Source organism: Magnolia sinica, chromosome 13, assembly GCF_029962835.1.
Source record: "Magnolia sinica isolate HGM2019 chromosome 13, MsV1, whole genome shotgun sequence".
NCBI lineage: Eukaryota > Viridiplantae > Streptophyta > Magnoliopsida > Magnoliales > Magnoliaceae > Magnolia > Magnolia sinica.
In genome coordinates this window covers 2,536,785-2,680,963 of record NC_080585.1, presented here as the reverse complement: position 1 = coordinate 2,680,963, position 144,179 = coordinate 2,536,785, and the positions used below count along the sequence as shown (strand labels likewise).

Sequence of the window (144,179 nt, the reverse complement as noted above, 5' to 3'; positions counted from 1 at the left end):
AGTGACATAGAGTGGAGGGATGGAGATGCCCATGCCGCAGGCATCCGAACCCTTCTTAAGGCGAGACCCATGAAGGGAAAAACCAAATATCAGCCTGATGCAAAAATTCGGTTGCACTCAAGAAATTTCCTCTAGTGCGGCCCACTTAAGTCTTGGTTGTGCCTGATTTTTTAGATCACGTCCTAACATTATTATTATTATTATTATTATTTACACACGCACACACCGCCACACACTCATGCTATAGTGGGATTTCACCACCTATGGATACTCGAACCCTTGACCGGGTGTTGAAACTCCTGAGAGTCTACCACCTGAGCAAGAGTAAGGATCCAGATCACGTCCTAACATAAGCCTGCACATCTGGATGTTACACAGACGTCACAGTGGACCCCACTTAGCTTCATGTTGATGCAGGAGATTTGCAGTATACGAACGAAACCCAATTATACACTCTTTTGATACTCAGGCAAAGCATGGTGGTTGATACGCAGGCACTTTGCCTTAAACCCAGTACAATTAAATGGTCAGAGTTGTGGAATCAGATTCTAAGTTATGATATAAAAATATGATTTGGTTGAACGATCCTACCCTTTGATCCATGGAACGCTTGTTTGCAGAAATAAGACAATCATTGTCATTTTCAATTCTACGCGTCCAACAAATGTCCACTAACCTGATAGCTAAAGTGATCAAATAAGTGTAAGTTTTCGTGGCAGGCTTGAACTGGGTTTACAATTTTGCAGTTTAATCTATTCTTTTGCCACGTTTACATTTTTTTTAGTGCCTGCATATCATCCATTGCGGTCGGGCAGAGTATCAAATTTATTTTATTTTTCCATTGCAATATGGATGTTTGGATCAGGTTATTGTGAAACATTCCCAATATGAGGATTGGATGAGGTGTTACTCGGTTATATCCATGCTGTCCATCAATTTTTTCCAGCTCATTTTAAGGCATAATCCAAAATTGAAGCATATCCATTTCTCAAGTGGATCACACCAAATGAAACAGTAGCCATTGAATGAACGATGGTAAAACACACACCGCAGGTCACACCGTCGGGGATGAAGGGAAAACGCAATTATAAGTTTGACTCAAAACTTTTGTGCCCCCCAGAAGTTTTTAAAGGTAGGCATTGTTCCTTACTATATGGACCCTGCTTGAGATTTGGATTTGCTTCATTTTGGGGGCCATGCCTGAAAATAAGCTGGAGAAACTGATGGATAGCATTAGAATATAACATATACATCGAGGTAGGCCTCCCGGTCAGGGCAACACCCACTAATGCGTTATGCGGGTAACACCTAAGGCTCTATACAAGCAGAGTTAACTCGGTAACTCACTTGGCTTGACTCGAAAAAGCTCGATTCGAATCGGTTCGAAACTGAGTTCGAGCCGAGTTGAGCTGATTTTCTGAGCTCGAAAAAATTTTGAACAGAGTTCGAGCTTGCCTGAGCTCGACTCGACTCGGATCGAACCCAACTCGAATTGAACTCGAATCGATTCAGTTTGGTGACTTGGTTACTTTGATATTATTGTTGCTCACCAAGTGTTTAATGAAATGACTCAATGAAGTGTGGCTGGTGGCAAGGAAAGTACGTATATGAAACAAATACCTTTTTTTTTTTTTTTTTCTTGATTTTTATGTTATTTACAAGGTGTTTGATGAAATACCTGTAAATCTATTGCTGCTATTTTACATACAACAAGATTTTGAAAGTGCAGTTCATGTGTTTGTGAAAATGCTGCATAGGCGAACTCAGCTCGATCTTGGATCAAACTTAGCTCGAACTGCTTGAGCTGCTAATCAAATCGAGCTGAGCTGGCTAGTCGGGCTCAAGGACCGAGCCGAGCTGAGGTCAGCAAGTGGTTGAGCCGAGTCGAGCTGTGCCAAGCTCGACTTGGATCGACTCGTGTACACATCTAGTAACACCTAATCCGCTCCCCCATTATGACACAATGCCGCACGTTCACACACGTGTGAGTACACATCCACGCATGATTATTGCATGTATCACAATCAAACATGCGCAGGATCTGACATTTTCATTAGGTGATCTCACTGTTTTAAATTTTCTACCATAAAAGTCAGCCAATTTTGTACGTCGGGTCATTCACAGTACCTCAAAACATATAAATGATTGTTAACTATTCAAGCCCACATGTATTAATTAAGGCCCATATTCGGTTAAGCGTGTGCGGTTAGGATATCTTTATACCCCAACCGTTGATATAGACCACTTAAAACTAGATCTGTGAGATCGGTAACCTTTTTAGCCACCTGTTGTTGCAGATGATCAAGAATTTAAAAAGGGACGGTGAATGAGAACTTTTTGCCTTGTTTCTTTAAGCCGCGGTGATTTCAGATCTTTTATTTCTCAATAATATAATAATGGATTAAAAAAAAATTAAAACGAAAGACTACAATGTTAATTTTATTGATTCGTATTTAAAGCTCAGTAGAATCAATTAAAAAAAAAAAAAAAAAGCAAAGACATAAATAAAAGATAAATGCATACTATCGCCTGTATGGACAAACAATCGGATTAAATGGTCAACAAGATGTGACCAATGGTGAGTATGGAATCAACTGATCATAGATCCAACAACAGTAGGTCACGAATATTTACACTCTTTCTAATTGTATTGCAATGATGGCACTAGATAATAACAATATAAGTTAACCTAAACTTCAAACATTCTGCAAGCTAATTGTACATAAGTGGAAGGAATATAAACTGTGGTGGGCAGATAGATTGTGTTTTGCATGCGCCACAAGCTCTCAAGTGATCCTTATATAGATCGGGAGGTGGAATTTCCTAGTCAATCTAGAATCCTTATCCTTGCCGGGATGACCATAGAGATCCCTAGACCTTATGGGATGAGTCTTGTTTGACTCAGATTCCTCAGGATATCCTTCCACTTCTATATAATTATGGGATGCATGCAAAAGATTATATAAGATATGTGGGACATGTATTTGACTGAGCATATATTTATGTAAGATTATATAATTATATTGTGATAGGCTTCCTATTTTGGAAGTTCTTTATATACTTATTGGGCATACTGCTTCAACTATCTGTCCCACTCATATTAAGATTACATGTCACTCATTGCAATATTTTATATGCAAAAGTGCATATAACTTTGTTCTATTTTGATTTTAACAGGTGACGTGGACTCGTTATGTCACGCCCCAAACTCGAAAACCGGGCTCACAAAATTCCCGATCGTTGAATTCGGCGCCGACAGCCTCCGTAGAACCCCATTCTCGGCTCCCAGCGCCCATTCGCCAGGTTCCGATCCTGGGATGCTATAAGGAGGATTTTAAACATCAGTTTGATTCGTAATAAGCATAACCAAAGGTATAACCCACAAACAACAACCAAAAACTCCATCACATTTCTACTATAATAAAAAACTTTACAAGTACAATGAGCATAAGGGAAATACAATGATGATAGACCAAAAGCTCCAAAAAGATATGCCACGCGTCCAAGCCTCAGCACTGCTGCGATCCAACGTCACGCAACGGCCATGCATAAGCTTATAGAAAGCTTAGAGGGTGGTAATGCAGTTATGCAGTATTAGAGTAATGCGGAACATGCTGATGAATGCCAAGAATACCATTAGCCGTACCAAGGCCATGCGGTGCAAAGAATGATGTCGGCCATACCAAGGCCATGCAATGTGAAATGCAACTCAAGCATGCAAATCCTCATCTAAGTCCACATATCAATACAGCTCAAAATCTGAAATATCACCGGGGTCTAGTACACTCCAAGCCAGATTGCCGCCCCATCGCGCGCAATAAGGTGAGTGGAAAAGACCTCACTATCCGCCTGCCAATATCGGGCTCGGCTCGTCAATAGCGGACCCATTCCTCGAGCTGGTCAGACTCAGCCTAGCATTGTCCCCTACTCTCGGGCGGGTAAGGCCGCATCCCCTTCCAACCGACCACGACACAGTGGAAAGCGCAACCGTCTGGTAATCGGCACTCAGCACTCATGCATCCACTCGGTCTAGACGTTGGAGCAACCTCCTGGTACCATAAGGGTCTAGGGACTTTCACCCAGGGATATCTATCGCACCCCATGTAGAACAGTATTTCCGGTATCCAATTCTGCCAACCACGATACGTCTGTGGAGGCCACGGCCCTGATGTCGCTAGGGCGTACAGTAACCATATCACACAATGCGAATGCATGAATCACACTATCCAGTCATACAGCAATCCTGCGCGTATCGTGCACTCATGTAGGGCAACACCCCCTGTACGGGAGCCCCTAAACAATCTGCCCGAAGGCATATGCTATGATCAGTCATTTCTCATATCAAGCATACGTATGATGCATATGATCATGAATCATGGAACTAAACATGTTATATGGGATGGATGATGTTCATAACGAAGATGGGCCTAGACGGCCAACACATTATACGTATGAGCCTAACAATGGGCCCTAGGGAAAGATATAATGCGGATATTTAACCAACACTATACTTGCAATGTGGATGTCAAACCACCATTGCTCCCAAGGCATAACCCGACGTAAACATCATTACATAACTCATGTTGGGATCACACATTGCAATGGACCTTAGGTACATCCCATTGGGCCGTAAATACATCAAATGGGCCAAATCACATGGGCCTTATATTCATTAAGTGGGCCACATCAATGGGCCGCACCAATGGGCCTTGTGTACATCGCAATGGGCTATAACCCGTGGGCCTTAGAATGCATCAAATGGGCCTAATCTTATGGGCCGTATGTGTCAAATGGGCCTCGCCAATTGGGCCTCCATATGTACATCAAATGGGCCTCAACCCATAGGCCCCAAAACATTTTTAATGGGCCATAACCCATGGGCCCCTAATACATCAATGGGCCTCGACCCATGGGCCTTACATGCATATCAAAGTGGGCCTCAATCATGGGCCACAAGTAACTGAGGTGGGCCTCCCACCACCATTATATTATATATGATATAATATATAATATATATACATTACATATAATATTATATATATATATATATATATATATATAAATATACACACACGCACACACCATACACGCACGCACCACACACGCATGCACTCAACAGGCCCACCGTCCCTGGACGGTGGGGATAAAACACTTACATCACTGCTGGCCCCACCGTCCACCTGGACAGTGGCCATAGAACACATACATCACTGTGGGCTCCATGTGGGGCCCACCATAATGTCTGCTTTCCATCCAACCCGTTGGTAAGGCCACGTGGGCCGAGATGAAGGGTGAAAATAAATTTCACCCTGATCTAAAACTTCTGCGGACCCCAAAAGGATTTCAAAGGTAGAGGTTCAATCCCACTGTTTTCCTATGATGTGGGCCACCAGAGCCTTGGATGGACCCGAAATTTGGAGGGGGCCCACTACTGAGAGCGTCCCACCTCATGAACGGGTTGGATGATCAAGACGCATCAAGGTGGGGCCCACGGCTACAGCCGTGCTGGGTTGTACGTCCGCCAGTCCGCTCGCTGGCGCTGGTGCGCCGGTAGCAGCAGGCGCTGCCTACTCTCTGACAACGGCAGCAGCGTTGCTGCTGCCCAAGGTATTTTTTTTTGTTTTCTGATGTTCTGCAGTTTTGCGCAGGTGGGGTCCATATTTTGACGATCCACTCCGTCCAATTGCCTTCCATGGCTCAACACGAGCAAAACAAGTTCAATATTGGACATATTTTGGCATATAATAATTTCAGAGAAGGCTTCAATGGTAAAAACCATCATTTGATATGGTGTGGCTCGCCAGAACCTCGGATTGACTCTGTATTTCGGTTCAATGCCTGAAATGGGGTTGAGAAGGGAATGGATGGCGTGGATTGAATACATGCATCAAGGTGGGGCCTACATGAGTGAGTCACCCCAAAGCTTGTGATGAAGTTGATATTTGCATTTTTCCTTTTTGTCCAGCGTCCAGAGACGCTAGACGGTTTGGGGCTAGCACAAACAGTGAGGTGGGCTCTGCTCAGGTGGGCCACCACATGCTTGAGTGGTGTGGGTACCATACATAAAAGGTGGGCTCCACTTGAAAATGGTTTGGACGGAATATATACCTTGTGGTGGGGTCCATTCAAGTGGGCCACACAACTTCATTATCATCACAACAAAAAATAAAATAAAATAAAATAAAAGGGAGAGAGATAGAGAGTGAGACCCGCGTGATGGAGGGACCCCGGCACTATGGGCCCTTCCTTGCACTAAATCATACATCAGGTGGGTTCCATTACATGTGGGTCCATGAAATCGAAATTCAATGGTGGAGATCCCTTCTCCACTAAAATAGACGGTCTAGATGACCCTAAGCATGCAAGGAAATAAACATCATGATGGGGTCCATGGAGAATGGCCCCATCATGGAATGATCATGATGATCCAAGTGGGCCATCGGCCACATCTTAGGGTCCAAAGTGAGATCCAAACCATTGATCGGTTGGCCTCACTTGGCCCATCTTAAAAACATCAAAAACTACCCTATCAAGGCACCCACCGCTTGATCTTCTTGCTTCCTTGGCTTCCTTAACTCCTTGTGCTTCTCTTTGATGGAGGAAGATGAGAAATGGATGGTTGAGATGAGAGATCTAAGGATGGAAAGGTGGGCCACACTTGCATTTTCTCACCATGGGAGGACTCATACGTATGGGATTTTTGCTTATGGGAGAGTTTGAAATTGAGAGAGACTTGTAAGGGAGAGAGAGAGAGAGAGTGATGGGTGATGGAGTGATGGATGGGAGAGAGGGATGGGAGTGTAAGAGGCTTTTTGACTTTTTTGGCAAAAGTTGTAAGAGAGGGTATGGGTGGTGTAAGAACTTTTTGACTTTGGGGCTTGCTTGGGAAAGGGTGAAAGGTGATGTATACTTGACATGATGGGATTGATGGGATTGATTGATTGATGTGACACCTTGTAGAGATTTCCTCGAAATTCGCACGCGCGGCGTTTTCCTTGCACCAAACGCTGGCCCACATCTCTCAACCACGGTATCGCCTCGGCACGCAAGTCACGGCATCGGAACCGCGACGACGACGCGGTCGCTAAGGTATAAGTCCTGGGTTAAGTCGACTCGGGTTGACGGCATGAGAATTAGAATCGCGCGCAAATACCGATTAAGGGTCGAAGGTTGCCGGAATTCGACCGGGAAGACCGCGGAAGCCTAAGGAACGGTACGGTCTAAGATACGGGGCTTACAGCTCTCCCCTCCTAATAAAAATTTCGTCCTCAAAATTTACACAATCATCGCAACTAAGCAGAACTCACAAGGAAGAAGAAACATAACATCACTATATAAAATCAGAGATAACATACAACATACAACACAAGATCAATTATCAAAAAGATGGGGATAACGCTCTCGAATCTCGGCCTCACTCTCCCAAGAAGCCTCCTCAACAGAATGGTGACCCCACTGAATCTTCACCAACGGAATGACCTTGATCTGGAGTACCTGCTCCTTCCGATCAAGGATACGGATTGGCTGCTCGATGTAAGAAGCGTCCTCACGAACCTCTAACGGCTGCCAATCGATAACAGGAACGATGTCTGACCCACACTTCCTCAACATGGAGACATGAAAAACGTTGTGGACGCCAGACAACTGAGATGGCAAGGCAAGCCGATAGGCCATGGCGCCAACGCGCCCAGTGATCTCAAAAGGTCCTATGAATCTCGGGGCAAGCTTGTCCTTTGCTCCAAATCGAACTACGCCCTTCATGGGCGAGACCTTGAGATATACATGGTCCCCTACATCAAACTCCAAGGGACGACGCCGGCGATCAGCAAAACTCTTCTGCCGGCTCTGAGTTATACGCATCCTCTGCCTGATGATATCAATAGCCTCTGACGTCTCCTGCACAAGCTCGGGACCTAGGAGACGACGCTCTCCAACCTCGGTCCAACAACTAGGTGATTTGCATGGTCTGCCATATAGTGACTCAAAAGGAGCCATGCCGATGGTCGCCTGATAGCTGTTATTGTATGAGAACTCAGCCAATCGCAGATGCTCATCCCAGCTACCCCCGAAATCAATCGCGCAGGCCCGAAGCATATCCTCAAGGATCTGATTGACCCTTTCGGTCTGCCCATAGGTCTGCGGATGGTACGCGGTGCTGAGCTGCAAATCAGAACCCATCGCTCTCTGGAAGCTCCCCCAAAACTGAGACGTGAACCTCGGGTCTCGGTCAGAAACGATCGAGACTGGAACGCCATGCAGTCTCACAATATCCTCGATGAATAATCTCGCAAGTCGGTCCAAAGGCCAAGTTGCACGTATCGCAATAAAATGTGCTGACTTCGTCAGTCGATCAACGACAACCTAGATGGCATCATGACCGCGCTGAGTTCTCGGCAAGCCCATAATGAAATCTGTCGACACGTGCTCCCACTTCCACGTCGGGACACTCAACGGCTGCAATAAACCAGGGGGTCTCTGATGATCGGCCTTGACATGCTGGTACGTGTCACACTCGGCCACAAAACTGGCGATCTGGCGCTTCATCCCCATCCAAAAATACTGTCGCCTCATATCGCGGTACATCTTCGTCGAGCCAGGATGGATAGAAAACCGCGATCGATGTGCCTCGGTCATAAGAGCTCTACGAATCTCAGGAATATCCGGGACATATAATCGGCCTCTGAAGCGAAGTCCACCATCTGTACCAATCTGCTAATCTGCCTGACCCTCGGATGCTGCCTCTGCTCGATAATCCTATAACGACTCGTCTGCCTGCTGAGCCTCGATCACCCTTGCAACAAGAGAGGGTTGAATCGACAGGCTCGATAACTGCACAATAGAAGACTGCAAGCCAAACTCAAAGTCGTACTCTGCTATATCCTCGACCTCCACCACTCCTGAATCATCATATACGCCACCAGGCCTCGTGGCTGACGGCTGACGGCATCCGCCACCATGTTCGCCTTACCGGGTGGTACTGGAGGTCGAAATCATAGTCCTTCAGGAGTTCCATCCAGCGCCTCTGCCTCATATTCAACTCAGACTGTGAGAAGAGGTACTTCAAGCTCTTATGGTCAGAAAAGAGCTCGAACCTAACCCCATAGAGATAGTGTCTCCACACTTTCAGTGCGAAGACAACTGCAGCCAACTCTAAATCATGCGTGGGGTAGTTCAGCTCATGGACCTTGAGCTGGCGAGACGCGAAGGCCACTGGTCTCCCGTGCTGCATCAGGACAGCACCCAAACCAATATGCGAGGCATCGGTAAATACAATAAATCCGTCACTCCTAGAAGGAAGAGTGAGGACAGGAGCGGACGTCAGACGGTCCTTTAACTCCATAAATGCTCGCTCGCAGGCGTCACTCCAAATAAACTCCGCGCCCTTCTTAACGGGGCTGCAATATGAGAGAAGCCCTCGATGAAACGCCGATAGTAGCCAAACTAAGAAAGCTGCGGATCTCGGACGCGATCGTGGGCTGGCCCCACTGACCCTCAACCTTCGAGGGGTCCGCTGCGACACCCTCCCTCGTCACCACGTGGCCGAGGAACTTCACCTCTCTGCCAAAATTCGCACTTCTCCAGCTTACAGCTGGTGTGCGCGGAGGGTCTTCAACGTAACCTCCAAATGCTCGTGCTCCTCACGAGTCCTCGAATAGATCAATGTCGTCGATGAAGACTACAACAAAGCGATCGAGATACGGACGGAAGACCTCGTTCATCAAGCGCATGAACATCGCTGGCACATTTGGTCAGAAGGACATGACACGAAACTTCGAAATAACCATAACAGCGTCCTGAATGCTGTCTTCGGAATATCCTCCTCTCGGACCCGAATCTGATGATAACCGGAACGCAAGTCGATCTTCGAAAAGAACTGTGCACCCTGCAGCTGATCAAACAAATCATCAATCCTTGGGAGTGGGTACTTGTTCTTGATTGTGACCTTGTTGAGCTCGCGGTAATCTATGCAGAGCCTCAACGAGCCATCCTTCTTCTTCACGAAGAGTACTGGCACTCCCCATGGTGAACTACTCGGACGGATAAAGTGTAACTCACGCAACTCGTCCAACTACTTTTGCAGTTCCCGCAACTCCAATGGTGCCATACGATATGGGGCCTTTGAAATAGGCGCAGTACCAAGCAGGAGATCAATCTAAAACTCGGTGAGTCAACGAGGGAAAAATCCCAGAATCTCCTGAAACACATCGGGAAAATCGCAAACCACGGGCAACTGGTCGATGCTCACCGCTTTGGGCTCCTCTATGGCACACGACATCAAACAAGACAACGGCTCTCCCCTAGGCTCATCAATGAACTGGAACTGCGGCAAGCCAGGTATACAAAACGTAACTGTCCTCGCGGAATAATCCAATATGGCGTGGTACTCGGTAAGCCAATCCATGCCCAGGATAACGTCGAATTCGGACATCGGCAAAGCAAACAGGTCGGCAGGCAAAAACATATCCCCAACCAGAACGGGGCAAAACGAGCAAAATCGGCCCAACACTACAATCTTTTCCAAGGGAGTTGATATTGTCAACCCCTCACGAGCAGACTCCAATGGTAAACCAGTCAATCGGCAAAAACTCTCAGCCACAAAAGAATGCGATGCACCAGAATCAAACAACACACGTGCAATGCAGGCAGATACTGGAAGTATACCCTCAACGACTCTTCCAGATAACTGAGGATCCTGCTGGGCCGCATAGAATCGAGCCTGAGCCGGCTGGGGAGGTGCCTATCCCCTTTGAGCGTGCTGCTGGGTCGAGAGGCGGTGAAATCGCCTCGCTGCTGCGGCCTCGGAGGTGATGCCGCCGAGGTGGCCTCGGTGATGGGGCTGCCGCCGCCTTGTGTGGGTCTCTCGCTCTTGTGGGGGTCTCTGCCGCGGTGGTGGAGGCCGTGGACCTCTTTCTTGCCGCTGGGGCGAGACACTCCCACATACGGTGTCTGCCGCACCGCACTTAAAACAAGTGGGAACTGTCAGGAGGTGGTGCCGAGGTGCCTTGGAGGTGCTGCTGGCACTCGGAAGGCTGGGCGACCTGTGCGCCTCTGCTGTGGTCGACCCTGCTGCGTATCACTGGAAGGAGCCTGCCTCTTCCGGTCTCTCCTCTGACCACGATCAGACTGAGAACCGTCCCACTCAGCCTAAAAAATCTGGGCCTTCCGCACCACTTCCTCGAAAGTCGGGAGCTCATGCCCAATAACACGGCCTCGAAGACCGTAACGTAAGCCGCCCTCAAATCGGCGGGCTCTCCGCTCCTCATCATCCACTAAGTATGGTGCAAATCTGGACAGTGCTACAAAACGAGCGGCATACTGAGCCACTGTCATATCGCCCTGCACCAAGGCCTCAAACTCCAACGCTCGCTGTCGTCGGATGTGATCAGGAAAATACTGTCGGTCAAACCGATCCACAAAATCCTCCCAAGTCCATACAAAGTCAGCGCCCGCTGCTCGGGAGACTGACGCCCACCAGTGCTCAGCCTCACCATGGAGGAGAAATACGGCTAATCGGACTCGCCGCTCAGTCGCGCATCCCATCGTCTCAAATATCTTCTCTACGTCGGCGCGCCATCTCTCAACCACAGTCGGGTCTGGCTCACCCTGGAAATGCGGGGGATCGAGCCGTCGAAACTCACGAAGGAGGGCACTCACGCGCTCCTGCTTTGCCTGCGCTGGTGAAACAACAGGGGGTCTACCCTGCCCCTGAAGTGCGGCCGTCACAGCCTGCAGCATCTGCTGTAACTGGGAAGCACTCACGGATACGGTCGGCTCCGCACCGGTCTTTGGTGGAGGAGCTGCATCCATAGGCTGGGCAGCATGAATCCCTGGTAGAGGAGCGACATCCTCAAGCTGGGCAGCAGGAATCTCGGGTGGTGGAGCAGGAATCGTAGGTGGTAGTGCGGGGGCCGCAGGTGGTGGAGTCGAAGTCTCAGGTGGTGGTGCGGGAGTCGATCGGGTCACTCTCCTACGCGCCATGTCCTATAGGAAAGAGCGAATGTGCCTAATCAACTTTGAAAACTCTCGAAGGCACGCTCGTTAAGGGTCGATAATAAAAATCACTAGGCTATCCGAACTTAGGACTTAAATTATTTATAGCAGACATGTAATGTTGTTCTTGGTTATTCCCGAGTTATGCTCTGATACCAACTTCTGTCACGCCCTAAACTCGGAAACCGGGCTCACAAAATTCCCGATCGCCGAATCTGGCACCGACAGCCTCCGTAGAACCCCATTCTCGGCTCCCAGCGCCCATTCGCCAGATTCCGATCCTGGGATGCTACAAGGAGGATTTTCAACATCAGTTTGATTCGTAATAAGCATAACCAAAGGCATAACGCACAAATAACAATCAAAAACTCCATCACATTTCCACTATAATAAAAAACTTTACAAGTACAATGAGCATAAGGGAAATACAATGATGATAGACCAAAAGCTCCAAAAAGATCTGCCACGCGTCCAAGCCTCAGCGCTGTTGCGATCCAACGTCACGCAACGGTCGTGCATAAGCTTATAGAAAGCTTAGAGGGTGGTAATGCAGTTATGCAGTATCATAGTAATGCGGAACATGCTGATGAATGCCAAGAATACCATTAGCCGTACCAAGGCCATGCGGTGCAAAGAATGATGTCGGCCATACCAAGGCCATGCGGTGCAAAGAATGATGTCGGCCATACCAAGGCCATGCAATGCGAAATGCAACTCAAGCATACAAATCCTCATCTAAGTCCACATATCAATACAGCTCAAAATCTAGAATATCACCGGGGTCTAGTACACTCCAAGTCAGATTGCCGCCCCATCGCGCGCAATAAGGTGAGTGGAAAAGACCTCACTATCCGCCTGTCAATATCGGGCTCGACTCGTCAATAGCGGACCCATTCCTCGAGCTGGTCAGACTCAGCCTAGCATTGCCCCCTACTCTCGGGCGGGTAAGGCCGCACCCCCTTCCAACCGACCACGACACAGTGGAAAGCGCAACCGTCTGGTAATCGGCACTCAGTGCTCATGCATCCACTCGGTCTAGACGTTGGAGCAACCTCCTGGTACCATAAGGGTTTAGGGACTTTCACTCAGGGATATCTATCGCACCCCATATAGAACAGTATTTTCGGTATCCAATTCTGCCAACCACGATACGTCTGTGGAGGCCACGACCCTGATGTCGTTAGGGCGTACAATAACCATATCACACAATGCGAATGCATGAATCACACTATCCAGTTATACAGTAATCCTGCGCGTATCGTGCGCTCATGTAGGGCAACACCCCCTGTACGGGAGCCCCTAAACAATCTGCCCGAAGGCATATGCTATGATCAGTCATTTCTCATATCAAGCATACATATGATGCATATGATCATGAATCATGGAACTAAATATGTTATATGGGATGGATGATGTTCATAACGAAGATGGGCTTAGACGGCCTACACATTACACGTACGAGCCTAACAATGGGCCCTAGGGAAAGATATAATGCGGACATTTAACCAACACTATACTTGCAATGTGGACGTCAAACCACCATTGCTCCCAAGGCATAACCCGACGTAAACATCATTACATAACCCATGTTGGGATCACACATTGCAATGGACCTTAGGTACATCCCATTGGGCCGTAAATACATCAAATGGGCCAAATCACATGGGCCTTATATTCATTAAGTGGGCCACATCAATGGGCCGCACCAATGGGCCTTATGTACATCGCAATGGGATATAACCCGTGGGCCTTAGAATGCATCAAATGGGCCTAATCTTATGGGCCATATGTGTCAAATGGGCCTCGCCAATTGGGCCTCCATATGTATATCAAATGGGCCTCAACCCATAGGCCCCAAAACATTTTTAATGGGCCATAACCCCTGGGCCCCTAATACATCAATGGGCCTCGACCCATGGGCCTTACATGCATATCAAAGTGGGCCTCAATCATGGGCCACAAGTAATTGAGGTGGGCCTCCCACCACCATTATATTATATATGATATAATATATAATATATATACATTACATATAATATTATATATAATATAATATTATATATATATATATATATATATATATATATATATATATATATATATACACACACGCACACACACCCCCACACACGCAGGCCGTGGGATTTCACCACCGTGGGTACTCGAACGGTGGGGATAAAACACTTACATCACTGCTGGCCCCACCGTCTGCCTGGACAGTGGCCATAGAACACATATATCACTATGGGCTCCATGTGGGGCCCACCATAATGTCTGCTTTCCATCCAACCCGTTGGTAAGGCCACGTGGGCCGAGATGAAGGGTGAAAATAAATTTCACCCTGATCTAAAACTTCTGCGGACCCCAAAAGGATTTCAAAGGTAGAGGTTCAATCCCACTGTTTCCTACGGTGTGGGCCACCAGAGCCTTGGATGGACCCGAAATTTGGAGGGGGCCCACTACTGAGAGCGTCCCACCTCATGAATGGGTTGGATGATCAAGACGCATCAAGGTGGGGCCCACGGCTATAGCCGTGCTGGGCTGTACGTCCGCCAGTCCGCCCGCTGGCGCTGGTGCGCAGGTAGTAGCAGGCGCTACCTGCTCTCTGACAACGGCAGCAGCGTTGCTGCTGCCCAAGGTATTTTTTTTTTGTTTTCTGATGTTCTGCGGTTTTGCGCAGGTGGGGTCCATATTTTGATGATCCACTCCGTCCAATGGCCTTCTATGGCTCAACACGAGCAAAACAAGTCCAATATTGGACGTATTTTGGCGTATAATAATTTCAGGGAAGGCTTCAATGGTAAAAACCATCATTTGATATGGTGTGGCCCGCCAGAACCTCGGATTGACTCTGTATTTCGGTTCAACGCCTGAAATGGGGTTGAGAAGGGAATGGACGGCGTGGATTGAATACATGCATCAAGGTGGGGCCTATATGAGTGGGTCACCCCAAAGCTTGTGATGAAGTTGATATTTGCATTTTTCCTTTTTGTCCAGCGTCCAGGTGGGCCACCACATGCTTGAGTGGTGTGGGTACCATACATAAAAGGTGGGCTCCACTTGAACATGGTTTGGATGGAATACATACCTTGTGGTGGGGTCCATTCAAGTGGGCCACACAACTTTATTATCATCACAACAAAAAATAAAATAAAATAAAATAAAATAAAAGGGAGAGAGATAGAGAGTGAGACCCGTGTGATGGAGGGACCCCGGCATTATGGGCCCTCCCTTGTACTAAATCATACATCAGGTGGGTCCCATTACATGTGGATCCATGAAATCGAAATCCAACGGTGGAGATCCCTTCTCCACTAAAATAGACGGTCTAGATGACCCTAAGCATGCAAGGAAATAAACATCATGATGGGGTCTATGGAGAATGGCCCCATCATGGAATGATCATGATGATCCAAGTGGGCCATTGGCCACATCTTAGGGTCCAAAGTGAGATCCAAACCATTGATTGGTTGGCCTCACTTGGCCCATCTTAAAAACATCAAAAACTACCCTATCAAGGCACCCACCGCTTGATCTTCTTGCTTCTTTGGCTTCCTTAGCTTCTTGTGCTTCTCTTTGATGGAGGAAGATGAGAAATGGATGGTTGAGATGAGAGATCTAGGGATGGAAAGGTGGGCCACACTTGCATTTTCTCACATTGGGAGGACTCATACGTATGGGATTTTTGCTTATGGGAGAGTTTGAAATTGAGAGAGACTTGTAAGGGCGTTTGTAATGCAGGGTGTGTTTATGAGCTTGAATGGGAAATGATGCTAAAAGCACGGATTTAACGTTCAGAATGCACCAAGGCAAGGGACGGACTCCAAGGGACGAAGATCGATGGAATTACACATCAGGGATCCACGAAAATTGAGAAACTGAAGCTCAAGCGGCCTGAAAGTCAACCAGAATGCAAGATCACTGGGTTTCCATCATCTGTTTGGCTCGAAACTTTATATATGGCTTGATGACCAAAAACTAACCGTACACGTCAAATTTCAGCCATTGGATCCTCGTGAAAGTGGCAGAACTAATAGATCAGTCCATAAAACCCTGATTTGGGGCCCACCCGCTGTCTAGATACGCTTTAACTTCGGGCCCCACGGCTAAAATGAAATGGGGAACAAGATGGATGGTGTGGATTTCTCATAATCATCATACAGTGTACATACTACACTTTTTGCACTAAACTTGCATGGGAACACAGGAATCCTGCCGCTGTGAACGCGAACAGATAGTCGCGGCTGACATCTAGTGGGCCACTACCTTCGATCACATGGTCAATCCGGACCGTCCAGTCACTCCAGAAGATCGAACCGACCGTACAAAAGGAGTTTCTCCGAACCCATGCACATATATATGCGTAGGTTTCGGTTTAAATGCAGGACGGACGGCTGAATGAAAGCATCCATGGACCACACCGATTTGGATCCAAAAACAGTGATTTCCGGCTGGTTTTTCGAGCAGAACACAGTGGACGAAGTGGATTTCCCAAAACAGAAGTTATGTGAGCCCCACCAAGTCACAGCGAAAGCCTTTCGCAGGCTCTGTTTTAGCGCCGGACGTCGTCCGACTTTCGCGGCGTGTTGTGCGATCATGGCGGTGATCGGACCCGCGATCTGAACCGTCCATAAGCTTTAAAAGGCAGGACTATCCCCATCCATGAAGGCCAAACAGACGGTGAGGACGACCAGCTATCCCAAAATCCATCCAAACACAAGTCGTTTTGCGTTTTTTCTACGCATACGAACTCAGCTGCGTAAACGGAGGAGAAACCAACTCCGACTCCCGGACGGATGGCAGCACACCTCTCCAGGGCCTGCCTACCTATAAGAAAAGGAAAGAAAGAAAGAAGGAAGGGGCCGAGACGTGAGAAAAGAGGGAAGAAACAAGAAGCCAGGGAGCCTTGGCTGCTGCTGAGCCGTGGGAAGCAGCAGGTGGGTTTTCGGCTGCTGGAAAGAAGGAGGGCTGGTTTTTAGTGGGGCAAGGAGCCGTGACTGAAGCCAGTGCTCGGTCTTGGTTTTGTGCTCGGCTGAAGGAAGAGAAACGGAGAAGGAAAGGAAGCTGGAGAGGTTGGCTGCACGTCTTGGGCAGGGAAAATCGAGCCCCCTGCTTCCCGTTTTTTTCCTCTCTTCCTCTCTTCCTTCCTTTTATCCCTTGCTAGCGACGGAGGAGGAGGTTGTTGTATTCGAAACGGAAACAAATTCGTTTACGCAGACACAGCTGACGCAGCCGAGAATTTCGCAGAAAAGTACTTCTGTTTAGCTTGAGATTTTGGACGATCAAAAATCAGAATCGGACTTCTTGGTGGGGTTCAGGATCTCCTACTCTATCATTTGAACGGCCTGGATCATTGATCCGGTCGTGATTGACATCACAAAAGGGGCCACGGAGAGCGGCAGCGTCCGGGCGCTGTTTGGACTCTCTGCCTGCGCAGGACTTGCGCTGAGCTACTAGTGGGGCCCACTTACCTTGTCGCTTGAGAAATCCAAACCGTCCATTAGATTCGTGACAAAATTTTGGTAAGAGGGATGGATTTTGGATCAGATTCGGCGTGACCCACGGAAGAAATCAGCTGCAATAGGGTAGGGCAGTCCATTTGTGACCATTGAAACCAACAAGTGTGCATGCATGAGTGCATAAAGTCAACATGGGTTTGGCTAAATCGAGCCCCTCTGCATGATGGACGGCTCGGATTGAGCATTTGGACCATGATGATGGCCCACTGAGATCATCCTCAGTCTCTGTTTCATGACAGAAACGGAGTTCACGATAAACAGAGTTCACGTCCCTGTGTTGCCATGCACTCTTAGTGCAAAAAGTGTAGTATATACACTGTATAATGATTATGGGAAATCCACACCATTCATCTTGTTCTCCATTTCATTTGAACCGTGGGGACCAAAGTTAAAGCGTATCTGGACAGTGGGTCCCAAATCAGGGTTTTATGGACTGATCTGTTAGTTCAACCACTTTCACGAGGATCCAATGGCTGAAATTTGACGTGTACGGTTAGTTTATGGTCCTCAGGCCACGTATGAAGTTTCGAACTGATCAGATGGTGGGAACCCTATGATCTTGCATTCTGGACACTTTTCAGGCCACTTGAGCTTCAATTCCTTGATTTTCTTGGGTCCCTGATGTGTAATTCTGTTGATCTTGGGTCTCTGGAGTCCGTCCCACGCTTTGGTGTCATCGAGCGTTAAGTCCATGCTTTAAGCACCCATTTCTGTCCAGGCTCGTACATACACTCTGCATTATAAACACGATTAATTAGGCCATTAAGCAGTATCATGCGTGTAAATCTATGCAATAAATGGGTCTGATATGCAATATTTGACCCTCAACAATAGGTAGGGCTTGCGCAGTTTGGAAAAGTTTGAAATTGAGAGAGACTTGTAAGGGAGAGAGAGAGAGAGAGAGAGAGAGAGAGAGAGAGAGAGAGTGATGGGTGATGGAGTGATGGATGGGAGAGAGGGATGGAAGTGTAAGAGGCTTTTTGACTTTTTTAGCAAAAGTTGTAAGAGAGGGTATGGGTGGTGTAAGAACTTTTTGACTTTGGGGCTTGCTTGGGAAATGGTGAAATGTGATGTGTACTTGACATGATGGGATTGATTGATTGATGTAACACCTTGTAGAGATTCCCTCGAAATTCGCATGCGCGGCGTTTTCCTCGCACCGAACGCTGGCCCACATCTCCCAACCACGGTATCGCCTTGGCGCGCAAGTAGCGGCATCGGAACCGCGGCGACGACGCGGTCGCTAAGGTATAAGTCCTGGGTTGAGTCGACTCGGGTTGACGGCATGAGAATCAGGGTCGCGCGCAAATACCGATTAAGGGTCGAAGGTTTCCGGAATTCGACCGGGAAGACCGCGGAAGCCTAAGGAACGGTACGGTCTAGGATACGGGGCTTACACGTTAGGACAAATGTAAACAATAACTAAACACTAGTAATAATAAAATCAACTGTCAATTTATGTTGTTGTTTGTGAACCACTGTGAAATTTTTAATGAGAGAATGAAGAAGATCCGACCGTTATTTCCAACCTTATGGAAAGGTTTCTCTGGATGCGAATGGCTCCACACGTGTGTGGTAAACATTACAGTCAGGCTTTGAAACTCGACCCATGATAAGAATTTTGCTACGGTGGACTTTTAATAGCAGTCTGATGAAGATTTAGATGTGTCATTGCAAGTGGGGTCCACTTGTTCCCATCAACCCTTGAAATTCAGACATGCATACTTTTCAACGCGATCCATTCAAGGGTAAAACTCACCGTAGTGTTTGCAGCCTACAAGTTATCTGTTAAAACTTAGGTGTATGAGTGTTATTGGCTAAAGCTTAGGTGCGTAAACCATCTAAACCGTCCAATCAATGTGTGTGGCCGTTGAATTTGAATGCCTAGTTGATGGATCAGAGCCTAAAAATGTGGATTTGTGCGATGCTCAGTTTGATCATTTGATCACGAGAGTGGATTAGGCGATACCCCGGCCTCACCCAAGATGGTTCAGACCTTACCGTGGGGCCCACCTTGATGTATGTATTATGTATCCACGCCATCCATCCGTTTTCCACATCGTTTTAGGGAATTATCCAAAAAAATGAAGCAGATCCAATTATTAAGTGGACCATACCATAAGAAACCGTGGTTATTGGCCGTCCTACCTTTAAAAATTTCTTAGGGCACACTTTAATGTTTCCGTGGTGTTTATTTACCATCCAATCTGTTGATAAGGTTACATAAGCCTGGATATAGGGAAAAAACAAATATCATCTTGATCTAAAACTTTTGATGCCCCATTAATGGTCAATCAACATTGTTTCTTATGGTATCGTCCACCTAATATTTGGATCTGCTTCATTTTTTTAATAAGTCCCTAAAATGATCTGGAAAAATGTATGGACGGTGTGGACACATAATACATACATCAAGGTGGGCCCCACGGTAAGGGCGGCACCGTCCTGTGTGAGGCGGGGGTCGCCTCTAGTCCGCTCTCCGCAAGTAGACTGGACGGGCTCACCCAATCCTCTATCCGCAAGCAAACCGTGGACATTCATTGTACGGCCAAAAACAAAAGATTTCTAATGATCATATTTCGACAAACAAGGTTCCGGCAGTCGGTGGCTAATAATTTTGGGATTGTGGTTGAATTCCAGGTAACCTATGCTACGTGTACAATTTCCGAGTGCCTGCGTATGAAATGACCTCCCAAAGTAAAACTGACTAATTCAATACAATCCAACCAGCTGAATGGGGCCTGCGACCCTACTGCTGCTAGTTTCAGTTGCAGGTTTTGTGTTCGAACATCAACTGTGGCGGACGCGGATTTCCGGTGGGATGAAGTGAAAACACCCCACTTGAGTTTACTATACACCTCATTTGTTTTTTTGTGGCCTCACCTAGCATTCTAACGCAACTTGGCTGCGAGCCCGGTGTTACAGGGTGACCGAGTGGCCACTTCATTTTTGGCTTATGGCATTTGGCAAAACGAATGGACGGTGGAGATACATTACACATAAGTCAAGGTGGGCCCCACGGTCAGTTCCCCACCCACATCGCATGATCCGTGGTCGTAGCTAAGGCGTGTCAAAAGTTCCAGGTTTGTCAAAACCGCGTATTAACCTTCGCTCTTTGCGGGAGTATCAAATAACAATACGTGACCAAAATGCCCTTAAAAGAGCCTTTCCTTCACCTTCTCTTGGTGGAGCTTGCTTGCATCCCTCTCTCTCTCTCTCTCTCTCTCTGATTCAAGCAATTTCTCTCAACTTGAAAAATGCCTTCTCCTCTTTCTCATTTTTTCCATCTTTTTCTTCTGTTTCTCCCTCTCTCTGTCATCTCTCAAACTGACAATAACATAAAATTAGAATCTTCTCTTTCCACCCAAGACAAAAACCCGTCATGGCCTTCCCCTTCCGGTGAATTTTCCTTCGGATTCCGTCTCCTCCCAGAAAGTAATCTCTTCTTGCTAGCAATCTGGTTCGACAAAATACCTGAAAAAACGATAGTTTGGTGGGCAAATAGAAACAATCCGCTAGTTGAGAAAGGATCAAAAGTCGAGCTCACCAACGATGGGCTCATTCTCAAAGATCATCAAGACAACGTGGTGTGGCAGGCCAGGTCCAGAAATAGTGAGACAGTCGCATCGGCCGCCATGCGTGATAATGGGAGCTTCGTGCTCATGAGCATGGATTCTACTATTACATGGGAGAGCTTCGACCAACCGACCGACACCATCTTACCTACACAGGTATTGGGACTAGACAGCGAACTTCGGTCCCGTCTAACAGAGACCGACTACTCGAAGGGACGGTTCTCACTTCGTCTACAGGAAGATAGGAATTTGGTTCTGTATCCCTTTGTTCTTCCCTCCGAAGATTTCATTTTCGATGCTTATTGGGCTAGCAACACGGTAGACAAAGGTTCTGAGCTGGTCTTCAATTCATCGGGCCACATTCATCTCAAGCTAATAGATGGAAGCTCGTATGATCTTGCACCAGCGAACAGAGCTCCGCTGACTAAATTCTATCAGAGAGCGACTTTCGATTTTGATGGAGTTTTCAGGCAATACATCAGACCAAAGTCCCAACTTACCGATGGTGGATGGCCCATGTCATGGTCTGTTCTGTGGTCCCTGCCGTCGGACATGTGCTCCATGAATTTCAGAATGGGTCCTGGTGCTTGCGGGTATAACAGCTACTGCAAGATGGATGAGAATCAACGGCCGAGTTGTCATTGCCCGCCTGGGTATTCCTTTCTGGATCCAATCAACAAATACAAAGGGTGCGAACCAGACTTCCAACCGCAGAGTTGCAGTCAGGATAGATTGAAAGAAGATCATCAGTTCGAGATGAAGGAGTTGATTAACACAGATTGGAGGGGATCGGACTATGAAATCCACGACTTTGTGAATGAAGACCGGTGTCGGGAATTTTGCTTGAATGATTGTTTATGTGTGGGGGCTAGTTTCTTTGCTGGACGTTGTTTTAAGAAGAAGTATCCGCTCTCCCCTGGGAAGATGGAGAGTGCTGGAAATAAGTTTCTCATCAAAGTATCAAAAAATAATTCGGTTCTTCCACCTCCACGTGTAGATGGAAGGAAGAAAGATCGATCGACTTTGATCCTTGCAGGATCAGTGCTTTTGGGTGGCTCGGCATTTCTCAATCTCATCTTCTTGTTAGTTACTTTATTCCTCTTTTTCATCTCAAATCTCAGAAAACTACCAGAAGTTGAGAAAAATTCTAGCATGTTGGGAAAGAATCTGCGTTGCTTTACTTACAAAGAGCTCGAAGAAGCGACCAGCGGGTTCAAGGAAGAATTGGGTAGTGGTGCTTTTGGTACTGTTTATAGAGGGTCCTTAGCGCTGGGCGATTCTGCAGATTCCGCAACCTCTGTCGCAATCAAGAAGCTAGAGAAGGTGGTTGAAGACGGCGAGAAGGAATTTACAACAGAAGTGATTGCAATCGGACAGACCCATCACAAGAATCTAGTCCAACTGATTGGATTCTGTGATGAGGGGCCGCACCGACTTCTGGTCTACGAGTTCATGAGCAATGGTTCTTTATCAAGCTTCCTCTTCGGGAGCTTGAAACCCAAATGGTACCAACGGTTGCAGATTGCATTCGGAATTGCAAGAGGGCTAACTTACTTACATGAAGAGTGCAGCACCCAAATCATACACTGTGATATAAAGCCTCAGAACATACTTCTAGATGACTATTTCACAGCAAGGATATCCGACTTTGGATTGGCGAAGCTTTTGAAGACGGATCAGACCCGAACAAGCACGGGCATCAGAGGGACGAGAGGGTATGTGGCGCCTGAATGGTTCAAGAAGATGCCGATCACAGCAAAGGTTGATGTCTACAGCTTCGGCATCATGTTGTTGGAGATCATTTGCTGCAGGAAGAACGTTGAATCAAAGGCGGGGAACGAAGAGGAAGTGATACTGTCTGATTGGGCTTACGATTGCTACAGAGAAGGGAGACTGAATCTGTTAGTGGAGAACGACCAAGATGTGGTGATTGACGGACGACAGAAGCTGGAGAGATTGGTGAAAGTGGCGATTTGGTGTATTCAAGAAGAGCCAGGTCTAAGGCCTTCCATGAAGAAGGTGACACAGATGCTAGAAGGAGCGGTCGACGTTTCTGCACCTCCTGATCCGACCACCTTTGTTAGCTCATTAGGTTGAATCCGAGCTGCAGCTGTTAATCATCATTGTGTCATGTCTGTAATTTTCGATTCAGTAAACATTCAAAATTGTGATCTTATATATAACTTGAAAACTTTTATATTCGAACAGATAGCAGTCCATAAAATGTGTTATGGAGTACTGAATAGACAGTCCAGATTGATCCATTCATCTGTCCCAGTTGGACATTTTTCACAGTATATGTTCATGATCACCCAACTGATTATTAACTAGTTCAAGTCCATGCTCGGGCAGGAAGAGACCCAACCCGTTGGCTCCCTTAACCAGGGTGATGGATCAGCAGCACTTCGCAGGTTGTGGTGTCCTATCTATTGTACCGTGGTTTTCTGAATCATGTGCACCGTCGTGGATGGAGCATAACCATGTAACTGAATTTGGGTCCCTAAAGGCCTGTTTCGATACCACCAAATAAGTTAAATTATACTAGGTTGTTAAGATACTTTTTCATTTAAATTAGTTTTAAAAAAAAAAAAAACTAATTGCTTTTCTACTTCTCTCTCTGTACATATCAGATGAGGCCACACATGATGGACTTTGCACATGGTGAGGCTCACACAACCGTCCACATCGAAGGTGTGTCCCACATGATAGGTAACTCCGATTAATGTGGGCCCACAAAATGGATGGTCCACATCAAAGGTTGGCTGATAACGATAAACAACTCACGTCTAAAGCAATCTAGTATGATGGACAACCCACTTTAAAGTTGGAGCCTACATGATGGACTATTCACATCAAAAATGGGCTCCACATTATGGGCAGTGGATATTGAAGCTGCTCCCCACGTGATGGATGGCTCATATTGAGATATTGGTCCACATGATGGATGGTCCTCATTAAAGGTTGGCCCCTAATGATGAATGACCCACATCCAATGTGAGCTTCGCACGATGGTCAATATACATTGAAAGTGGGCCCCACATGATGGATAATTAGGGGTGTCAATGGGCTTGGTTGGGGCTTGCCAAAATCAAAATTTCGAATAGGCCGGCCCTGATGGCTCGCCCAAAACAGTTCAAAATCAGGGCTGAGACCAACCCCATGCCGACTCATTGGATAATCCACATTAATGGTGGGCTCCACATGATTGACAATTAATAATGGTAGGCCCCACATGATGAATGATCCACATCAAGGTAGGCCCCACATGATGGACAATCCACATCAAAGGTCGGCCTTAATGATGAGTGGCCCATATCTAAGGCAAGTCCTGCATGATGGACAGCGCACATAGGAGGTGGAGCTCACATGAGGGATGGTCCACATCAAAGGAGGGTTGTACATGAAGGATGGTGGATATTGAAGGTGAGCCCCACGTGATGGACAATAACATTGATAGTGGGTCCCACATTAGGATAAACACCATCAAAGGTAGGCCCAATACAATGATCGGTTCACATTAAAGGTCAGCCCTCTAATGATGAATGACCCACATCCAAGGTAAGCCATGCATGATGGATGATACACATGAAAGGTGAGGACCACACAATGAATGGTCTACATCAAAAGTTGGCTCCACATGATGGATGGTGGAGGTGAGAGGGATCAGGCCCGAGAGATAATTACTTATGATGTTGAAAACTAAACATGTTCAATAATATACTAATAAGCTAAATAACTAAAAACCAAGATAAGCTACATATGGCATGAGTAGCTTATCTAAAGTAACTTAGCATCCCAAAAGCTCCTTAAATATTCGAATTTTAAGTGCCCATTTAACAGCAACCGAATGGATGAATATAATTGTTAGAAAATTAGATTAAAAAAACACAATAAATAAATAAATAAATCTTCTTTATCTTGTAGTTTTGGTATTGGTTTTGTTCCATATAATTAAGAAATAAAATGAAAATTTTAAGCTTTTATATTACTCTTTGATTTATTAATTGAGAATTAAGAATATATCATGCAAGTAACTTTGTGCAGAGTAAATCTGTCTTTAGGGCAGCAACACCAGCAAACATAATACCGTGTAACACGTAGTTGGACTTGTGGTCATCCCTGATGTGCCCTTTGATTTGAACGGTCAGATGTAGAGAGTAGGTACCCCGTGTCTTGAAAATGGTGGTGGATTATCTCCTGGTTTGTGCCTAACGATCGCAGTTTTGAAGTTTCCCCAGTAGGATTACTTTGAAGACGCATCATTTTAAAGTCCCGAGCCTTCCCTAATATCAATGAAAAGTCCAAAGTCTTCCCTAGATATCATTATGAAGAGGTCATGTTCTGCGCTTATTAACCAAAATACCAATAGGTGAGGTTTGCTCGAGTACATCCAATGTATTGGGATAGGATATATACATCTTTTGACTTGGATCATTGGAAAATATCAAACCGTTAATATGACGGGTATAACTTTTTACGGTAACAGTGGATAAAAAATTTCGACTGGATTATGTCAGCCCTTCAATAATTTGGCCTTTTGCTTTGAGCATGACTGGTCATCATAATCTTTCCCATTCACTGGGTCCTGTAAAAAAAAGAAAGAAAAAAGATTCTATTTGTGGGCATCTCCCACCCACCGGTACTATTAAAAAAGAAAGTGGATTCAGTCGTGCCAGTGCCAAGGAAACACCTGTGAGGCTATAATTATAGGACCCATATTGATATATATGTTGTATTTTTATACTGTCTGTTGCTTTCAATTCAAACAAATTAAGTTACACATGTGAACAAGGGTTTGGATTGGATCTTCATGTGTCATTAAGATGTGCGGGTGTGTCAGAGTTTGCTTGATTCAAGGATTTGATTGGATTGCAGGTGTCTCCCACATTAAGATATACATATTAGAGGTTAGACACAAAATCCAAAGTCCTCTCGACCACTGATAATACGCTCGATGTAGAGCGGGTCGCAGATGGTTTCATGGCCAAGATGGAACAGAAAAGGCCCGGTCGACGACAAAAGTGATCCAGACCGTCAGACCTTAGATTGGGCATATCTCGCAATCCGGAATGAGTTATCAGGCACAAAATATATGATTTTGGGGTAGAATGAGCTACTTTAGCCACCCAACTCTGCTATGCTAGGTTGCGGAAGCCGGATTTGTGAAATACCCTTGGATCGATGTCCATTTCCCTATTTTAATTCTATTTTTACTATAAGTAGTAAGTTTTAATTTAAATATAATTCTTCAACCGTTGAGCTTTAGGAGTTGCGCCCAATGTGAAAAGAGCTTAGAAAAATTAGGAGAACAACTTGGAGAAGCCAAATAGGACACTTACTATTTTTGACTGAAAACCTTGCGCACTAGTAGACATCACGACCATCTATAAATAGTAAGTTTACTATTTATAGTAAGTTATGAATTTTAGGAGTTTTAGTTGTAGTTTGTTTCTGATTTCTCTTCCATTGCTTGGTATCTTTATCTAAAGGGTTGTGAACTCATTTATTTGATTCATTAATCAATTTCGAATTTTATAGAATTTATTTTCTATTTCGTTTGCTTTCTTTCTCGTGAAATCAAGAAGCCTTTGTGAGGAGTTCAAAGAAGTTCCATGGATTCGGAACAGTTATCCTCTTGAGGAAGATGGTGCTCGACCTCATCACATTCATCCCTGCGTCAGCGCTCCATTCATGCGATATGTGAAAGAGTCAAACCTTCCAAATGTGCTCTTTTTACCTTGTGACAATAGACGTGAATCTACAAACTTGAAGACTTTTTCTTTCAACGTTATTCGATGCCATAGTTTAACAATAAAAATAATGGAAAAAGAAGATAAAAGCTGAAAGTGTTCTTTTATTAACAATTTTACAATAATGGTACTCACAATTTGCTTGAGTGATGATGATATGTTCGTTGTCAATTGGGATTGAGCTTTGTAGCGGGATGATCATGATGTGGTAAGGGTTAATTTTACAATGATTGTATTGTGGTAAGGTTTTAATGAAGATCGAGATTAATACAGATAGAGATTTCCTTTAATGGAATTATAACATTTAATGGTGAGAGAGACTTGTTTTAATAATACTATTTGCTTTTGTATCGAATACTTTTGATAAAACTCTAGCATTTAATGCTTTTTTTTTTTCTTTTTTTTTTTTCTTATATGCAAGTTTCTAACTCCTCTCGAAGTCATCTACACCACACATGGCATGACTACTACGTGGGGTCTCTTGGATCATTTGATCTAGCCACGCTAGATCGGGTATACACAATGACAAAGGGCATAAATAGGATTTAGTGTGTTATTAAGTGCATAATGCTAACACATGGCCGCACGCCATTGGGCCACGTAAGTGTGCCAATATCAAGTGTAAACAATGTATGTTCACTTTTTTAGCACATCTTGGGGGCCATGGCCTAAAAAACTAAGCCAGTCCAAATCTTAGGTGAACCATACCATAGGAAACTTCCATGAGGTGATATATATGGATTTGATTTCTGCATAAAAATAAGGCTATGTCACACCTCAGGTGGGCCACAACATATATATCAAGACAAGGAATGGCTAGAAAAAGAATTTTAACTGTCAATTTTCTATGCTAAACTACACTGATATCTTCTGAATTATCTATAAGAATGTTTAAGCATTGTTTCCAAGCTTAAGAAAAGCTTAGATCTCATTGACCTGTCCCATGTTAGCACGTGTACCTGCGAGCGTATAGGTGTGGCCCCACATGCGTGTAATTAGCATAACTCAACAAAATACTCTTAGCGTTAAGCTGAGCTCCTTGCTTCTAATCCAAGCAATCTTATCCTATCATTATGGCCCAAAGATTTAGATGGTCTAGATCCATTGCATGTATACACATTATCACCACCACTTACAGAGTTGGTGGTCAAATTTCGTAGTTAGAAGACGCACATGACGCGTTGAAAAGTCTTCTTTGAGGGTAAAGAAAGTTGGAAGCAGATTGCGTACCAGGTAGCGTACTGAGTAACTGTGGGGTCCCACTGTGATTTATGTATTCTATCATATCTTTCTATACATTTTACCAGATATTTTTAGGCTTAAGTTTAGGAATAAAGCATATTGACAGCTTAAGTGGACCACACCACAAGAAACAGTGTGAATTGAACATCCACCGTTGAAAATTTCTTGGGAGCCACATAAGTTTCGGGTCAAGTTGATATTTATGTTTTCAATTCATCCATGTCTGTGTGATCTTATGAACATGTTTAATGAAAAATAAACATCACCATGGGCCCTAAAAAGGTTTCAACGGTGAAATCCATCATTACCACTTTTCCTGTGGTGTGGTCCACTTGCGCTTTGGATATGCTTTAATTTTTGGATCATCCCATAAATGATTTGTAAAAACAGGTGGAGGGCGTGAATACACCACATACATTCACGGTGGACTCAACAGAGTTTACTCATTAAGATAAGTGTGTACGTACTAACTCAATACGCACTCTAATTTCAAGACATGGGATTTTGACTGTACTAGCATTGTGGTTTGATCAAATTCTCGAATTCGAAGGAAAGTTTCAAATATTTTTTAAATCAAATTGTCATTGTCCTTGTATCAATACTTGTACAATTTTTTAGTAAAGACGAAGTTACGTCATATTCAATCTTGAAAAAGTGACATGGATGGAAGTTGTTATTGGACATATGGAATCTAGATCCAATCCATTAAATTTTTTCTTTACAGCCCTTTATTTATATGGAAAGATTCTAGCTTCTTGCTAACATGATCTCTTTATGTCCCATAAAACTTGATAAATTATAACGATGTTAGTTCGATACGAACTATTTTCTTGTGATGTGGTACATGTGGTTGGAGGATTTGATCATGCTTTCAACCATAGCTTTTCATGAAATTCTGAAGTTAATGAATGGAGTGGATTCCGCACATATGCGATAGTGGACCCCCACAGACGATATCCATATAATATTAATGGTCAGGGTTGAGTTTGTCATGTATTAGGGTTAAGATGGTCATTTATTCATTGCCTTCACTACTAAAATTGGATCAAAGCCAACAGATTAAATCCATAGCGAAAGAATGTTTTAGTCAGTGGCCATTGGTACCATGGTTGTAATGTGATAAGGGTCGAGTCGTGGTTGTAATGTGGTAAGGGTCGAGGTTGTGATGTTATAAAAGTCGAGGTCATGGTTGTATGTTATAAGGGTTAAGGTCGTGGTTGTAATGTGTTAATGGTCAACGTTGTCATGTATTAAGGCTTAAGACAGTCATTTGTTTACTGCATTCACTACAGAAAATAGATCAAAGGATACATATTAAATCCCTAGCAAAAGAATATGTTATATGGGTGGAGGTCGTGGTTGTAATGTGAAAAGGGTTGAGGTTGTCAGGTTATAAAGGTCGAGGTCATGGTTGTATGTTATAAGGGTCGATGTCGTGGTTGTAATATGGCAAAGCATGTTATAAGGTTTGAGGTCATGGTTGTATGTTATGAGGGTCGAGGCTGTGATTGTAATGTGGCAAGGGTCGAGGTTGTCATGTTATAAGGGTTGAGATTGTGGTTGTAATGTGATAAGGGTCGAGGTTGTCATACTATAAGGGTCGAGATCGTGGCTGTAATGTAGTAAGGGTAGGATCGAGGTTGTCATGTTATAAGGGTTGATGTCTTGGTTGTAATATAGTAAGGGCCAAGGTTGTTATGTTATAAGGGTCAAGTTCATGGTTGTAATGTAGTAATGGTCGAGGTTTTGATGTTATAAGGGTCAATGTTGTGGTTGTACATTATAAGGGTCAATGTCATCATGTATTCAGAGTCGACATGGTCATTGACTTCACTACCAAAAATGTATCCAAAAAGAATATGTTATAAGGGGTTGTGATTATAATATAGTAAGGGTTGAGGTTGTGGTTGTAATGTGGTAAGGGTTGATGTTGTGATTGAGGTCGTGGTTGTGATATAGTTAGTGTCGAGGTTGTCATGTTATAAGGGTTGTGGGTCCTATCATGGTTTATGTATCGAATTCAATCCATCGATTGGATTTAGAATATAATTTAACGTCATCGGCCAAAAAAATGAGTTGTATCCGAAAATTTTATAACCCTCATAAGGTTTTCAATTGTAGATTTTTAATCTCACTACCTTTGATATGCTTCATTTTTGGATTCATTCCCTAAAATGGTCTTTCAAAATAAATGAATGCATAGATAAAATATATACATCATGGTAAGTCGACAGGGCCATCCATCACGCGTGGATAAAATATCTTCGTCATATTATATTGACACGGATTTTAAAGGAAAGGCTTTTTGAGATGGTTTCTACCGCAATAAGCTATGTTGGGCCCATCGTGATGTTTTTGGAAAATCCACTCCATCCATTCATTTTGGAAGATAATTTTCAGACATGAGACAAATGATTGGACATATTTCAAACTCAGGTGAACCACATTACTAGAAATAGTGAAAATAAATTGACAACCATTTAAACTTTTCTAGGCTTTGTCTGATGTTTATATGCAATCCAAACTGTTCATAAAGTGGTTAAATTTCTCATAAACTCCTTACCATAGGGGTGGATTGAAAGAATAAAAATATTAGCTCGATCCAAAGATTTTACAACTAATGTTTCAACTATGGGTGTACCATGTCTACTATTTTCTGTTATGTGGCCCACTTGTGCCTTGATCTGCCTAATTTTTTTGGCTCATATTACGTGTCCGACCGGAGCTTTGGATCTACCTCATTTTTTTGGCTCCTTTGATCAAAGGATCTTGCAAAACATGAGTGCGGTGTGAATTTCGACGAACACCGTAGGAGCCCACGGTGTTTAGTTGTCACACGCTGGCCAAACGCGTGATTTCGTCCCTACTTCAAAAAAAAGAAAAAAGAAAAAAAAGCGTGACAGTTGACAATACAGGACATGGACATTTGCGTAATTCTTCTAATATTCGCGCATTTAGGAATACCACAACGCATCTTTGGCCGGTTAGGGTCGTCCATTGACCAAAAGAATGCATATTTTCTACATCCACACGTTTGAAAGACGAGACTTTAGCCATTGAATTTGCGTCATCTTCCAATGATCCAAACCGTTCATGTGACAAGTCTCACTTTTTATGGTTGAAGGGAAAAACTAAAAATTTCAATCGACTTTTTCAAACCTTGGATAATTTGACTCCATTGCTTTAAAAATGAACGGTCACCATAAACTTTCTACAATCAATGGGTTTAAACATTCAATCTGATATGTATTTTGATCATTCCCCATTCAACCAAATTAGCCCAATCAAATAAACGGCTAACTAGTCCCCCCACTGGAAAAGGCTCAAATCCAACGGCTAGCAATCCCATCCTTCCATCTTAGGCTGTTGCTCTTTCACATTGTGAGCTTGGCTTCCTGCCTGTAACAACAGCAATCCCATCCTTCCAACAATGGCTGCTGCTCTTTCTCATCTTCTCATCTTCTTCCCTCTGCTTCTTCCACTCTCTACCACCGCCCAAACTAGCCGCAATGTAAGTTTGGGATCGTCTCTCTCTGCAGGCGGTGTAAACTCTTCATGGGTCTCACCCTCCGGCCACTTCGCTTTCGGATTCTATCGTCTCGCCAACAGAAATCTCTTTTTGCTAGCAATCTGTTTCGACAAAATACCCGAAAAGACCATGGTCTGGTTCGCTAACAGAGATAATCCAGTGCAACAAGGATCGACGGTCCAGCTCACAGAAGATGGACGGCTCGTGCTCAAGGACCATCAAGGCCAGCTGATATGGGAACCCAAATCCATAAATGGTAGTGTCTCTTATGCTGCCATGCTCGACACTGGCAATTTCATTCTATCAAGCAACGATTCTGTCGTTAGATGGGGAAGCTTCGACGAGCCGACTGACACCATCTTGCCGACACAGGTGTTGAATTTCGGTGGCAAGCTTTCGAGCCGTCTGACAGAGACCAACTACTCAATCGGAATGTTCGAGCTCCGTTTTCTGCCCGATGGTAATCTCGTTCTCAATCGCTTGTCTCTCCCAACTGGAAATGCCTACGAAGCTTATTATGTGAGTGGCACATATCATTCGGGTAATCAGGTGATCTTCAATCAGTCAGGTTATATTTACATCACAAGAAGTAATGAAAGCGTACTCAATCTCACGCCGTCAAGCCCTGTTTTAACGGAAGACCACTACCATAGGGCGACGCTTGACATAGATGGAACTTTCAGGCAGTATAAATACCCAAAGGCTGGCGCAAGCGATGGTAGTGGGGACGAGGGATGGTCTGTCGTGAAGTCCACTCCCGATAACATCTGTACGGTTGTCGAAAACAAAGAAGGAGGCAGCGGTGCTTGTGGATTTAACAGCTATTGCAGCCTCAATGATGGATGGGCCGTTTGCGACTGTCCACCTGGGTTTTCCTTTATCGATGAGAGTAACAAATTCAAAGGTTGCAAGCCAGATGATGTTGTACAAGCTTGCAAGCTTGATCCGTCGATGCAGAAGGCTCTGTTTGATCTGAAGGAGATGAAGGATGTGAATTTTCCTTGGAATGACTATGAAAAGATGACACCCATTACGGAAGATAAATGTAAAGAGGCTTGTTTGGATGATTGTCGCTGTATGGTTGCCATCTTCAGCTCCAGCACCTGTTGGAAGAAGAAGCTTCCTCTCTCAAATGGGGTGACGAGTACTATAACCGTCGGAAAAGCTATCATTAAAGTATTGAAGGCGAATTATTCACAGCTACTACTTCCTCCGGATTCGAAGGAGAAAGATCAAGCGACGACGGTCTTTGTTGGATCAATGCTTCTAGGCAGCTCCATGTTTCTCAACGTTGCATTCCCACTAGCAATCTCTCTGTTTGTTTCATATAAATACCATAAGAGATCACTGAAAGTTCAACGCAATCCAAATATGCTGCGATCAAATTTGCGGTCTTTTACTTACAGAGAGTTGGAAGAAGCGACAGATGGGTTCAACGAAGAATTGGGTAGGGGTACTTTTGGCACTGTTTATAAAGGAACTATGCAATTAGATTCCATGGCTACTTCCGTTGCAGTCAAGAAGCTCGAGAGAGTTATAGAAGAGGGCGAGAAGGAATTGAAGACGGAAGTGGGAGCGATCGGCCGGACCCATCATAAGAATCTAGTCCAATTGCTTGGATTCTGCAACGAGGGGGCCCACCGTCTTCTGGTGTATGAGTTCATGAGCAATGGATCCTTGGCAAGCTTGCTCTTTGGGACATCAAAACCCACCTGGAATCAACGGTTGAAGATGGTGTTCGGGATTGCTAGAGGGCTCAGGTACTTGCATGAAGAATGCAGCTCCCAGATCATACATTGCGATATAAAGCCTCAAAACATACTTCTAGATGATAATCTAATGGCCAAGATTTCTGATTTTGGATTGGCAAAGCTATTGAGGACAGACCAGACCCGAACAAGCACAGGCTTCCGAGGCACCAGAGGCTATGTTGCACCGGAATGGTACAAGAACATGCCGATCACGTCCAAGGTCGATGTGTATAGCTTCGGTGTAATGCTTTTGGAGATTGTTTGTTGCAAGAAGAACGTGGAATCAGTTGTGGGGAATGAGGAGAAGGCGGTCTTGACGGATTGGGCCTATGGATGCTATCGAAGGGGGAGATTGGACATGTTAGTGATGGACGACCAAGATGCAATGGAGGACATGAAGAGGGTGGAGAGGCTGGTGAAATTAGGGATTTGGTGCATACAAGAAGAGCCATCGCTGAGGCCTTGTATGAAGAAGGTGACACAGATACTTGAAGGTGCAGTTGAAGTTTCAGTGCCCCCTCACCCTTCTTCTTTCATTAGTTCGCTTGGTTGAGTTGAAACCTTTCACTTCCCTCCAGTGCATACACAGGATGTTCGGTATATGCACGTGTATGGGTGCGTGTGCACTTTTTTTTTTCTTTTGCGCGGTGTAGGTTGCTAGAACTAGCACCGAAGTTCCAGGCTATTGCGCAACTAGGGCTATTTTCATCATTTAGAAATTACAATTAGCTAAGTTTTTTATCTTTGTTGTTGTGTTTGGATTCATGTAAACTAAAAGGAGGACAGGGAGAGGTTTTAATCCTTGTGGAAATGGAAAATTGTGGATTTAAATAGTAATTCGCTGCAAGCTCCCTTTTCGAGCCACATCAATTTTTCATAGTTTCCTTCTAAAATCTTAGTCAAGGAAGTGGAGTTCCACGCTTTTCCCAAATGGAATCATTTTCAATTTTTAGAAATTAAAAGTTCCCAAAGACTGCCAAAACGTGGCTATAGAATTCTGTAACCTGGAATCCTCCCAAATGGAAAATGGTGGATTTTGATTGTTTGTTTGCATTCCGACTTCATTTTTTTTAAATTTTTTTTTTTAACGCACGCACACACACCCAACACACTCACGCTTGTGGAATTTCACCGCCTATGGATGCTCGAACCCTTGACCGGGTGTTGAAACTCCGGAGAGTCTACCACCCGAGCAAGAGTAAGGATCCATTCCAACTTCATATTGATTCCACGTTTGGTATCCTCGTGCGTTCTCTATCTTGGAAATCAAATTTACGTTTTCTTTTGGGAAATGAATATCTACAAATTGTAAGAAAAAGATTGAAAGTATAATCCAAAGTAGAGGTGGAAAAGCATGTTTTTCCACGTTCAAAAGCACATTACAAAGTAAAGTGGAAAAAATCAGAATAGGGTAGAGTCATCTCTCCGTAATCCACAAGGCAGGGTGACTCGTCAAATGGAACCATGTACTAGTCTCAACGACCCTGGACGCCCAGGTTTTGAAAATCAAACCTGCCGATCCCGTGATCCTCATTTTAGGAACAGATTTTAGGGGATTTTACCCAAATGGCCCACCGTATATACGCTGCTTTCATGTGTTTGGCTTCCCTTTACAAAGCTCTCTCTCTCTCTCTCTCTCTCTCTCTCTCTCTCTCATTCCAATGTCCAAGTGCGGGAGAAGCTTCATAACTTCGATCCCGAGATATCAATTTTGGGTCATGTTGTGGCCACCACTTAGTTGTTGGGCCCATTAGAAAGTAGATCGAATTTGTTCATTCCCTTTGTGACTCACCAATTCTTTGGGAAGACACTAAACTCATGTTGATATGACCCCTTCGTGGCGCGGAAAACTGGGTCGTTCATTACCAACGGTTTCCTTGTGGTGATCCACCTGATCGGCGGGCATGGCTTATTCTTTGGACCATAGCCTCCCATGAAACTTCAATGATAATAGATGGAGTGGATTTAATGCATACACAAGATGTTAGGCATATGCACGTGGTACCTTTTTTTTTTTTTTTTGCACAGTGAAGGTTGCTATAACTAGCACCGAAGTTCCTCGGTGCTTTCGTGACTACAAGTGCCCCATTTGAATCTTTAAGGACACGATCGAAATCGGTTAATTTGCACTTAATTGCATCAACTGCACACAGAGATATCAGACTATTACTCAAAATGGGAATGTGTCTCACATCAGTTAAGATACGCTCTATGCCATCAAATATCTTGATACGCATCGATCCAACACTAACCATGTTATAGGCATTGTTATTACTCATAAACACCTGACGATCATCGCACTCACTATAACAGGTGAACCAACTCTTATGAGGGGTCATGTGATACTAAGCTCCTGTATCCAAAATTCATTCACCATTGAAATACCTAGAATTTGATGCGGTCAACATATCACTATCACTCGCTTCCTCATTGCATTCCACAATGTTGGCATCTCTGGAAGAACTATATAATTTCTCATTTCTTAACTTGGGATACTCAGATTTTAATGCGGTCAACACGTCACTATCACTCGCCTCTTCATTGCATTCCGCAGCATTGGCCTCTTTGTAAAAACTATTTGATTTCTCCTTTTTCATGTACCCTGACATTCTACAATTTAAACATTTCAATTTTTCTGTCTTTATCCTTGGATTTGGATATCAATCACGAAGATCCACTATCTCGCTCAGAATTTCTCCCCTTGTAACCAATTCATATGTAGAAGAACCCATGTTATCACTTTTCTTTCTCATCGCCATCGACTGAAGAGTTGAGGTAAGGTCTCAACGATAGTGGTCGACTTACTGGTACACAATTAAAGAGTCTTTGAACGATACGATTCTATAAAAGAATTCAAAAGAATACATGCTTAATTTTCATCATTCATCACCTCATCTATATCCAACAACTTGCAGACATCCTTATTGAAGTTATTGATGTGGGTCTCAACGCCAACCCCCTCAGTCATCTTCAGATGGAATATAAACGATTCTCAAGATCTATGCATCTTATAAACAGGTTGGATGGAAAATAAACATTATGGTAAGTCCTGAGAAGTTTTCAATGGTGGGCATTCGTATCCTCATTGTTTTATTGTGTGGTGTAGTCCACTAGAGATTTAAATCTATCCTATTTTTATGCTCATGGCTTAAAATAATCTGAAAAATCATATGGACAGCATAGATAAATATATACATCATGGTGAGCCCAAAGAGTTACATGGTGACCGGTCTTCAGGCAAATCCCCATCCATTGGGGAACGTGGATTGTGTCCTAGCCCCACTCATCTTCATATCAGAACGGGTGGGGCTTTGAGGGGCGACCATGATGTACGGGTTTTATCCACACCCTCCATCAACATTTCCATGTTGTTTTTGTGATTAAACCTAAAAATGAAGCAGATCCAAGGCTTAAGTGTACTTACACAGTAAGGATTAAACTGTTGCCATTAAAAATGTCTTGGGAGCTTCAAAAGTTTTGGATCTAGTTGATATTTGTGTTTTCCTTTTATCCAGTGTCATGCCCCAGACTCGGTAACCAAACTCACAAGGAACCCGATGGCCGGTTCTGGCCGTAACAGCCTCCGTAGTACCCCATTCTCGGCTCCTGAGGTAGGTTCCAATCCTGGGATCCTACAAGGAGGATTTTCATAACAGTATAATCACTTCCAATACGAGCATACCCAAGATCACAGCAAGTACATCTGAGAATAACAAAGGCACACATCACAAAATTCACTAAAAATTTGAACTTTTACAATCATCCAAAAGGTCCAAAAGGACATACATGAGAATAAAAGGAAAAAAGAGAGAAATCAGCAACACTGGAGTCCTCACTGCTCAACTCTACTCCACGCTCTGCTGCTACGGCACCTACCTAGAGTCTCCTGCACGCATCAATCGTGCATAAGCTTATAGAAGCTTAGAGGGTGTTGTAAGTGTGTGACAATGGTGCACAGAAGAATAGCGGAAGGTATAAGGAGAGAAGCATGATCAATGAACATATCACTAGTCTTACCTAGGGGTGCACACGGTTCGGTTTGGTCCGGTTCTAGGGTGAAACCGGAACCGAACCGTTCCTAACGGTTCTAGGAAATTCGGAACCGGAACCGGACCGTTGGCACCCTAGAACCGAACCGGAACCAAACCATTAAAACCGGTTCGGTTCCGGATCAGTTCCACGGTTCTGGGCTTTTTATAATCCAGCCCAATTGTAAGCCCATGTCCATCCATGTTGTGGTCCATTTGATGAATGGTTTAGATATTGTATAAGGTGTGCAAAAATACATTTACGAAAATAAAAATAATTATTCTAAAGAAAATAATTATAAGGTGTGCTAAAATACATCGGTTTGGTTCCATGGTTCAGTTCCACAGTTCGGTTCTACGGATCGGATCCACGGTTTGGTTCCACGGATCGGTTCACGGTTCGGTTCGGTTCTACATACCCCCAAACCGAGAACCGAATCGTTATCACCGGTTCTTTGATTTTTGGAACCGGAACCGAAACCGGTGCACTCTAGAACCGGACCAAATCGGACCATTTGGTCGGTTCCGGTTTGGTTCCACGGTTCTACCGGTTAAATGTGCACCCCTAGTCTTACCAAGGCTTCACATGAATGCGATACAATAAGTAATGGGTGCCATACCAAGGCAATATATGAAAGGGGGGGCTTATACAGCCAATGCTAATGCGATGCAAGTAATGTCAGTGCTCATATCCAAACCATAAGTCAAGTACATTTTCAATCATAAGGAAATCACCGGGGTCCATTACACTACTGAATAACCGCTGCTCTGCAGACCCCGCACAGTCAAACGAGCGTAAGAGACCTCACTACTCCCCTGTGGACAACCAATCACCAACAAGGCCTGAAGGTAGCGGACCCATTTACGAGCTGGTCAGACTCAGCCTAGCAATGCCTCCTCACACCAGGCAGGTAAGGCCACACCTCTATCCAACTGACTACACGACAGTGGGAGTCGCGGCCTAACGGTAGAGGGCCCTCATGCGCTCATGTATTCCACCCGGTCACAACATTGGAGCACATCCTTGGTACCATGGAAGTTTTGGGAATTTCACCCATGGGCATCCTATGCACCCGGTATGCTCAACTAATATTTTCGGTGTCCACACATACGGTCATCCACGAATACCCTTGTGGAGGGAAGGCCCTGATGAAGTAAGGGCGGATATCCACAAGATATGCAATGCCAGATGCATGAATCACACAATCACACATGCATCAATTCCAAGTATCCATCTCTTGAGGAGATAACAATATGTCCTACACAATGACACAGCCATGGCCAATCATACCTCAACCAATCATGCATATGATGCATATGGGAGTGGGTCATGAAGATGAATAGGGGTGCCGATGAGGTGAAGATGAACTCTCTACTTAACAATGAAGGGTCTAGGTACTTAACCAATTCCTTATAAGGAATACAACCTCTAGTGGGGGCCCATATACCTGGGGTAGCCCACGAGACTATGGACCTATACTAAGGACCACGAGACTAATGGTATAGGCCTAAATAGATGAAACGGGCCTAGCAAGGGTCTATGGTGGGCCTTTAACCATCTATAGAAGCCCATGGGCCTACCCTAGGGCCACCAATGTGGACATCCAACCACAATTGGTCCCCAAGAGTTAGCCTATCTCTAATTGATTATGGATCAAGGCCCAAGGCCCACGCAACATCAGAAATAAGAAACGGGCAGCCATGATCATATCACAAATATTCATGTTGGGCTTCAGAAAGGCGGCCCAAGGCCTATCTACAACATGGGTCCAAGGGAAATACACATAGCCCAACCCATATATACCGCTATGGGCCCATAGGGAAAAGATTAGGGCCCAACATAAAGGCCACTAATCCCATATATTGTGGTGGCCTAGTGGGCAGCCCATTGCTCAAACCACATGGGCAAATGTCCTACTCTTAGTCAAGTAAGTTGGGCTTACAACCCGGCCCAAGTATTAAAGTTGATTTGGTGGGCAACCAAGGGCCCATCTACTTGCGTAATCCGGCCCACTAACCCAACACAATAGTATGGTAAAAATGGCCCAAGAGTTCAATGGGCCTATCTGGAAAGTTCTAGCCCAATTGGGCCTAAAGAATTCAACAACCAGCTACATTCATGGACCCAATTAAATTCAACTGTGGTGGGCCTCAAAAGTGCATTTATTAAGCCCAACATTTAAGGAATCAAATGTATAAATTATTCTCTCTAAGATCTTTACAATGTGGTGGGCCTCACTCCTCAAAATTTCAGCCCAAAGGCCAAGTATAATTATAACATGTTGCTGTCTTAAATTTAGGCACTCCATTAGAGTGGGTCCAGGGCCTCTAAAACTTTAAAAATTGAGGGCCAAGGTCCCTCATCATGCATACAATGAGAGGTAACCCAAAAAGGTGGCCCACCATCAGAGAAAATATTTTTGAATTATAGTTTTATTAAGGCATATTGCTGGATTGTATAGCGAAAATCTGGCAGTCCAACTATCTTTGCCCATTCTTCTAGACGCCCAAATGAGGTCTGTTGGAGCTGAAATTTTACAGAGTGACAATACCATAGGTGGGACACACCCCCACAAAATTTCAAAATTTTTGAACATCTGTAGATATTTTAATTCATTTAAAGAAGTCCATCTGTCCTGAAAATCGGACTGATCTGGACGCCATGTTATAATGGGCCGGTCCAGCCATCACTATGGTGTGTACAAGTGTCCATTGGCCTCAAAATTTTGTAAGTGGGTCCCACCATGGGTGATCCACCTTTATATAAATTTTTATGATTTTTGCACACCCAAAACTATTTTAATAAATTTTGAAATTCCAACCTGTCCAGGGTGGATTGCTGCTGGAACAGTGTAGAAAATCTAGACTGTCCACCTCACTTGGACCACACCTTTGGGACTCCTATGAATCTCAGATTGGGCTGAAATTTGGGAGACATCAAGATGAGATCCCCACCTTTTAGAAAAGTATATTTGGTGGTTATGAATAGTCCCCCAAACAGTCCCAAAATCTGGTCCAAAATCAACCAGAAACTGTCCAGAAAATTCTGGACAGCAACATGTACTTGGATAAAATTAATTATATAAGCTAAATAAAAAGGGGAAATACTCCAGGAACTAAGTGCTATGGCCCTCCCTAGTGGGCCCCCCAAATGTCCAAAACAAATCCCAAGGTTATCACACTTGCATGCATCAATAAAGGTCAGCAAATGGGACACCCAACCATAGTGTAGGTGGGTATGGATGTCCCACCCTAGCTGGACTTTTCTGGACTGTCCAGGCCCACCAATGGACCACACACATCATCAGCAATCATAGGAAAGGTAGAAGAAGAGAAATAAAAACATTCCGGCCATTGGGAGAAGGCTCCGTCACTATTGAGCCTTCCCCAATACAATCACACCCATACATTGCATTTCCATCTATATTTCACCATGGATCTTCATCATGTATGATCTACACTTGAGATGAATGGATGAGATACCATCTCAACCATGATGCAAGGGTCTAGATGACCCATCAAGTTATGGAATGTGAAGAACCCTCCATGATGGGGTCCATCAAGAGGAAACCCCATGCATGGGACATGCATGCATAAGATGGACCATTTGGCCACATCCAAGGAATTGTGTAGGATCTCCACCATTGATTGGTGGGTCCTACACTTTTCGAATGAAAGAAGAAGAAGATCTACACTATGGAAGGGATATTGCATGGAATAAAGAAGCACCCACCTAAATATCTTCACCAAAACTTGGATTACCAAGCTCCAAATGCTCCAAGGAACCAAGATAGATGGATGAGATGGGTTTTTAATGGATGGATTAAGAGAAAAAAGGAGGAGAAGGGGCTGGAGAATTTGAAATTTTTTGAGGAATGTTGCTAGGGAAGAAGAGAAGAGAGAGAGAAAATGAGAGAGAAAGAGAGAAAAATCTCTTTTAAGTTAAGTAATCATGAGTTTCTTACCTAGGACAGAGAAGAGAAATTATGGTAATAGGGAGTTAGAAATAATGTTGTAGGATTAGTAGACTTTTTAGGTTAGTGGGTGGTGTTTTAGAGATGGGTGGTGTAGGGATAGGGCCTAGGTAGTGTGTGTGTGTAGTGTGTGTTGGAAATAGTGTAGTGTGTGTTGGAAATAGTTCCAAGAGATGGGACCTACCTAGAAATTCATGCACACCACCCCTAGGTGGGCCGCATGATCATGATCAAGGGCTTAGAAAATGAAATGCACCCAACTTACGATCTACACATCGGATGGATGCACAAGACGCACCGTTGGAACCGCGACGACAATGCGGTCACAATGGTATAGGTCTCAACTCGATCCGAGTCGGGTCTTCATGACTGGGCTCATCGATGACTGCAAACACTATCCAAGGGTCACGGGTCGCCGGGATTCGACCGGTAGGACCGCGGGATCAAGATGGACAGAATGCATACTCACACACACACATGCACACATGCGAACTCGGGTCGGGTCTCACATCCAGGTCTATGTGGCCTTATGAACAGGTCAAATGGCAGTTAACCATCATGGTGAGTATGACACTTAGAGCCTTAAGAAGGTTTCAATTTGGGCTGACAATGACTAGGCCTGGTTAAGTCTTGCCCTGGATTTTGAACTGTTTCAGAGTGGGCCATTAGGCTGGCTTTATTCAAAATTCTGATTTTTTCAGCCCCAAGCCTAGCCCATTGACACCCTTAGTTTCAAATAGCAAGTATCGTTACCACTATTACTTCCCTTAGTGTGGTTTACTTGAGCTTTAGATCTACTTTATTTTTGGGCTAATACGCTAAAATGATATGGCAAGGTTAATGGATCGTGTGGATAAAACACATACATTAGGGTGGCCTCTCAGAACCCCTGCCCGTTGTGATCAGGAGAGGAGGGGCGGGGTTGGACAGAATTCGCATTCTCATTGAAATGTCCAGTGTACCGAATAAGATGTAAAGTCGCGTGGATAAATAATATGTACATCACGGTGAGCCCAAAGAGAGTCACGTGGTGGTCGGGTCTCCATGGGACACGGATTGTGTCCTACCCCAGTAATCTGTCCTTGCAGGGCTTTGTGGGGCCCACCGTGATGTAAGTATTTTATCCAAGCCGTTAATCACTTTTCTCAGATCATTTTAAGATATGATCTAAACACTTAGCAAGGTACAGGGGTTAAGTGGACCATAAAGTGGGGATTTAATATCCACCATTAAAAACTTCTTGGAAGCTGGAGAAGTTTCGAATCAAGCTAATATTTGTTTTTTCACTTCATCTACGTCTACATGACCTTATTAATAGGTTGGATGATTAAAAAAAAACATCATGGTGACCCTTAGAAAGGTTTCAACGGTGGTGTCATTATCACTGCAGCTTCCTCCAGTGTGGTCCACTAGATCTGTGGACTTGCTTCAATTTTACATAAATACCTTAAAATGATCCAAGAAAAAGCGATAAATGGCTTGGATAAAACACTTACATCATAGTGGGCCCCATAGAGCGACGCAATCTGCGTCTGTCTCCATGAAAATCTTCATCCATTGGGGAATGTGGATTGGCTGGTGTACCACACACCAGCTATATAGCTGATGTAGATACGTGTCGTGTGAAGACCACTCTTTCTTCCAATTGGGTCGGTACGTAGTGCCCGACTAGGTCGGTTGTGGAATAGCTGTGTGGGCCCTACCATGATGTACGTATTTTATCCATGTTGTCCATCTATGTTGTCAACTCATTTTAGGACATGAGTCCAAAAACAAGATTGATCCAAATTTTAATTAGGTGGACCACATCACATACCAAATCATAGGAAATGGTGGTGATTAAATGCTTACTGTTAAAAATGTCTAAAGAGCACAAAAGTTTTGGATCAAGCTGATATTTATGTTTTCCCTCCATCCCTGTCTATGTGATCAAATCAACAAATTGATGACAAATATACATTATGGTGGGCCTTGGGAAGTTTTTAATGGTGGGGTTCAATCACCATCATTTCCTATGGTGTAGTCCACCTATTAGATCTAGGTTACTTTTTGGGTTGATGCCAGGGAGTCCATAAAACACACACATTATTGTGGGGTGCACAACACCAGCCAGTACCAAGATCTGGGTAGTGAATGGACCCGATTTGGCTAGCAACCAAATAATCATTTTTCCCATAATGTGGTGCAATTGAATTTTGGATCTGCTTCATTTTTTGGCTTATGCCCTAAAATGACCTAGCAAAATTGACGGGATGGCATTACAAAATACATACATCATGATGGGGCCATAAAGGATCGATGTATGCAATCTACTGTTGGGAGTGGATTAAGTGAGACCCGGACTCATTGAGACAGAGCAGTCCTTACCGTGGGGCCCACCTTGATATATGTATTCGATATCAACCCTGTCCATCCATTTTCTCATATCATTTTAGGGCATTATTTAAAAAATGAAGGGAATCTAATTATCAAGTGGACCATATCATATGAAACAAATTTAAAAGAGGATTTGAAATCCAAGGTAAAAGTTACGGTTACATCTTAAAATCATCCCATAAAGTGTAACGTGCGTGTCACCAGATTGCTAATCTATTAGGCATGTGGCCCACTCATGACATCCCAAAACAATCAAATTATCAAACTCCATCACTAAAATTACTTCAAAAGAATGATATGCATAGTCCAGGGTACATTGTCCATGTAAATTAGCAGTTAAAATTTATTAGTTAGTTGCTCAAATGCCATCCCATGCTTATGGCTCATCCAACACTTTGGAATTTCATCATCTTCCACCAAAGTATATATTTCAACAAGCTTATTACATTAGGGATATTAAAGTTGATTTAACAATTAAATTCAAACCTATGTAAATATATCATGCATAGAACCTTTTGGATTAGAGAAGATTTTAAATCTAGAGTGCTAAATATAACCCCAAGAATCCTGAGTGATGCTGCCCCCGTTGGAGGTTGAGAATTCTGAGTGGCGGCCTGTTCCAATGGAAAAGAGTGGCTTGAACTAGGATGACTTGGGCTCCTAATATATTGAGGCCTTAATGTTTTCCTAGTGTTTATTTGCCTTGGTAAGGTCATATACCCCTAAATGGGAAGGAAAAAAAAAAAAAAACAAATATTAGGTTGTACACACACTCCATGTTAGCTACCCCTGCTAGGGATCGATACTAAGACCTTAACTGTTGAAAGAAGGAATCTCTGCTCAGCCTGCCAGTTGAGCTATGGATATGGGTGTAAATATTAAGTTGATATAAGACTTTTGTGCCCATTTATAGTCAATTCCTATAATTTTTTATGGAATGGTCCACCTAATAATTGCATCTGCTTCTATTTTTTGGGATAATATTTTAAAATGATCTGAAAAATGTATGGGCGACGTAGATACAGAAGTGGTGGGCCCGACCAAAAGGCTGCACCAAATTGGGTGACTCCGGGGTCTCACCTAATCTGCTCCCATCCCATCCGAGTATGAGTCATCTCTCCGTTTGCCAAAGTTGACACGTCCATCAGGATCCAAGCATTTATAGTCTCACCCACCCTGGACGGCTAGCTGTTGAAAATCATACCTGTCAGCCAATCAGGTGTTCGGCACTTTAATGAACGGATCTAATGGAGCATATGCACCATGGTGCTCCCTGCATGCAACGACTTATAGATGACAGCGCGTCTCTCGTCTTCTCTTCGGTGTTTTCCACCTTAGTTGTTCGTCGGGCTGAGTTTTTGCCTCATTTCAGAAAATTGAGGGACATACAAGATGTACTGAGTGTAGGTCACACACACAATACTATGGTACTGCAGGGCTTGATTGTTTCATATTGACTATTGAACAGTTATGGGGATGATTTAAGTCCTACCACAAATATCAGCCACAGATATTCTACGAATGCATTGATTACGGGTCAATTACAATGAACTGAAATCTTTTATTGCAGCTAGGTTACGCACACGTGCAATCGCGATAAAGCTATTTTGTGAGGCTGACATGTTGCCTTTGAAACGTCTCCATTAATTAGTTGCCTATACTGGACGGTGCAACGATGGTAAGAAATTTTCAATGGACGCTGATTGTGCTACCTCGGCGGTGCCTTGCGTAAGGCAAGCTCAAGTGGACCACACCATATAATGTATGTGTTTTATCCACGCCGTCCATCCATTTTGAAAGATAATTTTAGGGCTTTTTGCAAAAAATGGGGTAAATATAAATCCCAGATGGACCACACCATGGGAAAACAGTAGTGATTGAATTTCCACCATTAAAAACCTCCTTAGGGTCAACTATAATGGTTATTTGACATCTAACCCGTTGATTAGATCATGCGGACTTGGATGAAGCGAATATCAGCTTGATCCGAAACTTTTGCAGTCGCCAGCAAGTTTTAAATGAGGGGCCTTCAATCAACACTTTTCCATTTACTTGAAATTTGAATCAACTTTATTCTTTGGCTCATGCCACAAATTGATCTGTAATAATGGGCGGACGGCATGGATGAAACACATATATTATGGTGGGGCCACGGAGCACCAACCACTAGTGGCTAGTAATGGCGAGGGCTAGGGGAGTAGCCAATCCCTTTCCCGGATAAAGAGGGACGTGTGGGTGGGAGAGTGAAAGCTGACAATCAATCAAAACAGACAGAAAGAATCAAAGAAGACGTGGAATTAACACGGACCAAACACCTGTTTGGGAAGTACCCCACTGAGCTTATCGCAATATGTTGGGAATGTGTAGCTTGGCCGAGTGAGCCCATGATCCTCTAATCCAGACCATCAGCCTAATCAAACTTTCTATGAATGGATTGTGGCCACAAAATCTCTCCAATTCAAAGATTATAGAAAAATTCTTGGGCTTCTCTGAAATTGAATAGGATTGTCTTATTCCTTGAGTTTCTGTGTCATGGTCCATGCACAGTGGGTCCCAATAGGCAAACGGGTAAGATCATCTAACCATGGGCTCACCTTTATAAACTATGGACCTGAGAGCACCGCACATACTCTTCCATATTGATACAGGAATACGAAGGCAGATTCAGTTGATCCGGGGAACGACTGCGACTGTAGGGTCCACCACAATAAATGAGATACCAATGTCGTCCTGCTCTTTTGACAATTTTTCCGTCAATCTGTTCATATCTTTAATGCACGCGTGTTTAGCCAGTCGGTTTCCCAATCCACCTGGGTAGGAGACTGAAAGCTCACAATCAATCAAAACGGACAGAAAGAATAAAAAAGGAGATGGAATTAACACCGATCAAACACCTGTTTGGAGAGTACCCCACTCAGCTTATCGCAGTATGTTTGGAATGTTCAGCTTGGGCGAGTAAGCCCATGGTCCTCTAATCCAGACCATCAGCCTAATCAAACTTTCTATGAATGGATCGCGGCCACAAAATCTCTCAAATTCAAAGATTACAAATAAAATCTTGGGCTTCTCTTAAATTGAATATGGATGTTGTTATACTCCTCTTGTTAACCATCTAAGCACAGGCTATGCATTGAAAGGTTAGAATTGTCTTATTCCTTGAGTTTGTGTCGTCGTCCATGCACAGTGGGTCCCAGTAGGCCAACAGGTAGGATCATCTAACCATGGGCTTACCTTTATTAACTATAGGCCTGAGAGCAAAGAAATAAGAAGCCGGATTCAGTGGATCCGGGGAACGACTGTGCTGCGTCTGTGGGGTCCACAACAATCAATGAGATGGCATTGTCGTCCTGTCCTACCCGCGTTCTGTTTGACAATTCCCCCATCAATCGGTTCATATCTTTAATCCACGCGTGTTTAGGTTTTGTATCAATCAGGACCGTCCATCTGGTTTAACCTAGCACGGATGATCCATGTAGCAAAAATAATGCCTACCTAGTGACTCTGGTGATGCTGTCAGCGGCTACATCAGAGCCTCACCGAACTCCATGTTTCCCGGCCTCACCGTATCCCATTGAGATTCGGATCAAACATGCGGGGAGAATCTATTTATCAACGCCGTCCTTTCCTTTGCTCCTGTCATGTTAAGATATGGGTCGAAAAATGAACCAGATCCAAACGCTCGAGTAGACCATACTATATATGACTCTCAATTTGCATTAATGATTTATGCATTTAATGTAACCAAAACTTACCATTTGGTGTGGTCCACTACCATGTTGGATCCGACTCGTTTTGGGCCCATAACATGATCATAGAAAAGGTATGGACAGCCTGGATAAACAAATACAACACGGTGAGACCCACATAGATCTAGTCATACGCTTGAAGATTCCATTACTTATCTATTGTAACAAAAACTCAAAGTTTTCACTCTCAGTTAAGGGCATGTTTGGATTCGCGTATAGGGTTGTATTGCATTATTATGCAATACAACACCTATACTCCGGGCATTGTAGACTCTATCTATGAGTCTTATCATTAATAAGAAGAATGTTTGGTATAAAGTGAGTTTGGAAATGTAATCAGTGGATATACCTAATTCACTGTTTGTTGAAGGATCGAACTGAAAGTGCCTATAATCAAACCACATACAATACTTGCTGTGGACCACCGATGGATTGGCTACTAGAACCTGACACCACCTAATGGCTGGTGTTTAATGCTCTGTAGGCCCTACCACGAAGAATGTGTTTCATCCAAACCATCTATCTACTTATACAGATCAATATATGGTATGATACCCAAAATGAGGTATATCCGGGATATAAAGAGATTATATGCATCAATCTGTCTGTTTGTATGAGCCCTTCATCTGGGCCTCTATGATCTAATCAATATATTGGATGACAATTACCTTATAGAGTGGGGCATAGAAGGATTTAAGTGGTGGATATCCAATCACTTTTCCTGTTAATGCGGTCTGCTCCACCTCTGATTCATACACCTCTCATGATTTGTATCAAGCCTTAAAATCATGTGAAAAAATAGATGAACGGAATGGATGCAACACATATATCATGGTATGGCCCACATAGCACCAATCACTTTGAATGTGGCTAATTACTACAGTTTATCGGACCACAGCATTGACATACCCAATTTGAAAAGTTTAATTACCTGGTTTGACATAACAGAAACACAAATTAAGTATGACTAAACTAAATAAAGAAAAAAGAAAAAAAAAATTACTGAAAATAAAAAAGTATAGGAATAATAAACCAAACGAGCTCTGAAATAACCAGGAACATAATACGATTAATACAAATAAAGTAAGATTTGTCCATTAATCAGAAAAAAAAAGGTTAAAAATATACTAAAAAGTGAAAAGGCAGATTTCAATTCAAATTCAAACAGGGGATATTGTATTTTTTAATATTAAAACAATGTTTTATCATGTGGACCGTTCATCCAAACACGCCCTAAATGCCTTCTTTTATGTCCTGTGAGTATACTTTCCAATAAAGATTTTTCATGTGTGCTCTCCTGTGAGTATACTTTCCAATAAAGATTTTTCATGTGTGCTCCCTCAACATATATTTATGCCTAACTTATGTCAAATGGTTCCCTCAGCCCATATCTGTGCCTGATCTGAAGCATACATCTGATGATTCGCAATTCAAGCATGCTATGGCCCAAAAACGGAGGGAATGAACAAGCATTGTGTGGAGAATTCTCATAAATTCACTCTCATCCATCCGTTTGTTTCACAATATGGGACAACCCAACAAGATGACTAGCATGATTTCATTGCATATGAATTCTTATTCAAGATGGATAGCGCGGATCCTTATCTCAAACTGCAACTGCTTCCGGGTGTACGTGAGTTGCCTCTTACATTCATCCAATCAGGCTCTCCGTCCAATGTAAATAGATTATATCTCTAAAATCATACTCATCAAGCAGTCCTAACCGTCCAATTTCAGTGGCTATCAATTAAATTGTTAAATATAACATTGAGTGGTTCAAATTCAAAGTATTAGAAGATTGGCATCATCTCTACGTAGATCTCGTGGTCAAGCTTCATGAAGAGTTGGTAAGGGACATAGACAATCAATATTACCCGTGGAACCATGACTTGTGCGGTTGAATAGTCACCACTATTTTTACTATTTTTTAAACAGTGCTAAACCAGTTCTACATGCTTGCACACACAGACACCATGTTTACCAATCGGCTAGTTGCATTGATCTAGAGAGTTTTACTTTTCAAGAGTTATTTGAGACTGGTTGCATATGATGCTTGATAGACAGGCACTTAGAAATTGTAAAGTGGCGGATATTGTATCAAATTAATTAAAACAGCTAAATTGTGAAGCCTACTGTTTTTAAGATACAATGTAAAAATCAGCTTGAATGAAAAATCTTGGTCACTTGATTTTAGAGCTAAGATTATTAGATTTATTTATTTATTTCTAGCAGTCGATTAAATGTCCAGCAATCTAATTTTTCAAAAACAAAATTATTAGAGTAATCTTTTGTTCGTGAAATATCTAAATCAGTGTTCATAATTTTAACGGATTAGTTTGAATTATTTGAATGCTATGAAAGCAATTTCTGATTAATTATTTAAATGCGCCTTTGGATGAGTTGGAAGGCTGAAGCATCAAAGTATTAGAAGGTTGACATCATCTCTAGGTAGATTTGGTGGTCAAGCTTCATGAATAGTTGGTAAGGGACATAGTTGACAATCAATATTATCCGTGGAACCATGACTTGTGTGGTTGAATAGTTACCACTATTTTTTAAACGGTGCTAAACCAGTTCTACACACTTGCACACGTATACACCATGTTTACCAATCGGCTAGTTGTATTGATCTAGAGAGTTTTACTTTTCAAATACTTTGGTTGCATATGACACTTGATAGACAGGAACTTAGAAATTTTAAACTTTAAGACCGTATCCTAGTCCGTACCATTCCATAGGCTTCTGCGATTCTCCTAGTCGAATTTCGGCAACCCTCGACCTGTATCTGACGTTTGCGCGTGATCCTAAGCCGGGTCCTGCATACCAAAGTCGGCTCGACCCGAAACTTATATCCTAGTGACCGCGCCGTCGCCGCAGTTCTAACGCCATGACCCGTGCACCGATCCGATACCCAGACTAGAAGATGTGAGCTTGCATTCATTTTGCAGAAAAAGCTGCGCATTGCAAATTTCGAGAGAATCTCTACAACATGTCCCATCAATCAATCAATCAATCAAGTCAAGTATACTCCATACCTCAAGTACAAGCAATCCATCCCTCCTTTTTTCCAAGTCAACACTCTCTCTCTCCCTACCCATCCCTCTTTTTCCAAATTTCAAACTAAACCTTACCTCTCCATCTCCTTTCCTTACAACACCCATCCCATATCATCCTATCACTCGTCTCTCTCTCTCTCTCTCTCTCTCTCTCTCTCACACACACACACACACACACACACACACACTCTTTAAGAATTTCCCAAATCCCATGAGAGCTCCAAAGTCCAATCTCCTCTCTCCCAAATACTAAGTGTGGCCCACCTTCTCATCTCCCATCTCAACCTTCCAATCACCATAAACCTCCATCAAAGTTGAAGGCAAGGAGCATACAAGTCCAAGTAGTTAAAGAAGAAGGCCACTAGGTGGGTGATCCACCGTTGATTTCAGATTTTAGGGTCCACTTGTTGTGGGACCCACATTGATGTATGCAATGTAGAGAGGGGCCCATAGTGGCGAGGTCCCTCTATCTCACCATTTCTCTCTCTCTCTCTCTCTCTCTCTCTCTCTCTCTTGTATGGATGGTGTGCATGTGTGGCTCACCAAGAAATATATATTTTATCCATGCCGTCCACCGAGTGGTCCACATGGCAGTCCGTTTGGACGGGCCCAAACGAAGGAAAAACACAAATATCAGCTTGGCCCACCTGATGTGGGGCCGCCATATTGCGTAGGGCCACCCAAATCGTCCATGTGGGGCCTACTAGGGGGGTGTGCCTCCTTTTATCTAGGTCGTCCAGCATCCCTGGACGCTGGATGCTGCCATTTACACGGCCACACACACTGTGTGTGTGTGTGTGTATATATATAATGCATATTATATATTTATGTACTATATAATATAATATATTACATATTATATGAATGATGTGGTGGGCCACACGTGTGGACCCACCAGGATATATGCATCTGATCTGCACCGTCTAGATCATAGACTCTCTGGACGATGGCATTTCTTTGTGATATGTTATATTATAATATAATATAATATATTATATAATATGATAATATATTATATTATATATGCTATGGTGGGCCACTACGTGGACTGCACCATGATGTATGTTACATCTGCACCATCCAGTTGCTAGACGGTGCATCAGGCATGTCATCCAAGCCGTCCATCCATCTTATAGGTGGAGCCCACTGTGATGTGAACCATGTCGTCCATCCATTTGACATGCATGCGGCCCCACCATGATGCGTGTGCTGTATCCTTACCATTCATCCAATTTTGAGGGGCCACACGTGATGTTTGGGTCTTATCCACACCGTCCATATGGTGGGACGGTGGGCCTCCTTTTGATGCATGTATTCTATATTCAGCCATCCATCAGATTGGACGTGGGCCCACCATGCCGCATGTATTTTATCCAAACTGTCTATACATTTGGTGAGCTCGTCCTTGGGCTTGAGACTAAAAATAAGACAGATCTAATATCAAGTGGACCACCCTACAGAAAACAGTGGTGTTGAACACCCACCCTTGAAACCCCTTTGGGTTATAGAAGTTTTGATTCAATATAATATTTGTTTTCCTTCCCTGTTCAGGTCCTTGTGACCTTACGAACAGTATGGATGGAAAATAAATACTATGGTGGGCCCACTAGAAATTTAATGGTGGAAATCATTGTCACCATCGTCATTTGTGGTATGGTCCATATGATCCTTTGGATATGATTCATTTTTTTATGCACCATAATTATCCCTTGCAGTGAATGCATGATGTATTGGACTTGGGCTATTCGACTCAGCCTATTCGACTTGGCCCATTTGATTCGGCCCAATTGATTCGGGCCATTTGTACCGGCCCATCTGTTTCGGCCCATTTGGTAAGGCCCGATGTGATGTAGTTGGGGCTCATTTGATAAGGCTCGATGAGATATATGAGGCTTGTTGTTGAGGTCCACTTTGATGTGTATAAGGCCCGTTGTTGAAACCCACCTTGATGTGTTGTATATCCTCACCGTCCATGTGTTTGAGACGGTGGATCCTGATGAATGTGGGGCCACCTTGATGTATGTGTTGGTGGTCCATGTGTATGTGGGTCCCACTTTGATGTATGTATTATATTTCACGTCATCCACCTATTTTATATCCGCACCGTCCATCAACAAAGGACGGTGGGACTCTACCTGACGTATGCGTTCTATTCATACCGTCCATCTGTTTGATAAAGTGGGCCCACCCCACACGTGTCAACCTACCTTGATTATGTAATGTATTCTACACTGTCCGTTTGCCGTGGAGCACACCTTAACATTATGTATTTTCAACAATGCTGTCCATTCCGTTTGCTGGACAGGTGTGGCCCACCATGATGTATGCATAATATTCTCACCACCCATTCGACGGTGGGACCCATTTTGAGGTACTTCACAGCCACACCATCCATCTGTTTTCGCTGTCACGTGAGGCTCAGATGATGTGTATGGAGCTCATTAGAATGTGCAGGGCCCACCCCAATATGATAAGGCCTTGTGTAAGGCCCATCGTGATGTATTTGTGGCCTTTGAATTAGGCCCATGTGATGTATTTATGGCCCATTGATGCGGCCCACTTAATGTATATTTGAAGCCCATATGTAGTGTATATCAGGCCCATATGATGAGGCCTGACTTGAAGAACACGAGGCCCCTTATGATGTGTATTAGGCCCTTATTGTGCGGCCCATTGTGACGTGTATTAGGCCCATGACACGTGGCCCATTTGATGTATTCGAGACCCAGATACTGGCCCATTTGATGTATAAGAGACCCATGTGTAGGGCCCACATGTTGTATTTGAGGCACATGAGCAGGGCCCACCTATTGCGTATATGAGGTCCATTGGTGCGGCCCATTGATGCAGCCCACTTGTTGTATTTGAGGCTCATGAGTTGTGGCCCGTGCAATGTACTTGAGGCACATGTCCAGGGCCCACCTGTTGTGTATGTAGCCCTTGTTTGAGGCCCATTGCAATGTATATTAGGCCCTTCTATGAGGCCATGGGCCCACTCTATGTTTGGCTCGATGTGGGCCACTCTTTGGGAGAGATGTTGGTTAAATGTACACATTGATGGGCAATGACGGTTGAATGTCCACATTGTGACCTTCTCTTAGGCCTTGTTAGGCCCATTCTCATCAAAGCCGATTCCAATTATCGAGGCCGATTATCAATGTTGATTATCAGTCCCGATTGTCGATACCGATTATGAGTATGTGATAGCATAGCATCATGTACATGCCCACACACATCATCTGCATGTTTATTATGAGATGTGGTTGACATTGCATATGTCATTGGACAGGTTGTTATGAGACTCCCTGATAGGCGAAAATCGTCTTAGATGAGTGCACGGTATGCGCAGGATTGATGTATGACAAGATTGTACAACTCATGCATCTTGGATTATGTGTTGTGATTACTGTACGACCTAGCGATATAAAGGTCGTAGCCTCCACAGGTATGTCGTGGATAGCTAGATGGGATACCGAAAATATTTGGTTCAAGCATTTGGGCACTTTAGATATCCATGGGTGAAAGTCTCTAAACCTTCGAGGCCAGGAGATGCCCTAATGTCTAAACTGAGTGGATACATGAGCGCCTAAGTGTCGAATACCAGTAGGCTGCGTATCCCACTGTGTCGTGGCGTATCCCACTGTGTCGTGGTCGGTTGGGAGGGGGTGTGACCTTATCCGCCCGAGTGAGGGGGCTATAAGCTAGGCTGAGTTTGACCAGCTCTTAAATGGGTCCGCTATCAATGAGCCAATTAGGCATTGATATACTACTGGCGGGCGGGTAATGAGGTCTTTTCCACTCGCTGGACTATGCGGTCGGCTGGGGCGGTAACCAGCTTGGAGTGTAGTAGACTCCGGTGATGATCCCAGATATGTACAGTATTAATTTGTGGAGCAGGAGTTGCATATTTATTTATTCATTCATTTATTATCCACTCGAGCTGGTGGTGCATAACTATTTGTTATGTGTACCTTCACAATGACCAGGATTTCGGTTGAGGTGCGCGATTAACCTGAGATCGGGAGTTTACCACATTGAGTCTATCTATTCAAATTTTGGTATAAGACTGGTTTGGATAGAAGTCCTTTGTGATAGGCCCTATAGCCTGCGATACCACGTACTATCATCTCGACTTCACACTGCAGCTTGGTCATTTCATTCGCACCACCTATTGCATATTGCATTACATCCTCGGCATATGACATTTTTGGGTTGCTATGTTTCTGCATTCATATGACCTAAATGAGGCTGATGGTAATTGTAGTTTTTCAGAATTGCATTTAGTATTGTATCATCGGTATATGATATTTGACTCATTATGTCTCTGCATTGCATAATTGACGTACATTACTTTCTCAATATATGACATTGACTTGTTATGTCCTTTCATTGCATATCCTGGATTAGGTTGATGATATTTCTTTAGGACTTGTCAGTACTTCTGCTTACTCTGATATTGTATGGTTCGTGGACTTACCAGTATTTTCATTTATTCTGATATTACATTCTAAGCACTCATATAATGCTCACACACTTACACCACCTTCTAAGCTTTCTATAAGCTTATGCACGGTAAATGCGTGCAGGTGATGTTAGGTTGCAGCAGCGTGGAGCTTGGGGCATGTAGTTGACTTATGGAGCTTTGGTTTTGACGTATGTATTTTCCTTTCAGTATTGTATTCAAATGTTTATATTAGTGGATATGTGATGATGATGTTGCCTTTGTGATTTGGGTAAACTTTTGATTATGTTTATTATAAATAAATATACTTTGAAAAATCCTCCTTGTAGGATCCCAGGATCGGAATCTAGTGTATGGATGCTGGGAGCCGAGAATGGGATACTACGAGCACCGAATTCGGCGATCGAAAATTTTGTGAGCCCGTTTTCCAAGTTTAGGGCATGACATAAACTGACAGATATTATATCAAATTAAAATAGCTAAATTGTGAAACCTACTGTTTTTAAGTTACAATCTAAAAATCAGCTTGAATGAAAAATCTTGGACGCTTGATTTTAAAGATAAGATTATTAGATTTTTATTTTTTATTTTTTATTTCTAGCAGCTGATTAAATGTCCAGCAATCTATTTTTTCAAAAACCAAATTATCAGAGTAATCTTTTAGTCATGAAATATCTAAATCGATGCTCATAATTTTGACAGATTAGTTTGAATTATTTGTATGCTACAAAAGCAATTTCTAAGTATCTATTTAAATGTGCCTTTGGATGAGTTGGAAGGCTGAAGTATCAAAGTATTGGAAGATTGACATCATCTCTATCTAGATTTCGTGGTCAAGCTTCATGAATAGTTGGTAAAGGACATAAACAATCAATATTATCTGTGGAACCATGACTTGTGTGGTCGAATAGTCACCACTATTTTTAAAACAGTGCTAAACCAGTTCTACACGCTTGCACACACATACACCGTGTCGACCAATCGGCTAGTTGCATTGATCTAGAGAGTTTTACTTTTGAAGAGTTATTTGATACTCTGGTTGAATATGACACTTGATAGACAGGCACTTAGAAATTGTAAAGTGGCGGATATTGTATCAAATTAAAATAGCTAAATTGTGAAACCTACTGTTTTAAGTTATAATGTAAAAATCAGCTTGAATGAAAAATCTTGGACGCTTGATTTTAGAGATAAGATTATTAGATTTATTGATTTATTTATTTATTTCTAGCAGTCGATTAAATGTCTAGCAATCTAATTTTTCAAAAACCAAATTATTAGAGTAATCTTTTGTTCGTGAAATATCTAAATCGGTGTTCATAATTTTGATAGATTAGTTTGAATTATTTGAATGCTATGAAAGCAATTTCTGAGTAATTATTTAAATGCGCCTTTAGATGAGTTGGAAGGCTGAAGTATCAAAGTATTAGAAGGTTGACGTCATCTCTATGTAGATTTGGCGGTCAAGCTTCATGAATAGTTTGTAAGGGACATAGTTGACAATCAATATTATCCGTGGAACCATGACTTGTGTGGTTGAATAGTCACCACTATTTTTTAAACGGTGCTAAACCAGTTCTATGCGCTTGCACACGCATACACCATGTTTACCAATCGGCTAGTTGCATTGATCTAGAGAGTTTTACTTTTCAAGAGTTATTTGATACTCTGGTTGCATATGACACTTGATAGACAGGAACTTAGAAATTGTAAACTGGCGGATATTATATCAAATTAAAAGAGCTAAATTGTGAAAGCTACTGCTTTTAAGTTATAATATAAAAATCAGCTTGAATGAAAAATCTTGGACACTTGATTTTAGAGATAAGATTATTAGATTTTTATTTTTTATTTTTTATTTTTTTATTTCTAGCAGTCGATTAAATGTCCAGCAATCTATTTTTTCAAAAACCAAATTATCAGAGTAATCTTTTGGTTGTGAAATATCTAAATCGATGCTCAAAATTTCGCCAGATTAGTTTGAATTATTTGTATGCTACGAAAGCAATTTCTGAATATCTATTTAAATGTGCCTTTGGATGAGTTGGAAGGCTGAAGTATCGAAGTATTGGAAGATTGACATCATCTCTATCTAGATTTCGTGGTCAAGCTTCATGAATAGTTGGTAAGGGACATAGACAATCAATATTATCCGTGGAACCATGACTTGTGTGGTTGAATAGTCACCACTATTTTTAAAACGGTGCTAAACCAATTCTACATGCTTGCACACACATACACCGTGTCTGCCAATTAGCTAGTTGCATTGATCTAGAGAGTTTTACTTTTCAGTAGTTATTTGATACTCTGGTTGCATATGACACTTGATAGACAGACACTTAGAAATTGTAAAGTGGCGGATATTGTATCAAATTAAAACAGCTAAATTGTGAAACCTACTGTTTTTAAGTTAATGTAAAAATCAGCTTGAATGAAAAATCTTGGACGCTTGATTTTAGAGATAAGATTATTAGATTTTTCTTTTTCTATTTCTAGCTATCGATTAAATGTCTAGCAATCTAATTTTTCAAAAACCAAATTATTAGAGTAATGTTTTGTTCGTGAAATATCTAAATCGGTGCTCATAATTTTGACAGGTTAGTTTGAATTATTTATATGCTATGAAAGCAATTTCTGAGTAATTATTTAAATGCGCCTTTGAATGAGTTGGAAGGCTAAAGTATCAAAGTATTAGAAGATTGACATCTTCTCTATTTAGATTTCGTGGTCAAGTTTCATCAATAGTTGGTAAGGCACATAGACAATCAATATTATCCGTGGAACCATGACTTGTGTGGTTGAATAGTCACCACTATTTTTACTATTTTTTAAACGGTGCTAAACCAGTTCTACGCGCTTGCACACACATACACCGTGTTTACCAATCGGCCAGTTGCATTGATCTAGAGAGTTTTACTTTTCAAGAGTTATTTGATACTCTGGTTGCATATGACACTTGATAGACAGGTACTTAGAAATTGTGAAGCGGCGAATATTATATCAAATTAAAATGGCTAAATTCTGAAACCTACTGTTTTTAAGTTACAATGTAAAAATCAGATTGAATGAAAAATCTTGGACGCTTGATTTTAGAGATAAGATTATTAGAATTTTCTTTTTTCTTTTTTCTTTTTTTTTAAATTTCTAGCAGTCGATTAAATATCCAGCATTAACCTTTTGTTTTTTTTTTAAATTTCTAGCAGTCGATTAAATCGGTGCTCATAATTTTGACAGATTAGTTTGAATTATTTGTATGCTACAAAAGCAATTTTTGAGTAATTATTTAAATGCGCCTTTGGATGAGTTGGAAGGCTGAAGTAGTCAAAATCCAAACAGTTGACTCAAATGGATATACAGCTGAGTAGGAATGGCAATGAGCCAGGCTGCCCAGCCCCTTAGGGCCAGGGCTCGGCCCCTTGACTTGGCCTAACGTTGGGCTGAGGCTGGAAATATAGGCCCAATGTTTGATTGGACTGGGCAAAGTCAATCCAATGATGAATGGCCGGGCCTGGTCAAATCATCAGGTGGGCTACCATTGTAACGGCAATGAAGATTAAAAGATATTTATGAGCAGTCCCATTTAACACACATGATAGTTTAAAAGCTTTTTTTTTGTTCTGAGTCATGTTCTACAATCAAACCATTCATATAAATGGGTTTGTCGTGGTTAGAATGGATACCTCGGAAGATTTTAAATTTAAGACTTGCAAATCTTTGATCATTCACCCTTTTTCCTTATAGAGCCCGGCCCAGCCTAAGTTAGGCCTGGCCCTTTGTCCTTAATTGTTTTCTTTAGTGTGGCCCACCTAAATCATTAGTCAACCTGATTATCATGACATGACATATATGCATGTCACATTGGACCCCATAAAAAATCAATGGTCCCCTTTTCAACTTTCTTCCATTTTCTTTATAATAATTGCGGTGGGATGCCCGCCCTAAAATTTTTTTTCAGGTCCACCATTATATGTATGTGAAATCTACTTTCACAATTAGATATATGTAATCCCAACTTATTTCTAGTGCCAAAAAGATCAGGCTAACTTGTAATTTATGTGGGCCACAACAAAGTAAATAATTAACAGAGACGCCTTGATTTTTATAGGGCCCACTATGATGATTATATGAAATCCACTCCTACCACTTAGATGTCACACCAAAATATAGGCCTAGGCCTGAAAATCAAGCTTATCCATTATTCATGTGGGCCATACCAACGAAACACTTTGGTGGGTAAGTGTTGTCTGTACACTGTTTTCAATGGTCTGTTCCACCTGAATCATGAGTAAAAGTTTTAAGCACTGGCCCTGATAGGGGTAACGAACTTGGTGGTTGCAATGGACTTTGCATAAACATCATAGTGGGCCCACGTACTCTTGCCGCCGCCCTGAACCGGCAAGTCCAGCCCCAACCACTGTGTAAATTTAAGGGAAGATACTTTAATGATAATTACTTACAACAATGCGGTAGTTTTTCTTAAACCATTATATATATATATATATATATATATATATATATATATATATATATATATATATATATATATATATATGGGAATGTAAAGTCTATATTAAGCATTAGTTTTTGTAAAATTCTCTAAAAACAGTGTCACAAGAAAATTTACCAAAATATCATGCCAGAGCAAGAGATAATTACTAAAATGTCATAAAGGGCGAGGAGTTTCGAACTCTTTTTTATGTTTGCTTGACATGGATGTAATCTTTCACCCCCCACCCCCGGTTCAAGAAAGGTGAACGCATTGTAACCTCATGCCCGCAAACTACCCTCCCTTTTCAGTACTATGTACAAAAGTTGTGTAATGCTTGATTTAATATTTATACAGTTTTACTTGGGATCATGGATGCCACGTGTCCTAAAGTTATGTGAAAGGTGGGCAATTATTACATGTAAACCAAGCCAACTCGCTACACCTTATGGTTCATGGCTCATGATGTGTATGAATGGCCCGCCTACCACCCTGCCTTTTTGCCATATGCAAATAACTCCTTTCCTTTTATCATCCATCACTACAGCTAGGTCATATGTATACATGAATTTAGATTCTTAGCCATCCAATAACTTTCATAGCATAGCTGATCTGCTGAGTTGATCAACCTCATTTTGGTCCTAGGTGATCTTGGAGATGGGATATACAAACTTTTCACACCTCTCCAATATTATGCACATGACCCAAAATTGACGCAAAGATGAACATGGTGAGGTCGATCACCATCTTCCTCAAGGATAACTACTCCGAATTCATAAAGCTTCTCTAGAATCCTCACAGTGACTTCTCAAATTCGCAAGAAAAGAAAGCAAGAAAATAGAAATAAATTCTATAATGTTTGTAACTTGATTGATGAATGAAATAAATAAGTTCACAACCCTTTAAAAAGGGATACTAAGCAATGAAAGAAATTTCAAAATCAAACTACAACTAAAACTCCTAGGATTCACAACTTACTAATTATAGACGGTCGTGATTTCCACTAGTGCACAAGGTTTTCGGCTAAAGATAGTAAGTGTCCTATTTGGCTTCACCAAGTTGTTCTGCTAATTATTCTAAGTACTTTTCACGTTGAGTGCAACTCCTAAAGCCCAACAGATAAAGATTTATAATCAAAGTAAAACTTACTATTTATAATAAAAACTAAATTAAAATAGGGAAATGACCGTCATTCTGTGGTATTTTGCAAATCCGTCTTGCGCAACCCGGCGTAGGTTGGGTGGCTAAAGTAGCTCGTTCTACCCTAAAATCATATATTTTACGTTAGATAACTCATTTTGGATTACGAGATATATCTGTTTAAGGTTTGATGGTACAGATCACTTCTGTCATCAACTAGGCCTTTTCTGATCCATCTTGGCGGTGAAACTATCCGCGACCTGCTCTACATCAAAAACTTAGTAGATTAATGGCATGTTTAGATTAATCTGCTAAGTTAGGATCGGTGGTAAACTAGGCGAAGGGCAAGGAAGGCAAACATATGACCATAGGTAGCGATTATTCAATGCCGCAAACATTCATATTAAAAATACAAATAAAAATTGGGCCATAAAATACAGAAAATGCCTAAAAATTGGATACGAATGTGTTCAATATTCGATTTTACTTGAAATGTTTAGCACTAAAAATTGATTGGTGTATGTGAAGAAGATCAAATACCAAGCAAGTCCAGTTACAAGATATGACTAGTGATGCCCAGGTATTCAAAATTGTATATGTTGTATATAATTAATATTATTTAAATATTCAAATTACAGGCACTAATTTAGATTTATCATGTACTAGATATCATACTTATTTGATAATCTAAACATCCGATTGTAGATATTTAAAGATGAAATCCACTGGAGTCCAATTTCAACAAACAATTGTCCATGAATTAATGATCAAGAATTTTTTTGGGATCTCTTATTTTGGTACTGTGACTTGGAAATGATGGGTTCTACAGTTTACTCGGTTCAATAAAAGTTGAGATATGCAAAGCGCACGGATTTTAAGAGCCTCTATATTAAACATCACACAACACCAAGACAAGAAAAAAAAAATGTATTGCATCCCTTTTTGCATGAGAAAAACATTGATACTCTGGCAGAGTATGATCAGTGATACATGGGCACATAGAATTTCAAACATGACTTGTAATAACTAAAACAGAACCTCCGAGGTATGCATCACAATTTATTTATTGCCAAAAATTATACTCATATGACTTTCGCATGATCCCGTATCTTACACACGACCCTAAATCAATAGATTAATGGCATAGTTCAATTAAGAAAAATATTAAACCTAAGCATATGAGACACATACATACACATACACATGTATTGGCACATGGAAAATGTTCACATATCACATGGAAATACAAATAAAAATTCATCTATAAAATTAAAATATAAAAATATAAAAATAAAAATAAACACTCTAAAGTCATAGACGAATTCATTTGGGTATTACCATTTTACTTGAAAAGTTATGGTCTTGAAGTTTGAACAAAGGATCAATGCTACTAGTAGCTTAGGTTGGGATATTTTAGTAAACACCACCCAACTTAGCCTTCTAATAAATCAAGGGAAGACTGAAGAGCTTGAAAAGCTAAGGAGAAAAAAAAATGGATTTTTCTATATGACCACGTGTCTTTCAACCAAGAACCTAAAACCTTTAGCTTTTGAACTAATTCCCAAAACTCACCTATAATTTTCATGGTTAGACATTAAACCGCCTGCTGTTGGTTAACTATATGAATCGGTTTTGTATTTTTGATATTAACAAAATTGCTCCCACTTTATGGCATTTGGCGATCTTCCCTCAGTAGTCAAAACGATTTGATCCATGGGCTGCCTCACTAACCTCTAACCATATGGGCCCATTTTGTTGTTTGTGAGAAATCCAACCTCATTTGTTTTGCCTGCTCATTCTACGATACATGACAAAAAATTTAGGCAGATAAAAATCTCAAAGTGGGCCCAGCAATGGTATGGTGGGCGTTTAATCCTCACAATGAACGATTGGCCCACTTGAGCTTGGTCTGGGCCTATCTTTTAGCCCATGTGATAAAATGAGTCTGGTCTGGTGCACTGGCTCCTGACAGCGCTTCGTTACCCGGACCTTACTTAATCCGGACTTGCGTTTGGTGCCACCACGCCTGTCCCGAGCTCGGTGGGCCTATGAGGGGCCAGCGTGATGTACGTGCTTTATCCACACCGTTCACCATTTTTCCATATCATTGTAAGGTATAAGCCGAAAAAGAGGCGGATCAAAAGCTTAAGTGAACCACAGAAGTTTTGGATCAAGCTGATATTTGTGTTTTCCGTTCATTCAGGTCTATGTGACCTTATGAACAGATTCGATGGAAAATAAACATCATGTTGGGCCCTAGGTTTCAACCGTGAGCGTCGTTATCACTACTGCTTCCTGTAGTGTGGCCCACTTGAGCCTTGGATATGCATCATATTTTTTTTTTGCCTATACCAAAAAACTATACGGAAAATGGATGGACGGTGTGGATAAAACCAATACAACATTGTGGGACCGACGGCTATTACGCAATCCGCGTCCAGTTAATCAGCGCACCGTCCTTCACCAGAAGATCGCATCCATGACTTGAATGGACGCGGATTGCGTCCCTCTGTGGGGCCCACCGTGATGTAAGTGTTTTATCCACGCCGTTAAACGATTTTTTCAGATAATTTTAATATGTGAACCAAAAAATGAGACAGGTCCAAGGCTTAAGTGGACCACAGTGGGGATTGAACGTCCACCATTAAAAACTTCTTGGGAGCCGGTGAAGTTTCGGATGAAGCTGATATTTGTGTTTTCACTTCATCCACGTCTACATGACCTTATGAATAGGTTTTATGGTGAAAAAAACATCACGTTGGCCCTTAGAAAGGTTTCAACGGTGGGTGTCATTATCAGTGTTAGTTCCTTTGGTGTGGTCCACTTATGCCTTGGACCTGTCTCATTTTTTGGTTCACATATTAAAATTATCCAAAACAAGCGTTGAACGGCGTGGATAAAATACTTACATCACGGTGGGCCCCACAGAGCCCGGTTGGACGCAATCCGCGTCCCAGACTTATCTGAGGTTTGCTCGAATACATCCTCGCGGATTAAAATACGATACTTCGGGACTTTAGCCATTGAATTTCAGTCATTTTCCAATGATCCAGGCCGTTCATATTACAAGTCACTTTTTACGGTTGAAAAAATACAAATCCAAATTTCGCTGGATTGTTTAAAACCTTAGATAATTTGGCTTTATTGCTTTGAATATGAACGGTCGCCATAAACTTTCTACAGTATATGGGTTTGAATATTCAATCTAAGAGGTATTTTGGTCATTCCCAATCCAAGTAAAGCCCATTCAAATAAACGGTTTCTGCCATTGGAAAGGCTCAAATCCAACTAGAATCCCCGATTACCTTCCTCTAGGGCCTGTTTGGGCGGTGGGATTAGAAGGGATTAGTTGGGATGGGATTCAAAAGAACATAATTATTACCCATGGCAGGGATTGTCCCCCGTTGCCATGTGATAAGATTAATGCCATGCTTTGTTGATAATAAGGTGGTACATTGAATGGGTATACCCACCATCATTTGAAATTATTGAGAATAACACACGGTTATATCTAAACCGTTCATTTGTTTTGTAACCTCATTTTATGGCATAGGCCTAAAAATGAGATAGATCCAAAACTTATGTGGCCCCAAAGAAGTTTTCAACGGTAAGTATTCAATCCCTGTTGCTTTCTATGGTGGGGTCCACTTCAGCTTTAGGTTTACCTGATTTTTTGGCCCATGCTCTAAAATAATCTCAATAAATGGGTGGACAGTGTGGATATAGCTCACAAATCATGGTGGGACCTACACAACTTGCTAACATTGAGTGAAATTAGCACGAGACCCAATGCAATTTCATTTAATGTAATTCCAAGCTTTTCCATTTCTTCCCAAACGTGGAGTGGAATTGGCACGGAACAGATGAATCCCATCCCACCTAAATCCCTTCTAATCCCACCGCCCAAACAGGCCCCTAATGTGTTGGGATGTATTCGAGAAAACTTCCAACTTCTCTAGCAACAGAGCATCGAGAGCTCAGTTTCCTGCCTGTAACACTAGCAATACCATCCTTCCACCAATGGTTGCTGCTCTTTCTCATCTTCTCTTCTTCTTCCTTCTGCTTCTTCCACTCTCTGCCACAGCCCAAATTAACCCAAAAATCAGCCGGCAATGCCGCACTTTGTCGTAGTGACGTAAGCTTGGGATCGTCTCTCTCTGCGGGGGGCCAAAACTCTTCTTGGGTCTCGCCCTCTGGCGACTTCGCTTTCCGATTCTATCATCTCACCAACAGAAATCTCTTCTTGCTAGTAATCTGGTTGGACAAAATACCCGAAAAGACTATGGTCTGGTTCGCTAACAGAGATAATCCAGTGCAACAAGGATCGACGGTCCAGCTCACAGAAGATGGACGGCTCGTGCTCGAGGACCATCAAGGCCAGTTGATATGGGAACCCAAATTCTTAAATGGTAGTGTCTCTTATGCTGCCATGCTCAACACTGGCAACTTCATTCTATCAAGCAGTGATTCCGTCGATAGATGGGAAGCTTCAACGAGCCGACAGACACCATCTCGCCGACACAGGTGTTGAATTTCGGTGGCAAGCTTTCTCCTCGTATGACAGAGACCAACTACTCAATTGGAATGTTCGAGCTCCGTTTTTTGCCCGATGGTAATCTCGTTCTCAATCGCTTATCACTCCCAACTGGAAATCCTTACGAAGGTTATTATTCGATCAATACAAATCTATCGGGTTATCAGATGATCTTCAATCAATCGGGCCACATTTACATCCTACGAAGGAATCAAAGCATAGTCAATCTCACGCCGACGAACCTTGTTTTAACGGAAGACTTCTACTACAGGGCGAAAGTTGATATGGATGGAACATCCAGGCAGTATAAATACGGGGATTTGACCGTACTGACCTCAGGATTGGACGAATTACCTAACGAGATTCAACCTTTTAAATATTCTAAGAGTGGCCTTCTAACAACTTTTAAATATTGTTTCGGATGAAAATGCCCCTGTTCTTAATTTGTTCAGAAGTTGTACGGTCCTGGAGTGAATAAGAAGTTACCTTCTTATTGCAACTCCGAGAAAGTGACAAATTGACTACTCCCCTTGCCACTGCCAATGGCTGGTGCTCGGTGCTCTGTGGGCCCCACCATGATGTATGTGTTTCATCCATGTCGTCCATATATTTTTTTAGATCTTATCGTATGAGACGAAAAATAAGGTATATCCTAATATCAAGTCAACCACATTACAGGAAACAACGTTGAATGTGCGTGGACCGTTAAAAACTTTTCGGAGGCCATAAAAGTTTTAGATCAAGCTGATCTTTTTTTTTTTTTTTTTCCCTTCATCTGTGTCTATATGACCTAATCAACAAATTAGATGTCAAATAAACAATATAGTGGGCCTTAGGAGGATTTTAATGGTGGATATCCAATCAATATTATTTTCATCTGGTGGTCCACATGACAATCATGATCCATATAACATGACGACCACGACCTATACAACATGACAATTATGACCCATGCAAACCACAACACAAATGGGCCGTAGTTGTACAGATCGCAGTTGTCATGATATATGAGTCTTAGTTGTCCTGTTATATGGGTCTCAGTTGTATGGGTCGCAGTTGTCATGTTATATGGGTCGTAGTTGTCCTGTGCTATGGTTCGCAATTGTATAGATCGCAGTTGTCCATGGTTCGCAATTGTATGGATAGTAGTTATCCTGTTATATGGGTCGCAGTTATCCTTTTATATGAGTCACAGTTGTCATGTTATATGGGTCACAGTTGTCATGTTATATGGGTTGCAGTTGTATGGATTGCAGTTGTCATGTTATATGGGTCACAATTATCTTGTTATATAAATCGCAATTGTCATATTATATGGGTCGCAGTTGTCCTGTTATATAGATCACAGTTGTCCTGTTATATGCGTTGCAGTTATCCTGTTATATGGGTCGTGGTTATCATGTTATATTGGTCGATGTTATATGGGTCGTGGTTGTAATGTGAAGTGTGCAATTCATAAGGGTCGAGGTTGCCATGCGATGCGGACCCCACCTTGATGTACATGTTTAATCCACGCCGTCCACCACCTTCTCTATATTATTTCATGCTATGAGCCAAAAATAAGACAGATCTGAGTCCCGAGTGGACCGCATTCACATTCAATATGGATCGTTGTTGTTAACCACAACCCTTTGTAGATGAAAACCACAATCCATTGTGCATGTGAACTGCGACCCTTCGAATAAATTGTAGTTGTTATGTAGTAAGGGTCGAGGTCGTCATGTTATATGGGTCGTGGTTGTCACAGGTCGGGTTGTAGTTGTCATGTTATATGGTTGTGGTTGTCACCCGGGTTGTGGTCGCCATGGGTCGTAGTTGTCATGTTATATGGGTCGTGGTTGATATAAGTCATGATTATCATATTATAGGGTCGTGGTTCTCATGTTATATGGGTCGTGGTTGATATGGGTTGTGGTTGTAATGTTATATGGATCATAGTTATCATGTTATAGGGGTCGAGGTGGTGATGTGTGATGTGCGCAGTTCGTGGTTATAACATAGTAAAGGTCGATGTTGTCATGTTATAAGGATTGTGGGTCCTGTTGTGATTTATGTGTCGAATCCAATCCGTCCATTAGATTTAGAATTTAATTTAATGTCATGGGCCAAAAAATGAGTTAAATCTAAAAAATTTATGCCCCAAGAGGTTTTCAATTACACTACTTTTTATGGTGTGGTCCACATGAGCCTTTGATATGCCCCATTTTTTGGCTCATTCCTTAAAATGATCTTTTAAAATGAATGGACAACATGGATAAAATATATACATCACAGTGGGCCCAATAAGACCACCATCTCTACATATATTGGGATAGGTAAGTCGAGTAACGTGACTTACTAAAATAACCTTCCTGAGGTCTTGGGAATATAGACTCTTCCAGCTACCTGACTGTGGGGTAACGTGACTGTATTGTACTAGACGGGCGTGGATTAGCTATTGAGAGGTTGAGTAGCGAAACTCGCTACTCAAGTGATGTCACCAAGTTCCGTGGGCCCCACCATTATGTATGTTCTGTATCCATGCCTTCCATCCATTTGGAGAGATCATTTTAGGGCAATACCCAAAGAATGAGTTAAATCCAAAGTTCCAGTGGACCCCATCACAAAAAACAGTGGGGACAGTGATGCCCACCATTAAAAACTTCTAATGGCTGCAAAAGTTTTAGATCAAGCTCATGTTTGTTTTTTTCCCTTCTTTCATGTCTTTTTTAACTTTTGAACAGGTTGGATTTCAAATAAACACTATGGTGGGCCTTAGGATAGTTTCAACGGTGGGAATCACTCTCCCCACTTTTTTCTGTGGTGGGGTCCACTACAGATTTTTATCTCCCTCCTTTGGCTCATGCCCTAAAATGACATCTCAAAATGGATGGACGGTGTGGATAGAACACATATCATAGTGGGGCCCACAGAACTTGGTGACGTCACTTCAGTAGCGGACTCGCTACTCAACCTGTCGGTATCTAATCGCGTCCGTCGGACGCGGAACTGGATTGGCTGGTGTACCACACACTGGCTATATAGATACTGTAGGTACGTGTCGTGCAAGGACACAGAACGATTCAAAGTAGATCAAAGTTACATGGCCCCACAGTGATGTATTTATTATATCTACACCATTCATCTATTTTTAGAGATTATTTTAGACCATAATCCAAAAAATGAATAATATCTGAAGATCATCTGGACCACACTACAAATAGCAGCAGAGATAATGATTTTCACCGTTAAACAATTCGTAAGGCCCACCATAATGTTTATTTTCCATCCAATCTGTTCATAAGGTCACAAAGACCTGAATGAAGAGGAAAAACAAATTTCATATTGATCTAAAACTTCTGTGACCCCAAAAAGGGTTTTAATGGTAGACGTTCAATCTCCCACTACTTTTTGCAGTGTGGTCCACTTGATAGTTAGATCTCTCTTATTTCTCGTATCAAGCCTTAAGACAAGCTCGCCAAATGGATGGGTTGTTTGGATGTAACATATACCTCATGATCAGACCCACAGAACTTGCTGACCTCTCGCCAAATGGATGAACGGTTTAGATATAACATATACCTCATGATCAGACCCATAGAACTTGCTAACGTCAATACAACAACTATATAACTAGTGTGAGGTACACTAGCCAATCCGTTTCCTCTAATCCGCGTCCGTATCCGAGACGGAAACGGATTGGCTACTCCCCCTGCTATTAGCCCCATGACTGGTGGTCGGTGCTCTATGGGCCCCACTATGATGTATGTGTTTCATCCATTCTATTCATACATTTTCACATATTATTTTAGAGTTTTATACCAAAAATGAGAGGGATATAAATCTCAAGTGGACCACACCACAGGAAAACAATGGTGATTTGGATATCCACCATTAAAATCTGTTGATTAGGTCATAAATGACCAGATGAAGGGAAAAACCAAAGATCAGCTTGATCTAAAACTTTTATGGCCCCAAAAGGTTTTTAATGGTCCATGCTTATTCAACACTATTTCCTGTAATGTGGTCTAGTTGAGATTGGGATATACCTCATTTTTGGTCTTATACCATAAAATTATCTGGAAAGATAGATGGATAGCATGGATGAAACACGTACATCATGGTGGGGCCCACAGAGTACCAATGGCTAGTGGCAGGGGGAGTAGCCAATCCGTTTCCATTCGGGACACGGAAGCCGATTGGCTGGTGTACCACACGGCTATATAACTGTTGTATTGACATCAGCAAGTTTTGTGGGTCCCATCATGAGGGATGTGTTATATCCAAACCATCCATCCATTTGGCGAGCTTGTCTTAAGGCTTGAGACTAAAAATAAGATAGATTTAAAGATAAAGTGGACCACACTGCAAAAAGTAGCGGGGGATTTAACGTCTACCATTGAAACCCTTTTGGGGGTCACAGAAAAGTTGTGGATCAACATGAAATTTGTTTTTCCTCTTCATATAGGCATTTGTGATGTTATCAACAGATTGGATGGAAAATAAACGTTATGATAGTGTAAACTCCCGAGACCTTGGGAATGTTATTTTAGTAAGTCACATTAGCTGGAGGAGTCCAAACTCTCGAGATCTCGGGAAGGTTATTTTAGTACGTCAGGTTATTTTTAATAACTTATGTGGCCCTATATATGTAAAGATGAATGGTCTTATTAGGCCCACTGTGATGTATATATTTTATCCATGCCGTCCATTCATTATGAAAGATCATTTTAAGGGATGAGCCCAAAAATGAGGCATTTCAAAGGCTCATGTGGACCTCACCACAGAAAGCAGTGAAATTGAAAGCCTACCGTTGAAAACCTTTTGGGGCACAAATATTTTGGATGTAACTCATTTTTTGGCCCATAGGTTAAATAAAAGTCCAAATCTAATGGACGGATTGGATTCGACACATAAATCACGACAAAACCCACGATCCTTATAACATGACAACATCGACCCTTACTCGTTACAACCGCAAACTGCACACGTCACGTAACAACCTCGACCTATGATAACTAAGATCCGTATAACATGACAACCACGACCCACATAACATGACAACCACGACCCATATAACATGACAACACGACCTATATCAACCACGACCCACATAACATGACAACCACAACCCATATAACATGATAACTACAACTCATGACAAGCACGACTTGGATGATAAGCACGACCCATATAACATGACAACCATGACCCATATAACATGACAACTACGACCCATGACAACCATGACCCATATAACATGACAACCACGACTCATGAAAACTACGACCCATATAACTTGACAACCACGACCCATATAACTTGGGCAATGTCCACTTCTAACAAACATCAATGTGGGCAGCATGGATTATACACATACATCAATGTGGGCCCATTTGGGTCGTGGTTTGCATAGGTCGTAGTTGCCATGTTATATGGGTCATGGTTGTCATGTTGCATGAGTCGTGGTTTGTAACTTGTTCACTTCTTTTTCTATCAAACCATTGGTACCATAGCTTAAGGCCCATGATGGGGTGATCCAATCCATCCACCTTGTCGACTAGCTTGCCATGGGCCCAAAAAGTCCTAACTTGGGCAGTGTCCACTTCTAACAAACATAAAAATGAGCCTAGAAAGTTTCGACAGTCAACATTATTTTTTATTTTGTGGCCCACATGAGCATTGGATTAGGCTGATATTTGACCTTACCTCTAAAATGACACAACAAAAAGGATGGGAGGCATGAATTATACACACACATCAATGTGGGCCCCTATGGGTCATGGTTTGCATGGGTCGTAGTTGTCGTATTATATGGGTCGTGGTTGTCGTGTTGCATGGATTGTGGTTTCATGTGTTCACTTCCTTTTATACCAAACCATTAGTACCATAGCTTAAGGCCCCACAATGGGGTCATCCGATCCATCCACCTTGTTGGCCAGCTCGCTTTAGGCCCAAAAAGTCCTGACTTGGGCAGTATCCACTTCTAACAAGCATCACGGTGAGCTTGAAAAGTTTCTACAGTGGGTTCCATTGTCACCATTATTTTCTATTATGTTGCTCACACGAGCTCTGGCTAAGGTTGATATTTGGGCCTTAGCCTTAAAATGACACGACAAAAACGATAGGCGACATGGATTATACGCAAACATCCATGTTGGCCCCACAAGTTTGGCCCTTACCCACGCGCAAAAAAGTGTTCCGTACACATCACTTTCTTGACATTAAATATGATGTAACTTCTTATTCCTTAAAAAACCGTACAACTACTGAAACAAGGACAAGGGTATTTTGGTCCAAGTAATTTATAGAAGCTTGGTAGAGGACCACTCTTAGGATATTTGAAGGTTGAATCTTGCTAGGTAATTCCACCAAACTTCGAGGTCAGTATGGTCAAATTCCCTATAAATACCCAAAGGCGGCACAAGCAATGCGAGCGGGGGAGATGGATGGTCCATCGTGTGGTTCATTCCTGAGAACATCTGCACAACTGTCATATTCCACATAAGCAGTGGTGTTTGTGGATTTAACAGCTATTGTAGCCTCGACAATGATGGATGGGGAATTTGCCAGTGTCCATACGGATTTTCCTTCTTCGATCAGAGTAACAAATTCAAAGGTTGCAAGCCGTATGATGTTATACAAGCTTGCAAGCTTGATCCGTTAAGGCGGAGGGATCTGTTTGAACTGAGGGAAATGGGGGATACTGCTTTTCCTGGGAATAACTATGAAGGGATGGAACCCATGAGTGAGAATGAATGTAGAGATGCTTACTTGGATGATTGTCACTGTATGGTTGGCTAATTCAGGGACAGGACGTGTGTTGAGAAGTGGAGCTACATCTGGGGCCACGCATGACCGGTTGTGGAGCCCACTCGATCGGTTGTGACTAGTCGTACACTGGCACGACTCGAACTCAGCGAGCATCAGTTTTGGGTCCGAGGTGCTCGACCGGTCGTGCTCTGGGTCCGAGGTGCTCGACCGGTCGTGGGCCATGCACGACCGGTCGTGGGGTCTGCTCGACCGGTCGTGCAGTCTGCTCGATCGGTCGTGGTTATGCAGATTCGTTTCCGAATCTGATGCGAACTGCGAATTTCTGTATCGCCTTTCACAAGGGTGCAAAAGGGGAGTTGCCAAAACTATATATTGGGGTCCCTAGGGCTATTTTAGGGTTAAGGTGAATATTGAAAAATATTTCTAAGGTGTGGGCAAGGGATTTTCTATGTTCTTCCAAGGGAGAGGTTAGTATATTGCCTTGTAATTTTCATTTATCTTCATAGTGAAAGTTTGCATCCGTGGTTTTTTTTACCCTAATTTGGAGTTTTTCCACATATATGTTGTCTTGTGGTTTGTTTGGATTGCTTTGATCTATTTCTAGTTTATATTTCTTCTTGTTTATCGTTTGTGGGTGAGACTTGAGATTGGATCTAGGCTCACTGCGTTATTGGCGTGCTACGCAACAACTGGTATCAAAGTTATTAGTTTAGTTCTATTGGAAGCGATGACCGAAGAAGGGAAAACTAGAATTGAGAAGTTTGATAGTTCAAACTTTACCTTCTGGAAGATGCAAATGGATGATTATTTGTATTAGAAGGACCTCTATATTCCTCTAGGAAAAGAGAAGAAACCAGAAAAAATGACAGATGATGAATGGTTTTTATTGGATAGAAAAGCTTTAAGAATGATCCGAGTCTCTTTGTCTAAGAGTGTTGCCTTCAATATATCCAAGGTGAAAACTATAAAAGAATTAATAGAAGCCCTAGCTACCATGTATGAAATACCTTCTGCGTCTAACAAGGTTCATCTTATGAAACAGCTATTCAATATGAAGATGTCAGATGGTGGGAGCGTGGCTGAATATCTAAACGAGTTCAATACAGTCACGAGCCAGTTGGAATCCGTTGGCATTGTTTTTGAGGATGAGGTCAGGGCGTTATTGATCTTATCCAGTTTGCCAAACAGTTGTGATGGTTTAGTGATTACTGTGAGCAATTCTTCAGGGTCGACAAAGCTGAAATTTGATGATGTGGCTGGTCTAATTCTCAGCGAAGAATCTAGAAGAAAGGCATCAGGAGTTTCAGGGGATTCAGGGAATGCTCTAAACGTTGAAGGAAGAGAAAGATCGCTGAACAAAGGAGGTAATAAACACGGGCATTCTAAGTCAAGGAAGAAGTCTAAGGGACCGAAAGACAAAGACGGGTGTTGGTATTGCGGCAAGAAGGGGCACATGAAACGTGATTGTAGGGCACTCAAGAAACAAGAAGGAAGCTCTCAAGGTGGGAAGGATTCAGTGAATCTACCTGAGGAGAGTGACACAGAGGCATTGATCTTGTCTTTTGATGCGAGGAATGAGCCTTGATTCATAGACTCGGGTGCTTCGTTTCATGCCACTTTATGAAAGGAAGTTCTGCGTGATTATGTGTCAGGTAACTTTATAAAAGTTTACCTGGGTGATGATGAGCCGTGCAGTATTGTTGGAAAGGAAGACGTTCATATAAATCAGAAAGACGGAACAACGTTGAAATTGAAGGATGTCAGACATGTATTGAGTTTGAGAAGGAATCCGATCTTAGTGGGACAATTGGCCGATACTGGTTATGTGACGACATTCACTAGTGATTCCTAGAAGATCACAAAAGGTGCCTTGGTGATATCTTGAGGCAAAAAGGAAGGTACTTTGTATGTGACTTCAGGATCGTATAGTTCACTCGTAGTCACATCAACCAGAGTGAATGAGCAGTTATGGCATCAGAGGTTAGGACATATGAGTGAGAAATGGATGAAAGTGCTATTGTCAAAAGGGAAGCTACCAGGGCTTAAGTTTATTGATTTGGAATTCTATGAGGACTGCGTGTATGGCAAGTAAAAAATGGTAAGTTTCAAGAAGACGGGACGCGCTCCAAAGACACATCTATTGGAGCTTGTACATACTGATGTGTGGGGACCGATACCAGTATTATCTCTTGGTGGCTCACGTTATTTTGTTTCCTTCATAGATTATGCTAGTAGAAAACTGTGGGTCTATTTCTTAAAACATAAATCTGATGTGTTTGATATATTTAAGAAGTGAAAAGTTATGGTAGAAAATGAGACAGGTAAAACAGTAAAATGTCTTAGATCTGATAATGGGGGAGAGTACTGTGATAAAAGATTTGAGAAGTATTGTACAACAAATGGAATCAAACATCAGAAAATGATTCCAGGGATACCGCAGCAGAACGGTGTGGCTGAGCGAATTAACAGGATCATCCTTGAGCGCGCCAGAAGCATGAGGTTACATGCAGGGTTGCCCAAGACTTTTTGGGTAGATGTTGTGAATACTGCCGCATATCTCATCAATAGAAGTCCTTCAGCACCATTGGATGGTGGGCTACCAGAAGAAATGTGGACTGGAAAGAAGTGAACCTTGCACATCTCAGAGTGTTCGGTTGCACTTCATATGTTCACATTGATATAGAGCACAAAAACAAGCTGGATGCGAAGTCTAGGAGGTGCACGTTTATAGGTTACGAGCAGCATAATTTTGGTTACAGGTTTTGGGATGCAGAAAAAAGAAAATCATCAGAAGCAAGGACATAGTCTTCAATGAAAAAGTGATGCATAAGAACAGTGTGCAAGGAAATAAGGTCGAGGAAAAGGAATTCGTAGAGTTGGAAGAGTTACCGGACACGGGTGTTATAGTGTCACAGGATGATCATGTACAGGAGCATTATGAGGCAGAGCTGCATACACTGGGTGTGAGGAGGTTTACTCGGGAGAGGAGATCTACAGTCCGATACTCACCCTCCTTACATTATCTACTGCTGACAGATAATGGTGAACCAGAGTGTTTTGAAGAGGCATTACAGTTGGATACACGGGTTAAGTGGGGCAGGCCATAGATGAGGAGATGGATTCTCTTGAGTCTAATCGTATATGGGAGCTAGTTACTCTACCCAAAGGTAAGAAAGCTCTTCATAACAAGTGGGTTTATAGACTGAAGGAGGAGCACGATGGTTCGAAATGGTACAAGGCCAGATTGGTTGTGAAAGGGTTTCAACAAAAGGTAGGTATCGATTTCACTGAAATATTTTCACCTGTGGTGAAAATGTCTACATTCGCATGGTCTTGAGTATAGTGGCTACAGAGGACTTACATTTAAATCAGCTAGATGTTAAGACATCCTTTCTTCATGGGGACCTTGAAGAAGATATATATATATATATATATATATATATATCAGCCAACAGGATACGTGACACCAGGAAAGGAGAACAAAGTGTGCAGACTGAAGAAGAATTTATATGGTCTAAAACAGGCCCCCCAGTCAGTGGTACAAGAAGTTCAACAGTTTCATGTCGGGAAATGGTTTTAGGAGATGTCATGCAGACCACTGTTGTTATTTGAAGAAGTTTGATATATTATACATCATTCTTCTTCTGTATGTTGATGATATGCTTGTGGCCGGTTCAAGCATGAAGGACATCTGAAATCTCAAAAGACAACTATCTAGAGAATTTGCCATGAAGGATTTAGGAGCTACAAAACAATCCTACGCATGAGGATAAAGCGTGACAGGGAAAATAAAAAATTAGTTTTATCACAGGCAGAGTACATAGCCAAGGTACTTGATCGATTCAATATGGGATGTGCTAAGCCAGTTTGCACTCCATTAGCCAACCACTTCAAGCTATCTAAGTAACAAGATGCAAAGACGTAGGAGGAACGAGACTTGATGGCTAAAGTCCCATACGCATCAGCTATTGGGAGTCTCATGTATGCTATGGTGAGCACGAGGTCAGACATTGCTCAAACAGTGGAAGTTGTTAGCAGGTTCATGAACAACCCCGAGAAGGAACATTGAGAAGCTGTGAAGTGGATCCTTAGATACGTGGCAGGTACTAAGGATGTAGGGTTGTGCTATGGTGGAACGGAAATCAAGCTACAAGGCTACGTGGATTCAGATTTTGCAGGAGATATCGACAGCAGAAGAAGCACTACAGGTTATGTTTTTTCTCTGGGTAGTGCTGCAGTCAGTTGGGTCTCTCAGTTACAGAAGATAGTATCTATCAGTACGACAGAAGTAGAATATGCTGCGGCTACGGAAGCGTGCAAGGAAATGGTGTGAATGCAAGGTTTTATAGAGGAGTTGGGTAAGAAACAAGTAGATTACAAGCTGTACAGTGACAGTCAGAGTGCAATACACTTGGCTAAGAATTCAGCCTTTCATTTAAGGCCAAACATATCGCCATCAGATATCACTTCATACGGTCATTACTGGAAGATGGATCGATTGCTCTGGAGAAGATTCATACAAGTGAGAATCCTGCGGATATGCTGACCAAGGCGGTCACACAGGAGAAGCTGAAGCTATGTTCATCTTTGATTGGTCTTCAGGCTTGAAGACGAGGAGGCGGTGCACTCCTGATGAAGAAGATAAAGGTTTATGGCGATGTGTGTTCAAGTGGGAGATTGTTAAGAAGTGAAGCCACATCTGGGGCCGCGCATGACCGGTTGTGGCCCCTGCTCGACCAGTCGTGGAGCCCACTCGACCGGTCGTGACTAGTCGTAGACTGGCATGATCAGTGTTTGGGTCCGAGGTGCTCGACTGGTCATGGGCCATGCACGATCGGTCGTGGGGTCCGCTGTTCACTCCCCAAGTATAGGGTTATGATGTAGTAATAAACTCGGTAAGACCGAGGTCGAATCCACATGGACTGATACCTGTACGTTATCTGAAACCAAGTAGAACTAGAACTAGCCTAAGATGCAATCTAAATCAAATAGAATTTAATAAATAATTTTGGAATAATTATCGAAAACTTAAGGAATTCAGAGGAAGGAAACTAGGGATTCAGAGGATCCACTTGTAGAGATCAGGGAGATCTTATGCCTACATCAAGAATTATTGAATTTAAACTGAACTTACTTGATCTGGTTTTTAAGAGATGAAAGGTATATGAATTAGAATGGATTCCATCATCTAACCATGCCTAAGAGACAAAGCAAACAACAGAATTAAACTAATTACCAACCAATCAATAGTGCATGAAAGTTAGGAAGGGTATCCGACCATGCCCATGAGACGATGGTAAACAACAGGGCTTCCTGACGTCATAAACATAAAAGGAAAGGAACATGCTCAAAGCTATCACAGATCCATTGTAATTTCAGTCAAATAGATCATTAAAAACTAAAAACATCTCTTAATAATTAAACCACAATCAAGCTCAATTCACAATTAAATAATTAAATCAACAAATAGAGTCTCTCATCTCACTACAAGCTTCACCTCTTAGCCCTAGCTAAGAGGTTTAGCCCAACATAATTGGGCTTGATCTCTCAAAAATAAATAAAAGAATTAGAACCTTCAAGAACAAATCAAAAACTCTGTATCTTCTCTCCCTTTCCTTTGCAATTGTCCAAGCTCCCAGCTTGCTCCCCGCCTGCTCCCATTCCACGTCCAGCTTTATATATATAAAAAAAAACCTCCTCCGCTTTCTCCCTCTCTTGCCTTGCTCCGCACGTCCTTTGTAAAGAGCCGGACACGAGTCTTTGTTTACGCAGCAACAACGCATAGACATCCTGCGTTTGAACTGAAACCGAGACGAATGGTCATCCATTCCGCGAATTTCAACTGCATAAGAAAGGTAAAAACCCTCCTATCCACCTTTTGGACGGTCTGGATAATCAATCTGATCTTGTATTTGATCGCATAATGGCCCATAGCGGCCGGTTTTCTCGGCGTGCGGAGGCTGTGAAACGGTCTTGCGCTGGTATGATGGTGGGCCAATTTCTTAGTGTTTCTTGCGAGATCAGGTCCGTTCATTGGATTGTATACAGAAAACCGGTCGAACATGACTGTTTTTCGTCCATTTTTATGTGGTCCATTCGATTTCTGCTTACACCGTCAATCCTCCGTTTGAACGGCTGAAGTTCTCTCCTCGCAGTCTTTTGCAATTCTGCCACCTAGGCAGTAACAAAAGGTGTCATGGGGATCTGCTGGACCGTCCGGATTGGACCGTTGAAACACGGTGGTGGCCCACAAACGCTAGCCGTGAGCTCTGTTTGCGCGCTGGAAAGAATTCGAATTGGAGAGGGACTGCGTTGCCGTGCACAGCTAGTGCACATGTACACCATGCATACTCGTCTCATATGGGGTCCACGTATGAAGTTTGCGAGAAATCTGCATTGTCCATCTGGTTCTTCACATGATTTAAGGCGTTGAGACCGAAGATGAGGTGTATCCAGAGATCAGGTGGGCCCCAGATCAGTAAATTGTGGGCTGATCTGTCCGTTGGGCCACTTCCACAGCGATCCAATGGATGGAATTTTACGTGTACGATTCATTTATGGTCCTCAGGCCACGTATGGAGTTTCAAACTGATCGGATGGTGGGAACCCTATCATCTTGCATTCTGGACACTTTTCAGGCCACTTGAGCTTCAATTCCTCAATTTTCTTGGATCCCTGGCGTGCAAATTTGTCGATCTTGGTCTCCTAGGGTCCTTCGCTTACCTTGGTGACTTCAGACTGTTAAATCCATACTTTTAGTACCCTTTCCCAGTCCAGGCTCGTGAATACTTTCTGCATCACAAACATGATTAAATCAGGCCGATAAACAGTACTATGTTTGTAAATCCAGGCAAAATACTGGGGTCGGATATGCAATATTTGACCCTCAACACAACCCCCAATTAGCATCTTGCTAGTCCCGAGCAAGGTATGCGAAAAATAAATTGAGAATTACAGGACAATTTCTACAAACTCAAGAGATTTATGAAAAACAGTTCAGATACTCGAATTCTAAGATTCATGAATGTTGGCATTACTTTCTCCTGGAATCAAGCTCACAGTAAACTTTATAATCATGTTCAAATATTAATCCCTTAATTAGAACAATTCCAAACACTGAATTCCATGGATGTATAGTCTAATCTCGACTTATCAACATTGAGATTCACCTCTTTATTTTAAGGATTTTATTGGTAACCAATAAGAGAATTCATGATAACCCACTTGGCTTACACATTATCTTTTTATTCTTTTAATATTTGATTTTTTATTTTTATTTTTTTCATTAAAAGTAACGCCAAGAAGGGGAATTGAGTCCTCACCTATAGGGAGCAAACCTATGGTAAAGACTGTACACCCAACTTTTTCTCATATCATTCATAGGGAATTAAATCTACACCTATAGGGAGCAAACCTATGGTAAAGACTGTTCGCCCAATCCATTCAATTTTCCAAGTTGGTTCCTTTCATGTTTAGTGATTACCAAGTTAATCCTTCGATATCGAACTGAAACCTTAATATGCACACGAGATGTGTCCTGCGAATTCATGTCTCAATCAATGTTTACAAATTCTAGTAATGGATTAACAATTCAAACTTAGCTATGAAATTTAATAGATAACTGAATCCAAGAGTCATAAAGTACCAACATCACGCATCTGGCCGTCAAAATCACTTCGAATTCATCAGAAATCCCGAAAAATTAAAAAAAAATTCACAACTTTTGCTCAAGACCAAGAAAACACTGATTAGGAAACCTAATCTCCCACCCCCAACCAAAAATCTACATTGTCCTCAATGTAAAAGAAATAAACATGTAATGCACATGGGACAACGGAAATCTAGGAGGAGTGATGGAAAGATAGTACCTGGACGAAAGAATCAAGAGGCTTTTCAAAGATATCTACGTAAGAGCGGGTCAGTACAAGAGAGAAACCAACAAAAATAAAATAAAATACAAATAACAAAAATGAAATCCTACCTACACCACTTTCGCAGGTACTCTCGATTACATTTAGCATATGCAACAAGCCTTTAAACCCCTAGGTTGCCCCTAGTGGACGAGTTGTAGTCTCGTGAGGGTTTGCAGTAATGTTACCCACAAACATTGGACTAACTAATGATAAAAACGAAATGAAATGAAGAGCTGGGTTGCCTCCCAGGAGCGATAAGTTTACCGTCTTCAGCTAGACAAATAAAGCAACTACCCTAGTCCTATGAAAGCGATAAACCTACCTATACCTCCATCAGACTAGGAGATCAATCCTGGTAAACAGGAGCAGTCAGGGGCATGGACATGTCCTCTGAATCAAATTTCTCGACAAATGGTTTCAATCGATGTCCATTGACTTTAAACTCCTTGCCATTGTCGGGATCTCTTATTTCAACGGCCCCATGAGGAAAAACAGTAACAACAATGTAAGGGCCGGTCCAACGAGATCGAAGCTTACCCGAAAAGAGATGTAATCGAGAATTGTACAAAAGGACCTTCTGACCAGGCGTGAATGATTTTCGTAAAATGTGTTGGTCATGAAATGCTTTCATCTTGTCCTTGTAAATTCTCGAATTATCGTACGCATCATTCCGGATTTCCTCAAGTTCATTCAATTGAAGTTTGCGTAGTGAGCCAGCGTTGTCCAGATTGAAATTAAGATTTTTGATCACCCAGTATGCTTTATGTTCCAGCTCCACAGGCAAGTGACAAGCTTTCCCATAGACAAGTCTAAAGGGAGACATTCCAATAGGGGTTTTAAAGGCAGTACGGTATACCCATAAGGCATCGGTCAATCGAATTGACCAATCCTTACGATCAGGGTTAACCGTTTTCTCCAAAATGTGTTTAATTTTCCTATTAGAAATCTCAGCTTGCCCACTTGTTTGTGGGTGGTACGGGGTGCTCACCTTGTGAGAGATACCGTATTTCTTCATTAAGCTCTCGAATGGTCTATTACAAAAGTGTGAGCCCTCATCACTAATGATGGCTCGAGGCGTTCCAAATCGAGAAAGGATGTTTTCTTTTAGGAATTTAATGACCGTGCGATGATCATTAGTTCGACACAGAATCGCTTCGACCCATTTGGTGACATAATCCATGGCGAGCAAAATATACAGATTTCCAAACGATTGGGGGAATGGTCTCATGAAATCGATGTCCCAACAATCAAATGCTTCAATGATAAGGATGGGATTCAAAGGCATCATATTTCGACGGGACAATGCTCCCAATTTCTGACAACGCTGACAAGCTTTGTAAAACTCATGAGTGTCCCTAAACATAGTGGGCCAGTAAAAGTCACACTACAGAATCTTGGCCGTGGTCTTTTTAGCAGAAAAGTGACCACCACAGGCCTTTGAGTGACAGAAGGAGATGACGCTCTGATGCTCATCGTCTGGTACACATCTCCTTAGAATTTGGTCTGGGCAATATTTAAATAAATAAGGATCATCCCAGAAAAAGTTGCGCACCTCGGTGAAAAATTTCTTCTTATCTTGCGCAGTCCACTGTGTTGGTATGGCACCTGTAGCAAGATAATTAGCAATATCAGCAAACCAAGGTGAATGGGAGACTCTGAATAGTTGTTCATCAGGGAACATATCGTTGATATGGGTCGTCTCAAGGGAATCAGAGGTATTAAGGCGAGATAGATGATCGGCCATTACGTTTTCTACTCCCTTTTTATCTTTAATTTTCAAATCAAATTCTTGGAGTAGAAGGATCTATCGTATCAGGCAGGGTAGAATCATTCTTAGAAAGAAGATACTTAAGTGCCGCATGATCTGTGTAGATAATGATCTTGGATTCGATCAAGTAGGACCTAAATTTATCCAAAGCGAACACTACGGCTAGGAGTTTCTTTTCCGTAGTCGAGTAGTTTACTTGGGCATAATTTAAAGTTCTACTTGCGTAATGAATGACGTAGGGCCTCTTATCTTTTCTCTGGCCTAGGACTGCCCCAAGAGCATAATCAGAAGTGTCGCACATAAGCTCAAAAGGAAGGCTCCAGTCGGGTGGCTGCATGATAGGTGCAGTAGTTAACGTGCCCTTAAGCTTGGTGAAAGCTTCCTAACATTGCTCAGTCCACTCGTATGGAGCATCCTTTTGAAGAAGAGTATATAAAGGACGAGAGAGGAGACTAAAGTCCTTTATGAATCGCCTGTAAAATCCTGCGTGTCCTAAGAAGGATCGCACGTCTCTGATGTTCTTGAGTGGAGGAAGGTTAGAGATAAGATCGATTTTTGCCTTGTCTTCCTTGATTCCCTTGGACGAGATGATATGCCCAAGGACAATTCCCTTCTGAACCATGAAATGACACTTCTCCCAATTAAGTACCAAGTTCTTTTCTTAACATCTTTTCAACACACATTTAAGACTTTTCAAGCACTTGCTGAAGGATGGACCGTAAACAGAGAAATCATCCATGAAGACCTCTAGATATTGCCCCACCATATCAGAAAAGATACTAAGCATACATCGCTGAAAGGTGGTAGGGGCATTACATAGTCTGAATGGCATCCTTCGATAGGCAAAGGTGCCGTAGGGACATGTAACCTGGTCTTCAGGGGCTATCTCTATCTGGTTGTAGCCCGAATACCCGTCAAGGAAACTGTAATAGGAATGACCAGCTAACCTTTCCAGGATCTAATCAATGAATGGTAAAGGAAAGTGGTCTTTCCTTGTGACGGTATTCAACTTCCTGTAGTCAATGCACATTCTCCAACCAGTAGTGACTCTAGTTGGCACGAGTTCATTATTGACATTGGCTATGATGATGATTCCGAACTTCTTAGAGACCACTTGAGTTGGACTCACCCATTGACTATCGGATATAGGGTATATGATACCCACGTCTAATAGTTTAAGAACCTCGGCCTTAACCACTTCCTTCATGTTTGGATTTAGTCTACGTTGTGGTTGCGAGCGGTTTTTGCATTATCCTCAAGATATATGCGGTGAGTACAAATCGAGGGATCGATTCCCTTGAGGTCCGCTATCGTCCATCCCAGGGCTCCTTTATGCTCAATGAGAGTAGATATGAGCATACTCTCCTGTTCTTTCTCTAGGTGGGCAGAGATCACACCGGGTATGTCTCATCTTGACCTAAATAGGCATATTTCAAATCAGAGGGCAAATGTTTTAGGTTAAGCTTCGGCGGCTTGAGGTTAGACGGTAGAGGCACTACATCGGTTTGTGGCAATTCTTCAAATTGTGGCCTCCACCGGTTAACTTCAAGTACCGGTGCAGTATCAAGCAAGGCGCACGTCTCCCTAATCATGTCATCATCAAAATCATGGGAGTGGGCTAGGCACGTCTCTAGAGAGTCAGAGGATAAGGCTAGAGGTGTCGTATCTTCCACTAAAGAGTCAATCATGTTAATGTCGTGGAAATCGTCATCCTCCTCTAAGTTTCTGTCGTTGTTGAAAAAGATATTTGACTCCAATGTCATATTTCCAAAAGACATAGTCATGACACCATTCCTGCAGTTGATAATTGCATTTGAAGTGGCAAGGAATGGGCGGCCAAGAATGACGGGGATCTGAGTGCTTATGTTATTGATGGGTTCGGTGTCTAGGATGATAAAATCTATAGGGTAGTAAAATCTATCAACTTGGACCAACACATCCTCAATTATCCCTCCTAGTACACGAACAGAGCGATCAGCAAGTTGTAGTGTGGTTGGGGTGGGTTTTAGTTCACCTAAACCTAACTGTTTGTATACCGTGTAGGGAATCAGATTGACGCTTGCTCCTAAGTCAAGAAGTGCATGATCAATTCGATGGTCCCCGATTACACATGATATGATTGGGCTACCGGGATCCTTGAATTTCTGTGGCTGTCTTGCTTTAGGATGGCACTCACTTTCTCAGTCAAGAAGATCTTCTTTTGAATACTCTGCAGTCGTTTGGTCGTGCATAAGTCTTTCAGGAATTTGGCATATGAAGGTATTTGTTTTACGACATCAAGTAGAGGAATGTTGACTTTCACTTATTTCAACACCTCTAGGATATCCTGAGAGTTAGAGAGAGGTTTTGGTGAAACCAACCGTTGGGGGAATGGAGCAACTGGCTTCTCTAGAAGTTCCAGTTCTAATTTTTATGGGGCATCACTGGATCCATCATTGTTGTCCTCTTCTGGTTCTTGAGGCTTTTCGGGCCTAACCGGAAGAGTTTTATCAATGATCTTTCCACTCCTAAGAGTGGTGATGGATTTAGCGTGCCCCATCTGATTTGAAGAGCTGGGATCATTAATCTCGTACTGTGGTTTAGGATTGGGGAGAAGTTGTGCAGGAAGCATCCCCTTTTCTATAACCGTCATACGAGAATCTATCTTTTGCATAAAATTTGTAATTCCCCGCATTGCCTGAGCCAGCTCTTGTATGGAATTTTGAACTGGTTCCTCTTGAGGTTTCACTTGATTTGGATTTTGATTGAAGAAACCTGGAAGAGTAGCCGTTTGTCCATTCCTCCAACTAAAGTTTGGATGATTTTTCCAGCCAGGATTGTATGTATTGGAGTTAGGTCTAGTAAAAGGTCTTTGATAGTTGTTTATGGCATTAGCTTGTTTATTCAACACTCCTCAAAAGGCGGGTATTGTAGGACAATTTTCAGTTGTATGAATGTTGCAATCACAGATGCCGCAAACAATTTCATTAACCTTATCCTTCTTTCCTTCCATGGCCTCAACTTTCCTTATGAGCGTAGTCACTTTACACTTGAGATCATCCTCTTCTTTCAAGAGATATAATCCACCTTTCTCCTTTAATTGAGTCGGCCTAGACGTGGTGTTTGATTTTGGGTAATAGTCCTAAGATTGTGTTTTTTCAGCCAAACTGTCGAGGTAGTCCCATACCTCGTCGACATCTTTATTAATGAACTCTCCATTACACATTATCTCGACCATTTGGCGCATGGAAGATGTTAGTTCATCGTAGAAAAAATTTGTAATGCGCCACGTTTTAAATCCATGTTGTGGGCATGAACTGACCAAATCTTTGAACCTTTCCCAACATTGAAAGAATGTTTCATCTTCCTTTTGGGCAAAGTTCATGATTGCTTTTCTGAGGGTAATCGTTTTATGATGTGGGAAGAATTTTTTTATGAATTCCCTCCGCATGTCGTTCCATGTGCCAATGGATCTAGGACGCAGTGAATGTAACCACGTCTTAGCTTTCTCTTTTAAGGAAAAAGGAAAGAGTTTCAGCCTAATTGTATCCTCAGATACATTAGGAAAACATAATGTAGCTATAATCTCATCGAACTCTTTCAAATGTAAATATGGACTCTCTGATTCAAGTCCATGGAATTTGGGAAGGAGTTGGATAACTCCCGGTTTGATGTCCATTTGTCCTGTGTTTTCAAGGAAAATCATGCATGAGGGCATACTCACTCCTGCCGGTTGTAGATAATCTCGTAAAGTACGAGGTGAGGGTGCCTGATGCACCTCGTTCTCATCTTGGGTATCCTCCACCCTGGGTGGAAGTAGAGGAGGTTGGTCTTCAGCCATAACTTCAGTTAACTCAGGAGATTTTGAGCGGTGTCTAGTCCTGCAATGGATAGTCAACCCTTCAACCAATCCTCCTTCAGTCAAGAGACGTCGAGTGTCGTCACGGGCCCACTTGGGCATGAAACACTCACAGCCCTCAACTAAATTCAAAGCCTAATCCTAAGAAGGGAAAAGAAAATCTAGGAAGAAAGAGAGAGTTGGAAAGAAATTACCAAATTGGAGTCCTAAGTTAAAAACCTGTAAAAAAAAAAAAAATAAGTTAGATTCTAAAAAAGAGAAGAACAATCATTTAAAAGAAAAATAACAGTAAACTGATTTCTAAAAGAAGGAATTCCTAAAAGAAAGTGGAAATTTCTAAAATAAATTAGGAAAGTCCTTAAACTAGAAGGTGAATTACTAAAAGAAAACTGAAGAATAGAAGTCGAGAGAGAGCTTACCGAATTAGAGATTTCTATCTTAAAGGCCTACAACATAGGAAGGTTAGTTTCTAAACAAAAATTCTAAAAATAAATTAGGAAAAAAAATTAGATTCTAAAAGAGTTAAAGTTAGAAAGTAACAAAAGAGGAAAGTTTCTAAAAATAAACTACTAAAAATAGAAAAATACTAAAATTAAAAATTTAAACCCTAATTCTAAAAAAGTAGAAAAAGTAGAGAGATTAGGAAGGAATTACCAATTTAGAAACTTATGTCAGGATCCTATAAAACAGGAAAACAAGTTAGTTCTAGAAATCAAATAAAAGTCTACAACTAAAGTTAGTCAAATTCTAATCTTAAACTAATCCTAAAACTAATTAATTTCAGAGAATCGCAACGGCGCCAAAAACTTGTTCACTCCCCAAGTATAGGGTTGTGATGTAGTAATAAACTCGGTAAGACCGAGGTCGAATCCACAGGGACTGATACCTGTACGTTATCTGAAGCCAAGTAGAACTAGAACTAGCCTAAGATGCAATCTAAATCAAATAGAATTTAATAAATAATTTTGGAATAATTATCGAAAACTTAAGGAATTCAGAGGAAGGAAACTAGGGATTCAGAGGATCCACTTGTAGAGATCAGGGAGATCTTATGCCTACATCAAGAATTATTGAATTTAAACTGAACTTACTTGATCTGGTTTTCAAGAGATGAAAGGTATATGAATTAGAATGGATTCCATCATCTAACCATGCCCAGGAGACAAAGCAAACAACAAGATTAAACTAATTACCAACCAATCAATAGTGCATGAAAGTTAGGAAGGGTACCGTCATCCGACCATGCCCATGAGACGATGGTGAACAACAGGGCTTCCTGACGTCATAAACATAAAAGGAAAGGAACATGCTCAAAGCTATCACAGATCCATTGTAATTTCAGTCACAATAGACCATTAAAAACTAAAAACATCCCTTAATAATTAAACCACAATCAAGCTCAATTCACAATTAAATAATTAAATCAACAAATAGAGTCTCCCATCTCACTACAAGCTTCACCTCTTAGCCCTAGCTAAGAGGTTTAGCCCAACATGATTGGGCTTGATCTCTCAAAAATAAATAAAAGAATTAGAACCTTTAAGAACAAATCAAAAACTCTGTATCTTCTCTCCCTCTCTTTCCTTTGCAATCGTCCAAGCTCCCAGCTTGCTCCCCGCCTGCTCCCATTCCACGTCCAGCTTTATATATATAAAAAAACCTCCTCCGCTTTCTCCCTCTCTTGCCTTGCTCCGCACGTCCTTTGTAAAAGAGCCGGACACGAGTCTCTGTTTACACAGCAACAACGCACAGACATCTTGCGTTTGAACTGAAACCGAGACGAATGGTCATCCATTCCGCGAATTCCAACTGCATAAGAAAGGTAAAAACCCTCCTATCCACCTTTTGGACGATCTGGATAATCAATATGATCTTGTATTTGATCGCATAATGGCCCACAGCGGCCAGTTTTCTCGGCGTGTGGAGGTTGTGAAACGGTCTTGCGCTGGTATGATGGTGGGCCAATTTCTTGGTGTTTCTTGCGAGATCGGGTCCGTTCATTGGATTGTATACGGAAAATCGGTCGAACATGACCATTTTTCGTCCGTTTTTATGTGGTCCATTTGATTTCTGCTTACACCTCAATCCTCCGTTTGAACAGCTGAAGTTCTCTCCTCGCAGTCTTTTGCAATTCTGCCACCTAGGCAGTAACAAAAGGTGTCATGGGGATCTGCTGGACCGTCCGGATTGGATCGTTGAAACACGGTGGTGGCCCACAAACGCCAGCCGCGAGCTCCGTTTACGCGCTGGAAAGAATTCGAATTGGAGAGGGACTGCGTTGCCGTGCACAGCTAGTGCACATGTACACCATGCACACTCGTCTCACATGGGGTCCACGTATAAAGTTTACGAGAAATCTACACCATCCATCTGGTTCTTCACATGATTTAAGGCGTTGAGACCGAAGATGAGGTGTATCCAGAGATCAGGTGGGCCCCAGATCAGTAAATTGTGGGCTGATCTGTCCGTTGGGCCACTTCCACAGCGATCCAATGGATGAAATTTTACGTGTACGGTTCATTTATGGTCCTCAGGCCACGTATGGAGTTTCGAACTGATCGGATGGTGGGAACCCTATGATTTTGCATTCTGGATACTTTTCAGGCCACTTGAGCTTCAATTCCTCGATTTTCTTGGATCCCTGGCGTGCAAATCTGTCGATCTTGGTCTCCTAGGGTCCTTCGCTTGCCTTGGTGACTTCAAACTGTTAAATCTATGCTTTTAGTACCCTTTCCCAGTCCAGGCTCGTGAATACTTTTTGCATCACAAACATGATTAAATCAGGCCGATAAAGAGTACTATGTTTGTAAATCCAGGCAAAATACTGGGGTCGGATATGCAATATTTGACCCTCAACATCCGCTCGACCAGTCGTGCAGTCTGCTCGACCGGTCGTGGTTTCGCGGATTCATTTTCGAATCTGATGCGGACTGCGAATTTCTGTGTCGCCTTTCGCAAGGGTGAGAAAGGAGAGTTGCCAAAACTATAAATTAGGGTCCCTAGGGCTATTCTAGGGTTAAGGTGAATATTGAAAAATATTTATAGGGTGTGGGCAAGGAATTTTCTATGTTCTTCCAAGGGAGAGGTTAATATATTGCCTTGTAATCTTTGTTTGTCTTCATAGTGAAAGTTTGCATCCGTGGTTTTTTACCATAGTTTGGGGTTTTTCCATGTATATCTTGTCTTGTGGTTTGTTTGGATTGCTTTGATCTGTTTCTAGTTTATATTTCTTCTTGTTTATCGTTTGTGGGTAAGGCCTGAGATTGGATCTAGGCTCACTGTGTTGTTGGCGCAACAACCTTTTGGAAGAAGAAACTTCCTCTCTTGAATGGGAGGATGGATAGGAGTACAGGTGGAAAATCTCTCATTAAAGTATTGAAAGATAATTCTTCACAGCTTTTTCTTCCTCCAGAACGGAAGGAGAAAGATCAAGGGAGGCAGCTCCATGTTTATCAATTTCACATTATTAGCGATCTCTCTGTTTGTTTCATCCAGATACCATAAGAGATTGCGGAAAGTTCAATGGAATTCGAATATGCTGCAATCAAATTTGCGGTCTTTTACTTACAGAGAGTTGGAAGAAGCGACGGATGGGTTCAAGGAAGAATTGGGTAGAGGCGCTTTTGGCACTGTTTATAAAGGAACCATGTAATTAGATTCCATGGCTACTTCCCTTGCAGTTGGGAAGCTCGAGAGAGTTATAGAAGAGGGTGACAAGGAATTGAAGACAGAAGTGGGAGCGATCAGCCGGACCCATAATAAGAATCTAGTCCAATTGCTTGGATTCTATGACGAGGGGGCCCACCGTCTTCTGGTGTATGAGTTCATGAGCAATGGATCCTTGGCAAGCTTGCTCTTTGGGACCTCAAAACCCAACTGGAATCAATGGTTGAGAATTGTGTTCGGGATTGCTAGAGGGCTCAGGTACTTACACGAAGAGTGCAGCTCCCAGATTATACATTGCGATATAAAGCCTCAAAACATACTTCTAGATGATAATCTAATGGCCAAGATTTCTGATTTTGGATTGGCAAAGCTATTGAGGACAGACAAGACCCGAACAAGCACAGGCTTCCGAGGCACCAGAGGTTATGTTGCACCGGAATGGTACAAAAACATGCCGATCACGCACAAGGTCGAGGTGTATAGCTTCGGTGTAATGCTGTTGGAGATTGTTTGTTGCAGGAAGAATGTCGAATTGGTGGTGGGGAATGAGGAGAAGGCGGTCTTGACAGACTGGGCCTATGGATGCTATCGTAGGGGGAGATTGGACATGTTATTGATGGACGACCGAGATGCAATGGCGGAGATGAAGAGGGTGGAGAGGCTGGTGAAGTTAGGGATTTGGTGCATACAAGAAGAGCCATCGCTGAGGCCTTGTATGAAGAAGGTGACACAGATACTTGAAGGTGCAGTTGAAGTTTTTCAGTGCCCTGTCACCCTTCTTCTTTCATTAGTTCGCTTGGTTGAGTTGAAACCCTTTCACTTCCCTCCAGTGCATACACAGGATGTTCGGTATATGCACGTGTATGGGTGCATGTGTACTCTCTCTCTCCTTTTTTTTTTTTTTTTTGGCGCGGTGTAGGTTGCTAGAACTAGACCGAAGATCCAAGCTATTGCGCAACTAGGGCTATTTTCATCATTTAGAAAGTACAATTAGCTAAGTTTTTCATCTTTGTTGTTGTGTTTGGATAAATGTAAACTAAAAGGAGGACGAGGAGAGGTTTTAATCCTTGTGGAAATGGAAAACTGTGGATTTAAATAGTAATTCGCTATAAGCCCCCTCTTCGAGCCACATCGATTTTTCATAGTTTCCTTCTAAAATCTTAGTCAAGGAAGTCAGTTCCACGCTTTTCCCAAATGGAATCATTTTCAATTTTTAGAAATTAGAAGTTCCCAAAGACTGCCAAAACGTGGCTATAGAATTCTGTAACCTGGAATCCTTCCAAATGGAAAATGGTGGATTTTGATTTTCTTTTTGGCGTTTGTTTGCATTCCAACTTCATATTGATTCCACGTTTGGTATCCTCGCGCCTTCTCTATCTTGGAAATCAAATTTACGTTTTCTTTTGGGAAATTAATATCTACGAATTTTAAGAAAAAGATTGAAAGTATAATACAAAGTAGAGGTGGAAAAGCATGTTTTTCCACGTTCAAAAGCACATTACAAAGTAGAAGTGGAAAAAATCAGAATAGGGTAGAGTCATCTCTCCGTAATCCACAAGGCAGGGTGACTTGTCAAATGGAACCATGTATCTAGTCTCAACGACCCTGGATGCCCAGGTTTTGAAAATCATACCTGTCGATCCGGTGATCCTCATTTAAAGGACAGATTTGAGGGTTTTTACCCAAATGGCCCACCTTTTATACACTGCTTTCATGTGTTTGGCTTCCCTTTACAAAGCTCTCTCTCTCTCTCTCTCGGATTCCAATGTCCGAGTGCGGGAGAAGCTTCATAACTTCAATCCAGAGATATCAATTTTGAGTCATGTTGTGGCCACCACTTAGTTGTTGGGCCCATTAGAAGGTGGATCCAATTTGTTCATTTCCTTTCATGACCCACCATTTCTTTGGGAAGACACTAAACTCATGTTGATACGTCCCCTTCATGGCGCAGAAAACCGGGCCTTTCATTACCAACGGTTTCCTTGTGTGATCCACCTGATCGGCAAGCTTGCCTTATTCTCTAGACCATAGCCTTCCACGAAACTTCAACGATAATGGACGGAGTGGATTTGATGCATATACAAGATGTTTGGTATATGCACGTGTAAATTATTTTTTTTGCATGGTGAAGGTTGCTATTACTAGCACCGAAGTTCCTCCGTGCTTTCGTGACTACGAGTGTCCCCTTTGAAACCTTAAGAACACGATCGAAATCAGTTAATTTTCACTTAAGTGCATCAAGTGCATATATAGATATCAGACTCTTACTCAAATTGGGAATGTGTCTCACATCAGTTAAAATAAGCTTTATGTCATTGAATATCTTGATGCGTATCGATCTAACACTAACCATGTTATAGGCATTCCTATTACCCATAAACACCTGACGACCATCACACTCATTATAACAGGTGAACCAACTCTTATGAGGGGTCATGTGATACGAAGCTCTTGTATCCAATATTCATTCATCATTGCAATACCTAGATTTTGACCCAGTCAACACGTCACTATCACTCGCCTCCTCATTGCATTCCACAATGTTAGCATTTCTAAAAGAACTATCTGATTTCTCATTACTTAACTTGGGATACCCATATTTTAATGCGGTCAACACCTCACTATCACTCGCCTCCTCATTGCATTGCACAACATTGGCCTCTTTGTGAAAACTATTTGATTTCTTCTTTTTCATGTGTCCTAACATTCCACAATTCAAACACTTTAGTTTTTCTGTCTCTTTGTCCTTGGATTTGGATCTCGATCATGAAGATTTACTATCTCGCTCAAAGTTTACCCCCTTGTAATCAATGCATCTATAGAAGAACTCATGTCACCACTTTTCTTTCTCATTGCCATTGACTAAAGAGTTGAGGTAAGGTCTCAATGCTAGTGGTTGACTTACTGGTACACAAAGAATCTTTGAACGATACGATTCTATAAAAGAATTCAAAAGAATTCATGCTTGATCTTCATCCTTCATCACCTCATCCATATCCAACAACTTGCAGACATGCCTATTGAAGTTATTGATGTGGGTCTCAATGCTAGCCCCCTAGTCATCTTCAGATGGAACAACTATAGCTTTATATATAAACGATTCTCAAGATCTATGCAACTTATAAACAAGTTGGATGGAAAATAAAAATTATGGTAAGTCCTGAGAAGTTTTCAATGGTGGGCATTCATATCCCCAGTGTTTTATTATGTGGTGTAGTCCACTAGAGATTTAAATCTTCCTTATTTTTATGCTCATGGCTTAAAATAACTGAAAATAATCTGAAAAATCACATGGACAACATGGATAATTAAATACATGTATCATGGTGAGCCCAAAGAGTTACATGGCGACCGGTCTTAAGGAAAATCCCTATCCATTGGGGAATGTGGATTGTGTCCTAGCCCCACTCATCTCCATATTAGAATGGGCGGGGCTTTGAGGGGCCACCATGATGTACGGGTTTTATCCACACCCTCCATTAACATTTCCACGTTGTTTTGGTGATTAAACCTAGAAATGAAGCAGATCCAAGGCTCAAGTGTACTTACACAGTAAGGATTAAACTGTTATCATTAAAAATTTCTCGGGAGCGTCAAAAGTTTTGGATCCAGCTGATATTTGTGTTTTCTTTTATCCAAGTCCATGCGGCCTTATGAACAGGTCAGATGGCACTTAACCATCATGGTGAGTATGACACTAAAGCATTATCGTGAGCCTTAAGAAGGTTTCAATTAGGGCTGACAATGATCAGGCCTGGTTAAGTCTTGGCCTGGATTTTGAACTATTTCAGAGTGGGCCATCAGGCTGGCCTTATTCAAAATTCTGATTTTTTAGTCCCAAGCCTAGCCCATTGACACCCCTAGTTTCAATGGCAAGTATCACTACCACTACTACTTCCTATAGTGTGGTTTACTTGAGCCTTAGATCTACTTCATTTTTGGACTAATACACTAAATTGATATGGCAAGGTTAATGGACAATGCGGATAAAACACATACATTTGGGTGGCCTCTCAGAGCCCTTGCCCCGTTGTGATCGGGAGAGGAGGGGCGGGGTTGGATGGAATCCGCATTCTCATTGAAACGTCCAATGTACCGAGTAAGATGTAAAGTCGCGTGGATAAATAATATGTACATCATGGTGAGCCCAGAGAGAGTCATGTGGTGGCCGGGTCTCCATGAAAATCCCCATCCATTAAGGGTGTGTTTGGATCACAGGCCGAAAATGTATTGCATTGTTTTATTTTAAAATAATACAATAACATATGTTTGAATTCAAATTGATATCCGCCGTACACACACCACCTGCGTACATCGCTGAACCAGAAAATGAAGGCCACGCATCTCTGTTTTGTTGTCTCATCACATCGTGCAGTGCAATGCCTTCATTGCGTTGCACCGCGTCTGGGGAAAAAAAAAAAAAGCTTTTTCTCCGAGAGCTTGTGCTGGACACTGCCATCTCTACCGTTGACGGCAATCAACTTGTCGGAAGAAACATTCCCAGCCGTCAGATAATCAAATGCCTAGTGGCCCATCACAACAACGGCAATGGCCCTGTCTTCTTCATTCCAAAACCTACACATTCCCATCTCCATCTTCATCCCTCCCTTAACGATAAATAACCCAACCCAAAAACACCCTGTATTGGAATAAATTACCAAACCTTAACCATAGATTTGCTACCCTTTTCGTACGATTTCAAGATCGGATTTTTCATTTCTCTTCTTGAAAAGGAGTATGAAAATCATTTTCAGATCTGATACCTCAAACACAGAAAGAAACAAAAGGCCTCATAAATACGAACTACGAAGAACATACACACTTACAATGGTATATATGCTTTTGAGATTCAAACCAACGGTTCATGGGCTATACACTCAACTTTCGATGTGATACCAATGGTTTTTCTCTTTCTTTGTTTTCTTTCTTGCCACTGGTTGGTTGAGACATAGAAAGAGGTCATAGGGCTACTTGCTACCCTACCAAGGAGTAAAAAGGCATGGGGGGCCCACATAGCATCCAACACCAACCAATATTGGGTGGTGTCAGGTTTTAGTAGCCAATCTGTCGGTGGTCCATAGCAAGTATTGTATGTGGTCTGTATTATAGGCACTTTCTCACTATGGAGTTCGATCCTTCAACAAACAGTGAATTAGGTATATCCGTTGATTACATTTCCAAACCCACTCAGTACCAAACATTCTACTTCTTAATGATAAGACTCATCAATACAATCTATAATGCCCGGAGTACACGTGTCGTACAGTAATACAATGCAATACAGCCCTATACGCGAATCCAAACAGGCCCTAAGGGAATGCAGATTGGAAGGAGATTAGCTGGTGTACCACACACTAGCTATATAGCTGATGTAGATACATGTCGTGCGAAGACGAGCGCCGACGCTCCTCGAGCTTTGAGTTGTACAAATGGTTCAATGGAGATCAAAGATATGTGGCCCCAAAATATGTATTTATTATATCCACACAGTTCATCGATTTTTCGAGATCATTTTAGAGTATTTACCAAAAATGAATCATATCCAAAGCTCAAATGGACCACACCAAAAATAGAAGCGGGATACTGATTTTCACCATTAAAAATTTCATAAGCCCACCATAACCTTTATTTTCCATCCAATCTGTTCATAAGGTCACAAATACATGGATGAAGAGGAAAAAACAAATTTCATATTGATCCAAAACTTTTGTGAACCCAAAAAGGTTTCAATGGTAGACGTGCAATCTCACACTGCCTTTTGCAGTGTGGTCCACTTAATCTTTATATCTGCCTTATTTTTCAGCTCAAGCCTTAAGACGAGCTCGTAAAATGGATGGACGGTTTGGATATAACACATACCTTATGGTGTGACCTACAAAACTTGCCGATGTTAATACACCAGCGATATAGCTGGTGTGTACACCAGCCAATCCGCTTCCCGCGGATTGAGTCCTACACCCACCTGTCTATATACAAATGGGAGCGGATTGGATACTGAACGCTTCAGTAGCCAAAACGCTACTGAAGTGATGTGGCAAAAAGCCATTGCTGGATGCCAAGCGGCTGTTTCCTTTCAATAAATACTCTTCCAACGGAGATCCGTTAGCGGATGTTTTTCCGTTTAGGCCGTGAACGCACTCGCAACGCGCGGACGTGGATTTCCTGCCAAAAGACATTCCAAGAAGTTCTTGCGCTGGGAATTAGGTGGGGCCCACCATGATGTTTGTGAGAAATCCTACCCGCCATCTGTCTTTTGAGTTCAAGTCAGACTTGAAGCCAAGAAGGAACAGTTTCTAGAGCTCAAGTGGGCCAAAAAAGTGATAATTGAACGTTCACAGTTGAAATATTCATGGGCCACAGAAGTTCCGAGCCATGCTAATATTTTTTATTTCAGTTCATCCCGGTAGGAATGAAGTTATTAAAACGGTATGGATGGATTGTAAACATCATTGTCGAACTCAGGTAGATTTTAACAGTAGGAATTTCCCTAACCACATTTTCCTTTCATACGGCCCACTTGAGCTTTGGATACGGTTCATTTTTGACATCATGTCCTTAAATGAACTAAAAAAACGGATGGAAGGGGAGGATTTCTCACAAACATCACAGTGGGCCTGGGTTCCCAGCGCAGGAACGTCCAGAAAAAAATGCAATGTGGATTTTAACGGTACGTGGCCAGGGGAAGCGGATTGCGTAAGTAAACTCTGTGGGGTCCACCGTGATTTATATATTTCATCCAGTTTGTCCATTCATTTTATAAGATAATTTTAGGGCCTTAGCTCAAAACCTAACCATGAAAATAAACATCACTGTGGGGCTGAAAAGGTTTTAACGGCGGAAATCATTATTTCCACTGTTTCCTGTGGTATGGTCCACTTGAGATTTTTACAAGCTTCAATTTTGGGCTCAACGCCTAAAATTAGATGGAAAGACAGATGGAAGGTGTGGATAAATAGCATAAATTTACAGTGGACCCAACTGAATTTTCTCAAAATGACCATCCGATTTCATAGCCGAGTGGTGCACGGCGAAAAGGGAGAAAGATCCGTTAACGGATCCAACGGAGTAGCATTTATACCAAGGGAACGTGGCGTTGGTATCTAGCCAATGGCGTTTTGCCACATCACTTCAGTAGCGCTTTGGCTACTGAAGCGTTCAGTATCCAATCCGCTCCCTATACAAATGGGCAGTGCTCTGAGCGGCCGGGCGCGGATAAGCTACCGACAGGTTGAGTAGCAAACTGGCTATTGAAGTGACGTCACCAAGTTCCATGGGCCCCACCATTATGCATGTACTGTATCCACGCCTTCCATCCATTTGGAGAGATTATTTTAGGGCAATACCCAAAGAATGAGTTAAATCCAAAGCTCCAGTTAACCCCCGTACAGAAAACAGTGGGACAGTGACGCCCACCATTATAAACTTCTAATTGCTACAAAAGCTTTAGACCAAGATGATATTTGCTTTTGCCCTTCTTTCATGTCTTTTTTAACTTTTGAACAGGTTGGATTTCAAATAAACACTGTGATGGGTCTTACGAATAGTTTCAACGGTGGGAATCACTCTCCCTAGTATTTTCTGTGGTGGGGTTCACTTCAGATTTTTATCTCCCTGTTTCCTTGGTTCATACCCTAAAATGATATTTCAAAATGGATGGACGGTGTGGATACAACAGATACATCATAGTGAGGCCCACATAAACTAGGTGACGTCACTTCAGTAGGGGACTCGCTACTCAACTGTCAGTGTCTAATCCGGAGGGGCCACATCATGGTGGCCTCCGATTGGATGCTGACAAGGTCAGTAGCCAAATCGCCACTTAAGTAACGTCACTAAGCTCTGTGGACCCAACATGATGCATGTGCTGTATCCATACCATCCAACCGCTTTTAGATATCTTTTTATGGCATTTCAAAGAGAATGAGATGGATCTAAAGTTCAAGTGGACCCCACCATAGAAAATCAAGCAGACCCTACCATAGAAAATAGTGGAGACAATGACATCCACTGTTCAAAACTTCTCAGGGGTAACTGTAGTTTCCGATGAAGTTCATATTTTTGTTTTGCACTTCATCTATTTCGATGTTAACTTATGAATAGGATGGATCTCAAAAATACATCACAGTGGGCTCTATAAATGTTTCAACGGTGGGTGTGACAACTCCCACAATTTTTTGTGGTGGGTCCATTTGAAATTTAGATTATCTCATTCTCTTTGTAATACCATGAAATGAGATCTACAAATGATTGGATGGTATGGATACAACACATGCATCATGGTGGAGTCCACACGGCTTGGTGACGCCACTTCAGTAGCAATTTGGGTACTGACCTTGTCAGTATCCAATCCGTGCCCCCATATATAATGTATGGGTTTGTTTTATCCATACCCTCCATTGACATTTTGCATATTATTTTAGTGAATAAATTCAAATTTGAGTTAGATCAAGTGTACTTATACAGTGAGGATTAAACTCTTACCATTAAAATATTATAGGGAGCTTCAAAAGTTTTGGAACCCGTTGATATTTGTGTAATTTTCCCTTCGTCGAGGCCCATGTGACTCTTTTTTTTTTTTTTTTTCTTTCTTTCAAAAGAAACCTTTCCATTAAAGAAACTGATTATACACAAAGGGAGGGGTGCTCAGGCTAACAAAAAAAATGCCCTGAGACCCAGCATAGCAGCACAAACACAACTGGGGGGCCCAACCCAAGGGGGCCCGCCTATTGTAAGAAAGGAGACAAAACAAAAGCAAAAAAGGAGCTCTAAGAGAGACACACCAAACCGAGGCCAGCCTTATCCAGGATTAGCTCCCCACGGGTGAGGACAGGGAAATCGAAAACGCCTTCAAATAATCTGAATTGTTGATTAGAGCTGGCCCAGCAGGCTAGGCTGTCTGCTACTTTGTTAGGCCCAATTTCCATGTGACCTTACGAATAGGTAGGTTTTCAATTATGGCTGTCAACAGGCTAGGCCTGGCGTAGGACTCAGCCTGGATTTTGAACTATTTCGGGCCTGAGCCCAGCCCATTGACATCCCCAGTTTTAATGGTAGGTTTTACTATCACTGCTACTTCCTGTGGTGTGGTCCACTTGAGGTCTAGATTTTCTTTATTTTTGGATTAATATACTAAAACGATACGGAAAAGTCGATGGACGGTATTGGTAAAACCCATACATTAGAAGTTATGATTTGACGTTTACCGTGTTTGGATTAGAGTGAATAGGAGTTGAATCTCATGCGTGCGAATATAATCTCCAGCTAAAATTTTGAACCGACAGTAGAGTATTATCAGTGGGTTCTGTTACCGTCAATACTTTGTATTCATTGCGCTGTATTCGGCAGCGGATGAAAGTTTGAAATTTGTATGATTACAAGATATCTGGTCCCTATGCAGTGTAAGATCGGAATCGATCATTTGGTACATTTCAACATGAAAATCATTTGGGATAAAAATCAAAAAGTTCCATACGTCAAACAAGCCACTTGACTCAATTAAGATTGTACAATACGAAGATATAATACATTCTATCCAAACATTGATCCATATAATGTATTATATACTATGCCAAACAATACCTCATATCCAAATATTGATTAATATCTGATTTATTTGGATATATTCTCAACAACATCCAATGTATTCATGAACAATACCTAAATACAATACAATATTATACCTGCGTATCCAACCAGGCCTTAAGGTGGCCTTTAGATCCCCTGCCCGTTGCGATCCGGCCGAGAGGAGGGGTAGGTAGGACGCAACCGCGTTCCCATTGGGAACGACTACTGTACGGATAAGATGTAAAGTCGACAAGTCAAACTCAAAAGTCTATTGGCATCAGTTCCCAAAACTATAGTGGTCGCAGGAAGTTTTCAACGGTAAGAGTTTAATACCCATTGTGTGGTCTACCTGTGTCTTAGATTTGCTTCGTTTTTTATACTATATACTGAAATGACACAGAAAAATGGATGGACGGTGTGGATAAAACCCATACATCACGGTGATCACTCAAAGCTCTTGCCCGTTCCCAGCTGAAGACGGAAGGGGGTAGGACGAAATCCGCGTTCTTGCATAAATGGGAGGTTGAAAAAGTCCAGTCTGAGTTATACAGGTTTGTCAAAAGTGGACAACACACGACCACCTAGCGTATGAACCTTCGTTCCTGCCGGAGTGTCAAATAATCCTACGTGACTTTTTGATATACTTAAAGGAGAACATCTTCTACTTCGCTTGGTGTAGGTTGTGTCTTCTCTTCCTCTGATTCAAGTAATCTCTCTCAACTTGAAAATGTCTTCTCCTCTTGCTCATCTTCTCTATCTCTTGCTTCTGTTTCTACCTCTTTCTGCCCTCTCTCAAACTCACCATAACATAAGCTTAAAGTCTTCTCTTTCCACCCAAGATAAAAACCCGTCATGGCTCTCTCCTTCCGGCGAATTCGCCTTCGGATTCCATCCCCTCCCAGAAAGTAATCTCTTCTTGCTAGCAATCTGGTTCGACAAAATACCTGAAAAAACGATAGTTTGGTGGGCAAACAAAGACAATCCGCCGTTGCGGAAAGGATCGAAAGTTGAGCTAACTAGCAGTGGGCTCATTCTCAACGATCATCAAGGCCAAGAGGTGTGGCGAGCCGAGTCCAGCAATGGTGAGGCAATCGCATCAGCTGTCATGCGTGACAATGGGAGCTTCGTGCTCATGAGCCCGGATTCTAATATTACATGGGAGAGCTTCAGCGATCCGACCGATACCATCTTGCCAACACAGGTATTGAGACTAGGCAGCGAACTTCGGTCCGTTCTAACAGAGACCGACTACTCAAAGGGACGGTTCTCACTCCGTCTACAGACCGATGGGAATCTGGTTCTTTATCCCACTGTTCTCCCCTCGAAAGATTCCATTTACAGTGCTTATTGGGCTAGCAATACAGTAGGGAATGGTACTCAGCTGGTCTTCAATTCATCCGGTCGCATTCACCTCACGCTAAGAAATGGAGGTCCGCTTGATCTTGCCCGGGCGAATGGAGCTTCGATTACGGAATTCTATCAGAGAGCGACGTTGGATTTTGATGGAGTTTTCAGGAAATACGTCCGACCAAAGTCCCAAAGTAACAATGGGAGCTGGCCCATGTCATGGACTGCTGTGTATTCTCTGCCGGAGAACATGTGCACAATGGATTTCGGTAACGTGGGTCCTGGTGCTTGTGGGTTCAACAGCTATTGCAAGATGGATGGGAATCAAAGGCCAAGCTGTAATTGTCCACCTGGGTATTCCTTCCAGGATCCAAACAACAAATACAAAGGGTGCAAACTGGACTTTTCACCGCAGACTTGCAATCAGGACGGGTCGGAAGAAGATACTCAGTTCGTGATGACGCAGTTGCTTAATACAGATTGGAAGGGATCGGAGTATGAAATATATAGAGATGTGGAAGAAGACGAGTGTAGGAAATATTGCTTGAACGATTGTTTATGCATGGCAGCTGCTTTCTCTGACGGAGGTTGTTATAAGAAGAGGTTTCCGCTCTCCAATGGGAGGATGGATTCGAGTACTAGACATAAGATTCTCATCAAAGTGTCAATAAATAATTCTTCTCTTCCACCTCCAGGTGTAGTTGGAAGGAAGAAAGATCGATCGACTTTGATCCTTGCCGGATCAGTGCTTTTGGGTGGCTCAGTATTTCTCAATCTTATGTTTTTGTTAGCGGTTTTATTGCTCAGTTTCATCTTACATCGCAGAAAAATACCGGAAGTTAATAAAAACTCGATCATGTTGGGAAAGAATCTGCGTTGCTTTACTTACAAAGAGCTCGAAGAAGCGACCAGCGGGTTCAAGGAAGAATTGGGTAGTGGTGCTTTTGGTACTGTTTATAGAGGGTCCTTAGCGCTGGGCGATTCTGCAGATTCCGCAACCTCCGTCGCAATCAAGAAGCTAGAGAAAGTGGTTGAAGACGGCGAGAAGGAATTTACAACAGAAGTGATTGCAATCGGACAGACCCATCACAAGAATCTAGTCCAACTGATTGGATTCTGTGATGAGGGGCCGCACCGACTTCTGGTCTACGAGTTCATGAGCAATGGTTCTTTATCAAGCTTCCTCTTCGGGAGCTTGAAACCCAAATGGTACCAGCGGTTGCAGATTGCATTCGGAATTGCAAGAGGGCTAACTTACTTACATGAAGAGTGCAGCACCCAAATCATACACTGTGATATAAAGCCTCAGAACATACTTCTAGATGACTATTTCACAGCAAGGATATCCGACTTTGGATTGGCGAAGCTTTTGAAGACGGATCAGACCCGAACAAGCACGGGCATCAGAGGGACGAGAGGGTATGTGGCGCCTGAATGGTTCAAGAAGATGCCGATCACAGCAAAGGTTGATGTCTACAGCTTTGGCATCATGTTGTTGGAGATCATTTGTTGTAGGAAGAATGTAGGATTGAAGGCAGGGAATGAAGAGGTGGAGATATTGTCTGATTGGGCTTACGATTGTTACAGAGAAGGGAAGCTGGATCTGTTAGTGGAGAATGACGAAGATGCGGTGATGGACGGACTGCGGAAGCTGGAGAGATTGGTGAAGGTGGCGATTTGGTGTGTTCAAGAAGAGCCAGGTCTAAGGCCTTCCATGAAGAAGGTGACACAGATGCTAGAAGGAGCGGTCGACGTTTCTGCACCACCTGATCCGTCTTCCTTTCTTAGTTCATTATGTTGAATCCGATCTACAGCTACTCATCATCACTATTGCATGTTTTCGCTACAGTAAACATTCAAAACTTTGATCTTATATATTTAGCACATGAAAACTCTGATACTCGGACAGATGGCAGTCCATTAAAATTTGCCATCTATCCTGTTCATGAGGCCTCCAGGAAGAAGGCAAAAAGACAAATATCAGCTTGATGAGAGCCTTTTTGTGGCTTTAAGAAGTTTCCATCGGTAGCGTCAATTCCTACAGTTTCTTATGGTGTGCTCCACTTCTTGAGCTTTCGATCTGCTTGTATCTATGATCATATCCTTAGAATGATACGAAAAAATGAATAAATGGTGTGGATTTAAGAAAAAACATCATTGCTAGGGTTACGTTACTTTCATCGTTTTTAGGCTCATGCTTTATACTAATTGAGAAAAAAAAAATTGATGGACGGTGTGAATCTAACACATAAACCATGAGATGTCTCTGGAAACTTTTATACGTGCAAAGTTTGGTTGTGTAGCAGGGAAACATTCGTGAGAGAAAATATATGGCCGATCTTTTATGTTGAAGGCACAAGAAATTCTAGCGCGGTCGCTCCTGTTAGTCCACCTCATTTCTAATACTCAGGCTAACAACAGAAATTTCTCATGTAAACTTAACTTTTAACACACTACCTTTTTGAAATCTCCAAAACTTTACCTTTCAATTCTAAATTATAGAGCTTTCTTAAACATGGAGTTTTCTGGATGAGAATACCTTTACTATCAGAAACCATACTATATAAACACATTTATACCTTTAGTACCAGAAACCTCACTACATAAATGTTGGGATTGGTTTGCGGAATCACACACTACAAGAAAAATGGCTATCAGGGGCGTTTTTAGCACAGGCGGCCACAGCAAACCGTCCCTGTATATGAAATGAGGGGCGTTTCTTTTTTAGCCGCCCGTGTACAAAACAGGCCACCGCCGCTGTTTAAAAATTAAAAAAAAAAAACCCCCCAAAATCCAATCCCGCGCGGCGCCCTATCCCCAAATATCCAAAACCAGTACCCGCGCCTATACCAAATCTCCATCGCGCCTCTTCTTCTCCCTCCTCTTTTCTACCAAAACCCATCTCCCCTTTTCTCTCCTCCGTGCAATATCCGACCGAAAGTCTCTCTCTCTCTCTCTCTCGTTTTCTTCAACGTGTTGTTCCTTCTTCGATCTCTCTCCAACAATCGAAGAAAATTGAAGAAAGAAGAGAAAATCGAAGGTACTCTCTCTCTCTCTCCCCGCTGACATCTGCAGGTTAGTTGTTTGAAGAAATGCTTCAACCAATAACGTGTACCACTGTTGTACATTTAATGGAGGGTCAACAATTTAACGTTCAAAAGATACCTATTGCCATTGGTGGCTTACAAATGAGCACTTTGATAGATGAGATAGAAACATGAATAACCGTTCATGTTCTATGAGGAAAGGGCTAGGATGGTCCTGATGATGATCTTTTGAGCTTTGGACCAACCAAAGTAGGACGCACTCTTTTATTTATTTATTTATTTATTATAAAGTCACCAAGTGTGCAGTCGGTTGATTTTGATAAAACAGGGATGAAAGAATCTCTGAGATGAATTGTACGGTGGAGCTCAGAACAGGGTAGAACCATCTCTCCACCCTACACATAGCAGGGTGATTTACATTTGGGACCATCCACATCTAATAACACCTACTATGGATGGGATGGCAGATGTATCAAAATCAAGTCCGGGTTCATGCTTTTGGTTGGGTTTTTACATTCTCCAGGAAATTCATTCCAACCCAGCTTTATGCTAGGAAATGGAAAAGAGAATTGAAACAGAATTTCCCAAGTTTTCAAAAACCCAATACAACCTTAACCAGACAAAATTTAGTTATTCTTCAACAAATATCAAGCTGCCTCAAACATGGAAAAAGACTTCCCCAACAACCAAATAAGCCTGGGTATGATTGATGGATGATATGACTGTATTGGCCCAAAATGACCTGACAAAGGACTAGGTGGAGCCATACAACCGATATCAGTAGTTACATGATAAGCCAAAACCAATTTCTAAACTATGATCTAAACACATGAATATTATAATTACACCCGAATAAAGTAGCATGGAAATTGAAAAGATGTGTAAAAGTGTGATTTTTGAAATTACATAGGCCATCCATGGTAGGCCCCACTAGATGGAGCTAGTGCTGGATGTGTACAATTTCTGAGTGCATATATATTAAAATATAATCAGTCAATGAGATGTCGTCATTAGTGATGAACTTATGATGCCTTTTAGTAAACTAGTAATTTGGTAAGATTCCATTAGTTTATATAATAATTATTCCCAACAAACTATGGATGTAAAGAAAGTCAAAAGGATAGCTGGTTTTGGAATGGTGAGACAGAGGTGAGGACTGGTTTGCTAAATTTATTAATCTTGTTATACTAATCGGTTGGGTAGAGTATGCATATTCACTTTACAATTGTACATGTGGCATGTCATTAGCCCAGTCTAAATCATCCAAACTGCAAGTCTCAAAGTGCATATTTGATGAGCCTAAGATTAGAATAATCTTGTTTGTGAGTTTAGATGGTTGGATATATTTTGTCTTTTTCAAAGAACCATCAAATGTTAGATTCTCTTAACATCCAAGGTGACAGCTTTATTTAATGCGAATGTGGCGTCAGTGCACACGCATGTAAACCATGGCGTTATTCTCACCTTTGATTAAAGAAATGGAAGAACCATTTCTCTAATTCTCTTTTTTCCATGTTCCAATATAACTCAGGCATTTATTTTAAAGGGCGTGATCTAGACGTGAACTATTGCTTTCTTATCAGAAAAAAGGAGGAATTTTTCTTCCCATACAACCATGCTTACAATAAATTAAGCGCCCCTTAGATTAGCGGGAATCTATGAAAGGAAAATTGTAATTATTAATGTTTTCTCTTCTATAAAAGTCCCCTGGCCTAACTCTTTAGGGAAAGAACTGCCTAATATGACATGCCAATCACATTCTACCTTGAACAGCTACTCAAAACTCAGTAGTGCTAAAATAGTAGTAGATCATTTTTCCTTAATTAAGATAAAACTCCATCAACTAGCTTCTCGGATTATGGTTCATCCACATTGGGGCATATCATATACCAACGGTCAGGATGGATGTAGTAGTTCTTAGTAATTTGATATATTGGCATGCAGTCCTAACATGCAAAATTCTTGAAAGCAGAGAGTTTCTGTTGTCAGTAGTAGCTAGAAAACATTTTCTAATATCATTGTGTGTGTTCTTCATTGTCCTATGATAGACTAACCATTTGTTCTCGTCAGTTGTTACTTTCTCATATAGCCCTTGGATGTTATACTATCACAAGATCATAACCAGATAGTGGCCTTACTGAAGTATGTACAATATAATTTTCTACCTCTAATCCAGTAATGCTCTATCAAACTCATGAGTATTCTAAGGTACCTTGAACTACCTCTGTTTGGACATTTATCATAGAAGTAGCTTATGATCTCAACTTACCTAATGTCTATTTGGGCATTTGTCTAAGGATGGCAAGCACTAAAGAACTTAAAGCTTAGTTCCCATTTTGGCCCAAAGCCTATATTTTGAGAGTAGCTCATGAACTTAAATGTATTGGTCAAATGGGGAGCTCTTACTTCTTGGAGAGAACACATGTATTAGTCAATTCCTGGCCATGTTGGAAAATTGGCTGATTACAACGTACAGGACACAACAACATTGCTCAGAGTTGTTGATTGCAACAGATATTCAACCACAGCCTTGTTTCATCTAAGAAAGGGGGTCTTTTAGAGGCTACATCTGGATTTTTCTTTTCGTAGCTCAGTTTTTTGGTGAATCTATGTTGAGTGCCTCTATTGGTTTCTTTGTTCCTCAGGGAAAGCAAGATTCGTGGAGCCCGTATGGACAAGGGCTGAAAGACATGAATTCAAACCTGGATTCGATCTCAGAGTATTTATTCTCAATGATTGGTTTTTGTAATAGGCGTGGATTTTATGTCAATTTTATTCAATATTCTCATGAGAGGCATTTTGTTTCTACAGATCTCTCGATTGTTTCTACAAACACTCTTCAACTTTCACAACCAAGGAGGTGATTCACATTATTCGTTATTAGTGTAAGTTATTTGTTATGAATGGCTTTACTACTTTGGATGTGGCATGGGCTAGAGAATGTCTATTTATCCATTTTGTTAGCAATCCTTTTTTGTTGGGAATTAGTTTGGACAGAGTTACAATGGACTGGCCATTGCAAATTTTAGTTGTGCATGGCACTTTAATACTTCCAGTCCCTGCAGGCTGGAAGTTGATCAGGCCATCAAATCAAGTGGTTCTATGAGGTTTTTCTTTCTCCCAAACATGATACATGTTGTAGGGAACTGGACCAATGCACAAGGTGGGCTTCACCATGACGATCACCTGGAAATAAAATCAAGCTAGTCCACTCTTTGAGTAGGCCCCACAACCAAAATCAATGGACAACACTACAACAAAAGGTAGCATTGCCAACGCATTTTTGTCGGTGGCCAACATTTACCACCGACGTTATAAGAATTGGGTTCTGAGCAAGGAACTTTTTACCTTTATGGTGAAATGAGTTTCTTTTGTATCTTTATTGGTGTTTTTATTAGTAAGGTTTTATTTTATTTTATTAATTTTTTGGTTGATTTAGGTAAAGGCTTGGATTACCAAAGCTTCAAAGAGTATATCATCATTTTGGAAGGTCTGTGAAAAGAACTTAGGTGAGCCCTTTTACCTTTTGGCATTGTTTTAACAACGGTTTGTTTCTGGACTCAAATCATTGTTTTCGGTTAGGTTACAATGCAGGTGATTCTGATTCGGATGAGTCAAAAGGCAATTTGAAATAAAGATCAATAAGATATGTTTTATTTAAACGGAAGAGTCTAGGTGAGTTAAATTTCTTTCGGATCTATCATGGTGTTGAAATTGCTTGACAAATCATGATTACAAATTTTCAAATTTTATATGTTTTAGTTTATGCAAACTCATGGTACAAGGAAGCCATCCCTCGAGTTCTTTGTTCTATCATTTTAATGCAATAATGTCATTTCTTGAGCTCTTTGTTCATTTCATTATTTTAGAACAAAAAGAAGGAATGAGGAGAGGAGTTATGTAATATGATCCTCTCAAATCCTTTATTTCTAATGATAATCAATTACAAGAGAAATTGTATTCAATGCTTGTTTCAAGAAATTGTATAGTGCATTTGAGCTAATAACATGACACTCCTTGTGGATGGGCCCCATGGGGTCCATAAAATGTTTTCGTCATGTAAATGGATCCAAGCTAGTAAGAGGGCCATTAGATTTTTTTTTTTAGATGTATGGATACAAAACTAAAAAAGCATCACTTTTTTTTTTTTTTTTTCCATTTCTTCATTAAAACTAATATTCTCAACATTCTTCACTTTTATGAAAGAGATTTGGTCATCATCACCAAAATACAAGTTTCATGACATGGATGCCTCACACCTGAAAAATCTTCCATTAACAAAAAAATCAGTTTGTTTGACTATCAGGTAGGCCACGTGTACAAAAAAAAAAAGAAGGATGGTGTACACTACAACAAAATCGGGCATTGCCGGTGCTTGGGGCTAACCTTCTTGGAAAGGTTATATTTCTGCATCCTGCTACTCTACATCCTCACATTTACAGCAATGACCACATCTTTTTAGCAGGGATTTTATACCTATACGTGGTCACCTCCGAACAATAACTTGGCTATGCTTAGGATATTGCTACTTTCAATTCATAAACTCTAGTATGCAATTTGAGTATGGTGTTGTGAAAAACTAAAACAACCTCCACAAGGAGTTGGAGGGTTCTTGATCAGTCTGGATATGATTTTGCATTTGTCTATTCTATTTGGTAAGTACTTGGCAGTTCTACGAATGCACAAGTTTTTGGCAGTTCTATACTTGGGCTAGTGGTGAGGCACCAGCTTTCATATTGGATTCTTCAAAAAAAAAAAAAAAAAAAAACTCCGACTGCAGTTACATTTCTTTTAGGCAATCTTGAAAATAATGTAGTTGCCATTTAGAGTCCAGACCCTCAATATCAAACAACCAAAACAATTACACAAGAAGAAAATGTCTGGATTATTCTTTCTGTGCACCTAATAGCAAATTTTTCTCAGTCAGTGTTAGCTTGAAAACATTTCCATTATTGGAGTGTACATCCAAAAAGCATCCCTAGTAAATAATAATGTGGGCATCCATTTGTTTTTGCTGTGGTTTTATTCATGAACATGTATTGCTTGCGGCAAGTTGTTGTATTGGAGAAAGCTGCACTTTCAGATGAGTATTTTCTGAAGAGGAAGCTTTTTATCTAAACTTGATTTTCTACTATGGCTTAATCTATTGGTATATTCAGGAATTTTTTTCTTTACTCTCCTAATTTTGTGGGTATTGTCACTGGCTTGTCTTAACCAGAGCAATGGGATTCCGTACAAAGTTCTTCCCTGTTTTGTTTGCAATCCCTCACATGGCTAGCCACCTATCATGCTGGATCTGCAGTGTAGATCATATGAGGAATTAAATGCACCTTTTTGTTGTAGCACCATGCATCTATGCCTGAGCTAGGGTTGAACCTGATATGAGGAATTAAATTCAGCTTGTATTTCTAGCACACAAACACCCCCTCAGTATTTCTACTCATTTAAAAAATTTAACTCTTTACTTCTCTATTGTTCACCTCATTGATCAATTGTACAATTTCACAATGTATGTATTGTGGGGAGTTCTAGCATACTTATTGATTGCATGACATTACGGTTTGATATCAAGGATAACTGAAGTCAGCTGATATGAGTGCCGAATACCCAGCATATGCTAAAAAGCTCCCTGAAATATACTGTAACTGTTGGCCTGGCTTCTTTCAATACAAGATTTATTGTTTAAGTACCTAGAATTCTCTTGCCTATTATTTTCTTAGAAAGATTCAGTGATGTTTCAGCAATAGGTACACCTGACATGGCATCCATTATTTTTTTAAATTATTTTATCTGCCTCAAAATTGGGTTCCTGTCCTATTTTTGAACTTCCAATGGATGGAGTGGATATCCTAGGGACATCAAGGTAGTTCTCTTCTATTTGTTTTCTTTTCTGATTTCTTTCCTTGAAAGTTTTTTCTTTGTCCAACTTCTTCATACATAGTTTCATCTACAGACGGTTGGATTCACTTCTTTCAAAGACGAGAGACTTCTTTGAAAGTGGGGATTATGTTCTTCTACCAAACATGTATGCAAGTGCTGGCCAATGGAACAAAGTGACAAGAGTGAGAGAGGCAATGAGAAACAGAGGAGTTCAGAAACCAGAGCCAGGTAACAGCCTCATCGAGCTACATCCAACAATTTAGCTTGAATCAGAACCAACCAGAAAATGGAATGAAGCAGTTGGTACTACAAAAACATGAGTTTATGCATGCATTTACTTCTTGAGTAAATTCAGAAAAAAAGTACTGCCATTTTCTTTTGAGATCCAGAATCCTATAAATAACATCAGCTATGAGTAATTATCCAGTCCTGTCATCTGCAATAGTATAGTACCATGGGGCAAGGTACAGGGATCCAAATAACTATTATGATGGGGCTCACCATGGATGGTGGAATACCTCATAAAGCTCCTAGATTTGAATTTCCCAACCCCTTTATTTACTGTCCTATTGATTTTTTGTACTTGGAAAATCTAGATAGCAATTGGAGTTCATGAACCTAAGTTAATACCCCCTTCAAACCCATATATCAGGTGAATGCGTTGCTCCGTCTGGTGACTCTTAACAGCTTACCTATGGGCAGTGGCAGTAATGTCATTTGCATTTCTTAGATATGATTAATATATACATAGAGATTGTGTACTAGGCCAGGGTTTGGCCTAATAAGTTTTAAAGTAGGTTTGGACATAGAAAATCTGATCCATGTTAGCCCAGTGCAGGCCTTGTAATATGCATTGGGGAGTCTTCCGACTCAAGGCGCTTGCCTACCATAGGTGAGCTGACTTGGGCCCCACAGGATATTCATGGGTTAACAAGTTCCTAGAATGATGAAAACTTTGATAATCTGGCAGAGTGAGATGGATGACATACAGGCACTTGGCAATTACATAGGATTGTGTACAGGCCATTGATGAGTTTCAAAAACCATCATTTTCTTCCGTATATAATGTGGCCCACCTGATGACAGGCCTGACCTGATTTTTGCTAGAGTTACATTCAATAGGAATTAAAAATGCTAGAGTTATTTATCCATCGAAGTAAACCTAGGCCCTGTTTGGATACGAGGAATCTGTGGAAAAGAATTCTTTTTGCAGAAAACTACTGCTGTTTTTTGTTTACACTGTTTGGATTGTAAAAGAGTTTATGTGTAGGTGTGATTGTGGATGTTCTCTGTCAAGTAGCATAATTTTGATATTTACAACATATGTGTAGGTATGGTTGCAATCACTTAATAATGTCTCCCTTGCAGGTTCCATTGAGAAGTGACCAATCTTGGTTAGTTATGTAAAATATAAATATTGATGAATGGGGCCAGTAGCTGCTCCGGTTACAAGTTTTCTGTTGGATGCGGCTTGTAGTTGAGCTCATCGCAGGCTAGGCTGTATGATGTATAAATGAAGTGGGTTTAGAGATAAGTTATTGTGGCCCTTTGTCAGGTGGTGGATGTGTATGGCCTGCTTCACAAGTTCGATCCAAACCACTTAGAAACTCAAAAACTGACTGAACCATTGTGAGCTGTCTGTTGAACCACTAAAAAGTTGTACAAACTGCAGTTGAACACGTATCAACTGTTAGGTTTTACCATAATTACATATGTAAACACATTTAAATCTATGGACATGGGGATGATATCACAGTTCAAGCTGGTGGTTGAAATTGCAGGGTGAACAGTTTGATCTCCAGCTTTTTTTCTTTTTTCTTTTTTCTTTTCTTTTCTTGAAAGCATTGATTTGTAATGCAGCATTCTCATTTGTTGCAGCACACTGTTGTACCTCTTCAGCACCTTGTAAGCTTTGGTCTTAACCTTGTCAGCCGAGCTTTCGAATTTCAGGTATGTAAAAATGTAACTTAACAAAGCAATGTACCCTAAAATCCATATCTGTAGGATCTGTGCTGGGACTGTGCACATCTGTATCTGCAATTTGTCTCCTGTCATCATCATCATCTCAATTTTCTCCAATTCGTGGTTGGGTTTCAAATGATATATTGGCAAAAGTTCTACAGTTGGCTGTCCACTGGACATCAACCCTCTCTTTTACTGAACTTGCCACGACAGAGGCTAACATTGACACCACTCACATGCAAGCACGATTCCACCCAATATTGACCCCCAAGCCAACTATCGGATGCACACCCCATAGTTCCAAAAACTCAGTATTGGGGCTGGCCTATGACAGATATAAGGAAGCAAGCATGCAAGCTAAGGACAGTGTCGATTGAAAGAAAGAAAAACTTTGTAAAATCCAGGCACAAGACTGGCCCATTTTTTGGGCCTGGTAACCGGGCCATGCTTTGTTCTACAGGTTCGAAATGAGAGCTGTGCCCAGCCCATAGCAAGATAGGATAGAAGCCATTAGGCCATCCTGTCCATTGACAGCCCTGGCAATGAAGGAAACAAAAGCAAACCATGAAATGCTGAGAAATTTTCCAAGTTAGATCAAACCAGAATCCAATTTTTAAAGATTAGGTTTTCAATAGTAATGTCAGCAAAAAAAAGTAATGGCAAGAAATTGTTCTACACTTTTTTTTGAAAGATGAAAATTTTATTGAAAGAAACAAATAGAAACAAAGCCTATAGGGCAAGAGAGAAAAAACAGCAAGCTATAGGAACTATAAACATCTTTTGTAAGTGGGGGTAGTAGGGATCTGTGGTTTCAAACTTTTGGATTGAGTTAGACATATCTAAACAATTTATTTTTTATCTTAGTTTAATTATAGAGGGCACATCTAAACTCATCTAATCTCTTTAATTTAATCTTAGTTTTATAAGATTATAATTTGTGATTTGAATTTTGCATTTGCATGTCTTTAATTTAATCTCTTTTGTTTCTTTTCTTTTTACATGTGGTCACTTGGTCATTTCAAAATACAAAGGCACCCATTAGTGTTATAATGTTGCCAACCCACCTCCATTATTTGGAATTCACCAAATTCTCTCGATGTGTTGAAAACTTCGTTGAATGCTCCTTATGTTGAAACTGAGTGAGACATTAGAAGTTTGAAGTAGCTCCAAATGAATTGAATTACAAGGTTCCAATGCATCAGGTTGTGTGAATCTTTTCTTTTCCTTCTCTTTCTTTTTCTCTCTTTTTCCCTGTTTCTTTTTAGTTCTAGGCATCACACAAAGCTGGATACTCCAACTGGTTAGAAGTATACTGGATATTAGATGCATCATAAACTTATTGTTTTGAAAATGCAGGCTGAAACTGACAGGGAAGCAGGAGGAAACAATGAATCATCAGTGAAGTTTAAGTCCAGCTAGTCCTTTAGCCATTGTCTACTTATAGAGACCTAGAAGCATTAGCGTAAGAACAGATACAAGGCAATAATTTATTTATTTGTACGGGGTTTTGACAAATCTCTTGATGTGGATCAGGTGAAGTTCTATAAATCCTTTACCTTTATGAGTGTATGCATGTGCTTGTAGTAGGTTTTGTACTTGGGAGTACTTCACTAGGGGTGTTAGACAACTTTATCTGAAGGAATGCTACTCTTGGACCTGCATCCATGGTCATTCACATGTGTAGAGTTGGCACACATGCATGGTCCAAATTTCTTGTCCTTTTTGTCCTTTTTGTTTGTTGGTAATTTGTCTGTTATACCAAATCTTGCTAGTGACATTTTCGGTCACTGACCAATGAGCTCACTTGTACAAACTGAAAATCGAAATAGTACTCTGTAATCCTTCAGACGGAACAGTGTATAATACATGTTGTACATCATGCATACCAACTGTTGGATGAATTACTTCAATAAAGAACGTTTTGTGTGGATCTCACCTGTGGGACCATCTTTTTCTATCGATGAATGGGCACACATGGATGTATGGTTGAAGACTATACCATTGATGCCCCTTTGGATAAAAGTAGAGCTGGTCTGACCATTTAAACTTTTCTTTCATCATTATGTGTTTTTACACCTTATAAATTTGATGAACTTTAACCATTTTTGCTTTTAGCCCTGTTTGAGGGATACCATTCCGATGATAAAAATGCAATTGCCAAAGTAATTTTTAGTCTGTCCAGATACATAAGGATCCATCAGAGGGATGTTTCAGATCATCAAAATATACAATCATGTGTACTTGGCTTGTCTATAATTGCTTGAGCCAAGAAATGGGCCTCAACCACTAATTATCCTTATATCGAATGCTTACACAGATGCATTGAGGTCAGAAAGCCTCGAGCTTGTGCAACCCAGCTCTCTTACAATCTAACACAGGCCTGGATAGAAGGTGTGTAATATCCAAGCTTTCCATCAGGTGGTTCCCCACTTCTTGATGCTATGGTCCAAAAATCAGGCAAGTCCACTCCATGTAAGGATCACCCACAGCAAGGGCCCCACACCCTTGGCTTATTATTATTATTATTATTTTTCTTACCAATCTTCATTGCTTCAATATAATGAAGGGTTTCCATAATGTTTGACTTGTATTATGTATTTATCTTTGGTTGTAAGATGCTTATTCAAAGTGGAAGTAACTATATAGAGTGTAGGCTCAGGGGTCTACAATGCTTACATGGATGCATGATCAAAGCTACTCATCAGGTACAAGCCACTATATCGCTTTCCTTGTGCTAAATTTTGGTCCATCCATATTGAGTTGCATGCTAGTTAATGCTTCTGTAAAAAGGCTCATATTGAGTTGCATGCTATGATGCTTATGATGCAGTTTTATCCTTGAAGAAAAAAGGGAAGAAAAATCTGTCCACATATTTATAAAAAAAAATTCCATAGCTATTCTCCTCCATCTGCTAGTTACAGGTATTTATTGGTTCCTTTTATTTTATATCAAATTTGTTTTTTGGTTATTTTATTTTGTTTTGTAAACTTTTGTCTTTGCATTGGTAACTGAAGGTGGAGCATTGGTAATAGAGGGGGGCTTTGCTGCTTCATATGGGGATGGATATGGACTTCATTTGGTATGGTTGTTTTTGCAGGAAATATTTATGACTGAAAATTTAATTTTAGATAGTGTAACTTAGATTATGAGTGTACATACTGTTTTATTACCTGACCTCTATGCATGGCAGGGTGGTGCTGACAAAGGTCCTCTATATGGCATGAGTTCTCTTGTTCTTGGGGTGCATTTGAGAAGTCTCGCCTTGGGCGTCGCTGAAGTCCGTTGATTTTTTTTTTTTTTTTCCTTCTGCTTTTCCTTGTGTCTCAATTTGTAAATTTTTTGTCCATTATGTAAGCTTTCATTCTTAGGCCCTCTATAAATGAGGCTGGTTGTAAATGATTTATAAGTTGTGTTTGAATGCTAATTTAAGCTTGTAAAGGTCTTTTGATTTAGAAGATTCAGCCTAGCAAAATTTTTACTTGTTTTTATTATTTATTCTTTTATACTGTAAAGGAGTGGTGTTTTAAACAGATTTTAGCGGCGTTTGATGGCGGCGTTCGATGTTACTTTTAGCGGCGTTTCTTGCAAAATCTACATGCATTCCGAATATCTTTTAGTGGCGTTTTAAAAATTTTTACCGGCGTTTCGTAAAGTTTTTGCGGCACTTCATATCGTTTCTACCGGCGTTTTCATAGTTTTTAGCGGCGCTTTAATAGTTTTTAGCGGCAGTCGGCAGAGTCGCCAGTAAATGATAATAAACGCCGGAAAAATTAACGAACGCCGATAAATAATACAGCAACGCCCCCGTTTTGCGGCAGCCGTCCGACCGCCGGTAATTATTATACCGTCGGTTTTTTAGACTTTTAGGGGCGATTATGGCCACTGGTAATGCCTATGTTTTTTTTGTAGTGACATAGCTATGGATATAGGATAGCAATCCAAGGGCACCAAGCAAACACAAGAAACACAAAGATTTAACATGGAAAATCCTTGCAGGAAAAAATCACGGTACAAAGCGACAAAAAATTCTACCATGAAAGCACAGATTACAAAGATAGAGGACTCACCCGGCTTGAGCAATCCTCAAATCTCTCATTTTCTCCACCCCTTAAAACCCTAAAATCCTTTTAGAAATACTTAGAACCTCTTAGAATACCTCTCAATCCCGCATACACTCCTTTATATAGGTTTAAAAAGAAGTAGAATCAGAATAGGAAATAAAAATCTCAAAATCTACATTTCCGCAAATAAATTGCATAAACCTTTGATGTGATCAAAACACTTTTGATGTCATTGAAGAGACACTAAAAGAGTTTAGCGACTAAACATAGATTTTGTGAAAACTCTCGATTGCTCGACTCGACTTCGATGTCATTGAACATGTCTTCGATGTTATCGAAAAATGACACCAATATGTCCAGCGACCAACAGAAGAAACCCGAATAAATTCGATGGATTGAGCACTATTCGATGTCATCGAAGGTGACATCGAACAGCCAGTCGATGGCATCGACAAACTCTGTATTAGACTAGATTTAAGACATCTAATACAACAATTTCCACCATGTCTTCAATTTTCAACCATGTAACTTCTTGTCATCATCTCTTATCTTTGCATCTCATCATAACTTTCAATTAATGTTTCTCATGCACACTGTCTTCTTTTTACGCTATCGCCAAACCCAGAGAAGTTGCACAGAACTTGAACTCCTCTGTAAAAACAACCTTGGTGAGCATATCTACTTGATTTGAATCCACATGCCCTACCTCCTTTGTTCCTGTCTTCTCAAAAGTAAGACTTATACCTTCGTACCTCGAATGTATCGAAGTAATCATCTCACCGCATCCCAATGTTCCTTGCCGGAGTATTTGCTCACAACACTGATTAGTTGTGAAATAACTCGTCTAATATAGACCATGACATGCACTACTAACTGCATTCAAATAAGGTCCATTAGACATATCCTGCTTTTTCTCATCTCTTTTGGGACATGTCCTAAGGAAAACTTGAAGAGAGTCATGTAGGGAATGCTCACCGGCTTTACCTGGTCCATCACATACTTGATCAATACCTACTCAAGGTATTCTGCCTGAGATAAGTAAAGTCTACTCATCTTCCAGTCTCGATGAATATCAATGCCAATAACTATCTTTACAGCCCCTCCAATCCTTTATCTTGAATGTCCCACTTAACCGAGTCGTTAGTACGTTGATTTCAGACATGTCATGATTAGCGATCCACATGTCATCAACATACAATTCCTAACTTACTATGAAGGAATCAAATTTTATACCATTGCCTAGGTGACAGGTCATACTACGACCTCCTGCAAACTTTTGTTCTCTGCCCCTTTAACTTCGAACCGATCTGGTTGCTTCATGTAGAACAACTCTTCTAATTTCTCATGCAGAAGTGTTATCTCCACATCTTTCCGTTCCAACTCAAGATCACATTGGGCAACCAGCGTCAATACAGATCTAATAGACACCTGCTATACCGTCATTGCGAATATCTCTAAAAAGTCGATCCCTTCTATCTGAGCATGATTGACATAGGGGAGGACATGAGGTCGAGCACCGTCTTCCTCAAGAGGATAATTATTCCGAATCCACGGAACTTCTCTGGACTCCTCACAGAGACTTCTCGAATTTATGAGGAAAGAAAGCAAGAAAATAAAAATAAATTCTAATAAATTCGAAATTGATTAATGAATGGAATAAAAACAAGTTCACAACCCTTTAAATAGGGATACCAAGCAATGGAAAAGAAATCAGAATCAAACTATAACTAAAACTCCTAAAATTCGCGACTTACTATTTATAGACGGTCATGATGCCTGATTTAAGGTCCGACGGTTCGAATTACTTTTGTCATCGACCGGGGCTTTTCTGATCCATCTTGGCCATGTAACTGTCCGCGACCCTCTCTACATCAATGACACTTTGCTACCAGCTTCGCTTTGTATCTATGTTGTATCCTCTTGAAGATCCACCTATATCCAACCTCTTTTCGGCCCACTAGAAGCTCCATCGGCTCCTATGTGTCGATTTGGTACAACGAGTCCATCACATTGTCTATAGTCACCTTCCACTTCTCAGCAACAGGAGCCATCTGAATAGTAGACGGATCACCCTCACCCGTAACGGGAGCATATGTGATATTAGAGTCATCCATATATCTCACCAATATCTTTCGATTATGCTATGTGATTTTTCTCATAGGTGGCTGCTCCACTTGCTCTGTATTTCTATCTGCGCGTCTCAGCCTTCATGCCCTGCTCGCTTATGTGACCATGGCTAGTATGCCATACACGTGCGGAGGTGGAATCCGCTACAGCCACTGTAGCTCCACCTGTTGAAGTGCTCACGATCAACCTGTAAAGATTACTGAGTAGTTGCGCTTTCATGATTACCCGTGCCTCTTTAGATACTTTAATGACACCATCAATACTTGTGATCTTTCAGCCCATTGCTTCAAGTACACTAAGAGAAATCAGATTCTTCTTTAAAATTGGAATATCCCTGACACTAGTCAAGGTACGCTCCGTCTCATCAAACATCTTGATGTGCACCATTCCAACAGCCACAACATTACAGGCAATGCCATTGCCTATAAACACCCGTCCACCATCGCACTCGCTGTAGCTGGCGAACCAATCTGATAAAGAGTCATGTGAAAGGATGCCCCTGTGTCTAGAATATATTCGCCCTTACAATCATCTTATGGGCGTTTGATCATAGACACAGATAAGACGTCACTATTACATCCACTCGATCCATCTGAAATGACAGCATTGGCCTCCCTGTACGAAGCCTTAGATTCTTCTCTCTTAGATTTAGAATTTTTACAATTAATCCTTCTTCATGTGTCCTTTCATCCCACAATTCCAACACTTTAACTTATTTTTGCCTTTGCCTATGGACTTAGGTCTTGACCTTGAGATCCTGTACGTTGCTCAAAATTTCTGCCTCTCATAATCAGTATATCAGAAGATGTCCTCATATCGCCATTTAAGCCTTCTCTTGAAGGGCTGAGATAATGGTGTCTATACTCAGGATTTTATTTGTGGTACACATTGTGTCTTTGAATGACTCATACGATGCAAGAAGGGAATTCAAGAATATACATGTATGTTCTTCATCTTTAACCACTTCCTCTATATCCAGTAATTTACATATCAATTTATTAAAGTTGCTGATGTGTGCTTTCAGATCTCCACCATCTACCATCTTGAAGGTATAACACTGTAGCTTCAAATGTAGGCGATTTTTGAAGGACTTCTTCACATAAATGTTCTCTAACTTCGGCCATAAACTAGCCGTGATTTTCTCTCTCAAAACACTATAGAGAACCTCATCCGTGAGACGTAAATGGATAGAGGCCAAAGTATTACTATGAAGGTTTTCTCATTTTTCATCCTTCATAGTATATTTCCGCTCCTCATGAGCCTTAATCTCGCCTTTCTTAGTTAATAGGCTAATCATCTTAACCTTCCATAACTAAAAATTATTTTTGCCTGAGTACTTCTCAATTCAAACTTGGCGTTACCCATTATTGTTAATTATTCAGATTCAGATCTGCGCCCCAACGATTGCTCTGATACCACTTGTTGAAATTTGGTCTGCAGAATCATACAGATATGGATCTAGGATAGCAATTCAAGGGCACCAAGCAAACACAAGAAACACAGAGATTTAACGTAGAAAACCCTTGCGAGAAAAAACCACGTATGGTACAAAGCGAAAGAAAATTCTACTATGAAAGCACAAATTACAAAGATAGAGGACTTATCTGGCTTGAGCAATCCTCAAACCTTTCCTTTTCTTCACCCTTGAAACCCTAGAACCCTTTTAAAAATACTTAGAACCTCTTAGAATATCCTGAAATACCTCACAATCCCGCATACACCCATTTATATAGGTTTAAAAAGAAGTAGAATCGGAATAGGAAACAAAAATCGTATAATCTACGTTTCCGCAAACGAATTTACGTAAACCTCCGATGTCATCCAAAAGACACTACAAGAGTCCAACGACTAAACATAGATTTTACGAAAATTCTCGATTGCTCGATCCGGCTTCAATGCCATCGAAAGCATTTCAATGTCATCAAAAAATGACACCAATATGTCCAGCGACCAACAAAAGAAATCCCAAATAAATTCGATGGATCGAGTACTATTCGATGTTATCGAAGGTGACATCGAACAGTCAGTCAATGACATTGACAGACTCTATATCAGACTAGATTTAAGACATCTAATATAACAATAAATCCGTTTTCCTTAAATCTTATCATCTCTTCCTATTTCTTGCTGTACTACTTACCATTACTTCATTTTCTTTGCTAAATTTTCAGTCCAAACTTTTCTTCCTACAATATGATGGACCCTTACTTAAGCCTTAGAATTGCCTCATTTTCGGGCTTATACACTAAAATATGGATAGATGGTGTGGATAAGACCCATCCATCGGTGGCCACTCAAATCTCCTGCCTGTTCCCAGCTAGCGATAGGCGGGGGTAGGACGCAATCCGCGTCCCACCTTGTTAGATGAAGCCAAGCCATACGAAATCCGCTCAACCACTTGTATCAGATACTTTGCTTTACTGACGTGACTCTTTTATGCCAGTTGCAAAAGACCATGTAGCTTTTGCAATTATCACCAACAATGTTTGCATTGCGCGATTGATGCACGTTATCCTCAACTGCTGGTTAGTGTGTTGCAACAGCTTATTAGTTAACCATCACGGTTGAAGATTTGGTCCATTTTAACCATTTATATTCTCAAAATACCTTGCCTATATAATTCGATTTATACTATTCAAAATCACCTCTCCAAAGGGTGTAGACTCAGTCGGGCCGACCTTGATGTATGTGTCACATATCTAATTTATTTTTAAGAATACAAGGTCGGTCAAACTTGATGGATGGATTGGATCTGACACATGTGTAGCGTGTACACGGACTTCACTGCCACGTGTGCATAGCAAAGCTCAAACTTTGTTTCTTTGTTACTCTAGCAGAGTAAGATGGATGATTCCCAGGCAATTATAAATTAAATACAAATCGCATATTTATCATGAGCCACAGAATAACTAATCGATTTGGCTGTTCATTGGATGGTTAAAAATGAAAAAATAAAAATAAAAAATCAATGGTCATATTTCAACAAATAGGTGTCCCTGAATCAAAAGTCAATGAACCTCGATCGTTACAAGACCGTCACTTAGGAACTGTCAATTCCAATATTCGGTGGCTTTAATGTGGGCCACTACAGAAATTTCTGAGTTCCTGCGTATCAACATCGTACGCCACAAGACGCGTATCTTAAGCCAATGACAATCATAAGACTCGAAGTAAAATGGCGTTTTCTTGCTCAACTCTACTGATAGCTTTCATGAGATCCCACCGGTTCATAGGTAATTAACTTGTCTCTACTTCACCATGGAAGGAGGCATCCTGACGATCCAAAACTGAGGCACGTCACACGTACACCGTAGGAAACAGGGGTCTCCAAGCTTATAAGTCATCACATAATCTAACATAAGGTGCACCAGATATGGAAAGAGGTGGCTATACATAGACATTCAAAGAATCAAATAATAATAATAATAATAATAATAATAAATAAATAAATAAATAAATGACTACATGCAGTTCCAAAGCATTTAGGGAACCATTGAGGTTTAGCGTGGTCAAATTAGATTAGCCTTGTAAGTGATGGGGTCCCGTAGAGCATGTTCAAAAGTTATTCGACTTAGCATAACCCACATCTCTAATAGAGGCACACTATCCAATTAATCAAATCCCAGCATATTAGGGAATATGGACCTTAGTGGTTCCCATACCCACTGAATTGTCTCTAACAAAATCAATATAACTAGCGAATTGGGATGGACAGAAATTGCCTGAGACCGGGTGACCTGACTCTCTAGGCCATGCACTGATTTGGACGGAGGATTGCCTAGAGACCTCACCAAACGCTTTTGGGGCCCACCATGATTTATGTTTTTTACCCATACGTTGATATGTGTTTCAGCTCATTTTAGGACATGAGCTTAAAAATGAGGCAGACCTAAAGCTTAAGTGTATCCCACTATAAAACAAACCATGGGGATTAAATGCTTGCCATTGAAAACTTTTCAGGGGCACGGAAGTTTTAAGATCATGCTGATACTTGTGTTTTCGCCTTATAGGTTGGATGGCACATCATGGGCGGTATTCTTATCCCTGCTATGTGGTTAACATGAGATTTGGATATATTTTAATTTTAAGTTTATATCCACCAAAGTTTTGAATCAAAGTAAAAATTCATGAGGTGTTATTTCAACGTTCTGATTCACATCACCTATGATGATTTTTCAAAAGAACGGAGTCACATCACCTATGATGATTCTTTAAAAGAAATACGGATTGGCCACTCCCCCTGCCACCAGCTCCGTGGCTGATGGTTGGTGCTCAGTGGGCCTCACCTGATATATGTGTTTTATCCATTCCGTTCATCCATTTTTACAGACTTGATCCCAAAAATGAGAGGGATATAAATCTCAGGTGGATTACACCACATGAAAATAATAATGATTGGATATCCACCATTAAAATCCTCCTAAGGCCCACTATACTGTTTATTTGACATCCAATCTGTTGATTAGGTCATACAGGCTCAGATGAAGATAAAAAAACAAAGATCAGCTTGATCCAAAACTTTTATGGCCCCCAAAATATTTTTAATGGTCGACCCTCATTCAACACTGTTTCCTGTAATGTGGTCCACTTGAGATTTGGATATACCTCATTTTTGAACTCATACGGTAAAATGATATGTAAAAATAGTTGGACAGCATGGATGAAACACACACATCATGGTGGGGCCCACATAGCACCGACCACCAGCCATTGGCTGATGTCAGGGGAGTAGCCAATCCGTTTCCGTCTCCAACAATCGTACATGTACGTGGACATATAGCGTACGGATAAGAAGCAAAGTCAGCAAGTCAAAATCAACTGCCTATTGACACCAAAAGGAGGTCCAAAACGTCCAGTTTGAGTTGCAGGTTTGTCAAAAGTGGAGAACAAATGACCACCTGCGTATGAACCTTCACTTCTGCCGGGGTATCAAATAACCATCCGTGACATTCTGATACTCTTAGAAGTAGGGCTGTGACTGGGCCGGGCCTGGGGTAGGTAACAGTCCGGATTTTGAACTGTTCGGGCCGGGCGTTCAGGCGGGCCTATTCAGAATTCAGATTTTCAGGCCTGAGCCCGGCCCATTGACACCCCTACTTAAGAAAGGGAGCGGATTAGGCGTTACCCGGGTAACATGTTAGTGGTGTTGCCCCGACTGCATGACCCACCTTGATGGATGTATTGTATATCTACACCGTCTATCGATTTTTCCATTTCATTTTACAATTTGGTCCAAAAAATTAAACAGATCTAAATCTTAAGGGACCACACTAAACGAAACAGTGGTTATTAAATGCGCATCGTAAAAAACTTCCAATGGCTCACAGTAATGCTTATTTGCATCCAACGACTTGGCTGGACAAAAAACATAAATATCAGCAGTATCCAAAACTTTTGTGGCTCCCAAAAAGTTTTTTATTGTAAGAATTCAATCACTACCGTGTGGTTCACTTGAGAATTGGATTTACTTCATTTTTGGGAACGTGCCCTAAAATGACCTTAAAAAAAACTTAAGGACGGCATGGATAAAAATATAAAAAATAAATAAAAATAAAAATAAAATCAAGACGGTCCCACTGTCAAGACCACGCCCTAACGTGTTGCCAGGATGACACCGATTCCGCTCCAATTATAAGATATCATCATCTTCTCCCTCTCTTGGTGTAGCTTGCTTTCAGTACGCTTTCTCTGATTCAAGCAGTCTCTCTCAACTTGAAAATGTATTCTCATCTTTCTCATCTTTTCCATCTCTTGCTTCTGTTTCTCCCTCTTTCTGCCCTTTCTCAAGCTGACCATAACATATACTTAGAGTCTTCTCTTTCCACCCAAGACGAAAACCTGTCATGGCGTTCTCCTTCCGGCGATTTCGCCTTCGGATTCCGTCTCCTCCCAGAAAGAAATCTCTTCTTGCTAGCAATCTGGTTCGACAAAATACCTGAAAAAACGATAGTTTGGTGGGCAAAAAGTGAAAATCTGCTGGTGCAGAAAGGATCAAGAGTCGAGCTAACTAACGTTGGCCTCATTCTCAACGATCACCAAGGCCAAGTGGTGTGGCAAGCCGATTCCAGCAATGGTGAGGCAGTCGCATCAGCCTCCATGCGTGACAATGGAAACTTTGTGCTCATGAGCATAGATTCTACTATTACATGGGAGAGCTTCGACTATCCAACCGACACCATCTTGCCTACCCAGGTATTGAGACTAGACACCGAACTTCGGTCCCGTCTAACAGAGACCGACTACTCAAAGGGACAGTTCTCACTCCGTGTACAAAGTGATGGGAATTTGGTTCTTTATCCCGTTGTTCTCCCCTGGAAAGATTTTGTTTACAATGCTTATTGGGCTAGCATGACTGTGGGGAACGGTACCGAGCTGGTTTTCAATTCATCTGGCCGCATTCACCTCACGCTAAGGGATGGAGGCTCTTATGATCTTGCAGCGGCGAACGGAGCTCCAACAACGGAATTCTATCAGAGAGCGGTATTCGATTTCGATGGGGTTTTCAGGCAATACGTCCGACCAAAGACCCAAATTAGTGATGGGAGATGGTCCATGTCATGGTCCGTTGTGTGGTTTCTGCCAGAGGACATGTGTTCTGTTGATTTCGGTAGGTGGGGTCCCGGCGTTTGTGGATTTAACAGCTACTGCAAGATGGATGAGAATCAAAGGCCGAGTTGTCATTGCCTGCCCGGGTATTCCTTCCTGGATCCAAACGACAAATACAAAGGGTGCGATCACGACTTCCAACCACAGAGTTGCAGTCAGAACGGATCCAAAAAAGAACCTCAGTTCGAGATGACTGAGTTGCTTAACATGAATTGGATGGGATCGGACTATGAAAGATATAATTATGTGAATGAAGATGGGTGTCGGAAATTTTGCTTGCATGATTGTTTATGCATGGCGGCTAGTTTCTCTAATGGAAATTGTTATAAGAAGAAGTTTCCGCTCTCCAATGGGAAGATGGATCCGAGTGCTGGAAATAAGTTTCTCATCAAAGTATCAAAAAATAAATCCGCTTTTCCAACTCCAGGCGTAGCTAGAAGGAAGAAAGATCGATCCACTTTGATCCTCGCCGGATCAGTACTTTTGGGTGGCTCAGTATTTCTCAATCTCATCTTCTTTTTAGTGATTTTATTGATTGCTTTCATCTCACATCGCAGAAAACTACCAGAAGTTAAGCCAAATTCGAGCATGTTGGGAAAGAATCTGCGTTGCTTTACTTACAAAGAGCTTGAAGAAGTGACCGGTGGATTCAAGGAAGAATTGGGTAGCGGTGCTTTTGGAACTGTTTATAGAGGTTCCCTAGCGCTCGGCGATTCTGCAGATTCTGCAACTTCCGTGGCAATCAAGAAGCTAGAGAAGGTGGTCGAAGATGGCGAGAAGGAATTTACAACGGAAGTGATCGCAATTGGACAGACCCATCACAAGAATCTAGTTCAACTGATTGGATTCTGCGATGAGGGGCCACACCGACTTCTGGTCTACGAGTTCATGAGCAATGGAACTTTATCAAGCTTCCTATTCGGAAGGTCGAAGCCCAAATGGTACCAACGGTTGCAGATTGTATTCGGAATTGCAAGAGGGCTCGCTTACTTACATGAAGAGTGCAGCACTCAAATCATACACTGCGATATAAAGCCTCAGAACATACTTCTGGACGACTGTTTCACGCCCAGGATATCTGACTTTGGATTGGCGAAGCTTTTGAAGACGGATCAGACCCGAACCAACACGGACATCAGAGGGACCAGAGGGTACATGGCGCCTGAATGGTTCAAGAACATGCCGATCACAGCAAAGGTCGACGTCTACAGCTTCGGCATCGTGTTGTTGGAGATCATTTGCTGCAGGAAGAACGTTGAATCAAAGGCGGGGAACGAAGAGGAAGTGATACTGTCTGATTGGGCTTACGATTGCTACAGAGAAGGGAGACTGAATCTGTTAGTGGAGAACGACCAAGATGTGGTGATCGACGGACGACAGAAGCTGGAGAGATTGGTGAAGGTGGCGATTTGGTGTATTCAAGAAGAGCCAGCTCTAAGGCCTTCCATGAAGAAGGTGACACAGATGCTAGAAGGAGTGGTCGACGTTTCTGCTCCTCCCGATCCGTCTTCCTTTGTTAGCTCATTAGGTTGAATCCGATCTACAGCCGCTCATCATCACTGTTTCATGTTTGTAATTTTCGCTTCGGTAACTATTTATAAAGTGTGATCCTACACTTGGAATACCTTGATAATTTGACAGATGGCTATCCATACAATGTGTACTGGAGTGAATAGACGGTCCAGATTGATCCATTCATCTGTCTGACTAAAACATTTTTCAAAATATGAACACCCAACTGATTATTAGCCGGCTACACACATGCTCGGGCATGGATGGGACCGACCTGAGCCATTGGCAGAGTCAGGTTGATAGATCAGCAACATTTCCTGGGTTGTGGTGTCCTATCCATTGTGCCGTTCACCGTTGTGGATGGAGCATAGCCAACTAACTGAATTTGGATCCTGAATATTAGATTTTTTTTTTTTTTTTTACTGCTCATTTATCAGCAACTGAATGAATTGCTAGGATTACTGCTCATTGGGCTTCTGGCTACGTGCTATCCCCTTTGATTTGAACGATTTAGATTGATGTGCGTGTAGGTGAAGTGCATAGTAGGTGGCCCTCAATCTTGAAATTGGTGGGTGAATTATCTATCGGTTTGTGCTCACATTTACAGTTTTGAACCTCACCAGCAGAGATACTTTCGTAATTCAGTTTCACATTTAGGACGTCAGCTGCTGTGAGTCTTGACCAAAATGCCCTAAGGTTTGCTCCAATACATCCGCCCTACTCCAAAATAGATGGGGCTTAGCTTTGGAGTTGGATCAGACTTTTTACTGTAACAATTGAATAAAATTCTTATTTGGATCATTTCAACCATTGAGTAATTTGGCACTTTTTGCATTGGGCATGAACCGTCATCGTAATCTTTCCATACACAAAACGTTTAAATATTCAATTCGATTGTAATTTTTTGCATCTCCTATCTAGTGGCTAAAAAAGATCAAAGACAGACTATAGTGAGACAGTGACTGTGCGGCTCACCTTCAACACGGACTATTGTGAGACAGTGAGTGTGCGGGCTCACCTTCACGTATGTATTGTATATACATGCTCCATGTGGTTTTCTACCTCATTTTAATGTATAGACCAAAAAATGAAGCTGATCTAAACCTCGGGTGGACAAAACCATGAGAAACAAAAATGATCAAATGTACACCATTAAAAAGGTTCTAGATCAAGATGGTATTTACGTTTTCCCTTCATCAATATTGTTGATGCACAAATCTGGGCTACCCTCCTCCGACCTCCAGGCACCTGCACAAGAAAGAAATAAAGGAGACTCTGTCTATAGCAGGGGACCCTCCGATGCCAAAGTCAGGCTTGGAATCTGGGTCTAGCCGTGTTCAAGAGGTTTTGGGCAGGAGATTTTGTGTACCTTTCCTTTTCGATGATTCTCTTATTTATAGCATTTCGTAGGGACATATGGCTCGTAATCTTAGGCACTATCTCAATCGTTAGGCGAGATGTGCGTTAGTGATGAATGTCAACAATTACCCTTGAATCGTGCGTTGGGCGGTTACTTGCATCGTGCATTACTGGGGATGATCTTACACCAAGATAATGTTGGCCGAACTTCATCGATCGACCAGGGACAATCTGGGCCGAGCCCATAGGAGTCGAGATCTATCAACCGACCGAGGACAATTCGAGCCGGGCTTATCTGAGCAGAGCCCCATTGGTCAATCAAAAAACAATCCAAGCCAATCCAATCAGACTAAATCAGTCCAAGCTATAGCTTGGACCTGATCTCTCGTCGGATCCAATTGCTCTCAATGGTCCCTTAGCTTTTTCAGGTCATTTGGGCTTCGGTGAGCATGAGCGAGCAGGAACTCGTGACCACATCCCGCTGGGGGTCGTATTCGTGGGAGCGGACGTCAGCTTCATACCAGTCTTCCTTAGTGAAGTGTTTCGGGGTCGAGCGTTCGGCGGGCCGAGCTGACCTCGAAGGTGGTCGGACTATATTTTCCCATAACAAATATGTAAGATGGAAAATAAACATTATGGTCAACCTTAGGAACTTTTTATGATGGCATGTTGTAAAATGAACTGGAAAAAAAGGATGGACGGATAACATAAATACACAACACATACATTAAGGACAGGGCCCTGACGCACAGGGAGGGACATGATGAGGTCATTCATCCTCTTTATACTAAAAATAAAAGTAGGAATAATTTCTAATAAATTTGAAATAATTTAATTAATGATAAAAATATGAAATGACATTTCTTTAAATAAGTAACTAAAACACTAAAAAAGCTTGACTTATTATAAATATTAAATATACTATTTACAAACAACATCTATTCCTATTAGGCTTCATGGTTTTTAGCCAAAAATAGCAAGTGTCCAAATTTTCCCAATCATATTGTTATGGGAAAAATGGTCTTGCTCAGCTTGGCAAAGTCACGGTAGCATCGGTGTCAACATCCCTAGAAGTAAAGCACTCCCCCACCGAGCCAACGAGTAGAACTCGAAGTTGGGCCCATCTAAAATCCGAGCAGATCACTTTCTTCTTCTTCTTCTTTTTTTTTTAACGTAAAAAAGCCTATTTCATTGATAGGAAGAAGGATATAAAAAGGGGAGCTCAGGCTAATAAAATGATCTTGAGACCCCGGTTGGAAAACCAGCACATTCAGGAAGGCCGAACACAATGCTGGCCCACCTATCGTAAGGAACTATACAGCAAAAAACAACAGGGAACTTAGGAGACCCGCACCCCACCCAGCCCAGTCCTGTCCAGGAGCAGCTCACCTCTGAAAAGGAAGGGGAGATGAGAGGAGTTCCCAAAGAGACTGAAATGTTGGTTGGCGCTGGCCCAGCGAGCGAGGCTGTCGGCAACCCTATTGGCTTCTCTCGGGACATGCTTGATGGTCACCGAACCAATGAACCGAAAGGAATCAAACTTCTTCTTCCAATAGTAGATACTCCAGGGAGCATCCCCCTGGCTGGAGAACAACTCAACAATTGCAAGAGAATCACTTTCCACTTCTATCGATCTAAACCCTTTGTCGAAACAGATGGATAGACCATCCACCACAGCTTTTACCTTAACAAGAAAGCTGGATCCTTGGCTATAACCTTTTGAGAAGGCGACGACATACACCACCACTCCCCAAGGGGCCGAGATTCCCTCTAGACGAGCCGTCAACATTCAGCTTTAAACGCCCCAGGTTCAGGCGTGTCCATTTCACAAAAGAGATCGAGTGGGAGGGGCCAACGCTCTGGGGGAGGTGGAGGTCAGCCCGGGCCTCTCTGTCTACCTGGTTTTTGCACGGGGGAGGTGAAAAGCTCTCGCCAGCTGGATCAGCCAGGCCCTAACTTGATGAATGGTCTCCTCGGCACTGGACTGGACCCCATCAAACCTCATGGAATTTTTGGACTTCCAGACTTCCTAGAGGATCAGGGTAGGGGTCAGCCCTCTCAAAACCCCTAAAAACGACCCATTGGATGCCACGGCCCACCATTAGGAGGCTCTGGTCCTGGCCGGTTGGTCGAGGAGGAGATCAACAGATAGAATTAAGGAGAAATATGCCCAAACAGCAGAAGCTAGCTCCCCTGAAACAAAGAGGTGCTCAATGGACTCCTCCTTATGGCCCAACTGGTTATAGCAAACGCAGGATGAGGCCAAGAACACGCCCTTGCTTTTGACGCTAACGTCCACTGAACGGCGTTATGCAAAATTCTCTAGACAAACATCCCAATCTTCGAGGGAGGAAAGAGTGCCATGCCCACCTGGCCCAACAATGCGACTGGCCCCAGGCGCGGATGAGGTGCCAAGCAGACTTAACCGAGAACTGACCTGATTTCTCACCTGTCCAGACTACACGGTTAACCTCTCAGTTCAACGAAATGCCTTCTGCTATTACATGCTAACGAACAGAGGCTGGGAGGGAGGCCGGGAAGGGGACATTGGGAATGGGTCCAATCGGCCCAATGAAATCTCTAACCTGCAAGTTCTGCAATTGCGGAGGGACACTCCTTACGTTCCACCTCCTGAGGGAGCCCATGCCCGACTAGTTGACGTCCTAGAAGCTGTTACCCCCATTCCTCGCTAGCAGCCGAGGTGGTCGTGAAGGAGTTCGACCAGGTTTCTCAATTTCTTCCAGGTAGGGGAATCCGACCTGCGTTGGATGGGGAGAACATGGAAGCCAACAATATCGTACTTAGACCGCAAGAAGCTCGCCCAAAGGCTGCTGCCATGGTCGTAGAAAATGGTCGAGGCTCTCTTCAGCCTTAAGGCTGCCGCGACATCCCTAAGGCGCTTAATCCCTAGCCCACCTTCCGCTGTTGGGAAGCAATCTTGCTCCAGCTAATCCAGTGAAGATTCTTCTTGCCTTCAGTCCAACCCCAAAAGAAGTCGACGAAACAAGATTCGAGAGTGGCTAGAGTCTTTTTGGGGACCTCTATAGCAGCAAGGATATAAATGGGGATGCCCGAGAGGACGTGCTTGATGAGGACGGATCTGGCAACTTGGTTGAGGAAACGAGCCTTCCAACCCAAAATACAGGACAAAATTCTATCCACCAGGGGCTAGAATTAGGAGGAACGGATACACCCATTGGACAGCGGCACACCCAAGTAGAGAAAGTTTGGAGCTGATCTAGCAATCCCGGACAATGTTTCAATGCTTTTAATCCTGCTGGCGGAGGTCTTGGAGGAAACAACGAAGCTGCTCTTTGTGGTGTTTATCTTGAGGCCTGACACTCTTGTGAACTTGTTGAGGAATGCCATCAAGCATCTAATGGACCTAGTGCCTCCATTCGTGAAGATCGTTGTGTCATCCGCGAAGAGAAGGTGGGAGACAATCTGAGCTCCTCTGCTGGTCCTGTAAGGCTGGCATGAATTTGATTCTACCAGCGAAGAAATGCCCTTGCTGAGGGCCTCCATGCATAAAAAGAAGAGGCTGGGCGAGAGGGGGTCTCCCTGATGGAGGCCTCTTCCCAATTTGAAGAAGCCAGTGGCCTCGCCGTTGAAGAGCACCGAGAACCAAGGGGACGACCAGCATTGCTCCGCTAAAGAGACCCAAGATTGACTAAAGCCGAACTTGAAGAGCACACCCTTGAGGAACAACCAGCTCACTCGATCGTAGGCTTTTTCAAGGTCTATCTTGAAGATGATGTTGCTGCCACTGACCTTCCTATCTAGGTCCCGGAGCAGCTCTTGCGCCAAAGCGATGTTATCAGCTATGGAACGGCCTTGGACAAAAGTCATTTGCACACTCGAAATAAGCTTGGGGAGGATGGAATTTATCCAAGCAGATCACTTAACAGGTCGGTGTAACGTGGATATTGATAGATCAAGCACCTGGCTATCAAGTTCTTCTGTAGAGCTTTCACGTTGGCCTGGAACCCAGAAGAAGTCATTATATGCACCAACCGACCAGATCCTCGCCTGCGAGCGATCGAGATTAACCTACCCATGGACTCGGATCGTCCTTAACAAGGTTCAGAACATAGGGTCGGGTCGGATGGAACGACCTATAATCACGTTTAAGAATTATTTCCAATAACGCATGCAAGGAGTGAATTCCGGCGCACGATCTCAGGGTAACTGCCAACACCTTCAGTTGCTTAACTTTCGCATAATGGCAGAGATCGTGCCGAGAACAATGGACACGTTTAACCCAACCAAATGGTATAAATAGGGAACTCATTTGCAAATATAGGTACGCAAAATCTCTCACCTGAAACCCATTTACACTACTTAGACCCAGATTCCTAGCCTGACTTTGGCATCGAAGGGTCCCCTACTCTAGCCAGGGTCTCCTTTGTTTCACTTATGCTCAGGCTTACAGAGCTCGGTGCAAGTGTTCGGAGCTTGGAGAGAGTGAGAGAGATGAATTTCTACATCATGACACATTATTCTCCTAACTTTTCTAAGCCCCTTTTGTGTTGGGCACCACTTATGTCGATACCACTTAAAGGATCAAAATTTATACTCCAACTAAAATTTTCTATTTATGGTAAAAACGAAAATAAATGGAATTGTTGATCATATGGATCTAATGGATGCTATGAAAGTATCTGTAATCCGCTCCGCATCAGCCCCATAATCACAGCCTCACCGAATCCCCATCCTAGCTTGCATCACTAAAAAAACCCACATTGGAAGCCATTGGATCGTGAGCCCACACTACCAGCCTGGTAGTGTTGGGCATTGTGGGACTATTATAATGCATGTAACACAGTCTATTTATTTTATCAGCCCATTTTAGGGCATGATCCCTTTTTTTTTTAAAAAAAAATGCATATCACTTGAGCTTCTGATTTGCTTTAGCTTTGTGATCATGCCCTAAAATGAGGGGACAAAACGGATGAACGGTGTTGATATAAAACATATACATCATAGTGGACTCACCGGCGCAAAACATCACCTAGCTAGGTGGTGTTGGGGTTACCACCCAATCTGCTTTAAGTCGAGCAAATCCGTCCATCAAATTAAGGGTCGCGTGCGTATTCCAATTGTGTGCGTATGAGATAGCCGTGCACATCCACCGGTGGGTGCATCGTATTAAATGTGACACGTTTGGGATCTTAGCTTTCCTTCAGGTGAGATATCTTCTGGTATAAAATAAAATTAAGGCTATTTCACACCTCAGGTGGGCCACAGCAAATCAAGACAAAGAATGGCTAGAAGAGGAATTTGAACCGTCACTTTACTTTGCATATTGTGGCCGAACTAAAGTGAGATTTTCTGAATTATCATCCGGAATAATATCTAAGCATTCTTTCCAAGCTTATGTAAAGCTTAGATCTCACAAAGCTACTCCATATTAGCACGAGTGCAGGTACGGCTCCACACGGGTCTTGGCATTGCTTCTACTTCTAGGAATCTTATCCCGTCATCATGGCCCAAAGATTTACACGGTCTGGATCAGTTGCAAGTATGAAAAGTGTCACCACCACTTAAAAAGCCGCTGGTCAAATTTCGTAAATTAGAAAAGGACACGCGTTCTTCTTTTGAGTGTAAAGAAGATTAGCTACGTACATTGACCAAAAGACTCAAAAGGTTTGCTCGTTACATCCAGAAGACGATACGTCGGGACTTTAACCCTTGAATTTCAGTCATCTTTCAATGATCCAAGCCGTTCATGTGACAAGTCTCACTTATTATGGTAGAAAAAGAAATCAAAATTTCAATCTACTGTCCACAATTTTATTACTTTGAACATGAACGGTCACCGTAAACGTTCTACAATCAATATATTTACCTATTGAATCTAATAGGTATTTTGGTTATTCCCCATCCAAGTAAAGCCCAATCAAATAAACGGTTCCTTCCTCTAGAAAAGCCTAAATTCTAACGGCTAGAATCTCCATTTATCTTACCCTAATGTGTTGGGAAGTATTCGAGGAAACTTCCACTTTTTTAGCCACAGAGGATTGAGAGCCCAGCTTCCTGCCTGTTACACTCGCAATTCCATCCTACCGTCAATGGCTTCTGCTCTTTCTCATCTTCTCTTCTTCTTCTTCCTTCTATTTCTTCCACTCTCTACCACCGGCCAAACTGGCCCCAACATAAGCTTGGGATCATCTCTCTCTGCGAACAGCGAAAACTCTTCATGGGTCTCGCCCTCTGGCGACTTCGCTTTCGGATTCTATCCTATCGCCAAAGGAAATTTCTTCTTGCTAGCAATCTGGTTCGATAAAATACCCGAGAAGACGATGGTATGGCTCGCGAACAGAGATAATCCAGTGCAACAAGGATCGACGGCTCAGCTCACAAAAGATGGACGGCTCGTGCTCAAGGACCATCAAGGCCGGCTGATATGGGAACCCAAATCCATAAATGGTAGTGTCTCATATGCTGCCATGCTCGACACCGGCAACTTCATTCTATCAAGCAGCGATTCCGTCGTTAGATGGGGAAGCTTCGACGAGCTGAGCGACACCATCTTGCCGACACAGGTGTTGAATTTCGGAGGCAAGCTTTCGAGTCGTCTGACAGAAACCAACTACTCCATCGGAAGGTTCGAGCTCCGTTTTCTGCCAGATGGTAATCTCGTTCTTAATCGCTTAGCTCTTCCGACTGGAAATGCTTACGAAGCTTATTATCGGAGCAATACATATCTGTCGGGTTATCAGGTGATCTTCAATCAGTCGGGCTACATTTACGTCCTACAAAGGAATCAAAGCATACTCAATCTCACGCCGACGAGTCTTGTTTTAACGGAAGACTACTACCATAGGGCGACGCTTGACATAGATGGAACATTCAGGCAGTATAAATACCCAAAGGCTGGTGCAAGCGATAGGAGTGGGTCTGCGGTATGGTCTGTAGTGTGGTCTGCACCCGATAACATCTGCACGGCTGTCCAAATCAGAATCAACGGCAGCGGTGCTTGTGGATTTAACAGCTATTGCAGCCTAGACAATGATAGATGGGCTGTCTGCCAGTGCCCTCCTGGGTTTTCCTTCTTCGATGAGAGTAATAAATTCAAAGGTTGCAAGCCGGATGATGTTGTACAAGCTTGCAAGCTTGATCCGTCGAGGAGGAGGGATTTGTTTACACTGTGGGAGAAGGAGGATTTGGATTTTCCTGGGCATGACTACGAAATGCTGGATTCCGTAACTGAGGATGAATGTAGAGATTCTTGCTTAGATGATTGTCGCTGTACGCTTGCCCTCTTCCGTGACAGGAGCTGTTGGAAGAAGAGGTTTCCTCTCACGAATGGGAGGATAACTCCTAGTTCCAGTAGAAAATCTCTCATTAAAGTATTAAAAGCGAATTATTCACAGCTTCTTCTTCTTCCAGAACCGAAGGAGAAAGATCAAGAGACGACGATCCTCGTTGGATCAATGCTTCTAGGCAGCTCCATGTTTCTCAACGTCGCATTCTCATTAGTTATTTCTCTGTATGTTTGGTACAGATACCATAAGAAATCGCGGAAAGTTCAACGGAATCCAAATATGCTGCGATCAAATTTGCGGTCTTTTACTTACAGAGAGTTGGAAGAAGCGACAGATGGGTTCAAGGAAGAATTGGGTAGGGGCGCTTTTGGCACTGTTTATAAAGGAACTATGCAATTAGATTCCATGGCTACTTCCGTTGCAGTCAAGAAGCTCGAGAGAGTTATAGAAGAGGGCGAGAAGGAATTGAAGACGGAAGTGGGAGCGATCGGCCGGACCCATCATAAGAATCTAGTCCAATTGCTTGGATTCTGCAACGAGGGGGCCCACCGTCTTCTGGTGTATGAGTTCATGAGCAATGGATCCTTGGCAAGCTTGCTCTTTGGGACCTCAAAGCCCACCTGGAATCAACGGTTGAAGATGGCGTTCGGGATTGCAAGAGGGCTCAGGTACTTACATGAAGAATGCAGCTCCCAGATCATACATTGCGATGTAAAGCCTCAAAACATACTTCTAGATGATAATCTAATGGCCAAGATTTCTGATTTTGGATTGGCAAAGCTATTGAGGACAGACCAGACCCGAACAAGCACAGGCTTCCGAGGCACCAGAGGTTATGTTGCACCGGAATGGTACAAGAACATGCCGATCACGTCCAAGGTCGATGTGTACAGCTTCGGTGTAATGCTTTTGGAGATTGTTTGTTGCAGGAAGAACGTGGAATTAGTTCTGGGGAATGAGGAGAAGGCAGTCTTGACAGATTGGGCCTATGGATGCTATCGAAGGGGGAGATTGGACATGTTACTGATGGACGACCGAGATGCAATGGAGGACATGAAGAGGGTGGAGAGGCTGGTGAAGTTAGGGATTTGGTGCATACAAGAAGAGCCATCGCTGAGGCCTTGTATGAAGAAGGTGACACAGATACTTGAAGGTGCAGTTGAAGTTTCAGTGCCCCCTCACCCTTCTTCTTTCATTAGTTCACTTAGCTGAGTTGAAACTTGAAACCTTCCACCTCCCTCCAGTGCATACACTGGATGTTCGGTATATGCAAGTGTATGGGTGCATGTGTGCATTCTCTTTTGTTTATTTCATTGAAATTTTCTGTTGTGTTTTGCCGAAGTATCTCTTTCACTTTTTGCCTCTTGTCAAGGCCCTTTTGGCGGTAACGTTTCTGCAACTAGCATCAAAGTATCTACCTAGAGTACTTTGATCATTTAGAAATTACAGTTCGCTGGGTTTCTTTGTTGTTGTGTTTGAATGCATGTATTATGGGAAAATATGGGCCGACCTTGGAAGAGACGGACTTTGCTCGACCGATTAAGTTAACTCACCATAGCAGGGCAGACGACTAAGGCCAATGAGCCGAAACTCGGCTCGTCAATGACAGCTTGTCTAATCCAGTCCAGTAGTAACCAAAGTTCAACCTCCAAGTTCTTTTGTAGAGCTTTCACATCAACCTGGAACTCGGAATATGTCATTACACATCCCCACCATCAGCTCCAACCCAATCCTGGCCGACCAATGGCCAGGCTTGACCTGCGTATGGGTTCAGACCGTTAGAAAACGGACCCAGACTATAGGGTCAGCTCGGATAGAAATGGAGCCTATGGTCATGCTCAAAGATAAGCTCTAGTAACGCACACATGGAGGAAAATTTGGTGCACGATCTTCGAATAACTGACAACATCAACATGTGCATCACTCCCTCCTATTGTCAGAGATCATGCCAAGAATGACTGGCACAGTTACTTCAATCAAACAGTATAAATACGAGACATATCTACAGGAACATGTACACAAGATCTTACACCCTAAGCCCTAGCAATACTACTCAGACCCAGATTCCTAACCTGAGTTTAGTATCGGAGGATCCCATGCTTTAGCCTGGGTCTCCTTTGTCCTTCAAGTGCTCAAAACTCAGTGAAGGGTGAATCAGATTTTAGCATCAACAATATATATATTGTGTGTGAAATGGAAAGTTATGTATTTCAATAGTAATTCTTTATATTTTATTAGGAAAACTACTTTTGGATACACCGAAAAATAAATAATAAAATAAAATTATCACTAGGCTGAATCACGTATAAAATACGCTGTCCTTAAAGCGTGATTCGCCCCCTTATCAACTGCTGATGGGTTACAGGCGAATTGCTTCCAGGATAAGACAAGCCTTATCTGGATCCAGCGTGCAACAATCACGATAGGTCCACTATGGAACAATTTTAACGCAGTCGATTTATTCTGGCAGACTTAGACTATGGAGATGACAAAGTATTCTTATATGAAGCTATGCACCATATCTGATTTGATGGGGAGATGGTGTGTTGAGATGATGAAATCGGACTGGAATGGTCCAGTTTATATAGGCATCAGGTTTAGACCCGTTGCTGTGTGGTATTCAATGGTCCAGAACGTTTGAAAAACGTTTCTGGCCGTTGTCCATTAATCTCAGACGTTTCTGGTCATTAGACCTGTAGATCTGACCGTTGGATCATCCTGGCCCGTCCGTTTTCGGACTGTTGTGGCTTTTAAGGTAGCTATCCGTTTAAGAAACGGCTGGACGTTTTGGATTTAAGATCCGACCGTTCTCAGTCACCTATAAAACCCAAGCTCATTTCCAACATTTCAAATCCACACCGCCCTAAGGCTCTGACCAGACTCATCGCACCGAGGTCGCACTGAGTTCGCACCTAGTTCGCGCCGGTTCGCATAAGGTCGCGAGGGAGCGACCACTCTGCGACACTCCCGAGATAACTTTAAGTCTCATGAGAAGCGGCATCACTTCTACGTTCACATAGGTGAAATCCTTCCAGTGTTTCCGTTTAAAACACTTATCTTGTTCGACTGGATTTCATTAAGAGTTCAATACGCATCCCTCTTTATAACGGCCAGCACTATCATCCTGGATGAGGTTATCAGTTTATTTAGTGCTGAAACTTTTCACTTATCAGTGAATTGTTGTTACCCATTAAACTCAATATTTAGAGATTTTCTAATTTAGGGTTGGGTTTCTTTCACTGGTGAAACTTTAAGTAAAGAGTTTCAACTCCATCCCTCTAGATGTTGTCCTTACTACCTCTCTCGTTAGAGGTTTAGTAAAAGGATCAGCTAAGTTATTACTTGATTTTACATATGAAATCGCAATGATTCCATCTTGAATCAATTGTCTTACATAGTCATGTCGCAAACTTATGTGCCTGGACTTCCCATTATAGGTACCACTCTAGGCTCTTGCTAGAGTGGCTTCACTATCACAATGAAGTGAAACAGCCGGTATAGGCTTCGCATAAAATGGAATTTCTAAAAGAAGATCCCTTAACCACTCAGCCTCTTTGCCTGTAGCAGCTAAAGCTATGAACTCAAATTCCATAGTTGAGTGTGTTATGCAAGTTTGTTTCTTGGATCCCCAAGATACAGCTGCACCTCCTAGGGTGAATATCCACCCTGTAGTGGACTTGCTGTCCCCTGCACTCGATATCCAACTTGCATCGGTATATCCTTCCAACACTGCTGGAAATTCTGAGTAAAATAGCCCTAGTTCTTTGGTTTCTTTAAGATAACCTAGAACTCTACTAATTGCTTTCCAGTGTTCAACACTTGGATTACTTGTAAACCTACTTAGTTTACTCACAGTGTATGCTATATCCGGTCTTGTGCAGTACATCGCATACATAAGACTACCTATAACACTAGCATACTCTAGTTGTGCAACTGCTCTTCCACTGTTTTCTTTTAACTTGATACTTGGATCAAATGGGGTCTTTGCCTCTTTAATTTTCAAGTGATTAAACTTGTTTATTATTTTTTCAATACACTGAGACTGGCATAATGCAAAACCCCCACTATGTTTTTTAACTTTGATACCTAATATGGTATCCACTTGTCCAAGATCTTTCATTTTGAAAACTGAAGAGAGAAACTTCTTGGTTTCAGTTACCCCTTCCATTTTATTACTGATTATTAACATATCATCTACATACAAGCATATGATTATAACATAATCATTACATACTTTTGAATATATGCATTTATCAGCAATATTGTGTTCAAAACCATAAGACAGAACTTTAGAATCAAATTTATCATGCCACTGTTTTGGTGCTTGTTTTAATCCATACAAAGACTTAACAAGTCTACATATTTTTCTTTCATTTCCTGGTAGAACAAACCCTTCTGGTTGCTCCATGTAAACCTCCTCATCGAGATCACTATTCAGGAATGCTGTCTTCATGTCCATTTGATGGACATGAAGATGATGTATGGAAGCAAGAGCGAATAAGATCCTAATCGATGTTATTCAAGCTACTGGTGAATAAGTGTCAAAATAATCAATTCCATCTTTCTGTCGAAAACCCTTAGCAACTAATCTTACTTTAAAAGTTTGAATTGTACCATCTGTGTGATATTTTTTCTTAAATACCCACTTACAACCTATTGGTTTAGAACCTGGAGGTAGATCTACCAATTCCCATATTTGGTTAGATGTTATAGAATCCATTTCATCATTAATGGCTTCTTTCCAAAAAGCGGAGTCTCTTGAAGACATTGCTTCACTAAAGGTTTTAGGTTCATCTTCTATTGTCAAAACCATAGATATTTTCCTAATCACCTTCTCTCTATCACCCTCAACTAGATGAAAAGAAAGTCGTTGAGAGTCTATTTAATCAGGATCAAGACTCTTTTCTACTCTTGCTCTTTGACTCCTACGAGGTTCACTAGGAGTTTTCTCTTCTATTTGTGGTTCTTTTATATTTTCATTAGGAGATTGAATCTCAGCATTCTTTTTCTCCGTGAATACAGAATTCTCAAAGAACTCTACATCTCTCGACTCTATGATTACATTGGAGTCTAAGTCTAGAAGTCTATAGGCCTTACTATGTTGTGCATATCCTACAAGGATGCACTTGATAGCTCTTGGTCCTAATTTAGTTCTTTTAGGTTCTGGAGTTTTGCAATATGCAAGACACCCCCACACTCTAAGATACCCTATGTTTGGTTTTCTTTCTTTCCATATTTCGTATGGAGAGGTCTTGATTTTCTTAGAAGGAATTCGGTTTAAGACATGACATGCAGCTAACAGTGCTTCTCCCCATAGGTTTAATGGCAACTGTGCTTGTATTAGCATTGAGTTGACCATTTCTACTAACATCCTATTTTTTCTCTCTGCTATACCATTTTGTTGTGGTGTATAAGGTACTGTGCACTGATGTATTATGCCGTGTTCTTCACAATAGTTAGAAAATTCATTAGAGAAATATTCTCCTCCTCGATCACTACGAAGGATTTTAATATTTTTATCTAATTGATTTTCTACTTCAACTTTATAGATTTTGAATGCATTAAATGTTTCATCTTTCGATTTTAACAGATATATATATATATACATATCTTGAACAATCATCTATAAATGTTATAAAGTACCTTTTATCTCCACGGGTAAGAACGCCGTTTAGTTCACATATGTCAGTATACACTAGATCTAATATTTGAGAGGATCTCTCAACGTTAGGGAATGGTTTCTTTATTATTTTAGACCGTATGCATACTTCACATTTATCTTTATCACTATCATTATATGATATTAGGCCGTTCTTAGCCATGAGTTTTATGGTACTGTAGCCAATATGGGCTAGTCTACCATGCCATAGCGTTACAGATTCAATCATGTAAGCAAAAGAATTCTTTTCATTTAAAGAAAGTTTGATCATCCCATTACAAGTGTATCCCTTACCCACAAAGTTCTCATTCTTAGACAAGATCAGCTTGCCTGATTCAAACACAACCCTAATCCCAGGCTTGCTCAAGAGATCCCCTGAGACAAGATTCCTCCTTATGTTTGGGACATGCAGTACGTTGGTCAGGATTATCTTCTTTCCAGAGGTAAAGAGTAATTCCACGGTTCCTTTGCCAACAACTTTCGATCGTCCTTCATTTCCCATATGAACCTCTTGACCATTGGTCTCATTTACATAGGTTTTGAAAGCAGATCGATCATTGCATATATGGACTGTGGCACCTGTATCGTACCACCAACTAGGGATTTTCTCTTGAACTAGGTTCACTTCTGTGACCATGGCTACGATTTCATTGTCTACTGCATTAGCCTCTTTCTTAGGCTTTTTTCGGTCCCTACAGACTCGGGCGAAATGTCCGGTCTTGCCGCAGACATAGCAAGCTCCCTTAGGTTTGCCGTTTTTCTTCTTTTGGGTTTTCTTGAATTTTCCTTGATCTTTGTTAGGTTTAAGGGAATCAGCTTTCTCATAGGTATTATTTTGTGATGTCTTTTCTACTGCGTTCACCTTGGATGAGGATGCACCATTAGCGTCATCCTTTTTGTCTCGGTTACGAGATTCTTTTTCAATACGAAGATGCCTCTGGATTTATTCTAGAGTGAACTCTTCGGATTTATGCAGTAGTTTCTTCCTGTAATCTTTCCAGCTTGGAGGCAACTTTGCGATTATAGCTCCGACTTGAAAGGATTTAGGAAGATCGATTTTTATGGCTTTTATTTTATTTACAATAAGCTGCAGTTCCTGGATTTGGGCAAGCAGCGGTAGATTGTCTACCATCGTGAAGTCGAAATACCTGGCAATTAGAAATTTTTGTGTACCTTCCTCTTCAGCCTTGTATTTGTATTCCAGTGCGCTCCAAATTTCTTTGGCTGATGTGGTCCCTGTGTACAAATCGTACAATCGATCAGAGAGAGCATTGAGGATGTGGCCACGACACAGCAGTTCATCTTCTTGTCGCTTGATCCTAGCAGCGATCTGTTCTGGAGTGTCAGTGTCCTTTGCTTCAGGAAGAGGTTGGAGAGTCAGGTCCAAGATGTAGAAGATCTTCAGCGTGGTTAGCAGGAATTTCAGCTTGTCCTGTCATCTAGTGAAATTTGAACCATCGAATCGGTCCAATCGGATCAGATCCTAGTTCATCAGTTTGATTGATGCAACACTTTCGGTGTCCATAATCACGCTTTAAGATTGTTAGGAAAACTACTTTTGGATACACCGAAAAATAAATAATAAAATAAAATTATCACTAGGCTGAATCACGTATAAAATACACTGTCCTTAAAGCGTGATTCGCCCCCTTATCAACTGCTGATGGGTTACAGGCGAATTGCTTCCAAGATAAGACAAGCCTTATCTGGATCCAGCGTGCAGCAATCACGATAGGTCCACTATGGAACAATTTTAACACAGTCGATTTATTCTGGCAGACTTAGACTATGGAGATGACAAAGTATTCTTATATGAAGCTATGGACCGTGTCTGATTTGATGGGGAGATGGTGTGTTGAGATGATGAAATCGGACTGGAATGGTCCAGTTTATATAGGCATCAGGTTTAGACCCGTTGCTGTGTGGTATTCAATGGTCCAGAACGTTTGAAAAACGTTTCTGGCCGTTGTCCATTAATCTCAGACGTTTCTGGTCATTAGATCTGTAGATCTGACCGTTGGATCATCCTGGCACGTCCGTTTTCGGACCGTTGTGACTTTTAAGGTAGCTATCCGTTTAAGAAACGGCTGGACATTTCGGATTTAAGATCCGACCGTTCTCAGTCACCTCTAAAACACGTGCGAAGTGCAAAGTGCGCCATCTAGCGCCACTACAGCCATACTGCCCACGCCCACGCCCACGCCCACGCCCGTGCCCGTGCCCTTGCCCGTGCCCGAGCGCGCGCCCACGTGCGTGCGTGTGTTCCAGTGCGGCACTGGATCACGCAACCAGGTTTCATCTCTTCCAAAAAAGCTCCAAGTAAGAATACCCTTCTCAACATCTCATATAAACCACAAAACTTTTCTCTTTGTTTCCGATGTGGGACAAAGCACACACCGCACCTTTTGATTTAAAAAATTCAAAAAGGTATTTTGACGGGAAAATTCCGAAATTTTAAAATTTTAAATTTTCATTTTTTTAATTATTTTTTAAACCACAAAAAAGCAACATATTTTTCATTGTTTCTTTTAAAATCTTAAACACGTACAGCAAGTTCCACCCTTTTATTTCTCTGAGTCTGCGAATCGTCGGTGTCAGAAGTACCCTGAAAATTCAGCTCAGCCGATGACACGAGGTCACAAAGCAAGCCTATTTTCTACCTCCTAAGTGAATTGCTTACTACACAACCCAACCTTAAACGTGTGAAACTTTTCTGACCCACCATGATTTGTGTGTTATATCCACACCGGCCATTTATTTTTTCAGATCATTCTAGAGCATGAGGCCAAAAATGAGTCACATCCAAAGCTCAAATGGAGCACACAACAGAAAGAAGTGGGGATTGAATGACTACTGTTGAAACCTTCCTAAGGTACACTGTAAAGTTTATTTGATATCTAACCACTTCATAATATCATACAAAGATGAAGGGAAAATATTAATATCGGCTTGATTGAGGCCTTCTGTGGCCCTAGGAAGTTTTCAATGGTAGGCAGGCGTCTAATCCTAATTTTTTTTCTGCAGTGTGGCCCAGGAGAGCCTTAAATTTGCCTCCTTTTTTGTTCTATGCCCTAAAATAGTATGTAAAAATGGATGGACAGTGTAGATCTGTTACATACATCATGACAGGGCTTACGGAAGTTCCACAAGTCAACACTTCCGGTTTTCTTTTATCTCTGCTGCACCACCCACGGTGATGTATTTCTTAGATCCATACCGTCCATCCACTTTTTTCAGATCATTCTAATTATGAGACCAAACACAAGGCAGATATACAACTACAGTGAATCACACCAAGAAATAGTAGGAATTGATGCTACTGTTGAGAACTTTTCAGTGCCACTGAAGGTTGTGAGCAAGCTCATATTTGTATTTTACTTTCATCCTGTATTTGTGACCTCATAAACACGTGAGATGGAAAATAAGCCTCACGGTTGGTCCTACGAAGGTTTCAATGGTAGCTTGTTCAATCCCCACTCAGTTATCTGGTGCGGGCCACTTGATCTTGGATGTATCTCACTTTTGGGCTCATGCTCTAACATTATCTGAAAAAATTGATGGACGATGTGGATTTAATTAACATAAAAATCATGGTGGGAATCAGAACAATTTTACACGATAAAAGTTGTATTGTGCAGCACAAAGTCTATTTAGATAAAAATTGGGTGCATTTTTGTACCTGGATTCATTCGGAAATGACGTGGACCAATTCGAAGGGACGGCACGAAGATTTCGTGGGCTTTCGACACAGACGGTCCACTCTTTCTAAAATGGAATCATATTCATATTTTTAGAAATTCAAAGTTAGTAAGGACCGCCAGATCGTGGTATGGACTTTTGTAAAGTCGAATCAAAGGATGGATTTTGATTTTCCAATTGTCTGTTTGGATTCCAAATTCATATCAATTCCACCTGCGGTGACTGGGTGGCTTCCCTATGTAGGAAATAGAATTTACGTTTTCTTTTGAGGGAAATGAATATCTACCATTTGAAATGGACTTTAAAGACCGCTCTTTCTTCCGATTGGGTCGGTAGTGCCCCACTGGTCGGTTGTGGAATAGTTGTGTGGGCCCTACCATGATGTAGGTATTCTATTCATGTTGTCCATCTATTTTGTCAGCTAATGAGTCCAAAAACAAAAGTGATCCAAATCTTAGGTGGATCACATCACATACCATATCATAGGAAATGGTGGTGATTAAATGCTTACTGTTAAAAATGTCTAAAGAGCACAAAAGTTTTGGATCAAGCTGATATTTGTGTTTTCCCTGCATATATGTCTATGTGATCAAATTAACAAATTGATAACAAATAAACATTATGGTGGGCCTTGGGAAGTTTTTAATGGGGGGTTCAATCACCATAATTTCCTATGGTGTGCAGTCCACCTGTTAGATCTATGTTATTTTTGGGCTCATGCCAGAGAGTGTATAAAACACACACATTATTGTGGGGCCCACAACACCAGCCAGTACCAAGATCTGGGTACTGAATGGACCTGATTTGGCTAGCAACCAAATGATCATTTTTCCAGTAATGTGGTGCAATTGAATTTTGGATCTGCCTTTTTGGCTTATGCCCCTGAAGTGACCTGGCAAAACTGACGGATGGCATTACGAAATACATACATCATGATGGGGCCATAAAGGATCGATGTATGCAATCTACCGTTGGGAGTGGATTAAGTGAG

General features: G+C 41.9%; 7 protein-coding genes, 2 long non-coding RNA genes and 1 other non-coding gene across 12 annotated transcripts; all 10 read left to right on the top strand.

Annotated features, from left to right (window-relative positions):
* The first annotated feature begins 20,710 nt into the window (after positions 1 to 20,710).
* Positions 20,711 to 23,259, top strand: LOC131222411 (G-type lectin S-receptor-like serine/threonine-protein kinase LECRK3). Its single transcript, XM_058217460.1, has one exon. It carries the CDS (start codon positions 20,768 to 20,770, stop codon positions 23,180 to 23,182), a length of 2,415 nt encoding a protein of 804 aa, XP_058073443.1. The 5' UTR covers positions 20,711 to 20,767; the 3' UTR covers positions 23,183 to 23,259.
* A 7,990-nt stretch (positions 23,260 to 31,249) lies between these two features.
* Positions 31,250 to 34,200, top strand: LOC131222409 (G-type lectin S-receptor-like serine/threonine-protein kinase LECRK3). The gene has a single exon (XM_058217459.1). The coding sequence runs from the start codon at positions 31,508 to 31,510 to the stop codon at positions 33,908 to 33,910; it is 2,403 nt and encodes an 800-aa protein (XP_058073442.1). The 5' UTR covers positions 31,250 to 31,507; the 3' UTR covers positions 33,911 to 34,200.
* A 30,904-nt stretch (positions 34,201 to 65,104) lies between these two features.
* Positions 65,105 to 89,083, top strand: LOC131223959 (G-type lectin S-receptor-like serine/threonine-protein kinase LECRK2). Its single transcript, XM_058219555.1, has 3 exons — positions 65,105 to 65,463; positions 71,672 to 71,933; positions 88,844 to 89,083. Exons 1-3 carry the CDS (start codon positions 65,105 to 65,107, stop codon positions 89,081 to 89,083), a joined length of 861 nt encoding a protein of 286 aa, XP_058075538.1.
* On the top strand, positions 84,869 to 84,975 carry LOC131224457 (small nucleolar RNA R71). Its single transcript, XR_009160940.1, has one exon. It is a non-coding gene; the product is annotated as a small nucleolar RNA R71 (small nucleolar RNA).
* LOC131223957 (G-type lectin S-receptor-like serine/threonine-protein kinase LECRK1) lies at positions 88,999 to 96,616 on the top strand. The gene is made up of 2 exons (XM_058219554.1): positions 88,999 to 89,946; positions 96,601 to 96,616. The coding sequence occupies exons 1-2, from the start codon at positions 89,093 to 89,095 to the stop codon at positions 96,614 to 96,616; spliced, it is 870 nt and encodes a 289-aa protein (XP_058075537.1). The 5' UTR covers positions 88,999 to 89,092.
* Positions 96,617 to 99,288: 2,672 nt separating this feature from the next.
* On the top strand, positions 99,289 to 101,925 carry LOC131222407 (G-type lectin S-receptor-like serine/threonine-protein kinase LECRK3). Its single transcript, XM_058217458.1, has one exon. The coding sequence runs from the start codon at positions 99,389 to 99,391 to the stop codon at positions 101,807 to 101,809; it is 2,421 nt and encodes an 806-aa protein (XP_058073441.1). The 5' UTR covers positions 99,289 to 99,388; the 3' UTR covers positions 101,810 to 101,925.
* Positions 101,926 to 105,484: 3,559 nt separating this feature from the next.
* Positions 105,485 to 106,937, top strand: LOC131224008 (uncharacterized). 2 transcript variants are annotated; one of them, XR_009160794.1, is made up of 5 exons: positions 105,485 to 105,774; positions 105,867 to 105,940; positions 106,044 to 106,318; positions 106,495 to 106,564; positions 106,638 to 106,937. It is a non-coding gene; the product is annotated as an uncharacterized LOC131224008 (long non-coding RNA). The 2 variants fall into 2 exon arrangements; XR_009160793.1 differs by lacking the exons at positions 106,495 to 106,564; positions 106,638 to 106,937 and having other exon boundaries at positions 106,044 to 106,375.
* A 5,872-nt stretch (positions 106,938 to 112,809) lies between these two features.
* Positions 112,810 to 114,354, top strand: LOC131222406 (uncharacterized). 2 transcript variants are annotated; one of them, XR_009160033.1, is made up of 3 exons: positions 112,810 to 113,369; positions 113,513 to 113,602; positions 113,727 to 114,354. It is a non-coding gene; the product is annotated as an uncharacterized LOC131222406 (long non-coding RNA). The 2 variants fall into 2 exon arrangements; XR_009160032.1 differs by having other exon boundaries at positions 112,810 to 113,602.
* An 8,277-nt stretch (positions 114,355 to 122,631) lies between these two features.
* Positions 122,632 to 125,380, top strand: LOC131222405 (G-type lectin S-receptor-like serine/threonine-protein kinase LECRK3). Its single transcript, XM_058217457.1, has one exon. The coding sequence runs from the start codon at positions 122,804 to 122,806 to the stop codon at positions 125,222 to 125,224; it is 2,421 nt and encodes an 806-aa protein (XP_058073440.1). The 5' UTR covers positions 122,632 to 122,803; the 3' UTR covers positions 125,225 to 125,380.
* A 7,145-nt stretch (positions 125,381 to 132,525) lies between these two features.
* LOC131222404 (G-type lectin S-receptor-like serine/threonine-protein kinase LECRK3) lies at positions 132,526 to 135,270 on the top strand. The gene has a single exon (XM_058217456.1). It carries the CDS (start codon positions 132,634 to 132,636, stop codon positions 135,040 to 135,042), a length of 2,409 nt encoding a protein of 802 aa, XP_058073439.1. The 5' UTR covers positions 132,526 to 132,633; the 3' UTR covers positions 135,043 to 135,270.
* The last annotated feature ends 8,909 nt before the right edge of the window (positions 135,271 to 144,179 follow it).

Coding starts and splice junctions, on each gene's coding strand:
- LOC131222405 (XM_058217457.1), top strand. CDS start 122,804: ATGTATTCTCATCTTTCTCATCTTTTCCATCTCTTGCTTCTGTTTCTC.
- LOC131222409 (XM_058217459.1), top strand. CDS start 31,508: ATGGCTGCTGCTCTTTCTCATCTTCTCATCTTCTTCCCTCTGCTTCTT.
- LOC131222407 (XM_058217458.1), top strand. CDS start 99,389: ATGTCTTCTCCTCTTGCTCATCTTCTCTATCTCTTGCTTCTGTTTCTA.
- LOC131223959 (XM_058219555.1), top strand. CDS start 65,105: ATGGGAAGCTTCAACGAGCCGACAGACACCATCTCGCCGACACAGGTG. Junction 65,464..71,671: donor ATGGATGGAACATCCAGGCA/GTATAAATACGG, acceptor TGGATTTAACAG/CTATTGTAGCCTCGACAATG. Junction 71,934..88,843: donor TGGATGATTGTCACTGTATG/GTTGGCTAATTC, acceptor TTCTTCCTCCAG/AACGGAAGGAGAAAGATCAA.
- LOC131223957 (XM_058219554.1), top strand. CDS start 89,093: ATGGCTACTTCCCTTGCAGTTGGGAAGCTCGAGAGAGTTATAGAAGAG.
- LOC131222411 (XM_058217460.1), top strand. CDS start 20,768: ATGCCTTCTCCTCTTTCTCATTTTTTCCATCTTTTTCTTCTGTTTCTC.
- LOC131222404 (XM_058217456.1), top strand. CDS start 132,634: ATGGCTTCTGCTCTTTCTCATCTTCTCTTCTTCTTCTTCCTTCTATTT.